At 38.8% G+C, this 109,837-nt stretch overlaps 7 protein-coding genes across 9 annotated transcripts; 4 read left to right on the top strand and 3 right to left on the bottom strand.

Moving 5' to 3' along the window:
• Positions 1–235: 235 nt before the first annotated feature.
• On the top strand, positions 236–15,400 carry ero1b (endoplasmic reticulum oxidoreductase 1 beta). Its single transcript, XM_026930582.3, has 16 exons — positions 236–685; positions 2,722–2,841; positions 3,459–3,542; positions 3,722–3,763; positions 5,265–5,347; positions 5,517–5,590; positions 5,746–5,866; positions 6,550–6,596; positions 6,752–6,763; positions 7,007–7,033; positions 8,641–8,733; positions 9,293–9,539; positions 10,491–10,560; positions 11,046–11,132; positions 11,472–11,605; positions 12,351–15,400. Exons 1-16 carry the CDS (start codon positions 503–505, stop codon positions 12,409–12,411), a joined length of 1,485 nt encoding a protein of 494 aa, XP_026786383.1. The 5' UTR covers positions 236–502; the 3' UTR covers positions 12,412–15,400.
• Positions 15,401–16,573: 1,173 nt separating this feature from the next.
• Positions 16,574–25,161, bottom strand: gpr137bb (G protein-coupled receptor 137Bb). Its single transcript, XM_026930639.3, has 7 exons — positions 24,366–25,161; positions 22,486–22,535; positions 21,966–22,188; positions 21,530–21,679; positions 21,290–21,418; positions 18,376–18,497; positions 16,574–17,530 (listed from the first exon to the last, which is right to left on the bottom strand). The coding sequence occupies exons 1-7, from the start codon at positions 24,765–24,767 to the stop codon at positions 17,431–17,433; spliced, it is 1,176 nt and encodes a 391-aa protein (XP_026786440.1). The 5' UTR covers positions 24,768–25,161; the 3' UTR covers positions 16,574–17,430.
• A 5,022-nt stretch (positions 25,162–30,183) lies between these two features.
• Positions 30,184–68,262, top strand: nid1a (nidogen 1a). 3 transcript variants are annotated; one of them, XM_053238272.1, is made up of 21 exons: positions 30,184–30,488; positions 40,159–40,461; positions 40,661–40,890; positions 40,990–41,411; positions 41,577–41,714; positions 41,793–42,044; positions 43,157–43,357; positions 43,474–43,704; positions 46,815–46,952; positions 48,582–48,710; positions 48,872–49,015; positions 50,673–50,798; positions 53,507–53,743; positions 54,779–54,939; positions 57,368–57,494; positions 58,071–58,242; positions 58,458–58,615; positions 58,729–58,852; positions 59,440–59,552; positions 61,051–61,206; positions 68,123–68,262. In XM_053238272.1, exons 1-20 carry the CDS (start codon positions 30,249–30,251, stop codon positions 61,179–61,181), a joined length of 3,777 nt encoding a protein of 1,258 aa, XP_053094247.1. In that variant the 5' UTR covers positions 30,184–30,248; the 3' UTR covers positions 61,182–61,206; positions 68,123–68,262. The 3 variants fall into 3 exon arrangements, with proteins under 3 accessions (XP_053094247.1, XP_053094246.1, XP_053094245.1); XM_053238271.1 differs by lacking the exon at positions 68,123–68,262 and adding an exon at positions 63,183–63,605; XM_053238270.1 differs by lacking the exon at positions 68,123–68,262 and having other exon boundaries at positions 61,051–63,129.
• On the bottom strand, positions 64,064–75,733 carry tbce (tubulin folding cofactor E). The gene is made up of 17 exons (XM_026930574.3): positions 75,618–75,733; positions 72,735–72,872; positions 72,187–72,271; positions 71,089–71,265; positions 70,882–70,967; positions 70,643–70,742; positions 69,930–70,032; positions 69,722–69,798; positions 69,248–69,340; positions 69,054–69,118; positions 68,388–68,452; positions 68,148–68,300; positions 67,368–67,521; positions 67,141–67,209; positions 67,001–67,060; positions 66,824–66,915; positions 64,064–65,215 (listed from the first exon to the last, which is right to left on the bottom strand). Exons 2-17 carry the CDS (start codon positions 72,859–72,861, stop codon positions 65,120–65,122), a joined length of 1,602 nt encoding a protein of 533 aa, XP_026786375.3. The 5' UTR covers positions 72,862–72,872; positions 75,618–75,733; the 3' UTR covers positions 64,064–65,119.
• A 179-nt stretch (positions 75,734–75,912) lies between these two features.
• Positions 75,913–85,218, top strand: rbm34 (RNA binding motif protein 34). Its single transcript, XM_026930575.3, has 11 exons — positions 75,913–76,173; positions 77,914–78,070; positions 80,572–80,690; positions 80,773–80,986; positions 81,070–81,129; positions 81,210–81,253; positions 81,347–81,430; positions 82,126–82,189; positions 82,285–82,327; positions 83,571–83,689; positions 83,793–85,218. Exons 1-11 carry the CDS (start codon positions 76,148–76,150, stop codon positions 84,159–84,161), a joined length of 1,299 nt encoding a protein of 432 aa, XP_026786376.2. The 5' UTR covers positions 75,913–76,147; the 3' UTR covers positions 84,162–85,218.
• Positions 85,219–85,677: 459 nt separating this feature from the next.
• On the bottom strand, positions 85,678–92,571 carry tomm20b (translocase of outer mitochondrial membrane 20b). Its single transcript, XM_026930576.3, has 5 exons — positions 92,329–92,571; positions 89,570–89,616; positions 89,388–89,469; positions 88,221–88,363; positions 85,678–86,046 (listed from the first exon to the last, which is right to left on the bottom strand). Exons 1-5 carry the CDS (start codon positions 92,450–92,452, stop codon positions 86,002–86,004), a joined length of 441 nt encoding a protein of 146 aa, XP_026786377.1. The 5' UTR covers positions 92,453–92,571; the 3' UTR covers positions 85,678–86,001.
• Positions 92,572–92,826: 255 nt separating this feature from the next.
• On the top strand, positions 92,827–96,932 carry si:dkey-56d12.4 (uncharacterized protein LOC799220 homolog). Its single transcript, XM_026930317.3, has 2 exons — positions 92,827–93,273; positions 94,989–96,932. The coding sequence occupies exons 1-2, from the start codon at positions 92,916–92,918 to the stop codon at positions 96,239–96,241; spliced, it is 1,611 nt and encodes a 536-aa protein (XP_026786118.2). The 5' UTR covers positions 92,827–92,915; the 3' UTR covers positions 96,242–96,932.
• Positions 96,933–109,837: the final 12,905 nt, after the last annotated feature.

Here is a 109,837-nt window from a genome sequence, read left to right as displayed (position 1 = left end):
TAGAGTTAAGGTTAGGGTTAGGGGGAATGGGCGTGGGAATGTTGTGTAGCGGTTGTGGGAATGTTGTGTAGCGGTCGTGGGAATGTTGTGTAGCGGTCGTGGGAATGTTGTGTAGTATGATCTGCTAGTAGGCGTTCCTTGTAATGGGCGTTCCTTGTAATGGGCGTGGTTTGTAGTCTTGCAGGACGCAGACTGTCCCTTCTCGATCAACAGGGTGTTTTTATTATTTTTTCAAACGCGTTGGAATGAGCCTTCTCGCTTTCCGTAGTCAGGAGCGTGCAGCATTGCGGAAACAGTCGCCTGTTTTCTTTACGTTTGTATTTCCAGTAAAAGAACTTCCGTCAAGTTTTCGCATTCGCTAAAAAATACAGTGCTTCCTACAGCAGAAGAGTTGGAAGAATTTGGACATTATTATTTGCTGATGCTAATAAGCTACTTCGCTAGCTAGTTTAGCAACCTGCCACTGAGTGTAGGGCTGTGATAATAAGACTTGGCATTAGCAATGGTAAAACGCACAGTGCGCACTTGTGGGATTATATTTTTTCTGTGTTTGCTGTTCGGAGACTTTGTGTGGGGATGGTTTTACAACAACAACAACAACAACAACAACATTCAAGACAAACAACAACACAAGCGCGTCAGTAAGGAGACACCGGACAGTGCGGACCAAAGCTGTTTTTGTCATGTGAGTGCAGGGTGATGAATGATGAAGTACAGAGAAGTTTTATTACTTTATTATGGTGGTGTTGGTGGGGTTCAGCTCGTGCTGTCACACAGCGCATCCTTCTCGCACTTTCCATCGCCACTCGCGTCTGACGTCACCGCTGCGTTTAGTGGTGCACGTACACGCTTTAACTTCCTCTTTTCCTAAATCACAACTGTTATCATTTTCATTCTGTTTGCATTTGCTTTTATTATGGGTTCCGTGGGAAATAAGGACTCGTGATAATGCATCACATGCTTACGATTTTAATAACAATTTCATTCCAGGTCCATATTCTCCATTAGTGCAGATAACCTGTAACTTTAAAATAAATAAATAAATAAATAAATCAAACAGTTCACTGTGTAGAAAAGCTGCAAAGGCTGAACATTTGTTAACTAAGTCTCTCTCTATTTTTGTTGTTTCCACACTTTAATTCCTTTAATTTTTCCCTTTTTGAAAGGGCCACATTCAGAGTTTTTTTTTTTTTAATTAGTGAACAGGAAGTATTTTACAAACAACAAAGTAAAAAAAAGCCTAAAGTCCACGAGCTAGTTCACTGTAGCAATTATATAAAATCACAGAGTACAGTCAGAGGTCTTACTGAGCGTGTAGTTGTCTGATTGGCTCAGCACAGCTAACTGCGGGCACAGGATTATGGGATTTGTAGTTCCCCCAAACCTCACACGATCACCGCTCTGTGCTGTTTTGCACCGAACATAGAAACTACAACAGGAGGGCGGGGCCATGTGTGACGCAGTGCTTGTTTGTAGGCGTGGCCCACTATGCACGCGGTGCTTGAGTTTTAAAGCGGCCGCGTTACCGCATGAGGGCATGATTTGTGCCCGGAGATGACAGCTGGTAACTTCCCTGTGATGTGAAGAAGTTTTCATAAGAACGGAATGCCGGAAACAAGGTGCATCTCATGGAGGACGAGCGTTCTTGCTTTCAGCCTCTTTGGACTTTTGAAATTATGCCAGATCTCCCACAGTGTAAGGCTATTGATCTGCTCATGACACCTGTGCACACTGAATGAATAGCTTTCACAGCATGGCAACGTATTCTACTATTCTACAATAACTTATTATTGTTATACTTTATAAAGTTTCATACTAACTCTTTGCCTGTTTTAGTGTTTCTCAGGGCTGGGCGATATGCCTAATGATAAGAACATTACATTTCCTAAATGCATTGTGTGTGTGTGTGTGTATATATATATATATATATATATATATATATATATATATATATATATATATATATATATATATATATATATATATATATATAAAAACTTAATATGTGTACAGTTGGGTATTACTTCCTAGATGCCTTCTTGGTGGAAGAAACTGACCAGTTCCCATAATTAGAAAGTGCTAATAAACAGAAATAAAAAGGAAAAGGCTTCAGTTTTGGTCTCAAGAGGATGTACTATTGTTCTTGTTTCACAGTGCACTTCTCTGAGACGAGCACATGTTTGGTTACATTTATAACCCTGATTGACGCCAGCATTACTCATTGTAACAATTTTGCATCATCATCATCATCATCATCATCATCAGTAGTTTCATTATCCACAAAAAAGTGTTTTTTTTTCTCAAATTTTCCTTTGTCTTCTGCATTTTTTGCATTTTCTGCAGTTTTCCCTATCATATAGTCAAGTATCGTATAATGTTTTTCCCGTATCACTCATCTTTGATGTTATTTTCTTCTGCACTCTTGTAGAAATAGGATGAGATAGTTTAGGCCCGTTGCTTTGATTGGATGAAGGTGTTAATTATTTAGGTGCTTATCGAATACCACACCTGTCTAACACAAAGCAGCTGTCCATTCATAATGCATGGGCAGTTGGTATCAGATGTGAAAAGGGAAAGGAAGTTTGGAGGTTTCTGGTTATACCTCTGTTTAAATCTATCGGCTTAATTACACATGATAAAACTTGAGTGATTTATAGGGTTGATATAAACATTTGTTTCTCTTCCTCTTTTTAAATAAGAAAATCTTTTTGTTGTCTGAAGTTGACAGGCGTTTTGGACGACTGCTTCTGCGACATTGAGAGCATCGACGTCTTCAACAATTTCAAGATTTTTCCTCTCATACGCAAGCTCATTGAAAGAGACTTCTTTAGATACTACAGGGTAAGTCGAGCTGAATAACCAAAACTCATTTTTGTAATTGCATTATCATTATTGGTGATTTCACATAATGGCAGGTTCTGATTTGCACTCCTTCTACAATTTGCTCCTGTGCTCCTGGAATGAAGGAAATACAAACTAAAGCAGAGGAATCACATTAAGGTCCCACATTATGGTCCAAAATCCTGGTCCTGTACTTAAGCAGAATTGAAGTTAACACTCTTTCCAGTACTTACAAGTTCACACCTGCTGGTTTCCTTCCTCATTTTTTTTCCAGCGTCGAAAGGTCTCCAAATGTTAAATTATTCATCTAATTTACCCACAGCACAGAGAAATAAATTGAGAAGGATGATATATGCGTAGTCATGGGCGTATGTGTGAACGTAGCATGCAGTGCAGAAAAACATCCTCTGTACAGAGCTACTTTACAGGAAGTGGCTTAGTGTCAGAGAGCAATATAAAATACAGCTTAGGTATCTGATTAGGGTAACGTACCATATCGAGTCTGTCATTGATTTCCTTCGTGATAATTAATTTGCTCACTTTTTTCAAGCTGTGCTAGTGCACTGTGATACCACAGAAAAAGCTGCAGTCATTTCCTACAGATTCTCTCTCACCAGGTGAACCTGAAGCGTCCGTGTCCATTCTGGCCCGATGACGGCCACTGCTCTATCAAGGACTGCCACGTGGAGCCCTGCCCGGAGGTTAGGGTTTAACAGCTTTTCTGGGTTATTTGCCTCTTCATTTTATTACTTGACACGTGACACATGAGGTTGGGTTTCTTTTTTGCTGTGCTGGACCTGTAAAATATTTTCACCTTGGTTGACTGTTTTTTTTTTTGTTTGTTTGTTTTTTTAAAATCACTATGTATTTCTTCGTATAGAGCAAGATCCCCGTGGGAATTAAATCAGGCAACTATAATAAGGTGAGAGAAACTCTGGAGTGGATATGCTACTTTTATTAAACAAGGTATAGATGAGAATGATGATATTCTTAAATACATGCAGCAGAGGCTCAGGCAAACTATTAAGGACTGGTACAGCTCTTTAATTTATCCAGTAATTATTTTTGTGATGTTTGAAGTGTACTGTACGCATAGCTCAGTTCTGAGGGGTTGTGACAATCATGTAGCATATTATATTGCATCACATATTATATTCAGATGATTTATGTACTTTTACCTGTATAATGTATACATAATTGTACATAACATATAAATATGCTGTGTAAATAGTTGACATATATTAGGAAAATAGTTTGTCATTATTAGTCTACGGAAAATAAAAAAAAAAGTGCCATTATTGCATATTGTGACACATTTCTGTCCCATGGTCAGCTGGGATGTTAAGTGTGTTGTGTTTGTTAAAAGCCTACAGGTTCGTGTAATGGACCAGAACACTAAGGATAACTACCACTCTTTCTAGCACTTAGTGTCGCGTCAGCACACAGCACTCTTTTAGAGAGCTCTCACTGTTTGTCCTGTAGTGTGTGTGCCCAGAGTGCTGAGACATCTGGTTCTGTGATAACAGTCAAGGTCACTTACACTGAGTTCACGGCATTTAGACCAATCTGTGAATTCTGAGCACTGACCATCCAAGCATTTTGTAATGACTGGCTTAGAGTGAGGTTGTGAATTGTCCATACAGTTCATTTCATTTTATTTATAGACATCGTCACAAAGCAGCTTTACAAGAAAGTCCAGATGTAGATTTAGATATAGATTCCTAATGAACATACTAGAGATGACTCCCTGAGATGACATGAGGAAGGAATTCTAAGAGGAACCAGACTCTATACTGTAAAGACAAACAGTGTGAAGTGTGTTGAAAAAATGTTCAGTATGATAATAAGAGTCAAGCACAGGACCATCTTTATGATTACAGCAGCAGTTCTTAGGTACAGTATCCATGTGAGATTATTCACTGATGCACGGGCGAATCTTTACAGTATCTGTTTCAGACCATTACACGGCTGTAGATTGCATATACAGATATACAAATATAGTATGGTGACTGAACACACATTAAACAGCAGAGAACACACACTAACAACTACACACATTACTCAGCTTGTAACTTGTTGCTTAACTAAACTGAAAACACCAAGTGCACACTTGCTTTCTCGTTACTAGGAGACAGCAATAGCAAAAAGCATACACAGAGGTCACAGCAGCTTGGTTCAAGACTCCAGCACTTGCAACCCAGCCTTATTTTACTAATCAGCAACGTTAACGATCCATTCAAATTTGACACGTGGACCAGCATCCACTACCAACCACTCCCATACTTAGATTTAAATTTTTTTTTAACAGTCTGACTGGAATCATGGCTATAATCATAGTAAAAGTTGTGTAATCTAACCCTAGCTTGTCATTTGCGAATCTTCCCTGCAGTCAGAGTACTGACATGTGTCTCTTCTCTTGGCAGTATTCTCTTGCTGCGAACACTATCAGAGACATTAAGGAATGTGAACAGGCCCATGAGCTGGGTGCCATTAACAGTACACTGAGGTATGTAGTTAACACAAACACACACACTCTCAACAGACCTTGCTGTTGCTGTCCTACTGTTAGACATAGTCATGTTCGTTAAAGCAAAAAGCATGTATTACTACAAAATTGTGCTTATGTATTAGAAATCTTTGTGGTTCTTCACAATTGTCTTATTTTCTGCCTATAGTAATCAAAGTAAAGAGGCGTTTGAGGACTGGGCTCACCACGACGATGCCCAGGATCACTTCTGTGGCTTGGATGGTAAGGTTTCACACTTTCTCTATTACAAACCTTTTCAAACAGATATCATTTTTTCATTTATCATTCTTGGTAACTACATGAGTATGTTTACCTGCTTGGTTTGATTTGCTTAACGCCTAGACACACTCTTATTTCTTGCCTTGGGGTGTTTGCAGACGAGACATCTCCCGATGCCGAGTATGTGGATCTACGGTTGAATCCTGAACGCTACACCGGATATAAAGGACCCTCTGCGTGGAGAGTGTGGAACAGTATCTACGAGGAGAACTGCTTCAAGTGAGATATTTGGATTAGAAGGAAATAGAAGATATGAGTCTTCATGGATTCAATAATCCAGAGTCAGTTCAGAATTATGGCCCATATAATCAAATATGATATTATAGCAGTTATTCATCAAGGAGACAAAATGACAGTCATGGAATCATTGGTATTAAAAATGAGTCACCGGGTCTGAAATGTTTTCAAATCTTGCATTTAACCCAGGATTTGAATTGTGACTCTCCAGTTTTGAGCTCATGAAACTTCTAATGCAAAGATTTGCACAAGACACACAGTGTCCCAGATATAACATTGGCAGGAAATGTTTCACATTTAAACAGGACAATTTCTTTAGCAGCTTACATGCAGACCAAAAAAATGTTTAGATACCAAAGAAAACAGGCTGAGCCAGTTTTAAAAAATGCAGCACGTCTCATTTCATTTTGTAAAATGTTCTCATATTATGAAGTCTCACTGTATGAGCGATAATGGCAATTGCAAGTTCACAGCAGTTCTAACCTAAAATTAATAATTATTGAGTAATAACATCAAACAAAGTTCACATAATAATGAGAACAACTATGGGAAATAATACCAACATTGTTATGGTAAATATTCTATTACTTCAGGGACACCCTGTTTGCTCATATTAATTATTCATTCTGTCTTATTCACTTCAAATATGTATTGACTATTTTTAGGCCAAGGTCAGTGTATCGGCCTCTTAACCCCTTGACTCCAAGTCGTGGTGAGCTTCCTTTTTGCTTCATGTTGATAATTAACTCTACAAATCTGAATTGTTTACATTTCTAAAGGAAAATAATGGTAGAAGTCTTCTGTATAAAGACAGTATAATTATGATTATGCTTTTTTAATCATTCATTATTTCTACTCCTCTTCTAGGTGATGATGATGGTGAGTATAAATCTGTAGATATTAAAAACAATTATATGTAGATCCATCACTGTGGGTCATGTGTGTGTGTCAAGATTTCAGTAGAAGCAAGATTTTAGATGTTTGCTGTGTGTTCAGACCCTGGACTAATACGGTAACGCAGATAGGAGAGATCAAATCCTTTATAAGCACTTTTTTATCTTGACCTGCTTGCTCTGTCAGGGCTGATTTGACCTGCAGTTTGTGTTTACTTTGTTCACACAGGTGAAGGCTTTTACAACTGGCTGGAAGGTAACTGGATCTTTCTCATTATCAGCACATTTCCATAGACACAGCTCTAGTCAATACAGCAGACAAATACACGACAGCTGAACACACACACACACACACACACACACACTCAAACCACTGCACAGACCAGATATTGTGAACCTCTCAGTGTAATGTACTGTTCCTATTTACTCAACACTCTGCTAAATGGACTGCTCTCTCTAAACGTATTCCCAATGAGGGTATTTTATTTTCCTGTCATAAGCAGCACCAATTTAGACCTCATTCACAGTTTCCAATTCATTTGTGTAGCCTTCTGGTACACAGGGAAGGGATTGCACTGTAGGGTTGCTAAGCTCACCAGTTTTCTCAAAGGCAGACACATACTCACACTTGTAGAGTGAAGAGCATGGAGGACAGTAAAGGTTTCTCCACCAGGTCTTATACTACGACGGTCTTAAATGGTCTTAAATACTCAGTAGCTAAGACCGATTTTGAGAGTGAACTTTTCCGATGCCTTCAGAGCATCTTCAGACGCACAGTATCTGGGGCAGAGCACAGCAGTTCCGAAAAGTGTACGAACTGCCCACTTTTTAAATGAAGTAGCTTGTAACTAGCGAGAATATTATATTGACCAGACAATAGGGACAAACGCTGTACTGGTTAACCTTTTTAGATGTATTTTAAATGTTTTTGAACTGATGAATTAACATAGAAAATTAAACCATATACTGTTTATCTCTGTTACTCATTCATTAAAGTAGTGTATACCACAGTGCTGTTGAATTATCAACTTTGATTGGCCAGAAAGTGTTGCTTAATTTTCTATTATTGTTTCTATAGTGTCAGCTCATTCACAGGGACTTGTATGGCAGACACTCCACTAAGTCTAATAATAAACAGCTTAAACAATATGCTATTTAACTAAGATAAACATGTAATTGTTTTGGTTAAATTTTTTGTTAAGTAGTCTTTTATTTTAACATTTGTGGAAGGTGTCTCCAGTGTCAGCACTAAGTGTTGAGGACAAACCGCTTTCGGGTTTCTCAGTAACATGATAAGCAAGAGAGAAAAAAGAGAAGCTAGCAAAGGAACTATTTTTGGCTGTTATAACAGTGATAAGAGATAACAGGAACTAACTTGTTTCACAGACATTCCACAACATTAAATTAACTGTAACATGTCAAATAGTATGATGTGTCATTAATTTAAAAAAATTAAATTGTAATTGTTGCCAAATTTCTGTTGTGTAAGAGGATACACTGTGCTGTATTGAAATATAATAAGCTTTAGGGTGGAAACTGTAACTCTTCTTCGTGTTAAGCCACATCACACCACCCAGAAGTTGATTATTTTCCTATAACAGCATGCCCCATTGTGTTTCATGCCTTACTTTACAAGTTAGTTTATAAGGAAGGAATGTTTAGTGATAGTGTTCATTCCATACAACACTGTAAAGTTTAATCCCAGAACGTTACAGTCAACTTGTCTTATGGCCAGGTGCAAGCAACCACCGATACCATGCTAGGGTTATCTGTAAGACTAATTTGAGATAATGGGGTTTGTTTTTATAATGTTGACTGTGATAATGCTTGTAAAAGATATATGTGGTTGGTTCTGTCTTGTAGGATTGTGTCTGGAGAAGAGAGTGTTCTACCGGCTTATTTCTGGTCTCCACAGCAGCATTAATATCCACCTGTCTGCTGAATACCTCCTGGATGGTGAGTGTCAAAGAACCATGTATTAATAATTCAGCTGATGTGTTTATGGTCTTCAACCATAAACTTTTATCAAAATGTCTTTAAGACAACAAAAAAATACATATTGAATGTAGGGTGTCTAAACTTTTGATAGTATATATCAAAGGATTTTAATGATAATACATTTGCAAACTTTTTTTATGCATTTTGTTCACATACAAATAATGAAATGATGTACTTTGAGGAAAGTGTGTGATTCAGTTTACATGATGCTGAACTAGTAGCTATAAGCTTCCCTCATTTGTTAGCAGGATTAGCCCTGTAGCTCCAGTGCAGAACTATAGAAGCAAAATCTGGACACCAAACATGTCTTGGCTGATCGACTATACAAGGAAGAAAGAAATGTTTTTTTCCCGCACTGCTGCTGCTGCTGAAACGGTTTTCTGCTTTCTCACTTTCCCACCTATGTTGTGTGCATGCACCTGCATGCGTGTGTGTGTGTGTGTGTGTGTGCGTGTGTGGTGTGCGTGTGTGGTGTGCGTGTGTGTGTGTGTGTGTGTGTGTGTGTGTGTGTGTACAGAGGGCTGGGGGAAGACATTGTGGGGTCCCAATGTGCACGAGTTCCGCCGGAGGTTTGACTCGGCTGAAACCAAGGGCGAAGGAACACGCAGGCTGAAGAACCTTTACTTCCTGTACCTGATCGAGCTGAGAGCGCTCTCCAAAGTGGCGCCGTATTTCGAGCGCTCGTTCATTAACCTGTACACCGGCAATGCACAGGAAGACTCTGCTACCAAAGAGCTACTGCTGCAGATTCTCAACGAGACCAAGTGAGAGCCAGATGCATGATTAACCCCTTACACTCCCTAGATCCAGAACCTCTCGTTTCTCACTCTCAAAGCTACATACATTTTTAAGAGTCATGAAAGTAAATGAATAATTTAGTTATTCCTGAATTTTAGGCAACTAACTGAAAAATAAACTGGGACTACTTGGTTAGATTCGTGGGCCAGAAGTGCCCTACTATATGTCGCTGTCATATTATAAAAAGGAACACATAAATGCCTAAGCTTTGAGTATGTAGGAGTTAATCAGATCTGCAATTATAATAAAACATAATATACATAATAATGATTAAAACATGCTGTGTTGTTATAAGAAAATAACAAATGACTGGGTGGTATGATGCATTACAGCTATATAGTTGATTATTTGAATAATAATATAATAATGTAATATAATTACAGAATGTCACATTGTACTTTTTATCTGTTTATGATTTAAAGTTGTGGAATGTCCACAAAACAAGTTCCTGTTATTGTTCATGTTATAGCAGCTATAAACATACAGTTGGTGGAATATTTACTGACTGTTACTGACACTGGACTCCTGCTGGAGTCTCCTCCATAAATGTTAAATAAATGTCTCCTTACGAAAAGCATCACCATATCAACAGTTATACATTTTTCTTTACTAAATAATGTTTTTTATTAGTCTTGGATTATGTGAAGTGTCCACCATACAAGTCCCTGCGAATGAGCTGCTTCCTTGGAATTGATAATGTATTAGAATGAGCAAATTAATATACACCTGTGATGTGAATTACTGCCTGCACAACTGTCAAAGCTGTTGTTATAGAAAATTAATCACCTTCTGACTGTCAGAATTGAGAATTCAAGAGCGCCGTAGTATAAATTGGGATATTCAAGAGTTCTGTAATATGAATTTGTAATAAATTTTGTTTTAACGTCTGTACTGTTTTTCTGTCTGTCTCTGTGTAGAGCTTTCCCCATGCACTTTGATGAGAGCTCCATGTTTGCAGGCAACAAAATGGAAGCCAAAAGGTTAAAGGTGAGCAGACACACTTTTATACTAGCAAAACCCATGCAGACTGCTCGACAAGTGGCGTGAAAGGGGAACTTTGTCATTTTTATTTCATGCTAACCATGTAAATTGGAAGAATGTATAATATGAGTTCCTCTTTCCACCGTTTTATTCTGCAAGAATCCTGTATGTTTCTCCACTGTGTTGTTTAGATATGAACAGTATCAGCATACAGGCCAGTGTTTCTCAGACTAGACCTCAGGGGCCTTCGAGTGGGCCACAGTTTTTGCTCTGTATCTGGTATTTAGTTCTAGATAGTTTACTTCACATGATTGAGCCAAATGTGACCTGCTTTGGAGAAGTTATTTTACCTTGGCTTTGGTCATTTTCCTAAATTACAATAATGCCATTTTGTTTAGATTATGCAAACATTTCTGGTTATTGAATGCCAGTTCAGAGTGTTTTGTTTTGCATACACTAAGCATCATGTTGTTGTGTCTCTCCATCACCAGGAAGAGTTCAGGCTCCATTTTAAGAACATTTCTCGTATAATGGACTGTGTGGGCTGCAGTAAATGTCGACTGTGGGGGAAGTTACAGGTATGTGTTCGAGTGTTGCTCTCATTCTGGAAAGCCCCTCTTTTTGTTCAGACTTGTTCATCATTTGTGCCTAGCTCAGAAATGTACATTTCAATACATTAGATGTAATTATTTTTTAAAAATTTAAAAAAATAAGAATGGCTTTCTTTATTTATTATAACTCATTTTAACTCGTTTTGACTACATTATATTGTCAGTAAGGATTTAGCACTAAAACCTGTTTTTAGTCTACAAATATTTGTAATCTATGGAACAGACTTCAATAATCTTTATACAAAGCCACTATAGTGTTTTTGCACACACCCTGAAGTCTCACATGCTGTTTCTCTCTCTCCTCAGACCCAAGGACTGGGCACCGCCCTCAGAATCCTCTTCTCTGAGAAAGAGATCAAGAATCTTCCAGAAAACAGTCCCTCCAAAGGCTTCCAGCTCACACGCCAGGAGATTGTAGCTTTGCTTAATGGCTTTGGGAGGTAAGGATTAAAGATTTAGGGTGTCTCATGAAATGCAGGTTAAATGTGAGTGCTGTCTGTCTGTCTCACTTTTGTGATATTTGATCAATATCTGCTGAAAGTAAAAATCCCCAGTCAGTCTAGGGAAAAAAAAAAAAAAAAAGAAACAAATGATGTGGACTAACACATCAGAAAGAAACAAATAATGTGGACTGACAGATCAGAAAGAAACAAATGATGTGGACTTCACTGGGACTGACAGAAGCACTAGTAGGAGAGTATGAATTATCACACACAGTGTCCAAGGAAAGAGCTATTAGGTTCACAAAAGCAGGCAGTGTCGTTAACTGTTATATATATATATATATATATATATATATAACTTTATTAACTTTGTAACATTACCATTTATATAAAAACAGGCTTCCAACCTCACCAACAGTATTATATACTTATTAGCCAACAGCACTTCTTTTTGTGTAAGATATGCAGATATAAGAATAAAGTGAATAACTGGTCCATATGAAACCAGATAGACTATTAAGGATTGATTTTATTTTTAATAAATTACAGATGTCATTAAGTATTTCTCTGAGGTTGTCACTATGATTTTGGACAATATAGGCTAGTGCCAGTTGAGGACTCACTCTTGCCCTGTCCCAAATACCCTGTCATCCTCCTCAAATATGATTTTGTATTTTTAAAATCTGTTTCTGTTCCTCTCTCTGTCTCTATCTCTGTCTCACGCTCTCCCGCATTACCATAGACTCTCCACCAGTATAAAAGAGCTGCACAACTTCAGAACGCTTCTAAAGGACCAGAGGTAACACACACCAAGGCCACCAGGTGGTGCCAGCCCAGAGGACACTGCTATAGTCTCATCTTCCTCAGAGGGAGGCCTTTATCAGGGACTTTAGAATTGAATGTGGACAACAGGACACCCCTACCCACCACCCCCCACCCCCCGCTCTGTTCTGCTCTTCTCTGCTGCCCGGCTAACAGGAAAAAAAAAACTGCAGCTCACAGCACAGCAAACCACCAGCTTCTGATTGAACAGGAATCAGAGGCAGGACCAGAGTGCACACATTTCCCAGTCGGTGATTCAGACTTCACAGTTCTTTCTCTATGGCTCCTCAGAAAGTTTTTTTTGTTTTTTCTCCCTGTTTTCAGGGTTTTTCTGTGTATATGTGTGTGTGTGTGTGAGAGAGAGAGAGAGAGAGAGCAGGAATGTAGTATGTTTGTGTGTCAGTGAGAGCTCATACACATAGGAGGTCATTCCAGTGAGTAGTACGTATGGCTTCTTGGAACGATTACTATTTTCCTAAATATTTTTATGTGTTTAACACTTCAATAGGCAAGTCACCATAAATTATAAATTGGCTTTCATATTAACATGTAATGCTGCCAATTAGGACCATAGGCTTTTTTTATGTACTGAAATAAGGAAATGTAGCTTATGTTACAACTCTGAGCAACTTATAACAAGCAATATGGTTACAATCTAGGATGTCTTGAAATTGTTGCAGTGACAACAAATATTTCTAGAATGATTGAACTTCAGTATTAATGTTAAATACTCACTGGCTTGGTTTGCAATCCAAAGCTTTTCTAAAAAAAGGATCTCATTTTTTGTGTTGGATATTTCATGTTTATTTGTGCTTTATTTGTTTATTTTTAACTATAGAAGACTCACATGTGAAGGAATATACTTGTGTGTGTGTGTGTGTGTGTGTGTCTGTGTATGTGTGTTTCCTTCTTTATTACAGTGGGTTTTGGTCCAAACACTTTACCCATTTTGGCTCTCGTGTGAAGTCAGACCACTGTAAGTGTGTAAGTGGAATCTGCCATATATTTTCTGTACACATGCAAACAATACAGTCAGCTTAAGAATTGTTGTCACCCTTCATGAAAATTCATCAAGAATTCAAGTATAGAATAAAACCCACATGCAAGAAGTCATTTCGATGATCATGATTGGAGCACTGCATACTGTTGTCATTTTAACACAAAACCTTTTCAAACACAAAACATTCATTAAGAGGAAAATACAATTTTTTGCAAAACATAGATTTGGAAATTATTGGCACCCCTACAGTTAATATTTGCTGAAGCTTCCCTTAGTCTGAGAAAGTCTGAAAGACAGAGAATTTCATGACACACCATCTGGCTTTTTTTTTCTTCCAATTTTACAGTTTCCTTAGGAATGCCAATAATATTTTTTACTTAACAATAATATTGTTGCCACAGCCATCCATTGCTGGGAGTCCAAGAGAGCAAAATTGGCCGTACTCTGTGCGTGGGAGGGAGGCATATTTACTCTCCCCTGTCAGTCACAGTAACACTAGCCAATCGTGGGCATCTGTGAGCTCATGTATGCCGAAGAGGGCAGATGGTGCTTTCCTCTGAGTGTGTTATGCTGCTCTGAGAAGCTGCGGTTGGCTTCGCATGTCTCAGGGCATGTGAGCATGTGTTAGACTTCAGCCTCTCTGATTGGTAGTGGTTGTGTGATGGGGATTGCTGGCTGGTGGGTGGGATCTGACTAAATTAGGGAGAAAATGGGGTAACATTTTTTTAATTATATATTTATTTTATTATTTTTATTTTTTACTTTTCATTTTATTTTAATTTATTATTAAGAAAAATATTAACATTAATTAAAGCAAAGCTAAGAAGTTCCCCAAAATGAGTAAGAACAACTATTAATTGTTGTGTTGTTTAGCTTCTATGATCAGTTTGGCTACTTTTCATGAAGGGTGATAAAACGACTTGAGTTCACTGCCAGTTTATTGGGTGCACTTTCTAAGTATATCATTACTGATCTGTTGCCATGTGTCAGCCCCTTGTACCCTGTCCATCGGTGCAAAGGGAGCACCATGGTACCGCCCCTAATCATATTATGTGTTTGGTGGTCAGTTACAGCAGTACAATTAATGTGGATACAAGGTGTGTCTAATAAACTGGCAGCTTATTCAGTGTGTATTCATTTTTGCTCGTTCTCATGAAGGATGCCAATAATACTTGAGTTCACTCTACGTAGACCACTCGTCTATGATGTTCATGTGGGAGATTACTACCTGTAATCGTGAATAGATCAGTGACTAAGAGCAGCTATTTGTGTATGTGTGTGTAGCGTTGCATGATTTATAGAGCACCACAGCGTCCTGCGTGTTCCACTTGTCTGCCTTAACATTACAGAATACAATTTGTAAAACAGCTCACATACAGGAAACCTCTCTATTAAATAGATTGTGTCTTTAGAGTTTGCTATGTTCTTACATTTTCTTATCTTTTAATCAATGAACAGAAGGATCAGCGATGAAAAGAGGACTAAAAGCAACTCAAAATGTGATCCTTGCTAAAACTGATTCCTTTTTATGCTACAGTGATTTCTGCCTTCTGTGCTTTAAATGAGCAATACCAGCGATTAACTGAAATGTTTAAGAAAGGATTATAAATATCATATTAACATAGGAAATAGTCTGAGTAAAAGACTTTTGCAGTACTGAGGATCATTAATGCAATGCAATTAATACAACATTAATGCAATGACCTGACAGCATCTGAGTTCACCTGAAGTCAGTCTGCAGTTGATGAATCACAAATACGCTCCTTTAAAATGAGCGGCTGGTGTGAGATCTGACGTTTTTTTTTTTGTTTGTTTTTTTAAATTAGCCCCAATTGTGCACCATTTGTAAAAGAAAGATGTTTTTTCAGCTCTGTTCACTGTCTGTGTGCATTATAATGGCTCATTTGTTTATTTGTGAACTTGTCAATTCTATTTATTTAAAAGGAGGAATAAATCTGTCGGTTATTCGATGTCTGTATTTGTCCTCTGATTGCGTACAAAGGACTAATTTCTCAAAAACTCTAATATAAGATGGGAAACAGTCTGAAATTAATCATATTATAATTGTAAAACCAAATATGGGTTTTCAGAATTCTCAGTCATTATCATTTATAGTTTTATAGTCCAGAAAACATGGAAAATGACAAAATGGATCAAATATTAATGATATCCTAGAAAAGCGTGCTATGAAGGAATTGAAATGGCATATTTTGGGGTATTTACTCATCCGGCTTTGCATACATGTTGATATATCACCATACCAATTCACATTTTCAGTGAGACTAAATTAGGAAAAAAGCATTACAGAGTGTACTGTTCTGGGAGAATCATCAATGACTGATGATTTTCCAATAACAGCATTTCCTGAATTGGTTTATTCCTTCTATGCCACAGGAATTTGCCACTGATTACAGTTTTTATTAATTAAAGAATGTCATATATTTTATTCATTTATAATTATGTTTAATGTTGCGAAACATCTGTTAAACAAGTTAGTTCCTGGTTTCAGCTAAGTTATAACAGCTCCAAACAGTCATTCCCTCTTTCTCTCTCACCTGTCCTGAAGACTCTCCTGTATCTAAAAAAGTTACAGCATTTTCCTCTGACTGTTTCAAAGCACTGACACTGGAGCCTCCTTCCAAAATGTTAAATAAACATCTCCTTACAGAAAACTTCAACAGCCATACCAACCATTTATTTTTATGTGGAGCATCTGCCATACAGGTCCCTGTGTAAAGTGTTAAAAATTAAAACTATTAGAGTGAGTGCATTACTATAAACCTTGTAGCCAGAACTACTGTCAGAGCCGCTGTTATAGAAAATTAATCAACACCTTCAGACCAATCAGAATCAAGTATGCAATGATGCCTTATATATAATGTCATACAGTGCAGTACAGTATTAGTGCTAGCATTAAAATATTTGCTTAGGGTAAATGAATAACATAAAAAACAAACATGCACAGGGTTGCCTTCAGCCTTTAGTAGTTTTCTCTGATTTCAATTGTGTGTTTCATATTTTAAAAATGGTGACATGTCCTGACCTAAAAATTCTAAATCATAGTTTAAGGAGCTCATAACACCTACAAACAAAGTCATATTGTTAACTATTTCAGATTTTTGGTGACAAACAACACATTTCCATTTCAAACATCAAAATATTTCTTTATTGGTGAACCTTTACAATCTTGTGCTCAACAAAATACTTTTAACCAACAAACCCATTGAAAGCTTATTTTCACAAATAGCATGAAAAAAAGGCATGAAATACTGCTGAAGAAATAAAAACATTTATTCCTTTAAAAAGAATAAATGCTGGAATAGGAGCAGTATTTCTTGTCTTTTACTATTTTTTACTGTCAACACAAATACAGCAAATAACGTGTTCATGCTGTAAATAATAGCTTATTTTATGGTCATTATTTTCACTCGTGTATATGATAGTGACTAAAACTTATATACGTGAAGTTACTAGTGCTTGGCAGAGTTAAAGGTACTCCAATTAAGATTTTTTTTAAAGATTTCTTTGCTTCCATATGATGATTAAAACTGAACTGTGTGTATCCTTTCCCTCTGTGTGTGTGTGTGTGAGAGAGAGAGAGAGAGAGAGAGTGAGAATAATTACAGTGTAAACAGATTCCTACTAGGTTTAGCTACAAGTGTGTACTACAGGAACAACTACAACTTACATTTGTGACATTTGTGGCCTTTTGATTGAAGACGTGACAGCTGAAATCTTGATTAGTGTACCTTTTTACATTAGTTACAGTGTGAGAGATTACAAGGCAGTCAGACAGGGTTACCATGGTAACCCATGCATTGCTTAGCCTTGATCACCATGGTAACACATGCCTTCCTTAGATCTCACTTTGCGCAATCCCCTTTCTGGCTGGAGTGTGCCTCGGAAGTGTTAGTCAACTAAAGACCCATATATGCAGATGTACATGTTAAAGTGCAGTGCGTCAAAGGAAATACAAATAGCAGTATACGAAGCTCTTGTGTTAATGGTTTAGGCCTGGTGACGATCGCTGATTTTCTCCACCCAGATTTATGAGGAAGCTGCTGCTTCGGCTGCCCCAGTCATAGCAGTCTGAGGACAAACTGAGAAACCGAAGCTTTTTTTAAAAAAAAATATTCATGGTATTATTCCTCTTCTATCGCAACAATTTGCCAAAACTAACAACAGTATGCAGACACCTGAAATGTTTTTAGACACCTGGCCATCACACTCATATGTGCTTGTTGAATATTTCATTCCAGATTTAGTCCCCGTTTGCTGTTATAATAAGCTCCAATCCTCTGGGAAGGCTTTCCACTAGATTTTGGAACAGGGCTGTGGGGATTTGCTCATTCAGCCTTAAGAGTGTTAGTGAGGTCAGGCACTGATTTTGGGTGAGGAGGCCTGGGGTGCAGTTCCAGTTAGGTTGAGGTCAGGGCTCTTTGCAGGCCACTCGAGTTCTTCCACTCCATCCTTGGCAAATCATGTCTTTATGATGCTTGCGTTATGCACAGGGGCATTGTCATGCTGGAACAGGTTTGGGCCTCTTAGTTCCAATGAAGGGAAACTGTAATGCTACAGCATATAAAGACATTCTAGACAATTGATTGCTTCCAACTTTGTGGCAACATTTTGGGGAAGAACCACATATGGGTGTGATGGTCAGGTATCGGCATACATCTGACCATATAGTGTACTTTTAATCCAGTTATAGTTACATTTAATGTTATGTAACATCCGAAATTAATTAGCACCTTCTAACCAATCAGATTCAAGTGTTCAACAGCGTGCAGACAAAAAAACATTGCAGTAGGCAGAATATCAGATTTTGTGAATTTTTTGTGGTTTTAACTTAGTACTATATAACATCTCTTCAGGAGCACTGCAATTTCCCTGCAGTACACTGAATGCAATGCGGATGTGGTGTGTATAGGTGGGCTGTTTTTACCTTGTTGAAGAATTCTGAGGATAGGATCCCCAGGCCAGATCATCATCACTGTCATATCGTCGAGGATTGTCAAAGAAGTAGCGTTTGGTGGAGAAAACGTGACTGGGGATGGCAGATGCACTCTAGACAGGAGTTAAGAGACAAAAAAGGCAGTGTGACATTAGTCCTTCAATTTTATACATTAAACCTATGTGTAGAAGATATTATAGTAAAATTAAAGCAGGCCAGAATGATCCAAGTTGGCATGTCCCATATAAGAACCTAGTATTAAAAAAAAAAAAGTACACTCATGGAGCACTTTATTAGAAACACATGTTCACCTACTCATTCATGCAATTATCTATTCAGCCAATTGTGTGGCAGCAGATCAATGCATAAAAGCATGCAGCTTTGGGTAATGTTCACATCAACCATCAGAATGGGGAAAAATGTGATCTTACTGGCATGATTGTTGGTGCCAGATGTGCTGGTCTAAGTATTTCTGCTGATCTCCTGGGATTTTCATGCAAAACAGTCTCTAGAGTTTACTCAGAATTGTGCAATAAAGAAACATCCAGTGAATGGCAGTTCTGCGAAACACCTCGTTGATGAGAGAGGTCAACGGAGAATGGCCAGACTGGTTTAAGCTGACAGAAAGGCTACAGTAACTCAGAGAACCACTCTGTACAATTTTGGTGAGCAGAAAAGCATCTCAGAATGCACAACACGTCCAACCTTGAGGCAGATGGGCTACAAAAGCAGAAGACCACATTAGGTTCCACTTCTGTCAGCCAAGAATAGAAAGCTGAGGCTGCAGTGGGCACAGACTCACCAAAACTGGACAGCTAAAGACTGGAAAAACGTAGCCTGGTCTGATCAATCTCGATTTCTGCGGAGGCACACAGATGGTAGGGTCAGAATTTAGCACTAACAGCATGAATCCATAGACCCAACCTGCCTTGTGTCAGCAGTCCAGGCTGGTGGAGGTGGTGTAATGGTGTGGGGAATGTTTTCTTGGCACACTTTGGGCCTGTTAATACCAATCAATCATCGCTTGATTGCCATAGCCTATCTGAGTATTGTTGTTGACCATGTGCATCCCTTCATGTCCACAATTTACACATCTTCTAATGGCTATTTCCAGCATGATAATGCACCACGTCACAAAGCAAAAGTCGTCTCAAACTGGTTTCATGAACATGACAATGAGTCCCCAGTCACCAGATCTGAATCCAATAGAATACGTTTGGGATGTGGTATAATGGGAGACTCACAACATGAAAGTGCACAAATCTTCAGGAATCACATGATGCAATCATGTCATCATGGACCAGAATCTCAACAGAATGTTTCCAACATCTTGTGAAATCCACGCCACAAAGAATTGAGGCTGTTTTGAGAGAAAAGGGAGGCCTTACCCAGTATTAGTATAGTGTTCCTAAATAAGTGCTCCAAGAGTGTATGTTTGGTAGCTTAAGTGTTAATTAATTTTTTATAATAGCATCTCTGAGAGTAGTGCGAGCTGCAAGGCAAATCACACAGTTATACCAATATGCTCGTTCTAATTACTTTAATGTTTCTATAGTAACAACTAACTCAAAAGGACTTTTATGGAGGATGCTCCGTGTAATCTAAGCCTAATAATTAACAGATTAAAAGACGTATTGTTGTTTATGAAAAAATGTAAGATCATTCATATAAAGAAGGTTTCTGTAAGGAGATATTTATTTAACATTTTTGGAAGGGAACTCCACTATAAGTGCTTTGAAACAGTCAGAGGTGAAGGTGTAACTTTTTATATACAGGAAAGTCTTCAGGACAGAGGCCTTCAAGTGAGAGAGAAAGAGAAAGGCTGTTGAGGGAATGGCTGTTTGGAGCTGCTACAGTATAACATCTGAAACCAGGAACTAACTTGCTAAACAGATTTTTATAACATTAAACATAACCATAAATGAATAAAAACTGTAATCATTGTCAAATTCCTGTGGCATAGGAGGAATAAAACAATTCAGGAAATGCTGTTTAAAATAATCCATCCATCCTCTGTACTACTTATCCTACACAGGGTTGCGGGGAGCCTGGAGCCTATCCCAGGGGACTCAGGGCACAAGGTGGGGGACACCCTGGATGGGGTACCAAACCATCGCAGGGCACAATCACACACACACTCACACACTACGGACAATTTAGAGATGCCAATCAGCCTACAACGCATGTTTTTGGACTGGGGGAGTAAACCCCTGAGGAATGGGGAGAACATGCAAACTCCGAGCACACAGGGCGGAGGCGGGAATCGAACTCTGGAGGTACGAGGCAAATGTGTTAACCACTAAGTCACCATGTTCCCCTGGAGAATAATCAGTCATTGATTATTATCTCAGTTATTCTTGGTTGTTTTGTCTTACTAACTTTATCAGAAAATGAAGTAACGACTATAAAGTAAGTGCTAACAGGAACTAACTTGTCTCATGGATGTTTGACAATATTAAATGTATCTAAAAACATTAAATATTATCTATAAACTATAGATAATATAATATAGATATATAGATATATTATAGGGAAATAGTTAACTTCAGTGACTCTCTCACACCACCATGTTGTTGATTATTATCGTATAACAGCACACCCCAAGTGTTTTAGTTATTTATTCTGCTATTTATGTAAAAAAAAAAAAATGAATGGTTTAAAGTGAGTGTGTGATGATTTAGGCATGCAGTTTACACAATGCGAAACTGGTGGCTATAACTTTCCCTTATTGGGCTCAAAAACAAAAAAAAAAAAATCCAATCACCAAACATGACCAACTACATTTGAGTTGAGGGGGAAAACTGGGTACATATAATTTAAGGTTGAACTGTTCCTTTAAACTGTACTAATGTAACTGCATTTCTGCATGTATGCTTTCTCTGACACCCCACCCTTTATGCCTCACCCTGTCTTGTGCTGGCTTGCGGACCCTGAAGAAGAAGACCACCAGGGAGGTGGGCAGAAGTTCCCATACGAAGAGAATCACCCCAAACACCACATATCCAGCATCACCCAGATTGGACCTCAGGTCTGCCTGCAGGATCAGAAGCAAGACACATGAGGTAGTGTTTATGAGTGTGTCTTTTTGTGTTTGTGTGTGTAGAAAGAGGGAGCAGGACAGGCTTGATATCAGAGTGATACCTACCTGGTCAGACACATTGTACCAGTCATAATCAAAGGAATTAATGTTTTCGATGTTTGTTAAAGCCAGAACGACGAGATTGTAGCAGGCACGTGATGTATACAGGAGGATCACCAGGATGCCAATCAGGGTCACCTGACACACAGAGGTCCCCTGTAACCAATAATATTACATAGATGATATAACACATAATAACTAATAAGCATATATTTCAATTTAGGAAGAATATATGGTTATGTGATGGCTTAAGATGACACACTGTGTTCTAATATAATGTATGTAAAATGTATGTGCATTTGTCATACTTATATTTCATTACATTTTATTATACTTTCAAAATATAATATTTCAAAATAATGAGATTTAAAATCTTGCAATGCACCTTGTTAGATAAATATGCTGCTTTGATTGTGTTAGTTGTCTCTCTCGAGACATATACCTTGGACTCTAGGTAGATACTGGCAAGGGACATCTTGGCCACCTTGTAGAGACAGATGGAGAGAGAGATGGCACACAGCACGAAAAGGGAGTCGTTAATGGTGACACGCACCAAGACGATAGTCTTAACTTGCGCATCTGTCATCTTAACCAGCAGAGCACAAGCCAGATTCACCAAGAGGAAGAGCAGACTAGCACCTATGAAGACCAGGTACAAAGGGAACCTGAGACAGGGAGACAAAACAGTGAAAGAGAGGATTTTTTTGAGCACTATATTTTAGAATGTTTGGCTAAACAGGCTATGGACTCACTTAATATAATCTACATAAACTGTAATAAAACATAATCACTGTTATGAACAGTGGTGTGCTGTTTATACCATTAGAATCAGTTAAAATTAACCTAGCCAAAGTACTATGAGGGAAAATGTTAGAGAAAAGGAGTCCTCTGTAGTGTGTAATTAGGGAAGCCTAGGAGTAGTGTGTAGAATATGAAGAGTAGTGCCATCCTGAGGCACTTACTTGTACTTGAGCAGATGAGGAGAATACTTCGACTTGGCCTTAAAGAAAACCTGTGAATAACAAAAATGAGAAAAGGTGTCACGGGATGTCCAGTCAGTCTCCTGTACAAAGCATGAAAACAGTTTGCTAGACCTCATTTACAGTAAGTAAGATTTATTTTCAGTTACCAATAGTAAAATGATAGTTCATTCACAAATTTAGAAATGTACACTTACTCTAAATATTGCTATGGAAGCTTATAGACTCTAGTTTAGGAGTTAGTAGGCTGGAGAATGTGCAATTCGACAAACTTGGCCACAGGCCACACCTCCAACCTGAGTCTTATGCTTGTGTTGGAGTGATACCAAAACTACGTGCTGAGGAAGAAAGTGATTCTGGCTTCCAGATGGCTGATATCCATTTTTATAGATAACAGCGTGTTATAGAGTATCAGACGCCACATAAGCGGGGTCGGTCTAAGATTTTAACCTGAAATCAAGACTGACCCCTTTTTAACATATCATTTCAGTCTCCTGGTCATATTTGTGCTTCATTTATCTGACAAAATTTCTTGATTTTCCATAATCTTCTAATTAAATGACTTTTGTTATGGGGGCAATGAAAAAATAATGTTAATCAAGAATGTTTTCCTGTTTCACCTTCCTCTTCACTTAGCTCAATCAACGAGCAAAAACAATTCAATTCAATTCAATTCAGTTTTATTTGTATAGCGCTTTTAACAATGGGAATTGTCACAAAGCAGCTTTACAGAAATAAATGGATTCAAAAAATATATATATTGTAAATATGTGAATTTATCCCTAATGAGCAAGCCAGAGGCGACAGTGGCAAGGAAAAACTCCCTGAGACAATATGAGGAAGAAACCTTGAGAGGAACCAGGCTCAAAAGGGAACCCATCCTCATCTGGGTGCAACGGATAGTGCAATTCTAAATAAATCCCTTCTATTATTGTGTACTGTAATGCAAATAGTGCAGTTGTGCAACCAGTAAATTCATCACAGTTTTCGCAAGAAGTCCGGTTGGTTAAAATCTATCCACTGTCCACTGATGGAGTCCTGAGTACGATACAAGTGTGTGGTGATTTGAACATGTACGTTGCATAATGTTAAACACTGTAAAGGTTCCTTTCCTTGCTAGCAACATTAGCCTCATGACTTCAGTACAAAACCAAAGAATCAATCTTTAGACCTCAGTCATGTCTTGGCTGATCACCTACATCTGTAAGTAGAAAACTGTAAATGTAAATATGTACATTTTATTTTTGGCCCGAACCATTACTTTAACCAACCTACAACCATGTCTCTGCTTGGAAGGTGATATTTAGAAAATAAGTGTAAGTGAATATCAAGTGTATGAGTTTAGTTCAACACTTCATTTCAAGGTCTGCATTGTAATGGATATACAGCATTTAGTTACCATTGAAAAAGCCTTTTTACAGATTAATTAAAATTAATCTGGAAATTGTGACTGTTGGGATTTTGCAGTGCTGTAGCCGACACTGTACACTGTATAATACTGAGCATTATCCAAATGATGTCATTAATATTTAACGCAGGTTTGCTCTGACATGTAGGTCACACACAGTCCAGCATGTATTAAGCTTCTGAATAATCTAAAGGACTGTAAAGGAATTTTTTTCATCATTGTTAATTCATTCCGGGGTCCTACCACTTTTAAACTCTTTAAGTCCCAGGATATTACTCCCCCATGTAATTACAGCCCTTTCACTGTAGCTACTGAGTATTAAGCTTGTTATTGAATAACTGAATAATAAACTGAGCCTTAAAGGAATTCATTCTTCCTCACTGATCCTGCCTCATTGTAACGCTCCTCCTAGCAGCTCTAAAAAAGGTCCATCCCTCATTCCGTGTTGTCTCACCTGTGCACAGTAGAGGTTCATCAGGCTGAGTGTGAAAAACTGCAGGCACACTGGGAAGCAGTAGAGCAGCCAGAAGGCAAAGGGCCCAAGAGCGTTAGCCGTCACGCAGTCTCTGAAGTAAAAGGAGAAGAGCAGGGCACGCAGTGCCGCCCACAGCAGGCACAGGAAGAGGAACACTGTCTTGTAGCTGAAGCGCTTGTGCCGGTAGCGCAGCACCAGCCAGAGCTGGGCATAGACAAAGGCGAAGAGCAGTGAGTAGAAAGCCGTGTAGGCCACTGTCAAGCCCAGCTTCACGTACGGAGGAACAGCTGGGCTTAAGGTTGCCGGGGAGAGGGACGCATTGGCTCCTGAAGCCCTCAAACCGTCCTCCCTCCTCTCCTCCGTTGGCTGAGTGTCCTCCATCTTCCTGCTCTCACTCACTCGCACACCCTGTCTTTCTCTCCTGGCAGCTGGTTAAGGTCTGGTCTTACCAAAAAAATGCACAGCTCCAGATCTGTTTTTCTTGCTGCTGTTGCATTCATCTGTTTCTATATCCATGTTCATGCACCTGCCCAAGACCTAGAAACATGAGAGAGAAAGGCAGGGGAAGAACAGGGAGAAAGGATGAGGCAGGGAGGAGGAGGAGACATGAAAAGGATAAGCATGGCTTCCTGCAGCTGTGTAGAGAGAGAACTAGGAGCATGTGATCTGGATATGGAGCTCTCATTGGTAGAGCTATTCAGAGAGAGAAAGAGACAGTGGACACTCCACGAGTCTTTGTGTGTGTGTGTGTGTGTGTGTTAAGATGTGGCAGGATTCATATCATATCCTGCTGCTATGGCTTTATTTCTCTAGGGATGGAGGCTGCCTCTGATAATTTTCCACATCAAAGGATACTAAGCCTCCCATGATTGCATCACACATTTTAATGACAGTATAAAACCATCAGATGGCGATATTGCACTTTGCAAGCGTCAACAATGAGACCCTACTGTAATCCTGGGCCACGCACATTTGTTTGAGATGAGCGAAATGCAACAGATTGATCTAGATAATGCCAGTGCTAGATTTATACATGCACATTCTAGAAATTAAATGTCACAATTCAAGAAATGGTCTGTAATTACAGTTGCAAGTCTTCTTGGATATGTCTGATACCTTAGCCTACTCTTCTTGGCAAAATTGCACAAGCTCTCACAGATTGGTGTGAGACAGTATGGGTGGGGGAACAGCATTTCCTGCCACAGATGCCCACTGAGGTGTGGGCTTTGACTGGGCCATTCTAACACATTCAGGTTCTTGATTTTGAACCACTCCAGTGTAGCTTTGGTGGTATGCTTGCAGACTAGAACAGGTTCTCTTTGAGTATTGCACTGTATTAAGCTTCATCCATCTTGTCCTCAACCCCCACCACGTTCCCAGTCCCTGCTGATGAAAAGCATCCCCCCCCCCCCCCCCACACACACACACACGCACAGCTTGATGCTATCACCACCATGCTTCACTCAGACCAGAAAACCTTTTCCCACATGTTAGCTGACTCTCCAAATAAAATTCCATATGGATTTTTTTTTTAATAATGGATTTCTTCTCACCACACTTCCATAAAGTCCAGACTTGTAGAGTTTCCCCATTTCTGTCCCAGACTTGTTCTGATAGCTACTTGGTCTTCATGATGCTGCTTGTTTAGATAAGTTCTCTAACAAACCCTGGGGCCTTGCAGGAACAGGTGTAATTATAATGAGATCACATGACACTTTAATTTGTACACAGTTGGATTAATTCAGCTAATTATGTGAATTCTAACAGCAACACGCTGCACCAGAACTAATTTCCCCACACAGAAGACCATCACTGTGTGGCCTAGTGGAGCCATCTCTATGCTCCAGGACTGTTTTGAGTGCACCAACTGGCAGGTATTCAGAGAAGCAGCAACTCATGATGGCAGGGTGGACCTGGAGGACTATGCTTCCTCTGTGTGTGGATACATCAGCAAATGTATTGATGATGTCACCATCACAAAGGAGATAACCATCCGTCCTAACCAGAAACCCTGGCTAAATGGAGAAGTGCGGTCCTTATTAAAGGTAAGGGACTCAGCCTTCCAGTCTGGAGATCCAGTGGCACTGAGAGCAGCAAGGAGGAAACTGGATGCTGCCATCAAAAGGGCAAAGGCAACCTATGCCCAAAGGATACAGGGTCATTTTGCCACCAATGACCCCTGAAGCATGTAGAAGGGTATAAAGAGCATCACAGAGTACAAAAGGAGGGATGCTGATTGCCCTAGAGATCCATCACTGCCTGATGCTCTGAATACCTTCTATGCCCGCTTCGAGTCATCCAACTCCTCCCACAGCACCAGGTTCATAGTCCCACCAGGTGAGCTGCCCTTCAGTCTGTCTGCAGTGGACGTCAGGAGGACGCTACAGAGGATCAACCCTCGGAAAGCAGCAGGCCCAGATAACATCCCAGGAAGGGTTCTAAGAGCGTGTGCCCAGGAACTCACTGGGGTGCTGACAGACATTTTTAACACCTCTCTGTCCCAAGCTGTGGTGCCTGTCTGTTTCAAGAGGTCCACTATTGTCCCGGTGCCTAAACACTCTGCCGTGAAAGGCATGAATGACTATCGTCTAGTGGCACTCACCCCAATTGTCATGAAGTGCCTTGAGCGGCTGGTTTTGGCCCACATTAAGGACTCAGTTGACATCACTGTGGACCCACAGCAGTATGCATACAGGAAGAACCGGTCTGTGTCCAATGCAGTATCAGCTGTCATCCACTCTGCTCTCACTCATCTAGAGGGCAGGAACTCATACGTCAGGCTGCTCTTTCTGGACTTTAGTTCTGCGTTTAATATCATCATTCCGCAGACACTAGCTAACAAACTGCTACTGTTGGGGTTGAAACCATCTATGTGTAACTGGGTATTGGACTTCTTGACAGGCAGGCCACAGTCCGTGAAGATCCATGGTGTCTCATCCTCCACCATCGTACTCAACACTGGCTCTCCACAAGGGTGTCTCCTGAGCCCCCTCCTGTATATGCTACTCATGTATGATTGCTCAGCAAGGTACCTGGGCAATCATATTGTGAAGTTTGCAGATGACACGGTCATTGTTGGTCTATCTCCAACAAAGATGAGTCTATGTATAGGTGGGAGGTAGTGTGATGCAAACAACCTGTGTATTAATGTGGGGAAGACGAAAGAGATGGTAGTGGACTTTAGGAGGAGAGCTCACACCCCTCCTCCCCTCTTTATTGGAGGAGAAGCTGTGGAGCTGGTGACCACAGCCAAATACTTGGGCCTGCACATGTCCAGTGACCACACATGGGCCATGAACACAGCCAGCATCATTAAGAAGGCTCACCAACGCTTGTATTTTATGAGGAGGCTGAAGCAGGCCGGCCTCAGTGCTGCTGTGCTGACTTCCTTTTACCGGTGTGTGGTGGAGAGCGTCCTGACATCCTCTATAACTCTCTGGTATGGCAACTGCTCTGAGGCTGATAAGAAGGCTCTGTAAAGAGTGATTAAATCTGCTCAAAAAATGACCAATAGCAGCCTCCCTTCTTTAGAAGACATCTATATCAGCAGATGTAGAACCAGAGCAACGAACATCATGATGGACCCCACCCACCCAGCCCATGAACTGTTCACTCTCCTCCCCTCAGGTAGAAGGCTGCGCAACCTCAGTGCTCGGACAACAAGGCTGAAGTGCAGCTTCTTCCCTGAGGCTGTGAGGCTCACGAACTCTGTGCAATAAGCTGTCCTCTGCACCTTTTACTGCACTTTATCCCAACATGTAGCTTATTTTTTAATAATGCGTTTTATATATTATGATGATTTTAGGTTTTTATCATTGGTCTTAGGTTATTTATTATCTATTTATCTATTTATTATTATCTTTTTTAACGCTGGACCTGGGAAACAGTTTTCGTTCTTTCATGTTTTTAACATGTTGAATGACAAATAAATGAACCTTGAACCTTGAATTTAGGGGTTTCACAGCAAGAGCAGTGAATACTAATGCAATTACAACTTGTTTTTTTAGTTGTAAATAAAAAAAAATCTTATGGATGTGAGATACCAGCACTGTGTAGCTCTTCTGGATGTGAGATACCAGCACTGTGTAGATCTTCTGGATGTGAGGTACCAGCACTGTGTGGATCTTCTGGATTGAGATACCAGCACTGTGTAGATCAGAGGGTAGTTTAGACAGTTGGTGAGACACTCAGTTCTACATCCGGTTTCTTTCACAAGTGGAGATATGAATCACTAATTAGCAACAAAGAAAGGAGCCCTTTTGCCTGCAGACGCCTGACGCCAACATTACATCAAACCTCCTTTGAAGAACAAGGGTATTTTATCTCTTTCTCACATCCCTGCTGTCTTTTTCTATGAGCTGTTATCAGATTTTCTTACAATTTACACGTAATGTATTCATCACCTCAGGACAAGTTGCAGTCTAGTTGCAGTTTCAAAGGCCATTAACTATTAGTGATGTCTGGATTCAGTGTCATTTCATTGTGAAATTAAGTGAAGTACAAATCATGTTTTGTTGTGGCTCTCGCTTGTGTCAGTTCCATTAAAAACTTAATGCATGGACTGGATCAGGTATTGAGTGAATTATTATAAATATAAATAACATGGAATCTGTTATAGGAGAGTGTGATGTTGAAAACTCCTTAATTCTTCTATTACAGTATAGATACAGTCACTGCACATTTGTTGTCCTTCCCCCAAATGCATCTTTCATTTGACCAATATAAGATTATATGTGCCATTAAAATAGAATAAAATTATTCTATGTATTCTATTCGTTAGACCTACAAATAACAGTACTCATTTTTTAAAAATACATTACCACAAATTAGTAAAGGTAAGTTCAATAATAGATAAGATAAAGACTAATACTGAAACATGCAGAATGGGCTAAGATTAATTTTTTTATTTTTTATTTTTTGTGCTAAGCTTTATGGATGTTTTCAGATGCATCTTGAGGACATATCACTGCTTCAGTCTGACAGTAAACATGCTTATCAGTCATATGGTGTGTCTACTCTCACAGTGAGCAAAGTGCAAAACGCTGATCATAGCTAGCAGCCTTAGGTAGCTAGTTACATTCAGATTAGCCACGCCCCCTTTTATTAGCTTTACTTTAATAGGGGGTGTTTCCGGATATGAAAATGGGCTTAGTAATCACCACAGCCCTTTTCAGTTTGTACTAAACGCTTAAGGTAAAGTCAGCTGCAGTTACGAGTTTAATTAAAAAAGGATTCTTGAGTCGCTTGATGAAGCCACATTGATAAATCAATCTGGTTTTAATTTCATTACAAATTAATTGTATTCCTTTTTTTTTTTTTTTTTTTTTTTTTTTTTTTTTTACAAGAACTTTATTGAAAATCAGATAAGTATACGACTTGTATATACCACCATACAAAAACATCTGAAAGCAACAGGGGATCAGTACATGAAAAATAAAGAATTAATAAGAAAATAAACCAAACAAACAAATAAATAATAATAATAATAATAATAATAATAATAATTACACAAATATCTTGTGAAGCGTAAAATAACTATAAGTTTTAACAGCTTTTTTGTTAGAACATTTAGAGATTGAAGAAACGTATTGTTTGAGATTTACTGATAGCTCTAAAAAGTTAGGTTTTTTTTTTGTTGGTGAATTTTGAGAATTTATTCCCGACTTCTCCTCCGACTCCGCCCCAGTGAATTCCGTCGCTTCTGTTACCATTGAAATGATTCTGACCGCGCCCACATTTTAGCACCGCCTACTCTCTCCTCTGCCAATCCGCTATACTGCGCGTGAACTTCCCTCCTGTCCCAAAATCCGTTAGGAGAAAAGCTGAGCGCGCGGGTCGGTGTGGGTGTGTGTGTATGTGTACATGCGTGAGTGTGTGTGTAGAGTTGTAGCGATGGCGTCCTGTGCGCGCGCGGTGTGGCTCGGGCTGAAGCTGCTGTTTATCGCGGGCTCGGTGTCGGTAAACTGCGCGAGCCGAAGCGACCTGTTCGACTACGGAGCTCAGTTTGGAGATCAGAGTCTGCAGTCCGGAAATGACGAGACTCAGCAAGTCCACTTAGACCGAGCTGTGCTCTTCTTCCAGGACAGCTTTGAAAAAGTTTACGTGAGTTTCTTTTTCCTGTTTCTTTCTTTTTTTTCTTTTTTAAATATATAATATATTTAATTTATATAATTTATAATACATTTAATATTTAAATTATATATACATATATATATATATATATATATATATATATATATATATATATATATATATATATATTCATGCATCTATCAGTTCACTTTCATATATTATTTATTAAATAAACTTAAATTTTTTTTTTATATTTACGAATTATATATAACATGTAAAATTATAAATTGAAAATTAAACATACAATTAGCCATAAAATTAGAATAAGAAAAATAGTGCATAATATAAAATACTGTAACCAAAAAAAAAAAAAAACTACTATTGTAACCACTTACTGTATATTGGTTGATTTAATTGTTATAATAATTAATCTTAATTAAGTGACTACTAACAAATGAAAAGAGGTTTTAAATTGTGCAAGCACACCACAAAATCTTACAGGAATTAAATTCTTACAGAATTATCAAGCTCAATAATTAAAGTTAGGTTCAATCTAACTGCAATTTTAATAAAGCTAGGGAAGTGTGTATGTGGTATAAAATCTTTTTATAAAAACCTTGGTTCTGCAGGTAAAATGTTCGATTTGAGAAAAAAAACAAAAAAAACAACACCGAGACCAAGTGGGGTAGGTAAATAACATGATGTGTGCACTTCTTGGTAAATCAGAACATATCCATGGTTTAGAACTAGAGGGGCGATGTGACGTTTGAGAAAAACTTTACACAAGAGCCAAAACAAATGTTCTGCATACTTTGACCTGGTCATGTTGTTCATTTTGATCATTTATTCCAAACTGGAATAAGATTCATGTGGTGGTATAGGGTACACATAGGAGCTGTTTTTCGATATTTTACTCGTAGTACCACTTAATACATCAATAATTCCAAGTAGAAAATCTGAACAGTGCCAGAGAGAGAGAGAGAGAGAGAGAGAGAGAGAGAGTCTGTTTCCAAAGCCTAATAGCCAACATACCAGGTCAGAATTGGCACGGACTGATTATGGTCCTGTGAGGCCCCTGGGTCCAAGCCTCGGACACACACACGCATGTATACACAAAGACTATAGCATATGCTTCAGCGATCAGATGGCTGGGGGATCTGAGGACATGCAGCAAGTCTTTATTTGCTACACATACTTATTATGAATGTTTAATCGCTTTTTGTCTGTATTAGGACTTTAGACATCTCTGCACTGGTCAAAAAAAATCCAGAATCTATCCACAGATTTGCTGCTTTAGGGAATGCGTGGTCTCCTGCAGACCTGATGAACTGATCGGTTGTGTCACCATTAAGAAAACACCACTGAGCGCACTATTGGCTTTCGGTGCTAAACCGTGATATCCACACAGGAATCTGCTGCTCTTAAATACTTTCACATGTGTATTGATCAAAGGAATGAATGTGCTTTGTGGTCACATACAGGATCTTTCAGATCGCTTCTTTCTCAGGCGTTCTCAGCTCCAGATGTTCATGGATCAGATATCGTCCACTACATGCATCATAAGGCCTCAGTAATCTCTCGCCTTTTGTGGAGTGATGTACTTGCACGCCACTGGTTTATTGTGCAACATGAAATTATCTCTCTCTCTCTCTCTCTCTCTCTCTCTCTGTCTCTCTCCCCTCTTATGAAAATGTAAACAGTGCAACAAAAAGAGTCTAAATATTTATTCTCAGTGCCAATCCTTTCCATAGTCAGAGTCGTTACTCAGCGCAGTAATTTCAACATGACTGAAGCTGTTTGTTCTGGATTCCGAGGATTTCATGGGACATGGCTTTCTTCCTAGCCTTCCTTTTTCCTGTGTCCATTGTGTGTACTCCAAATGTTCAACCCACCTCGTAGAAAGCCTTTAAAGCATCATTTACTTTTCAGACACTTTGAGCTCAATCATATTATAGTAACGACCAAAGTAAACGTAATTCACCGCAATATTTATATTAATTTTATTGGCTCTGGTATGATCCCAATTCATGTTTTATTTGGTTGCATACTTACATTTGAAGGAATACTTTGTTTTTATAATGTATAATTTGAAAGAAAATGTTTTTTGTCTTTAGTCTCACACAAGCCCTGATGAAGACAGCTTTAGTACTTCCAGTGCGTTCATTGACTGCTGTTTGATTCTTATCTGAACAATCCCTTTCCCCCAGCATTTCACAATGCTTCAACTACTCTTCTGTTTTCTCCTGAGTGAATACATGAACATTACCCACCCCTCTCCACACTCTTAATTATCTCTCTTTCTCTCTGTGACCTTACTATTGTTTGGGCTAAAGACACAGAGACAGCCTGTGACAAGCTCCCATCCGCCTCCATTGTTGGTCCCCTGTGTGGAAGTCCTGATCGTGTGAATCAGATCAACTCAGCTGGGAGTTAAGCGTGACTCTTTCACCTTTGCTTACTTTTAGATTAGACTCTCGGAGAGTAACACTTAAGGGCTAATCATCTTTAAGTGGATTTAGAAATCCTTCATATCAACAAATCCAAACCCAGCTCTAACCAAAGGTAAAACACTTTATTTGTAAAGCCATGAAACATTTACCTTAAACATCTTCTATCTTCTGCAGATGAGTAAACGTCTTTGCTATCGGAACATCTCTTCTATCCTCTGATTCAGCGGGTTGTTGAGTCTTTGTTCTTGCTGTCTAGCCTTTTTCACCCACTTTGTTGACACAACCCCTGTAAATAATGTATTCCATAAGCCCTGACGTTTGCAGATGTTGGTCTGAATTCCATGCTCATGGCGACATGGTGGTCTTACGGAGTGTTAATCGATTGCAGAATCTGTGGTGAGTTTTGTATATGAAGCAAAAAGATCCATATTGGATTCATCACGAGTTTTAGGGTTTAAGGTGCTGATCTGGGATCAGATTTTGTCATGGGGGTTGCCATTAGAGCTCAAAAATTAAATTCTTATTTCATTTGCAAACACAGTAAGTAGGCTACATAAGTGCATCTGCGGTCAATTCCCATGTCAAAACCAACTAGCTAATGCTTTTCATCTCTACAAAGTAGTAGGTAATGTAATGTAACAACATATGGCAGGCTAGCTAGCTAGCTAATAAATTGCATTAACAGACTTAGGGAAATGAACAAGTATACAATCATTATTGTCTTCCGACACAGTTTTTAATGTAGCACATTATATTTGCGTGCTCAGCAAAAAGCCAGCAAGTTGATGGTCAGTGTTTTGGATATGAGGTTCTGTCTTCACATCACACATTAAGTATATTTGAGATTTATTTATTTCTTTATTTCTAATTAAAAAATGATCTTATTTATATATTTATTATAAAATTGTTTATGTGTATTGCAACAGGCAGTGAGATTCGGTATGTGAAGTGTGCGCTGTAGTTACAGCATCGAGGTGTCACACCTCCATAAAGTCTAAATGTAGCTACATACATATTTCTGCTACATACATATTTATTTTCTGGTTGTTGAAGCTTCTTGTATCCCAGTCAATTATGAATAAATAACTAATATCCTGGACACAAAGTCTGCTTGTCCCAAGTGGCAAGTGTGCGTGCTACTGATTTGCCAACCCCTGCACCAATATGCAAGGCCGAAGCCTAATGTTCTTTCTCTGGGACGTGTGAAACCAGACGCCTCTTTGGTATACATGAGCTCACAGATTGGCTAGCGTCCGGGTGAGAGGAAAGCCAGCCTTTCTCACTAAAACAGCGGCACTGGTTATTCTCTCTTGGATGTTTTTTCATCGTTGGCTCAGACATTCAAACTTCAAACAGATTACTGCGCCCCTCGGGAGCAAATACAAAATTTCTGTGTCCTTATTCCACAAGAGGAGGTGGATTGTGCAGCATAATCAGTAACTGATCAAGCAGTTTAAGCGCTTGCACAAAGTTTTGTAAGCCTTCCTATAAAAAAATTGTTAGTGCATCCTGTTAATGTTTTTGTGAGTTAAGAATGTGGGATGTAAATGAGGTTTAGAAGTCACTCACAGTCTCAAGAAAACTTCAGAATGTGCAAAATGTGCATAAAGGCTTATCTGTAGGGCATACGGCGCACTACAAAATGTAACAGTAACAGATTTTTTTTTTTTCCCCGGCTATCAGTTATTCAAGTAGATTACTGACCAAGACTATTGTACGTTTTCATTCATAAAAATCAAATGTTTCATAATACTCAGAAAAGGCCTACAATTAACATGAAGCAAGATTAGAAGGATAAAGATTGACTTGATTATAGTAGTTTATTGTTTATATCTCAGCCGTCCAGATCATTTGTAGCAACAGATAGTTCCTGTTGGACGCCCAGCCTAAGGGGGATAAAATCAGCCTTAAACATTATCATGTTGTGTTACAGATTTTAACTGTAATATAACTATGTATGTTGTAATTTTTGCCCCATTTTCTCTGGATTTGGGCTTTGCTAGTTCCCACCCACTGGCTAGATCTGCCCCATTATACCACAGCTACAAAGCAGGGAGGGTGAATCCTACACTGAAAAAAAGGTAGAATATGCGGTCGGTCAGATTTAAGAGAACATATGATGTATAGTTTACATTATAAAAAAAAAACTAAAATGTTTCTCATCAAAATGTGATTTAATAGCTTATACTAAACTTAACTTAAACAAGTGTCTAATTACTAGAGTAAATTATGTATAGTGAGCGTGCTCAATTGACGTTGTATTACCGTAAACCAAATACATTATGAAATCTGGTGAGGATGTTGGCACTGATGGGAACTATAACTACATTATTAAATGAACGCAAATAAAATGTCTGGTAGAATAGTGCTAGTAATCTGGCTGTTGCAGAATACTACCAGTGACCTGGGTTCAGTCCTCAGTTCAGGTGTGAGAAAGAAGTTCGATTTTATTCAGGGCTTTGAAAATGTATGATCAAATCATGTTGGATGTACAGAGATAAATTGGGTTCAATCACGTGGAAACAATGTACACATTTGAATTAATTAAATTCAACCAGCTTTTTTTTTTTCAATATAGCACATACTTCCTCCAAGCCATGTGAAACCACAAAAGACACTGAGTATTCAACGTCACAGAGCAGCCGAATGCAGTCGGAAAAGAGCGCAAACTGCCCTCTTCCTCATACATGAGCTCACAGATGCCTGTGATTGGCTAGACAGAGTAATGGCATCATTCTCACCTGAAGTTTTTGGTTTTGCTGTTGTGTTTTTGAATTTGTTGTTTTGTTTTAGGTGATGTTGTTGTGTTTCCAAATTTGCTGTTGTGTTTTCTGATTTTGTTGTTTTGTTTTTGGGCTTATTGTTGCATTTTCTGATTTCCTATTTTTTTTTTAAATTTTTATTTCTTTTCCACTTACGGTGCCACCGTACTGCGGCAGTGTTCAAACTCGTGATCTTGTGAATGAAAGAGCAAACATTTTTCCATTGTAGCCCTTAGGAGCCTGTATCCTATAAGGAATATTGTTCTTGGTTTGATTTATTAGTTTTATTATATTTCATGCGTTTTAAATTTTCATAGATTTTACTTCCTTTTATTGTGCTTGTATCCTTTTGTCTTTTAATTTTATATGTTTCATTTAATTTTTATATTATGTAAAAGCTGCCGTGTGATATATTTTGCATATACATTAAGTTGAAGAGACTCTGGTCGTGACCTTCTGAGTAATTGGAACAAAGATTTTAGATTGTTTCTGTGTCGGACCTCAAGTGCTTTAGTTGTTGGCAGGAAGGCGGCACTATGCTCTTCCGCCCCTCTTTAAGGCAGTGTTTATTTTGCTGTGAGTACTTCTTCCTGTTCATCTGAGGGGTGCTTACTTTCATCAAAGAGTGTTTGCATTGTTGAGGCCATGTTGAGGTGTCCAATCAATCCCTTATATAAGAGGCTTACCTCCATGTAACCTGCATGAGTTTGGAACTTAAATTCATTTGCCATAGTGATTACACATAGCACTGGGCAGTGTACATGTCAATGGGATGTGTTTATTGAGGATTAAGCAGTGGGTTTTGAGTTTGCTGTGTGTTAGTGGTTTGTTGACTTGGGTTCATTTCCCCCGGCAGTTCACACAGCCGTGCTCCCTCAGCACAAAACCTCTCCCTTCTTTTCTCAACGCTGTTCTCTGCTTGCTCAGGTTGAGGTCATGTTGCTTTAGCCAGTTCCTGTGCACCCGACCCCTTCAGCTGGCTTTTGATATCGGCCTGCAGGTTCATGGGTCCACCTCCCCCACAGGGCAGAGAGGGGTGGGGGTTTGATTAGGCGGCTCAGGGTTGAATTCCTCTCATTGGGAGGGTAACGACAGAGCTAAACATTCACTCTGTTAAGGATTGCGTTCTGAGTGTCTATGTAGATAAAACATGATGGGCCGTGCCTTGTGATGGAATGATGGGATGATGGGATAATGCCTTGTACGACATGTGACACAATGTGTTACTTACATCAGAATCAGAATTAGCTTTATTCGCCAAGTGTGTGCGCAGATACACAAGGAATTTGTTGTGGTTTTTTAAGGTGCTCCTTGGTACATACATACATGCATACATACATATCTTACATGAAAACAGAAAACATTTAAATAGTAAGACTTAACAATAAAATAATAATAATAATAATAATAATAATGTGTATGAAATGTATGAATAATGTGTATGACATGCAGTTGAGTTAGTGGAATGTCAGAGGAACTCTAAGACACTGAGGCTGACGCTAGGCTTTTCTGCTCCATAATAAATAAAGCCTTTTAAATTCCTTACATATTTTTCCTTTTCATGCTTATAGCTCAGCGAGGACCAACATGCTTCAGATTAGTTCTGCTTCACAAAACTGATCCGAGCAGGATATTTCCCGCTTCTTTCCGTTTAAAAGTGTGTTAAGCCTTTAATGGGAGTCTGTCTTGTCATTTGGTTCACTAAGTTTGCACAAAACATGGCTTCCTCAACATATTTTATTTTCCAAGTGACCCAGATCCACTCTGGAGATGTCTCTTAAGTCAAATGTGCTCGTCTTTCATCAGCTGCTATTGTCGTTCAGGCATGTCATTGACATGAAAGACCTCCCGAAGACAGCAGACCTCTGACACGCCAAGGTTTATTAGCCCTTCAGTCTATAATCAGGATCACTTCAGAGCCTTCAGATTACTGGAGCAGCAGGAATGAATACTATGTGCTGAATTTGAAGTTTTTGCACATTATATTTGTGATTATCAATCAGTAGCCCGAAGGTTGGATTTATTTTTATTTTTTTTTATGGACACTGTATTGTGAAAATCTCCTCACTGTTTCTGTGAAGTGTTTTATTCCTCTTATACTACACACACAATTTGCCAATTATTTTTTTTTTTCGTTGACGAATGTTACATAGTATTCATTTATAGTTACAATTAATATTGTGAAAGGAAAGAAGTTAGTTCCTGTAATCACTTGTGTTATAGCAGCTATAAACCGTCACTCCTGAAGTACTGTAAGACATGCAGATTTTTACCAAGTAATGATAAAACACACTGTACTGCATCCTAAAGACTTTATCTTTCGAGACTTTTGAGAACTTACTGTTCCAAAACTCTGACACTGGAGACTCCTTCCATAAAAGTTAAATGAACAACTTCTTACAGAAAATGTCAACATATCAATGGATATATATTTTTCTTTGGTAAATAACAGCATATTTTTATTCCATTTGTATTAGCCTGAAATACTGTGAGAGATGCTGTTATTTAAAAAAAAAAAAAACTACTGACCAATCAGATTTGAGGATTCAATAGTACTGTGTTTTCAAAGCTGTGTTTTTTTTTTTCATCATTTTATGCATGCACTTATAAATGAGCATTGCAGTCACTGGATCCCTGAGGATGTATTAAATGAACAAACATCTCATCTCTTTTATGATGTTTGTACTATGAACTGCAATAATGAACTAAATTGCCAGAGTTTAACAGAGTTTCCTGCGGTGCTCAACATATGTACACAATGTACACAGCTCACACAGGCTGTAAGGTAAACAGGAACATTGTAAAACACCCTATAAGGCCTGTAGTACTTGTTTTCACTAAGATCACAGGCAACTGTGACTGTTTTATGGCATCAGATAAACATTTGTTGGTTTTTTTTTTCCTTTTTTTTTGGGGAAGCTGTTCATCATGGGTGTTTATCTTAATACAGGCAAATGTTCATGCTATCCTTAAAGTCCAGAGTCATTAGCATTCCCCATCACATGATGAGACAGTGCTTTATTTTCCCAAAAAAATCCAGCAGAATTTAATTTAATGTCAGTTGTTGCTTACATCCCAATGAACTGGCCTCCTTTAGATGTAATGCTGAGTTTTGGATTCACGCAACTGTGTTTCTGTACTTTAGTTTTAAATAATCTAACTGCAACTTCGACAAGATTACAGCTTCTGCTTGAGTTCTGCAGTGCAAAGAAATGCTGTAGAGCAATAATAATGAAACTAAATGTTTCTACATTTAAAAAAAAATACTATAAAGAGCAGTAAACAGTAATTAATGAAACAAAGTCGATATTTGGTGTGACGATCCTTCGCTTTTTTAAAAAAAAAAATAGTAGTCTCAGGTACAATTTGTGCAGTTTTATAAGGAAATGAGCTGTAAGTGTTACTGAGCATCTTGCAGAACCAGCCACTGTTCTTCTGGAGACTTTGACTGTCACACTTGCTTCTTATTTTTGCAGCAAAACCCAGCAGCCTTCATTATGTTTTCTGTTTGAGAAGTGTCTCTTATGTAATATGCTGCTTTCTTTACTGACATACAAACATTTTTCTATAAGATTTAATTTTGTGCTGGAAAACTAATGTTTGGAAATCTAAAAGGTTTTTGTACTGAATCAATAATGTAGAAGTCATAAAATAAAAGTCTATAACAAAGTTTCTACTAAAAAAAATAGGATGCCTAAGACTTTTGCACTATAAATGTTGTTGTAATTAATCTCTCTTGTAACTACAGTGACTCTTTTATTAGTTTCACTGCAGTTACTGAACAGTATTTGTTATAGTTAATTGTGTGAGAAAACCATTCACATGGTGAAATTTTGACATTTTCTGCTGCATACAGTGGTGCCAACGTCTACAGTGTATTCTGTAGCATTTATGATTTTTGACCCCTTGCTCTGGTGATATGGAAATTGCCAGGTTTCAGTTTTATAAACAAATAATAGCTACTATGTGTTAAGTCAGGAATAAAACACTGTTATAAGAAAATAATGAAGGACACAATGGTGTGATGCAGCTTGACGTGAAGTAAAGGGACGTTACTACCTCAAAGTTTTCCATTAAGAGCCTGTGATAATTCTCCTTATACCACAGTAAGTTTCCAACATTCACAATTTTTAATTAATTACCAAACGGCGTGTTTTGAATTAAAGCCAGAGCTGCTATCAGGTCTGATGATCAATCAGATTCAAGAATTTCTTATTGCTGTGGTATACGAGTGAAATAACTGTCTAGCATATGTCAGTGACCCAGAGGAAAGAAATCTGGATAATGCTTACATTGGAATAAAGAAGAGAATGACAGATTCACACACTTTTGAACATAAGGAAGCCCACTCTCAGTCCCCACATTGTGTCAAGTATACATATAACCAAATGGGTGTGTTTGACCTCTGTCTCTGTCTTATCTTTAATAGATTTGTCTCATTCTAAAGCTATGGCTTTGGCTGATTCAGGTATTATCTTTCCTTGGCAGGTCAACACCAATGGCTTTGTCTCCGTGGCTAACCCTCCAGCTCAGTCAGAGTATTTGGGTAAGATGCCCGCTACCTTTGGCATTATCGCAGCTTTCCTTGGGGACCTGGACACCAGCGACGGAGTTGGAAAAGTCTACTTTAGGCAGGACACCAGCCCAGAATTGTTGCAGAGGATTGGCGAGCAGATCAGCCAGGCTTATCCGGACGAGAGCAAGCTTGAGCCGACTCATGCCTTCGTTGTGACCTGGGAGAATGTGGCAGCTCAGGGAGCTCTGGAAAGAGGAGACGGATCTCATAAAAAAGCAAGTCACTTTACAATGAATCAAGGATGCTTGAACACTTTTTTTAAATATAGGTTTTTATCAGTTTCTTTTTATCAGCTTTAGAAGAATCCATTAGGCTACCTGGCTTCCTTTATTCATGCCATGCAATTAATTTTTATATGTTTATATATTGTTTCTGTATTTGAAAAAATAATCCTTTTTATTTCTATTTTTGCAGAGAAACACTTTCCAGCTTGTCTTAGCATCTACAGAATTGACCACCTATGCCATCCTGCTCTACCCAAAAGATGAAATGCATTACTTCTCCGCTCCTGTAGGGGATGAGAGTCGGGCCATTGAGGCTGGATTCAGCCAGGGTCAGATTCAGGGCTGGGTCTGGACTACACAAGGCCCTTATTATCGCATCCCCACTAATGTCCAGAACACTAACACCAGAGAACTCACAGAGTAAGTGTTAATCCTGAGACGTTTTGCGATTCTGAGGTAAAACAAGACTGAACATGAGATACATGAAATACATGAGTTTACTCTTATTCTCCTCCTCAGACTAACAAATTCTGGCACACGTGGTGTGTGGGTTTACAAGATTGGCTCCTCCACCTTTTTCACTGATATTATACCTGGCCATGTCACCACCGTAGTGGAGAATGTGTTTCCTCAGGAAGCCACTGAAAATCCAGAGCCAAGATACTCTGGAATGGGTGAGTTCACAGAGGATCCACCTTATGAAGCAGAAACAACCCTACCAGAATTAAGCACACCAGAAACCATCCCACCAGAGCCAACGTTACCAGAAACACTCCTGGAAGTCAAGCCTGTGATCCAAGATCAGTCTTATTTGACATACAACCACCAACCTCCCCAGGGTAACAACCCTCATGAAATCTACCCGTTACCTCGGGGACCCAGGCCGGTCAACCCACAGGTGGTGATTTTGGACGGACAGGACGAAGACATAAATGTTAATGGTAAGATACTAACTGTATATAATGGCAAAAGCTGCTAAATGCTAACAATACTACTGTATACTGAATATATTAATATACTCACTTAAATTGCACAATTCTAATAGACAGTCTTTTACATTTTCTGTTTTAAATTTCAAAAAATTGTTGGTCTTTCTTCTTTTGCAGTGTTTTCTTATTATGAGAAGTGCGCCAACAACAGGCACAAGTGCTCTAGTTTCGCAGATTGCCGAGATTACGACACAGGTTACTGCTGCCATTGTAAGCCTGGCTTTTATGGCAACGGGAAGGAATGTGTCGCTGAGGGTACGCTCATCTCAGTTTACTCATTTCCATCAGATATATTTGAGCCGCATTGACTGAACTTTGTTGCTCGCTCTATAGGCATACCGCAGAGGATGAATGGGAAAGTTAATGGCAGAATCTACGTCGGCAGCGCAAGTTCCCCGGTCGAGTTCTCTAACAACGACTTGCACTCGTATGTAGTAGTGAACGACGGACGAGCTTATGTAGCCATTAGCAGCATCCCAGCCAGCGTCGGCCACTCCCTGCAGCCTCTCGCCTCACTCGGAGGGGTCATTGGCTGGGCCTTTGCCCTGGAGCAGCCGGGATATGAGAATGGCTTCAGCGTAATTGGTAAGAGAATATCATAAGATGTAAATAAGTCTATGTAGACGACTAGTCCAAAGTTTGAGCAGACTAGATTGAATTCTCTTTAAGACATTTTGATTAAAGCTTATGATTGAAATTTATTTCTAAAGACAAAACTAAACCATGAAGTTAATGCTCATGTAAAAATGATTCAAATGATGAATCAAAATGTATTTCTAAGAATATGTTTTTAATTACAAGTACTTTACTTATGCTGTATGTATGATAATAACATTTTCTTTTATTTGGATAAATGTATAGTCCTCCTATCATTATATAATTGTTGCTAATGTCTGTCAGGATCTTCTAGCATTATGTCTGTTGCCTCATTTTCCTTACATGTTTAAAAATCCATGTCAGTCATTTAAAAGCGTTTTTATGAAGCTAAGGTGATGGCGTAACATAAATATAGCTTATAATATCACCTAGCTTAAACTGCTAGTGATGCTTGTTGTCATGGTTACAGGCAAACATGCTTACTTAGTATCAGGAGCATTGATTTGGAGCTGTGATTTCTTTTTTTCTGGTTTGGTACTGTTGGTGTTGAGTTCAACCTTTCACGTTATACTGTTTTAATAGATTGTCTTGAACAGACTGGGACCAGTTGGTCAGCGTTAATGGACAGTCTGATGCCCCACAAGGTTCTGTGTTAAGCCCACCACTTTTTTTGTTTTGTTTTGTGTCATTTATATCCATCCCCTCAGACATGTAATTCACAAACATAATGTAAGTTTTCAGTTCTACTCAGATGATAAAGGTTTATACTTATCAGTTTGCCAAGATTCAACAGCATAGCTATGCAAAATGGATTCTGATCAAAACAGACTTCATCTTAAAATGGCAGAAAAGATTGACTGGCAGTGCCTCAGATTCTTTTGGTTCCTCAATGCTGTTTATATCCCAGATAAAGGGGCCTGTGAGTTCATTTCATTCTCTATTCCTAAGCACAAAGCTTTCAAAACGCTTCCAGCTGACTCCTCATCTCTCAAAACCTGAATTCTTTAAAGTGAAAGCACATGTCTGTAGTCATGCCTTAAGTTATACCATCTCAGATATTCTGGCATCACTCCTTCGTCCCTCTGTTCCTCTGCCCACAGGAGGGGTTTTCACTCGTCAGGCCGAGGTGACCTTTCAGCCAGGTGGAGAGAAACTCTCCATCAACCAGGAGTTCAAAGGAATCGACGAGCACAACCACCTAGTGGTGAGCACTCGGCTGGACGGAAGAATCCCAGAAGTCTCACCTGGTGCCAGTGTCCAAATAGACCCCTACGTCGAGATCTACCAATACGCTAGCAACTGTGAGTTGGACTTTTAGAGGCTGTGCCGTGACCGTCTCACTGTAGCAGCAGTAATATCAAGCATGCAAGAAGTAAAGCATTTGTATCCTCTCTTTCTTGCTCTTTTCCCACCTCAGTTATAACATCCTCCTCCACGCGGGAATACACAGTAAGCCCCCCTGATGGTCCTGTCAAGACTCTGAACTACCTATGGAGGCAGAGGATCACGTTCCAAAGCTGCCCGCATGCTGATTCTGTTCACTCCATGCCACCCAGCCAGCAGCTCAGCGTGGACCAGGTGTTCGTCATGTACGACTCTGCCAACCAGCTCATCCGCTATGCCATGAGCAACAAGGTCGGCCCCATCAGTAAGTAGCTATATCGTCATATTCTAAAGGATTGAAGAATTCTAACTGTTTTCCTGTCTAGGAAAAACAGTCATGTGTTTGAACATTGTTAGTCCTGAGGAGTGTTTTGGAGTGTGGTTCACTCCATCTTATACCATTTATTGTTAACAGGGTTCGAACTTAACACGATCTTCATTAAGCCACTTTGGCTGTGTTAAAATAATATATATTGTATGCATTTATACCATAATGCTGTTGTTTTCGATTCTAATACGTCAAAAGGTGTTGATTCGTTTTTTTGTAACCGCACAGCTGTATCAGCTGTAAGGTTTATTTTGATAATTCTAATACACTACTGTTTTTATAGTAACAAATTACGCAGATGCTTGTATGGTAAGCGCTCCAGCTAAATAGAATTTTAAAGAATGTACGTAATCATTGATATGGTGAACTCTTCTGTGAGGAGATGTTTATTTAGCATTTAGCATTTTAGACTGCTTGTCTCTAGTGCCAGTGCGTTGTAACAGTCAGAGGTAAAACTGTAACTTTAGGTTTTCCGACACAGGAAAGTCCTAGGAGCAGAGGGATTAGGGCTTTGCAGTGGCTTGGTAACATGACAGAATGCCTTGTTGTTGAGCGAGGTTACAGGAGAATGGCCAAACTGAGTCAAGCTGACAGGAAGTCGACATTAACACTAATAATCACTCTTTACAACCGTCGTGAGCAGAAAAGCATCTCAGAGTGAACATGTAGAACTTTGTTGATAAATTACAATGGTAGAAGAGCACATCAGGTTCCACTCCTCTCAGCCAAGAAGAGGAATCTGAGGCAACAGTGGGCACAGATATTTGAAGATTGGAAAAAGACTAGGCTTTTTTTTTTTATTTTTGCTTCAATTTACTTTTATTTACTACAGACATATGTTAGATACATGTACATCTGGGTCCGTGAGTGCATCTGTATTTGCATTTGTGCTCATGTGTATGTGTGTGTATATGTGTGTGTGTGTGTGTGTGTGTGTGTGTGTGCCATCACATGCTAGGAGGGTGAGCTCAAGAGGCTACAGGGGTAAGTTTCTGGGTGTGGGGGCAGGTTATGTAAGCAAGCCTGGCTCAGCTGGAGTTTACAGCTAGAGAGGACTAACATCTGTGGTGTGCTTCCTGTCAGGCTGAGCTCTCACTTCAAACGCTAATGAGCAGCTGTCTCTCAGCCCAGCGACATGTCTGCTCTCAGCACTGGGGTGTCTGCTCGCCTGATGATGTTTAAACAGCAGGATTCGTTTGAGGCTCGGATGTGAGCAAGACTTTAGAGCGAAAATGGTGTTTCAACAAGATGAATGTCAATAAGTGGTTCAGTTTTTGAGTCATTGAGTGGGTAATGCTGAGGTGGGTAAAATATTCATAAATACAGAAGGAATAATATACGTTTAAGCATTCAGAATCAGAGCTGATCTTAAGGAGGATGTAATGATAAGAACAAGGAGATTGACTTCCAATTTGCTCACATTGACACTGTAAGAAGTAAGAATTAAAGAGCAACTTCAGCAAATCTTGAGAAAAATGTAACAGAAACATGATCTTAAGCTCTATTATCTCTTATTCTGATCATTTCTGATTATCTGCTATTTTACAAAAAAAAGTTCAGGGTTGGCTTTAGAAGTAATTTGAGGACTGTGAAATCAGCTCATCCAGGGAACGGGGTCTATCTGATACAATCATCTACCTAACACTTACTGAACTTCAGACCTTCTAAATGTATAATTTCAGAGGTCAGGTAGTGGTGAGAGGTTCGCCAGTAGGCTAGAAATGAGAAACGGGATTTTTAAATCCTGGTTCTACTACTGTAGTGAAAAACAATGAAAATTAAGAAATCGAGCTGTAATCTTTAAGGAAAACCTTCTGCTTATTATTAAGCTAATATAATGCTAGCTAGAGCTAGTATAACTGATGACAGCCTAAAGTCACTCAAGTGGCTCCATTTATTTACCTTTATTAAGATTATATAACCTAGTAAATGTGCTTATTAGAGTAACTTTATTAAATGCACCCCTGAAGGAAAGGCTTTTATTTCACTGCTGAGAAGCCTCTGATGGCAGTGTGCATTTGTAAAGCATAGAAAACTAATGCATTTGCTCTTTGGAAACTTAAAAAAAAAACTATTTGGGAAAATTTGAAATACAGGGTAAAATGTTAAGTTTTCACTGATTACATAAGTTCTGTTTTAGTTGACTAAAATTGCTGCATTTTTTAAACTATTTTAGACACTTAAAAAGACTAAAACTTGATTTATCTCTTAAAATTGAAGGAAAAATCCACCTTGCGTATTAATCTTTATAATCTTGGTGATCTTCAGTGGCATCCAAGTCTTCTTGAGTTTCAGGTTCTTTCATCCATTTTCATCCAATGCTGATCCATTTTCACTTTCCTACATTACCCATAAAGCCATTTGAATACTTGCTCATACTTATCAGCTTCCAAAGCTTCAATTTTCTCCATCACCGCCATCATGCTTGTCATCTTTTAGATTGCTAACTAGCCGAACTGAGCATTGCATTGCATTCTGGAACTTTGAGTCCAGATTTTGCTGTCTCCACTATTTCTACACTGAATTTCTCATTACTATGACATAGCTGATAAATGGTAAGTGAGAAAAGAAGCTCTTGCTTTGACCATTTGAGATTGTTGAAGTTTTTCCTCTCCATTATAACCGCACACTAATGATGTCCCCCTGTGACATCTGAGCAGCAGACGACCGCCAACCTCTCACAGGAATAAGAGAAATATAGCACCAACAGACAAATTAGTTCCAGAATCACTAAACACATCACTTACATTTCAGTATAAACATAATTAATGTGGGGTGGAGTTTTCCTTTAACATGGTAATTTTACCATATTGAAAGTTCTATAATATTTCCATGATGTGGAATAAATGAGGATTGAAACAAGATGAGTGAAATGTTGTAGAATTAACCACATTACTGTTTTCTAAGATGGCATATTGGTAAATTCATCATGTCATGTAGGAGACGGCACTGATTTTGAGGTTCAGATTGGCTTGAAACGATCATTATTTCGATCATTATTAATGATCATTAACGATCAAACAATCATTATTCATTATTATTTTCAGGTGGAACCCCACAGCAGAACCCGTGTTACACTGGGAGACATGGATGCGACACCAATGCAGTCTGCCACCCTGGTGAGGGAAACCAGTTCACATGCCAGTGTGCTTCAGGCTTCACAGGCGACGGACGCACATGCTACGGTGAGCCTCATAACCATTTGACGTATAACCACCAAGCTTTCTGGCATTCTTTCAAATTACTGTAATTAGTAAATAAGACGTTATAAACTCCACATTCTGGACAGAACTAATGGGTTTGTGTTATACTTTACATGTAAGCTTTGTAAGAGTTTTTTTTAATAATTTGAGCACTTAAAGCACTTGTATGTTTATGACCAACTGAGAGAAACTGTCTGGGTGAAATTCTCCGCAACTACTTTTTTAAAAATCAAGCATTCTGATGAAATGAGAACAACCTCTTTGTAACAACAAGACTCACTATAGCACTATAGACTAAATGGGTTTCCATTCAAACGTATAGCAAATTTCAAAAGGAATTTCTGAGAAGTCGGCATCTGAAGCTGAATTTTCAGCAGCTACGGTCATGCAAAAAGCCTAAACATGAGGTAAAAGTGATGAAGGCAAAAAGACTACAATGTACAGAGTGCACAGCTGATTTTGCCATCTGATATTGGGGGAAAAAACTAGCATCAAAATAGAAATATTTGACATTTGTGGCTCATTCATTCTTTTTCAGTAACTGCTTTATCCCAGATCAGGGTCGCAGTGATATTTGATGATGCTTTTAGTAGTTTCTTTGTTTGTCCAGATTGGTGCCAAATCTATTGGTACCATTATCCATCCATAGAAATATATCTTACATGCCATTGATGCTACAGTATGTCTCTGTTTAGATATATCTAGATATAGCATTGAAACATGATTTATATCATCCATTATTCAGAAAACCTTTTTCTATCACATTATCTCATTATTATCTAAAGACTTTGCCACCTCAGCCGAGTGCTAAAAAGTTTTATTTGTGATATTTACACTTTTTTGCAGCCAAAGTTACAAAAGTTTTGGTTATGCTAAGTTTCTTGTGCGTATGTTCATAATTGCAAGTCCCAAGTACTTGACAAGTGCAGCTGATTTAGATCAGAAGCTCTCATAAGGATATAAGCATTTTTCTGAACTAATAGGATTTTCATGAATGAAGTTCAGTTCAGTTCTTGTGGACATTACAGACCCCGTGCTTGGTGTTTACCTGACTCCAGGGTGAAGGAGGTTGTTGGAACATTAATGTGAAAAGCTGCTCTTTATCATAGCATGTGTTTTTGCCATTTTAACTTTTCTCCCCCTCTTTTTCCCTTGTGTTCTTCATGATTGCCTTTCAAGCTAACTGTGGCAAAAACAAATTGATGGCTAGAAAAACAGGACTTCTGTTATTTCAGCCTTCATATTTATTTAAATCTCCGAGATTAGCAGAACTAAAATTGCAGAATATTGTTTATTAAACTGGTGCGGTAACCGATTTTCACCATCTTCTAACTACATGTCCTGCATATTGCTTAAAGTGTAGTTACTTTAGAATTCATAGTAGTTCATGAATAATATGCTTTATGATACATATCTGAATGATAAACTGGAGCTTTAGGGGGTTGAACGAGGTTTAGGATTATACTTTGTTTTTAGGATTGTACGTTTCCCGTGTTATACAAATCCTTTGGGAGCTTTACTGTGGGAATGTATTGTGTTTACATGGGTGAGTTAAAATAGCTGAACGTTCTCCAGTTAAAATAGTTAACGTTAATCTTCCTCATCTCTTAGATATTGATGAATGTGCGGAGACCCCACAGATCTGTGGCGCTTACGCCATCTGCAATAATCATCCCGGGACTTTCCGCTGCGAGTGTATGGACGGCTTCCAGTTCGGCCCCGATGGCCGCACCTGTGTCCGTAAGTACAGCAGATATTTTGCGTCACTCTGTGTGTGTGCGTGCATGTTTTGTCATTTTGCAAACAACTACAGGAAAGTTGACCGCTGTTTAAAGAAGCTAGACAGGAAGTAGCTTGTTCATTCCTGTCTCAAGAGTGTGTCTGTGTTTTTTCCTTTGTAGAAGTGCACCATGACATCAATCACTGTCAGAGGGGGACACACAACTGTGATATAGCTGAACGCGCCCGCTGCAGCTACACCGGTGGATCAACGTACATCTGCTCCTGTCTGCCCGGCTTCACGGGAGATGGCAGAGCATGCCATGGTAGGGTGTCTGGTAAACAGCTCTGTGCTATATGTGTGTTTGTTACAAAGTTTGACTTCACAACTGGCCGATAAAAAGTAGGACGGGGAATTAATTAGAGTGAGCAACATTTAAAAAAAAATGGAGCTGAAAATCTGACAATATGACAAATTATTATTGCATCATAAAACCATATGCATATACAGGCCGTGCAGTATTCATATTCATATTCATATTAGCATATTCATAGGATCTAGATTTAAAAGGTGAAAGTTTAATCCTGAAGTATTCACTAGCTTCACAGATCTTCGGTGATGTACAGTGCAAAATCTAGTCTACTATCAAGGACTGTTCTCCCAGCAGTTCCTGTGATTGCCTTCCTACAAAACAGAGAGCTTTTGGTTCCACTAGAAGACCCTGTATGGTTTAGAAATTTAAACGGTATTATATACAAGGACTTGACTTTGCTGTGCTAAGCAGAGTGCAGTGAAGAAAGACAAGAAGGACCAGTGAATAGAGCTAGAAGAGAGAAAAAAGCTGAAAAAAAAACACCCCTAAAAATAAAATAAATCTGTTATGAAACATTAATAACATTTTTGAGATTTGTTGGGGTGTCAAATTAAGATAATTTTAAATTAGTTTCAGAATAATAGTTAGACAAGACTGAGATAAAATAGTTTAAAAACTGAGAGGAACTCATGTTCAGGGTACAGAGTTCAATCCTAAGAGTTTGTGCGCATGTTCTCCTCTTGTCCGCATGAATTTCCTTCTGGCTCTCTGGTTTCCTCCTAAAAAACATGCTGATAGGTGGACTCTAAATTGCCCCTAGGTATGACTGAGTGCATGATTGTGTGTGTGCATGGTGCCCTGTGATGGACTGGCATTCCATCCAGGGTGTATTCCCGGTTCACGCCCAGTGTTCATGGTTTATCCATCTCAACCCAGACCAGGATAAATCACGTACTAAAGTTGAATGAACACCTGATATTAACTTAATTGTAGTATCAAGTAGCCTTATGTTATCCTCCCTACCACTTTGAGATATCTTTCTTGCTTTTGTTAGTCAAAAATAATCAAATCATGCTTGAGAAAATGAATTAATAATAAAATGAATCCAGTTCTTGGTAGTGGACTTTTGTAGATATTGAGTGTACTATTAAGCCAGTCATAGCAAACCCTCTCACTAATCTGTGTCCTTATCAGAGCAGTAATACACGGTCCTGAAGCGGTCAGGGCTTTATATGGTATGCACCCACGCTCCAGTGGGAGAGGAAATGCTCCAACCCTAGGCCCCACAGCTGTGCTCTTTTTTTTTTCCACATCCCCCTTCCCTTCCCTTCCCTTTCTGCACTCGTTGCTGTAGTAAAAAAAAAAAACGCTTTTGGACTCCAAAGTGAAATTGTATCACATCCGTGGTGAAAACACAACTCTGTGGAGCAGGTCTGCATGGTCTACCCAAACTATGTTGCAAAGTGAAATTCCTGTATAAGCCCTTGGGAATGTAATGCGAGCTCGAAGATGTTTTAACAGATGTCCCCTGATTGTCTTTGCATTGCATGTGGTGTTTCCATTCACCAGGAAATAAAAGTGATACTGCAGTGAAGTGTTTGCGTCCAGAATTTTGTGCATATTTATACAGCCTTTACTTTCTTTTCTTTTCTCTTGCTGTGTTTTATAGATATTGATGAGTGCCAAACTTCTCGTTGCCATAGAGACGCCATCTGTCACAACACTCAAGGCTCTTTTACCTGTCAGTGCAATACAGGTTTCTACGGCGACGGCTTCAGCTGCACAGCTGATTCAGGTAGGAATAGTATGTGTGTGTGTGTGTGTGTGTGTGTGTGTGTGGAAGAGAAAGAAAGAAAGAGAGAGAGAAGTATAAAGAGCCAGACAAATCAGAAATCAGTCTTATATGATATTTCCTGGAAGGAACATCTAATGCAAAACCCAAACAGGAATTCCTAGGGTCAAGATACGTGCATACAGTTACAATTCAATTATAAATGAAGATAACATCATGGATAAACATCCGTAAGTAATTGCCGGTTGTGTAAAAATGGCAGAGCAGACAGAGAGGCTCTGTGCATCTGGTGATATGAGTCCACCCCAAAGGCTGGAGGGAATACAGGCTGCTTTTCTTTTTCTTTACTGATTTGGAATGTTTCACTGTCCCCTTACTGTGTGTGAATGAGTATCTGGGTCACAGTGAGTATGGGGTTTATGTATAAGCCCTCTCAGTTTATGACATCATTTCTTTCCCTATTTCCGTACCAGTCTTCAGCAGGAGCGATGCACAGATTGTAGGATTCTGACAGCACCTCTGTGACTTTCCACAGAATCTCACAGAGGAATGGGAAACTGTTGGCACAGTTATGAACAGATTGTGCAGCTGTTCTGGAAAATTATTGATTTTGTCATGTCCTCCTGGAATTGAGTTGTTTACCAACATTATGACCGTTGACCACTCGTTGGGCTTGCTCATAGTCAGACTATTAGTTTAACCCTTTCGATGAACTGTGTAAAGCTGGTGTAGGTTTACATCTGCCAGTCAGAAGACACTGTGATGCACTGTGACGCCCTGCCCAGAACCGACAAAACACACTGATTAAGCCACTCAGTCGACTTGCAAAAGCGAATCACATCTCTATATGTCACAAACAAAGATGGTGTAAGAAATGGTGTATGTAAATGATTATCTATATAGAATTTGACAGAACTGGACTATTCATAAATAATTAAATACACTAACTAACACTAATGTTAACTAACTCTTTAACATTTAGAATTTGTGGTTTATTAATCACATACTATGTATGCTATGAAGAAGATGCCGCGTTAAAAGGAAAATCTCATCACGGCGATGGAAAACGTAAAATACAACACAAAAACTGTATTGCTTTTCAATAAAAACATGCAATAGACATCGCACACTGAAAAGCATAACTGTCATTGCACTGCTTTTGATCTCTTTAATGAAAAACAATCAGCAGTTATTGCTTTTTAAGAATGAAATGCTGACTTTATGCCAGATATTTATGTAATTCCTTGTTTGGAATTATTGATTTCATGTTCATTAGTGTGTTGCAGTAGTGCCACACTGAAATGCACTGTCCAATCACAGCCCTAAGCTGTACTCTGCAGTGTAGTTGCAATGGGAGAGGTGTCTGAAAGAGTTTTCCAGGAGGTGTTACCTTTACCATATAAACTAACACCTTTCTCATTGTTTCTTCATTCCTACTTGTGAACGTGTCTCTAAAGTAAATGGGAATTAAATTTAAAAGCAATCCACACCAATGTATTAGGTGTAACTATGTGATTCTGTTTAAGATAGAAAGGCAAAAGAAAGTCAATAACATAACTCTTGTTATGAACTGGCGTTCCTTTATAAGGATGGCAGTACCTCCTGGAAAATGAGGCTTTCAGTCCTTTCTCCTTTTCTCAGATTACAACCACACCCTTGAGTACGGCTTAGGGCTGTGAGTGGAAAGTGATTGCATTTCAGTTTGGCACTACTGCAACACACTGATGAATGTGAAATGCAAGGCAACAGGGAGTTACATTCATTTCGAATGCAGTCAACTTTTAATATTTTAAAAGCAATAACTGCTGATTGTTTTTCATTAAAGAGATCAAGCGACATATGAGCAATGCAGTGAAAGTTTTGCTTTTCAGTGCAGTACGTTTTCTGCAGGTCAGTATTAAATATACAGTTTGCATATTGTATTTGAATGTTTTTACTGGTGTGATTGCTTTCTACTCTGGCAGGAAATTATCTCCATAGAATTACTGGTTAATACCACCTACATTCAAATCTTAAAATCCATAAAAACCAACAGTTTCAACAATAAACATGTTTCTATTCTATTAAAATAAAAAACATTTCAATATCATGGGTAATTTGATTGATACCATAAATATAGCCCCAGGAACTGTTGCTATGTTCTGACAGAAAAATCGAGCCTTGTTTGCTCTAGGACTTGTTTTTCTGATTTCAGAGCTGGTATTTCCACAGTGGCGCATAGACAATTACCTCCTTCGACTGAGGTTTCTTTGTTTTTCATCTTTCTTTATGACTCCTCGTGCAACAGGCATTTATTCTTTCTGTACTTTTCTATTTTCCTTTTTGTGTTCAATCTGTACTGAAATCACTGTATTTAATCGTATCTCATCCATATACGGTATTTCTTCTTACCTTTGTCTATGTTGATTTTCCACGTATTGATCTGGCCTTTGTAAACTGTCAGGAATAGGATGTGTGTGATCATGTGTTCATAATTATGGCAGACTGTGTTAGGGAAATGGTTGTGTTGTGACTGGTATGTGGTGTACCGCAGAAAGTCTGGAATAGTGAGTCGGGCATGGTAAATATTTCAAAGCATCTGCATATTTTAATCTTATTCATCTGCGTGACTAATTCTTTCATTGTGTTTGCTCACCATTTTACCATTGCTTATTTATTTCCTTAAAGTGCCCTAAAGTAAAGTTTGTTTTTTATTCCTGTGTGTGTTTCAGTGCGTGAGAAAACTGCATGCGAGCGACACAGAGAGACAGCCCTGGCAGCCACGTCTACCGGTGGATATGGCTTCTTCCGGCCACGCCCATCGGTAGGCCAGTACATCCCCACATGTGACCACAATGGAGAGTACATGCCTATGCAGTGCCATGAGAGCATCGGCCAGTGCTGGTGCATGTACCCCAACGGCCAGGAGATCCCTGGAACCCGAACTGGACCAGGAAGCACACCCACATGTAAGCACAGACTGTACCAAAAAAACACACCCGCACACAAGAGCTCCCAGGTTGGTGCTCTGTTGTACAAGTTCAGTGTCTTCAAATATTGCGATGTGATATTTTAGTCATATCGCCCACCCTTACTATGAACATGCTTATTAGCATTTTGCTCTAGCTAGTCCAATGCAATACAATTCGTCCTTGGACCACTGATACTGAAAATACTTTGAGATGCTTTTATATATATATATATATATATATATATATATATATATATATATATATATATATATATATATATATATATACACAGTACTGTGCAAAAGTCTTAGGCATCCTATTTTTTTTTAGGACAAACTTTGTTATAGACTTTTATTTTATGACTTCTACATTATTGATTAAGTACAAAAACATTTTAGAATTCCAAACATTATTTTTTTCCAGCACAACATTAAATGTTACTGGAAAATGTTTGTATTTAAGTAAAGAAAGCGGCATATTACATAAGAGACACTTTTCAGACAAAAAAAACATAATGAAGGCTGCTGGGTTTTGCTGCAAAAATAAGAAGCAAGTGTGACAGTCAAAGTCTCCAGAAGAACTGTGGCTGCTTCTGCAAGATGCTTAATAACACTTACAGCTCATTTCCTTATAAAACTGCACTAATTGTACCTGAGACTACTATTTTTTTCGTCACACCAAATATTGACTTTATTTTATTTATTACTGTTTATTGCTCTTTATAGTATTTTTTTTAATGTAGAAACATTTAGTTTCATTATTTTTGAAGGCATCTTTGCTCTACGCATTTCTTTGAATGTGCCTAAGACTTTTGCACAGTAATGTATATAATGTGCTTATATTATATATGCTTATGACACCTTGTCATTAGGAAAGAGCTTGTAGTGCTATCTTTCATCTGAAAGTGAGAAGTTGCAGGCCTCATTTCTGAAAAAATGTAGCGAAGCACTTGTACAGGATGTACGTTTGAGATCATAATACAGTGCTGCTTTTGTCATACAGTATGTTCATCATTTTGTTGCCTGCATCTAGGTGAGGACTTTGTTCCTGTTGGCCCCACCACCAGGCCAGATGTCAGACCACCACCTCCAGGAGCTAATCTTCTATTTGCCCAGAATGGCAAAATAGATAACATCCCATTGGACGGCAGCAACATGAAGAAAGAGGAGACTAAGACCATGCTGCATCTACCAGTGAGTTTCCACAGCTTTGAGAATTTAATGGGGCTTGCTAGTTTCCTGAAGTGAAACAAATCCAGGTTTTTGCCATAACGTGACACCGATCTAATTTTTTCATGACTGTGTGGACACAAAAATCCTTTTCAAATCACACCTGAGCGACTTTTTTATGTGGTCCTAGATTGGATACATAACTGATAAGTGGCCATGTGACATGAATGAGAATGGTCAGATCTGAATTAAACGTGGCTTTTTCCCAATGCATATGCGCATATCACTGTCGTCATCATCCAGTGTCTGCAGAGCGACAAAATATCAGTGGAGGATGGGGAAATTGGTGATGAACTTGATATTTGGGGAATCAGTTCAAGCAAAATTGGAAGGAACTTATTGAAACTGAGTAGTGTTTGAAACAATTGCCCATGAAAACAGTGTGCATATGTGGGGCATTTCAAGGAGACAAGTGTGTTCTCATTAAAGACAGATATGGGTCACTTGTGGTTATACATGTGAACTGGCAAGATGGATGGATGGATGGATGGATGGATAGATAAGATCTGAGCAAAAAAAAAATCGCAAGTGCACCAAGATACTTGTAATGTGTACGTAGACATAGTGGTTATTTCATAATAAAGTGTGGCCACAAGTTAATATATTATGGTCACAAGTTAATTTTGTGGCTACAAAGTACTTAACTTGTGGCAACTGTTGTATTTTGAAATGAGTGAGACAGAGAATTCAATGGAATTAGACCATTCTGGCCTCAGGAACCTAATCATGGACATGAGTGATAATACTGCGCTTCAGTCTTGGAATGCCACATAAAGACAAACTGGAGTCACTGGCATTGTGACATGGATACGCCTTTGGCCCATATCGCCTCAAGCGAATTCTTAAAGCAAATACACTTTTAAACCCATTTGTGCCAAATAATTGTGTCATGTGTTAAGTGTGACATTCCCACAACATATTAAATCATGGGCTCAGGATACATGCTTCATGGCCTCACCATATCTCCTCATAGGCTCCATAATTTTATTCCTTTAGGTTTCTATATATTTTTTTTCCACCTCAAGTTGAAGCAGAAACACTCAGCCTCTTTTCCTTAAAGGAAATGTGTGAGGCATATGTTGTTTCATTACAAGGGTGTGGAGTCAGCTGGCAGGAAGGGACAACTTCATATTGTTCATTGCAACTGCAGTAAAGGAGTCTAAAAATTACAAACTGCACCTTTAAGCCTATGAACTCTGACCATGTAGTGCATGTTTGTGCTCTGATCCTGCAATAAATCATAAAAATATATCATAATTTTTAATATTTTTTCAACATTAGATCAAAGGAAACACACATTTAACCATTTAAAAAAATGTGTTAACACATCACAAGCAACAATGCCATTTTCTCACAAGGTTTCTTTGTTCAAAGGCTGCATTTTGCTCATTTTGAGTTTTAAGAGCAAGGTTGAGTTTTTAGCATAGAAAACACAAATGTGGCTAACTAGCATCCATGGTAATGGCATGTAGACATTAAGGACATTCTAATGATTTATTTAAAATTTTGGGACATGGGATTGTACTTTCAAAGTGACCTCATCAGTCCATATCACAATCACATCATTGTTAAAATAAAAATGTATTTTTCCTATTCCCATGATCTTCAGGAAATTCAGATGATGCAACTTCTTGTTGAACTTGTGACTTGTTTAATATTCCAAATATTCCATGGGGTGAATGGGTTTAGGTAACAAGATTAAGTGAATGTTGTTGGGCTAAAAGGTGGGACTTGGCAAAAGTGCTGTAGATCAGTATTACGGTTTTAAGTTACTCATCTGAAATGCATATAGATTGTTGTGAAGGATATTTTACCTGGGTTTAAAATGTCTTAAGCGTTACTTTACATAGATATTTGTAAATGTGATATTGGTGGGACACAAATGACACCCCAACAGTGGACTTGCCTACAAGTCTCTCTTCAGTTCCTCACTTCCTTTACAAACCTGACCTCCATTATTGCAATACTCATTCTTTATCGGTTTTGGGATTATGAAACCAAGTTTAAAAAAGAAATCCATGTTTATCTTAAGAGTTTCTTGTATCTCTATTACTGCCAAGCTGAATCATTTGGCAGATTTTGTCTTGTAATGGTTGACCAAAATGCCACTGAATCTGTAACACCCACTCTGGAATGCCTTAAATTCCTTTCACACAGACTAGCTATTCTGCGGTCACCTCACAATAGCCACACATGCCTGTCTCTTTTTCTGTTATGTCTGCAGTTAAAGGGGCTTTTCAACCAAAACTCATATTACATAATTTGCCACTTATAACAATATATTTTATTAGCCAAAGGCATGTTTTGGAGTTATGAGGCTAATGTAACTAACGTTAAATATCATTGTACTTGTATGCAATCATAAAGCTTGCAATGCTGATGTGTTCTGCAGGATAAAGTGGTGATTGCTGTGGCATATGACTGCATGGACAAGATGGTGTACTGGACAGACATCACACAGCCATCCATCAGCAGAGCCAGCGTTCAGGGAGGCCAGCCCACGGCCATTATCACAAAAGGTCACTGATTTATTCACATTCAACTCAGAAGAGTAAAAAGCCTATTTGAATAAAACTATTTCACTCAAATTCAATCCAGAAACGTGACTATAGATGTCACGACCCCACCCTCACTCTTAACTTATGAATTCTTACAATTCTCTACCGTAGTTTCTTATCAAGTAATTCTTAGCTAGGAACTTTAATGGCACTTTTCCTTTTTTATGTTCTTGCTGCAAATATGATAATATGGATAATATATTAGCCAAGTATTGGCAGTGATGGCTCAATGTTTAAGGCTCTGGGTTACTGATCCAAAGGTTTGGGGTTCAAGCCCCCGCACTGCCAAGCTACCACTGTTAGGCCTTTGAGAAAGGCCCTTAACCGCTACTTCTTAACAAGCAGGGATATGTGAAGAAAAGAATTTCACTGAGCTATAATGCATATGTGACAAATAAAGGCTTCTTCTAACTAAGCACTTCTGCTTTGCCTAGATGTATCTGCAAACAGCTGCTGTTTCAAATCAAGCTTTTTAGTTAGTTGATATGGCAAATATAGATACCTCTGAAGATATGTTCTGTCTTTTCATGCTAACAGATTTAGGAAGTCCTGAAGGAATAGCGATCGACCACCTGTCCCGAAACATGTACTGGACAGACTCCGTTTCGGACCGGATCGAGGTGTCTACGCTAGACGGACAGCATCGACGTGTGCTCTTTGACACTGACCTCGTAAACCCCAGGGCCATCATCACTGACCCTGTCAATGGGTATGCACTGAGTTCAGATGCCTCCAACATCTGAAACTGATGCCGTGTGATTTTCTGTGTGCCATATTATCATACACATTCACCACAATTTAACTAGAAAGGCATACAGTGAAAGATTACATATTTGTCATGATTCTTTATGCCTAACAAAGTGAATGACCAAAGCATGACTGTCATACTAAGAGCTCTTGTTCCTTCCTTTTCACTTTTATCAGACGTCTGTACTGGTCAGACTGGAACAGAGACAGCCCTAAGATCGAGATGTCCAACATGGACGGTACAGATAGGACTGTACTTGTGAATGATGGTATAGAACTCCCCAATGGACTGTCCTTTGATCCTCATACCAGGCAACTGTGCTGGGCAGATGCAGGTTGGCGATGTCATTAGATTAACACCAGGCATTTACTTTGACTAAATCACATAATATATTCTTTCATATCTGAAGCGAAGTGACTGAGAATAATTAGAGTGTGTATGTTGCAGGTATACGTAAGGTGGAGTGCATTAACCCTTACACTCGGGTGAGGAGAAAGGTGGTGGAGGGACTGCAGTACCCCTTCAGCATTGTCACCTATGGAAGAAACCTTTACTACACAGACTGGAGAAGGTATAGATGCACAAAAAGTCCATTTTTTGTTAGACAATTTGGGTGGAAATCTCTATCATTATTTGAGTTGATTATTTTCCACTAACCGTATGTCCCAAAGTGTTTTGCACCTCATATACCAGAGCAATTTACCAACCACTGATATATTCAAATGCGTTTAAATATTAAAACTTACCAAAACTGATGGCCCTAGGCTGTAGAGTTGATGTGTTATTGTTGAAACAATTATGCACTTATATCTGATTATGACATTTTCTATGCATTGCAGAATGCTTGAGAAGAGAATTCTCAGAATTAATTGTGTTTTGCAAATCCTTATTACATGCTTCAGTCCAATTAATTATTTCTTATAATGTACTGTTTTACTAACACAAATGCACCGAACAAAGGAAATAATCAGCCACGTCTGAATGGTGGCTCTCATGTCAGTGCCGACCTCTTTGGAATTCTGTTTGCTCGCACTGGAATGTGCTGCTTCACTTGACCTTTAACCCACAGATCAATGTCCCTCCACCTCGACTACTCAGTTAATGCTGCTTTATATGGTCATGGCTGAATGTTTGTGTGTGTCCATGTTGCCTTTCTAGGCAAGCTGTGGTATCTGTGGACCATGTGGCAGGGAAAGAGGTGGATGAATTCCTGCCTCAGAAGAGATCGCGCCTGTACGGCGTCACCACCTCGTACCCACAATGCCCTCAAGGTTTGGCTTTTTCCACTTTTTATTCAGGAGACACTGATGTTCAAGGCCACAAGTATCATTTTCCTTCAAACACTGATCAAGTTGTGCTGTTTTAATTTTTATGATGATGAAATATTACAAAGAGTCAAAGTATATATATCAAATATGTAAGAAATCAGCGACTTCACAAAGCAGAGGTACTGTTACCACCCCAAAGTTGATTATTTTTTAATAACAGCATGTCTCAAAGCAGTTTATTCCTCTTATGCAACAGATTTCATTCATGAGGTTTATAGTTTCTATATAGTATCTGTTTATATATATATATATATATATATATATATATATATATATATATATATATATAGTATCTGTTTATCTGATACTGGAGTCTTCTTCCATAAATATTTAACAAACACTGTTAAGCATTTTCTTTTGTTAAATAATAACACATCTGTTTATTATCAGCCTTAGATAATGTAGCACGTCCACCATACAAGTCCCTGAGTTAGAAACTAGAACACATTACACCAAGCGCATTAATATAAACCTGTGATTTGAGCTACAACCTGCACTACTGTCAGAGCTGCTGTTATAGAAAATTAATCCACACCTTCACAAAATATAACACTTTCTATTTTCTTATTACGTGCACAGAATAAGAAAATAAGAAATACTGGTGATAAAGCCACGGTGTATTTTGTTCTTCTGCACTGCTCAGTGCTGACTCTTGATTAAGCACCTTGAGTAGTTATATAATTTATGCATCAGCCAATAATTTTCATTTTGGTGCTCCAATGGTTTTTAATCATATTTACATCAAGCATGAAATGCTTATATAGTAAGGAATTCATAAAACGTAACTCACAGAACAAATTTGTGCTTTCAACATAGTTAGTCAAACTTGCAATAAACTTGTGTTCTGTTCTGTAAGGTAGCACTGAGACATCTGTCTGACGTGTCAAAATAAATTAAGTATTATTTATACAACAGAGCTGTCGAATGCTCGATTCTTATTGGTCAGAAGGTGCTGATTAATTTTCTTAACAGTAGCTCTCACTGGAGTTCCAGCTGTTCCAAATCACAGGTGTATATTAATGCGCTTGTTCTAATACATTATTATTTCTGTAGTAACTTACAGAGAGACTTGTATGGCAGATGCTCTGCGTAAATGGATTAAAAATTTTATTTACCTTCAAACAGAGAGAAAGAAGAGAAGCTGGTGAGGAAACATCTGTTTGTAGGTGTTATAACTGAAATTCCACAACATTAAGTGTTAACTATGAAATGTACAAATTAATAATAAATTAATTATAAATGATATTCGTAGGCTGTGGTGTAAGAGGAATAAAACACTTCTGGATGCGCTGTTATGGGGGGGATTATAATCTTTGTCGTTGATTATTTTCCTATAACAGCATGTCCTGTCATGTTGTACTTCTTACATAATAATGTGACACTATTTTTGACACTCTTAGTCCATGCAAGTGTTAATTTTGTGATTGCACTTTTCTTCCAGCTGAAAGGAACTACTGCTCGAGCAATAACGGCGGCTGCTCGCACTTGTGTCTGCCGCGGCCGGGCGGCTTCACCTGCCGCTGTCCTGATGCCCGGGACGACACGTGCATCGAGAGAGACCGTAACATCTGAGAGCGCTTGAATGATGGACACGCAGGTGTGTCAACGAGACGGGGATAAAGCAACACCTGTGACACATGATTCAAGGACAAAAACCATTGCGTATTGTAATTAGGGAGAGAAGATCCATTTCAGCCGCTAAACCCCGCCCCATCACTAAAGTCCTGGGACACTGCAGATGTGATGAAGTAATGTGTGAAAGAGGAATAAATGAAGTTAGACATGGATATGGATATATAAACTGTGAGAGGAGGAGATCTCAGGATAAAATGAGAGGAAGAAGAGAGCACAAAGAGCTGGGATAGACTGCAGAAGGAAGGAGGAGTGAATATGGTGCTTTTCAAACTGTGACCAATAGGGACGTCCAGGGGTCCGTGAGCCGGGGCAAGAAGGTCCAAGTCAAAACTGGTCCATTTTGCATCTAGGTTCTTGTTGATTGTTGAATTATTAAAATCTTTATAGTTTCAAATTTATTTCAGTATATTATTAACTGGTTATGTGGTAATTAAGTGATTAGTGACAGCATCATGTTTGAAAGTCTTAAGTCATGTGGAGACAAAATATAGCCATACTTCTGCATTTTAGCAAGCAAGTAAATGCCACGTTTTTTTCCTAAGTTAATATGACTATATATGGGGTGTGGGGTGGAAGGGGTGGGATAGTTATGGGCTGGATATTATCATTATATTAATTATTTACGTACATCAATATAATAGTTACAATTATTTTCCAATTTTGTTCTTAGATTACCACTTTTTAATTGTAAAGTAAATGGCTGATATAGAGCCACTATTTTAAAAACATATTTCAGGTTAAAAGAAACAGCCAAAAATTAAATTAACACACTTTCCCTCTCTCCCAAATGTAGTCCATCAGCCAAGACATGTTTCTTCTTCTTTATTTCTACAAATGTTGCTAACAAGTAAGCCTCCAATTTAGCATTATACTAGTCTCTCACAAATCTAGACTCCTAACTTTCGCTAGATAATCTGGTGGGAAAAAAAAAAAAAACACTGCCAAGAACCACCTACTTCACAGAAAGAGCCAGTTATACTGACACGGTAGATAACCAACCACAGACCTTTTTCTTTGACCAGTTTCAAACAAAACTCTTTAATGACTTGATGGAATTTAGACAAGTTTTGTCAGTCCATTGACTATATCTTACTCCATAAAGCTTGTTATCATGGTGTTCAAAAGCTGAAAGGCGGAGCTAATTAGATTGCAACCTTCATGATCCTTAAGCTTGTGGCCAGAAAAATGTACAAAAGTTATCAGATTTGACAGAGCAATTGAGGCTCCACCCACAGCTTGCAATGAGTCTGATATCTTTTGTACACTTGTCTGGCCACAAGCTTCAGGATCTTGAAGGTTGCAATCTGATTGGCTGTTTGCACCACTGGTTTCAGATGGGAAAACAAACATTTGAACCCAGTGACACAATCAACTTTTTGGAGCACGATAGAGTCTCTATATTAAAAAAAAAAAAAAAAAGGATTACTAAACTATGTGCAGAGTAAGAAAGTCATAAGTGTGTCATGATTGAGACTTGCACATTGTTGTACTGGTAGCAGTAAGCTTTTCTTACTTGATAACATCATTAGCCTCAAAGTAAATTTTAGATGTCACACGTCTTTATTTCTTGCCTACACTTGAGGTACATGGGAAACAGTGTTAATTTCATAATTGTTGAACTATTTAAAGATGTTCACGTTTACAAGCTTTAAGCTAATCGGGGAAGATGCTGAGGTGCTGTCCATCTGGATCCAGCACTGCTGGGGAGTGTGTTGGCCTTCCTGACCTCATCCGCCATATGGGGCTTCACACACTCGCCAGTTATGCATTAGATAAAGTTACCATGTACGTGTTGATTATGCAGCTGGGGAGAGGAGGTGGGAAACATGGGATCATGTCCAATTCATACAGCTGTCTAATAAAAAAAATCGCCCTTTTTTTTTAAGATTGGAGTACATTTGTATTTATTTTTTAATTATCTTGATTATATGATTTAAGGTCTGTGCCAGTGGCTCTGATGACAACATGTGTAATATCGTGAGAACCATGTGGAACAGGAGGGAGGAAGGAGTGAGTTTGATGACTGGCAGCTGCTGGAGCATGAACAATCTGCCTCCTATCCCTGCTTTCTGTGCACTGCAGATGCGTCTAAAAGCAGCACGTATTGCGCAGCTGCAAGTCTTCTACTGCTTATCCATCCAAGAACTATAACTCAGCCCAGGCCATATGTTTCTGCTCAGCCTGCCACATATGAATGTACACTACATCCCACGGGAGTGAGCTTCCTCTTCAGAAGATAAATGCATCTTAGCTTACGCACACACATTTTAAAATAGAAGACCAGTAAGAAAGTAGTGAATCTTCTGTAAAATAGCACTTTTGGTGCTAATTTGGAATTGTATTAAACATGTTAGAATGGTGTATTAACATTCTGTGATCCTCTGATACTAAGTGTTGGTTCAGAGCAGGGGCAGCTGGTGACTAGCTAAACTAAAGCTAACTAAATTGACTAGCACTGTGTCCCGAGTTCCCTGGGATAGGCTCCAGGCTTCCCCCCGACCCTGTGGAAAATGGATGGATGGATAGATAGATGGATAGTACAGTTCCTTGTCACCAGTGACATCTAGTGTTGAGATTTGACTACTGAATGCAGCAGTGCAGCACAGTCAGGGCTCTGCGTGTTCTAACACACTTCAACACTTCACCTTTTCATGAACTTAAGAATTTTTCACCTTATTAAAGACACCATAGGAACCGTTCTTGGCCACAGTTTCAGAAACCTTTTTAGTTCCTATGCCAGAGTGTGTAGTATTGCCAATTCACCACATGAGCTACACAGAAGAAATTTATATCCTCAAACAGACAGTTTAGAGTTTCAAGACTTTCTGAAATCTTTTATTCCTCCATTAAATTTGCTACTTCAACAAGAGAGTACTATTTAGAGAAGTGCAACATTGTACTACTTCAACAAGAGAGTACTATTTAGAGAAGTGGTAAAATTGTTACAGAGTATTGCAGTAGTTAAAGTGTATGAGTGTACAGTAATCCCTGGGGGAGGACGGACATCGTATTGTATTCTGTGGATTAACGTGTTATGGAGCTTGTCATACGGAACATAGCTGATTTGTCAAATGTAAGCGTTCACATAATGACCCACCCTCCTGTACTTCATTTTCAAATATCAGCAATTACTAACAGTTGCTCAGTTTACCAGAGGGTATATTTACCGCTCCCCACAAAGTATACTAAAAGCCACGCAGGTATAGTTTGTCCCATTTCAAATATTTTCATATGATGCTTATGAAATTTGGGGACAGGGCCAGAGGTAGATGAGAGGGAGTGAGAGGGAGAAGAGAGGAAGAGAGCACAGTAGCAATTAACCAACAGAAACCAAAGAGCTAGAAGAAGAAGCTGACAGACCTAGTGATTTACTCTCCATCCTGATAATTGGTTGATGTTAATTATTTTTGGTTTGGTTTCTAGCCAGAAACTAGAGTTGTATATTCAACAACATACCACACAACCTAATACATCTTACACAAACCCACCACACTCAACTGCTTCTAAGCCACCTGCTGTGGATAACTGCAGTTTGATGGGAATGATGGAACAAAGCATGTTTCCTCAGAAGGTTCCAAGACCACAGAGAACACAGACTCCTCTCTACACAACCTCTACAGATGTAAAATCAAGGCATAACTTAATTATTTACAAGCATTATTTCATTAAATCATTCTGTCTGTCCCTAGGCAGACAGAGACACATGAAATGTATGACCATTCTCTCTGCAGACCTTCCAGCATCAGCGTGTGTCCAGACATTGGGAAAAGATGGAGAGAAGAGTGGGAGGAGTTCACGTTGTGCAGCATTCTGTATTAGCGTGTTATGGCAGGTGACTAACATCACCCAGAGTCCACTGGGCTCTAACTGTGTCCTCAGGACCAGCGCACCAGAATTCTGTCCCCATCTTCTATAGAGAAGAACTGCAGTGGCTTCAGATCATTGTCGATACTGATCTCTTTACCTGCCATCTATATAATGACAGAGAGAAAGACAGAGTCAAATAAAATCAAATACTGATCTCTGATGAGCTCCCAGTAGGAATGATTTATTCTTTGAAGGCTAAGTCTGATTAACAACACAATAACACAAAAATAACATCTGATTAACAACATAATAAGGTTTAAATAAGGGTTTGTCCAGTAGCCTTATCTTTTCTAGAATGGGGCTGTACAACATATGATTGGTTAATTGTAATTGCATGATTGGAATGTGCCAATATTAATGATCACCATCATTTTTTTTTTTTGCATTTTTTTTTAATTATGTGAGCATTCTAAATTATTTCCAGATTTTTATTTCCAGATTTTCTGTGTGCTCAGAATTTTGATTTATTTGATTTATTTATTGATTTATTTTACAAAATATATATTTAATTTGAATTGATTTAATATCAAGCAATGCATGTCAACCCATAACAATTAAAAACATCACAGTATACAGTCTATACTTATGCATGCTATACTTATGCTTATTGTGCAGCCCTATTTAAAAAAAAACTGACAGACAAGAGAAAGTAGAGGAGGGATTGTCTACTATGAGGTCCAAAGTGAAAATGATTAAAAACAAGCATAAAATCAAGTAGAAATAATCAATTTTGAAGAAAAAAAAAGCCCCAGGGCCTGTGCCTGAAAGCTTCAGGAACGGACATTGCGTGTAAAAAATTAAAGAGACAAAATTGTAACTTTTATTAATGAGAAAATCTATTTTTTCTTTTTTCCCCCAAAATGATTACCTATTTATATTACTACAGTAAGGGTGGTTATTCAGCAAATGTTCCCTCCATCAAAACACACTTTGAAGGTAATCATTCACATACACGCCTGGGGCGCAAAGAAAAGAAAAAAAAAAAAACCATACCAAGCCCAAAATGGCAAAATATTACGCTTTTAATGGTCTTAACAACAAATTGATGGTCAGCAAATTAGCAAAAGTTATACAAATAAAGGAAGTTAGTATGGGATAGCTTTTCCCTTTGATTTCTTTAAATGTTTAAGCTTTGTGGTTCTTGATGAGCTGCATCAAGTGTGGAAGATAACCAAATAATGACTAACATTTTAAGGAAAAAAAAAATCCCAGAAGATATTTTTGGAAAAGTTTGTACACCTAGACATGTGTTAGTTTGAATTTTACATCAAACATTTTAATCATGAGTTTACCTTTGCGTATAAAAAGACTATATAAGTGAATTTCCCTGTTTCTAGCTTTTCCCCAAACAGTTCACTGCAGCAAAAGTAGACGAGCAAATGGTGGCACAGGAGCTCTCAGGAGTGCATATGTTTCATTCTTGCTCATTTTCTGACCAATGATTTGTTGTTAAAATCATTAAAAGCTTAATATTTGCCCTTTTGGGCTTGGCCCATTTTTTTGTCCAGGAGTGTATACCTTATTAAAATAATGTACAGACCCTGTGGAAGACTTAGTGCATGTTAAACCTCATTCACACGCTATCTTCGATTTTGCACATTACAGAATTCACACAAACTTTATTTAGAAAACCATCCATACACATTCACTTTATGGACACACATGGTTATTTTGCATCTTAAATCTGAGCTTGTGTGAGTGCAGACTGTTACCTTTGAGCTGGTGTAGGTGAGGTGTAGCTCAGCACCTGGTAGTTTCAATAATCTATACAGCAGTCCCTTCACTTTCTGAACGATCATTGAGCCTGAAAGAAGCAAAAGAAGCCACAAATTTGAAATAATCAATGCATTCAATTTATTTAGAAACATAAGGCTTCTACACTATCTTACCTGGAAGCTTCTTCTGTATGGGTTTCCTGTCTGTGTCCTCAGGACACTCGAACGTAATCGCTGATGTGAGACAACAACAAAAACGATAAGATAAATAGAGATGCTTTTGAGATACAGCTATGAATGACGTAGTAACTCACTCAGCAGTTGGTCTTTCAGAGCAAAAGGTTTCTGCTCCTTCAGCTCCTCTTCCTCAGGTGCACCATATTCTGAAAAACATGTAACAGTATTAGGTAGCTATTAATCGCAACTGGACATCACACGTTTATCACATTGCATCAGTTTGCAGTGACAAGTGTGGCAGTTACAGCACAATGAAGGTTGTATAAAAGAGGTTTATTATGAGTTAGTAGGACTGCTGACTCACTCTGGATGAGCGTCAGGTAGCGAGGGTGCTGTGCTATAAACTCTGCACTGGGTCGGTTCAGTTGCGGATCACTGTGGCCTCCAGCCTGCAGCCAAGCACGACCAAACTTCTTACAGTAATCCAGCTCAGCACCTCTTCTCTCCTCCTGCAGCACCTGAGGCACAAAACACGCAGCATAAGGTGCGGTACTAGGCATCTAATATTCTAATGAGAGCTAAAGTTTGCATCCTCCTTGATTCCTAGGTAATAAAAATACAAATCACTGGCCTTAGATTATGTTGACTATCCACCATACAAGTCCCTATGAATGCACTGTTACTATAGAAACAATAACATCGTAGAACAAGCACATTAAATTATCATGTGATTTGAATTACAGTCAGCACTTCTATCAGAGCCAAGCTATTATAGGAAACTAATCCAAAACTGCATACTATACATTAGGGCTGCACTCTATATAGAAATTGTTGAAATATAGCAAGGCTTAAAAGATAACTGAATGATTTTAATACTTCAAAAAGTTATGAAAAGTCAAAGTTTTAGGGTGACGCAGATAGGAGAGATTGCTTTCTTTTCCGCAAAAGAACATGAAACGTATGTTGGTTATGTCATTTTCAGTTTTTAAATATATAAATATAACTGAAATTGATTGTATACACTTATAGCATTACCGTATCACATTATTTAACAAGTTACATCTATGACCCATCTGCGTTCACACTTTATTGATGGTTTCTTTTTTTTTTTTTTTAAAGATACATCGACTCTATGAACACACACCTGACTCCTGTTGAGTATCTCCAGCTGGCTGATGCGGGCGATGAGGAGCTGCCGAGTTGTCTCGCGGTTCTTCTCCAAATCTATCAGGGGGTTTCGATTACAGGACAACTGCACCAAAGCCCTCAGCTTCTCCAGCTCATTAATAACAGCCCACTGAGAGGCAATGACAGAAAGAAGCCATTTAGGCTACAGACATCAACTTTACACTGCTTTACTTTTTCTTTTACTAAAGGTTCCTACCTCAGAAATGTTATTGTTATCAAGTAAAAGAATCTTCAGTGCAGGGAACGCTGAAGTCTTGGTGCCTTCACAATATTAAACACATTATTTAACATTATTTCACATTATTTCAGATTAATTTACAGTGAAGAATTACTGATAATCAAACAGGAGGCCAATTCAAATATTTAAAGATGCAGTTTATCATTTTTAGAGCCCTCTTCTGCCTGCAAAGGGAATTACAACTTCAACAAGGGCTGTCTTTTAGGAAAAAGGGGCAAAACTGACTGTATTCTGGCTGGTTCTAGAGCTAATTTCCAAGCAAGGTTTAAACAGCTTTTTTTTTAAATAACAAACTGCACCTTTAAGAGACACATTACAGAAATGTAACTGCTATATAATTTATTTACTGGATGCTAACTTTAAGCTGAATTTAACTGAAATAGCTGATCAGAAATTTGAGACTTAATATAAATAAAATCATTATTATTCAGTATGTATTGGTTTAAAATTAAACTTGGCTATTATTGACTGCTTATAATAGACTTTGCCAGGATGATACTATAACCATCTGTATGGCAATCTGACAGAATTAGGTCATCAGACCTTTATCGTTATCATCCATTTCGATTTATAAAAATAAAAATCTATCAGCAATCTATCTTAGCCTAGAAGATATTAGATTACCTGGTAACGTGTCACTGAACTGAATGACAGACAGTCCTGTGCTGCAGAGGTTCAGCGTCTCCAATCTGAGTTTCCAAACAAAACACAAAGAACATTTGTAACCAAAAAAAAACATGTAATACTTATAATTGTGCTGTGCTACAACAGGCTAAAAAGCATTTTATACTTTTATGTCAGTTAAATATATACACTACCTGGGTAGATGTGATAACTGTAGTACACTTTCCTGCATTAAGCTGTTGTTGGACAAGTCAAGAACCTTCAAACCTTGCAACACATCTACAGGCCTTAAAAAAATTTAAAAAAATAAAAAAAAAAAAACAACTAATTAACACCTCTGATTTTTAGATACACAAAGCAATCTAAAGAGACTTGGTACAGCAAAGATACCATCAAAAATAACAAAATGAAAAGTTTATAATTATATAAATAATTACTATACTATGCAGTAAACAGTAAAACACACTAATAAAATAAAATAAATTAATATAAAATAAAATATCATTTGGAATGTTCATTTTTCTACTGACACCCTAATACAGAAAACATAAAATAGGCTTTCAAGACAACATTCAACTAAAATATAGTGTGCAAAGACTGTCACAATACTGTATGTTCATGACTGTAAGACTAATTAACAAATAGAGTAATTAGATACATAAATAAACCTTTTTAGTTCAGTTATATTATTATCGTTGAGAAAAAGCTCTTCTATTTGTGGCCACATGGGAGCGCACTGGAGCACCTGCCAAGGACACAGGAAGAGCAATCAGACTTCTAATAAGAGTAAATATGACTTGTGCAATCGGCGAAAATGATAACAAACACATCATATGCTCAACATGTATGTGTGTAGATGATTGTGTTGCCCCCTACCTGAGACCAGGTGATAGCACAGCTGTTAAGCATCAGGACTCTTAGATGGGAGAAGGCGTGGCTCAGGTTGGATGGGTTCGAGGAAATCCTTAGTCGGTTATGGCTATAAAGAAGGAAGAAGAGTGTCAGGAAGCTTAGTAGTGCTGTAGTAGTGTTAAAGGTCTATAATGACATAATTATGATAAATGGAAGTGTGCATGAATGAATGGATGGATAGATGGTTAGGCAGATCGATGGACATAACTGGGACATAATTGGATGGATGAATATAATTGATGTAAGTAAAAGATAGAAGGATGGACATAATTAAGATGGATGGATGGACATAATTTGAATGGATGTATAGATGGATGGAATTAATGATTGGACAGACTGATGGATGGAATTAATGTATGTAATGGATTTAAAGAATGTAATGGTTAGATATGACTGATGTATGTAAAGGAATGCATGGATGGATGGATGGATGGATGGATGGACATAATTTGGATGGATGCGTGGATGGATATAATTAATGGATGGATGGATGTAATTAATAGATGCAAGTAATGGCTGGACTGGTAGATGGATGTAATTAATAGATGAATGAATGTATGGATGTAATTGATAGATGTAATCGAATGATCTAATGGATAGATGGAGGGATCGATGTAATTAATTAATGGCTAGTTGGAAGGATGGATGGATGGATAGATGGATGGATGAATACCTACCTGAGGCAGAGTACCTGCAGTTCCTCTAGCTGCTCTGTAATTGTTGCCACGACCTCCCATGAGCTCAGCAGATTTCCAGAGAGATCCAGAGAAACTGCATCTGAGAGGACATGTTAAAGAAATGTGCCACACAACCCCCCCCCGGCAACACACCCCCGCAACACACACCACTTAATGCAACTCAATGTAAAGTCTACCTGAAGAAAGTTTCCTTTATTTATTAATCCTCAAAAGGATACTCGGTGTGCTCTTCCTGATTTCATTTTCAGGCCCTGGACCTGACACTTCACAGTTTATGAGAGCGATCTCTGTCAGATTCTCCACCCTGTAAAAAAAAATAGCAACACACCGATAAAAAGTCTCATAATTCTGATCAATCCAAAAGATCTGCAGTGTGTGTCACCTTTCATACAACACCTCACTCTCACGTGTATCTTATTACTCACCGCTGTTTTTCCAGAATGGACTCAAAGCCGACCATCTTCACAGTCTTGGTGGAGATCGTTACCTCCTCTCCAATGGCCTGATCCAGCTCCAGCTCATAGCGCTGCTTTACTGCAGACAGGTAGTCCACGCCAAAGCTGACTTTTTTAGGTCGCACAAATGAGCCACCTGTTGGGTGACTTATGAGACGGAGAACAACACAAACAGAGTGTCAGCACTTCCTTCAGCTAGTATCATTCTCATCCTTTTTTCTTTTTTACGTAATCTAACTAGATGACAAGACAACATACCAACCACACAGTGTTACATTATACAAGATTTCCAAACAATAAGAACTGCAAAGGGGGAAAAAAAAATTCTGTGGCATGGAATACAGTGGATTGCATAAGTATTCACCCCCTTTGAACTTTTACACATTTTGTATTGTCACAGCCTGGAACTGAAATGGATTGGGGATTATACATTATAAATACACGCAAAATAGTTCATAATACTGAAATGGGGGAAAAGATAGATAATATAGTTAGCAAAAATATTCACAAATTAAAAGTTGCATTTGCATAAGTATTCACCCCCATAGCTGTGAAACCCCTACATTACTTTTTGGTGCAACCAGTTGGGACAAAACAAAATGCAAATAAAATTACACCAAACTAGATGATTATATAAAGACGTATCAGTCTAAAATTTACTTGTTTACTGCAATTCTTGTGAATATCTTTAAATACATACAGCAGATTATGTATTATATTTAGATTTAAAATGTTTCCAATCTATAAGTGCAATTTTTCAGTAAGGTCTGTTTAGTGTTGAAGCTGTACTTGTGGAGGAACTGACAGATTTGCATGCAGTGACCTAATATTCTTCCTTTATTTATTTTAAAAATTCAAAGCACTGACTTACTAACAAGCTAGCTAGTGTGGAATCATGATACAGATGTGGCAGATGTGGAGATTAGGTTAAAAAACTCAGAATCTTCTTAGTTTTCCTTTCAGGTCAGGATATTTTTGTCAAGATGATTATCAGTATTAATTATACACACATTTGTCAATAACTATGAGATTGCCTCCTGGCTTGAACATGTCCATTATGATCATTACCTGCAGGTGAAGTAGCGAACTCCTTCATGGCTTCCATCATGTTTGCCTCTCTCTGGATTGTCCCACTCCACACCAAGCCACAATCCTTCAATTAAAAAAACAACAAAAAAAACAAAACAAAGTAGTTCACACGGTGCGATCTGTGACCTATAACCAAGTCTGCAAGTGTATTATTATTTTGGTGACTATTATCTACAATCAATTATGATTATGATTTTCCTTTATTAGTTACTATTAATGATGTCAAATAATAGTGATTAGTAGATATGTTTTCTTTCTTCAGCTTAACTGGTTGGTCACTTGAATCAAATGGAATTAATTTCATAATCCAAATCTTAATATCTTAGAAACACCTATTAAAAATAACAACCTGAATATAACTGAAAATTCAATACAACTAATAATAAAAGCAGAAAGAAATGCTGCTGGTGATGTGATACAAATCTTTGCAACACACTGTAAGTGGTTTGAGAGAAGAAATTCATAAATAATGCATATTAGCTCATGAAATAGTGCTCTTGAAATAGTGCACAAATCCAGACACTCACCTGCGGTAGGTGGAACTGTCCCGACGTATCGCACCGTGGCCCGTTCTCCATCACACAACACCCGCCTGCCCACAGCGTCCTCAGGCACCTGCTCCATCACGAGTCGATCCTGCTCTTGAATCCTCATCACACACTACACTGCACAAATATAATGTGGAAGACATATTTACTACATAGTCCAGCATAAATAAACAACTTAAAGGTGCAATATTCCTTTTTTTTATTTCTTACTTGTACAAATAACCTGGAAATATGTAGAACGTGATTAGAACAATAATAACAGTTTAAGCAATGGCCTCAGCACAGCTGCATTAAGTGGCTGAGAGACCCTGTTTGGAAAAGTGTCTGGACTTCTGGTCTGGAATGCTTGTTTGTGTTTGGATGGGCCACAAGTCAGTCATCTTATAAACACTCTACTCTGTGGGCCCATGGGGTGGAGCTTCATGAACATGGGTGGGAATAGGGGGTGGGATCAAGAGGAAAAAAATCATTTGAACATCAAACTCACCTACTTACCCTTTAATCTTAACTAATGCACCTATAAAGCCACTGTGTATCCCATGCAACATGTGTAATGGATCACATTCTACAGTGACAGTTAAAATGCTATTGATTTCTTGTCCTACAGCCTGCCAGAACTTCTGTATTTTCCTGCAATATCAAAAGCAGTGAGTGGGTGAGGTTACCCACATCAGTTTTACACTTCAGACATATTGGGGAACCATGAGCTTTGAACGTATATTGCTGGGAGGGGGATATATGAGCTGTGTAGAATCTTGGACTGGACTGCCTTCACCCTATTACATACACTCAGAGTCCTCGCAGTCTTCCAAGCCTCTTCCCACTCCTCCACTGCAATTTCCACTTCAAGTTCCCTTTCCCATATCTCTTTTAAGTGCTGAGTGCTTGTAGAACCACCCTCTTTAAGAATACTATAGAATGAGCTAACAGATTAGCCCAGCTGTGAAAAACGCTGCCTCTGTGTATGCAAAACATCTTGAGTAACAATCATGGTAGTATCCATTTTTACATAGTCCCTTAACTCTAGATAGCGAAAAAAAAATAAAAATCCTGCTTTGAAATATTGTATTTATCGATTAACTGGTCAAAAGACAGTAAGGTAGGTCCATTGAATAAGTCATGCAAAGTAGAAGGCCCCTGAATTGCCCACGAAAACCAGAATCTATCGTCCCTGGCAAGAAATCAAGATTACCGCAGATTGGGATGTACACAGAAACAATTCGAGATCTGCCTTCTAAGCGTCTGACAGTCTGCCATGCCTTGGTAGTACAAACCGTAACGGGGTTATTGCAGGCCAATCTCAGAAATTTAGGTCTTGTAAGAAAAAGTAAATTTGCCAAAGGAAATTTGCTCATCGAACTTTCCATATCAAACCACAGGGGCGCAGATTGTTTATGCAGCCATTCAGAAATTCCTAATGCACCTATAAGGCTTTGTTGAAAACTTTGGGTGTTAATATTTATTTATACTGGAGGTGCAAATGCAAAACTTTAAGTTTGTTTATTTATTTATTTATTTATAGTAATTCTAAAACACAACAGGACATGATGTTAAAAGGGGTGGTGTGATTATTTTCCTATATAACAGTATGTCCCGAAGTATTTTATTCCACAACAATTTGCCAATGCTAAGAAATTTTTTGTTGATTAAAAATGACGTCTTTTTTTTTTTTTTTTAATTCATGCCATTTTCTCCCAATTCAGTCATTTGCCACCCACTTGCTAGCTCTCATGTGCTCAAAGTTAATAAGAAAAAAAAAACGAAGAATCTCCTATGTTGGGAAACGTATAGGTTTAGCTTACAAAGTGCTGACACTGCAGATTCCACCTTACAAGTCCCTGTGTAAGTTGTTACTATAGAAACGATAATATATTACTGTGCGTTCAAGTGCTCCTGGGAAGTTCGTATTTACCAGTTGGGAAGTCGTAATTACAACATCAGGTGCGTTCAAGTCACTTTGGTCGGAGCAAGATGGCGGAGTACCTACTCTTAATTAACTACAAAAAAAATACAGAAAGGTTTTTAGCCCTACTTTTAGAAAATGAAGAACAAAGAATGTGCATCAGGTGTGTTTTGCTTTTTAATTTTTTTTATCAATTATAATATGTATCATTACATATTATATCCTAACTGTACAATGCTATCATATGTTGTGCAGGCAATTAGCTTGTTTTATTGTAAATCAAAAAGTCTGGCAAACACATGTCACTGCTGAAGACCCATTGACTTTCAACTAATTTACCGTCAACTACAAACGATATATCCGCTGATTCCACCATGTTTTTTTTACTGACACACCAACAACTCTGAAACTCAGAGCTCAGAGAAAATCCCGAGTTTGCCACTCGTAATTACAACTTTGTTGTGGCGTTCATGTGCGTTCAACTCGTAAATATGATCTTTCTGACATGACTTGAACGCACCATTAGAACTAGCGCATTAATATAAGCCTGTGATTCGCCATGCAGCCGGAACTACTGTCAGAGCCGCTGTTATAGAAACACAGATCAGCTCAGTGGTGTTGAGTTAATAAAACACTGTTGATTTAACAACAGAAAAGGGTACGCTAATTCAGCACTATTTTTTTTTTACATCAATTCCTCTCTGAATACATGAAGAAATGTAGCAATTGTTTTGTCAACCATAAAGAAAATAAATCTAATCTAAACTGATGTACAACAATAGCACGGAAACTTTATCTAGAACACTTCAGCCAGCTCGCTGTGTCTGACAGAGCAGCTATCCTGCTAACAGCTGCTTTAGCATCATGTTTGTTTATTAAGCTGACTGAAACGTCTGTCAGACCAAACTCAGATGCGTATATTTATAAATATTACACTCGACAAACAAATGAGGTCATACCTTGAATCAGTTTCTTTTTTTATGGTTTTAATGCAATCCGCTTTGACGTTCCTCTTCCATCAGTTACACCTCTACCAGTGCGAAATGGTGCACACAAAATCACGGTCCGTAAAAACACACCCACATCGGAACTATTATACTCAACTACCTTTTTCTAATTTGTGCTCAAACTTAAAAACTTAATGTGTTTCTGTAATGTTTATTACAGTCATTACTTATTTATTTATTTATTTTAATACATCTAATCTAAGTACTTAATCAGTACTTAATTGATGGAGTCCCGGAACGTAGGATTTTGACTATTGTTTCTCGAGGGAAAGGAAAACTGATACGCACGTGGAAACGTGTTTTGGTGGAGTGTAGAGAAAAAGTCGTTTGATTTTCAAGTTTTGTGGTGTAACACAAAAGTAAAGGGCGAATAATTTTCTCACTTTATTAACCAGATATGTGTTTATAAATCATATCCGCGCAACTTTATATATTTGTGTGAAAATTGAATAAGTAGCTCTCAAACAACCCGGGAAGAAAGCATGAAGAAGAAGCACGCTGCAAAGAGGTTTGGCACTGATATACTACTACTTTACATACAGACTCTAAGTTTCTTTGATAGTGCAGTTGTGCTCTTTGAAACAGATCTTAAATTGGGCATAATTGTTTATTTATATGTTGACACACTGGATCATTATTTGGCTTCTGTGTTAATATACAGTAAATAGAAAACTACTATGTTCCATCTATTATAATGTGTAAAATCTAAATCTAGTTATCACACAGTTACTTTCTAGGTTCAATTGTCCATAGTGCACTGCATAGGGCACATGTTCTCAACCTTGGTCCTGGAGAACCCCTGTCCAATGTGAACAATGAAATTTGCTTTGGAGCCTAAACTCCAAGATAAACACTGTCAATAACTGTTTAAGGGTCTGTTTCATAATTTATTAAATCTCCCTGTTGAATTCTCTTAAGTATGAAATGACAAGAATTATCGTTTGAAGTCTGTGTGTATCTGAGGGGTGATCAGAACTGATGAAGTGGAAAAATAGTGTTGAATCTCTTGCTGATCTGTCATTTATGCTCTGTTCAATTAATGTAATCAGACCTTGATTATACAAACTTGTAGATATGAAGTGCTGAAAATAGTAAATTATTTTTAAAGATACGAATCTGGATTCCTTTCTGTAAATATGGTGCTTACAAGGAGAACCCCTGTTCAGCACATTTTAGTAGTTTCCCTGCCTGATTCAAGAGGGAGTGGGTGTGTTAAAGCTGGGAAAACACTGAAATATTCAGGACCAGGGTTGAAAACATGTGGCAATGGATATTAAACATACTGATTCATATGAAAAAACAAAATATTCCAAGACACTAAGGTTGTTAAGTGTAAAAGGCCTTTATTAAATTGGGCTAAATCATAAATACATAAAAAAATCTTTAATTTTAATAAATACATAAAAAAAAACACATTTTGGCATAACACAGCTTTCCTCAGGATACACATCCATTGTCCACAAAAGCACTCTTTAACTGTTTGCAATCAGCAGAACATCAACACAGCTGGATAACAAGTGGGAGTGGCTATAACCAACCAACTCACACACAAATGAGACATTGTAAAAATAAGACACAATGATAATTACTACAAGAATGGTAAAAAAAAAATTTCCTCATACGTCATACCCTTAAGTGTATAAATCTAAAAAGTTTCTTGTTGTAAAAGACGTTTTAATCTATTCCCACCTCGTATAGAGCCTGGAATAGATTCAATTCCAGTCACTTTAAGTATACTGATTCATACTTTCTACTTTATCCAGTATACTTGGTTAGCAGGGATCCATGTGGGACTCGGCCCAATAATCTGCTGTGTCTAAATTCCAGCTGCTTAGTCTAGTGTATTGTATGCTTAACATCTTATCGTGATTGACACCTGTATATGAGAGTAACGGCTGGTTGAGATATTAGATAGGAGGGCTAAAATCTAATCTATCAGTAGCTTGACAGTGAAACTGTTTGGGTTGAATAATGCATTGTAACACAAGGTCTCAGTGGTATAATCATTTTAAAAAAACACTAAAGTCCTTTTATGTAATTTGTAGGTTGACTGGAAAATGTCTGCTTAGTCTATCAACTTTTAGTTTCTCATCCAAAGGTATTTTGGGCGTGAAGAAGTCATGATTGAGTAAATACTCCATCACCTCACTGAAAGATGGGGGTGGGCTTAGCCCATTTATACCAGCCACCAAAGGCATGTAAGTTTTTGTGTGGATTTTCTGATTTTTTATTTTTTTTCGTCTCTCAGCGAGGCGGTGGTTGCTGATGCCGCTGAGCAGAAGGATTATGTTGTTGGCCTGGTGTCAGACAGCCTGACTGCAGATCAGACCAAACCAGGGTCTCTGTCCTCGCTATTCTCGGTTGCAGCCACAAAGAACACACTGGTTTTCGTTCCAGCACCAAAAGTAAGTACGCAAGCTTAACATCCATTAGCATGAAATAAAAGCAGAGCAGAGCCATTTGCTATTGAACTTCACATCAACACAGATGTCTTTGGCTAAGAAATGACAAGTTCATAAAGGCTTATGGGAGACTAACAGCAAACCTGTGTGCTTAATGTACTCATAGCAGGTGTCTGTTGCAGAAAAAAGCACAGTGTCAAGCTACACAAGCTGACAAATAGGAGCAGTACGCTGAGTAGGAGTGAGTGGCTGAGAGAGAGAGAAAGAGAGTGTACTGGGCAAAAGTCTTAGGAACATGCAAAGAAATGCTGTAGAGCAAAAATGCCTTCAAAAATAATGAAATTAAATGTTTCTACATTAAAAGAAATACTATGAAGAGCAGTAAACAGTAATAAATGAAACAAAGACAGTATTTGGTGTAACGACCCTTTGCTTTAAAAAAAAAAATTAATAGTGTCAGATACAATTAGTGCGGTTTTATAAGGAAATGAGCTGTAAGTGTTACTGAGAATCTTGCAGAAGCAGCCACAGTTCTTCTGGAGACTTTGACTGTCACACTTGCTTCTTATTTTTGCAGCAAAACCGAGCAGCCTTCATTATGTTTTTTGTCTGAAAAGTGTCTCTCATGTAATATGCTGCTTTCTTTACTGATATACAAACATTTTCCAGTAACATTTAATTTTGTGCTGGAAAATGGTTTCGTGCTGAATCGATAATGCAGAAATCATAAAATAAAAATCTATAACAAAGTTTGTACTAAAATAATAATTACAATAGATGTATATATACATACACACACTCAAATAGGTTACTGGGCAGTTAACAAAGTACTCAATGTACTTTAGGAAAAAAAAAATCTGTTTTACGTAATAGCTCACTGCAGAAACTGACTCAAATGCCGTTCATACTGTTGTCTCAGGGTGGCATCTGTAATAAAATGTCTCCTCTAGAATAACACTCTTCAATTCCAGCCCCTACACCTATCGTTAATTTATGTTCAAAAACTATATTCATTATTGTGGCAGGTGCCAATACAAAACAAGGCTTTCTACCAGCTGTAGTTGTCGTTATAATGGCCAGTTTAATCAGCATGAGGAGTCTGTGAGACGTGCTTAATACAGACAAGTGAAAAACCCTTCAGAAATGCCTTCATTATTTAATCGCTGATTAATTCTATGCCTTCTGTTCAGTCGGGTAAAGTTCCTTATTTTTATACCGGGTAAATGAAACACTTTAAAACTTCTGTACAGATGTTCACTGTCATCTGTACGGAGTGTGTAAGCGCTTTTCTCTGTTTTGATGATGTGGTGGCGCAGGAGCATCGCAGACCATTTAACAGCTGGCGTCTGATTGCACAGTGAATCGATTAGGCTTATGGCATTTAGTTATCTACACCAAATCGTGAGAAAAGCACACTTAGCTACCAAGGTTTTAGACATCTTTAAGCAGTGTTTGTTAAACCAACTCTTTACTCAACATGATCTTTCCTAGCGAATCCTAGCCGAGGTAATGTTAGAAAGAAAATAAAAACATTTCCACATCATTTTGATGAAATACGTTTACGGTTTCTTAAAGTTTCAAAGTCTGAAAAACTCAATTGTAGCCAAAACCTTGTCATTTTTTTCTTTGTTGTCATTTTTGGCTGTTTGTCAAACTTTAGTGATGGCAACATCAGACATTTTCCTAGTCACATGCATTTATATTAATGTGTATAATATAATATAATAATTTATATTGTGTATGCTGTGACCGGTATAGTCATGTAGTCGTGATGGGTCGCTATTACAGGTGGACAAAAATATCACATCACGATACACGATATGCATATTATTATATAATTTAGCTAACAAACAGCCAGGAGAACAGTGGTGCTGCATTAATCATGTAACAATTAAGAACTGAGTTTGGTGATACTTTATTTAATACCTACAAAAACTACATTCAAACACAGAACAGGGGAAAAAATAAAAGAAATCTCTTTAAAAAAAAAAAAAAAAAAAAAAAAATTTTAAAGAAACATTTTTCTGTAACATTTAATTTTGTGCTGGAAAACTAATTTTTGGAATCTTAAATGGTTTCGTACTGACTCGATAATGTAGAAATCATAAAATAAAAATTTATAACAAAGTTTGTACTAAAAAAACTTGGGTGCCTAAGACTTTTGCACAGTATTGTGTATGTGTGTGTGTGTGTAATATATATAAGTGTGTAATATTTAGTTAGTAATTAATAAAAACAAAAAGAATTATAAAAAGCAATCACAGTACCAATGATATCTGAGAAAAGCGTATCGTGATAAATTATATCACAATATCGATATTACATCGTCAAATGCCCAGCCCTAGTAGTTATACAGTATATTATTCGTTGCCTCAGACCACAGCAAAGTGTAAATGTAGTAATGTGGACCACCACTGAAAATGATTCTCACACTTCTGCATTAACTTCTCTGTCTTTCTGATATGTCTTGTAGTAATGATAATTTATCTTTCGTATCTATGCAGCCAGAAGCAAAGGCCAGCCCTATAAAGCAGGAAGCAGGTTGTGTGCCAGGCGGCAACAAAGCAGTGAAACAGAAGAAGGCAAAACAAAAATCAGCAGCTGAAAAGAAGCTGGAGGACAGGTTCATAATGTTACTGTTGTTAATATTGTTTTAGGAATACAGTTTGACCGGCTTTAAATGAATCATCTGCATCAAATTCCAGGGAAGAAGCCTTAAAAAATGCAGATGATGCCGAAGAGGAAAAACGTCCAAAGAAAGTCAAGCGCAAAGCTCCAGAAGCAGATGACGATGGAGAAACGCTGGAAGAGGCGCAAGCAGTGAAACGGCGTAAAGTTGCCTGGAACAAGGCTGAAGAGAGAATTAAACTGAAAAGAACTGTATTTGTTGGCAACCTTCCTGTTAACTGCTCAAAGAAGGTGACCGAATGTGTGTGCATGAATGGTTTACAAGTTAAACATCTCAAATCATTGTCTTTTTCTAGTAACCTCTGTTTTTGCAGGATTTGAAAAAGATCTTCAAGGATCTGGGAGCCATCGAGTCGGTGCGATTCCGCTCAGTTGTAAGTTTTCTATCACTTTCTTCTAAAAGCCAGATGATGATTTTGTCATGTAGTAGATTTCTGATTGTGGTTTCTTCCAGCTTCGGGAAGATCCAACGATGTCACGCAGACTCGCCACTATCCGGTATGCATTGTAATGTGCACACACACACACACACACACACAGTTTGATTTGTTTGCATTTTCAGTCTAATGACCTTCATGTGTTTGTTTCTAGACGCCAAGTCGACCCCAAAAAAACAAGCATCAATGCCTATGTGGTGTTCAAGGACGAGGACGGGGCAGCGAACGCTCTACAAAGGTCATACAGTCTGGAATTCATAAGCAGATCTTTGCAGATATGTACAGTATATATCATACCACAGCACTGCTGAATTCTCAGTTCTGATTGGTCAGAAGGTGTTCTGACCAACACTGTAATACATTAACCGCTAACTAATTAACAAGAACTTGTACAGCAGGCACTTCACATAATCTGAATCTAATAATCTGAATAAAATGTCTTTTTAATTTAACAAAGAAAAACAAAGAATTTTATTTATTGTTTTATTTCTTCCAGTGTCAGTAAGTTTTCCACTACAGGAAAGTCTTCAGGACAGAGGAGGTTGCGCTTTGTAGTTGATAACATGACAAACTGCGTGTTTTTTTGTTTGTTTGTTTAGTTTTTGTCTTATTAACTTCAAGTTAAAAGAGAAAGACAAGTGAGAGAATTGTTTACAGCTGCTATAATATTTCCACAATTTGAAATGTAACTGTAAACGGATAAAAAGTACAATGTGTCATTCTTTATTTGTTAAAAAACTGTTAGCACTGGCAAACTGCTGTGGTATAAGAGGAATAAAACATCTCAAGGCATCCCACCGCCCCGTCATAGATTTTATGACGTCATATTTTTTAATAACAGCGCGCTCTGAAATGTTTTATTTACATCTTTGCGGATATGTTAAATGTGTCAGATCAGATATAAAAGTGTGACTCACAGGAAATGTGTTGTAGGAATGGAATGGAGATCCAGAAAGACCTTTACATCAGAGTGGATCAAGTTTCCCAGCACGGTTCAGTGAGTATCGTAGAAAGCTACTGTTGCTGTCATATAAAGTGTACCAATTGTCACTTGTCACAGTGTTGTTTTTTTTTCTATCTCTTGTCCTCTAGCATGACCATAAGAGGTCTATCTTTGTGGGCAACCTTCCATATGGTTAGTTTCTTCTCCCAGACACACACATACACACATCATTTTTGTTGTCTTTGTGCATTTCTGTGCATATACATGGTCTCTCGCTGGGAGATAGGAAAAATATCACAGCTAAAATGTTTGCGAAATACTTCCATGATGATTTTGCGTGAATAATTAAAACTTGGGTTACAGAGAGGAATAACACTAGAAAATTTGCACAATTGTATTTCACTGTATTTATTCAATAAACTCCGCCTCTCTTGTAGTTTTATTGGTTGGTGCACTTAACCAATCACAGTTAGTTATGACCTCAGGTTTGCTCTGATGAGCAATAACGATTTTTATGCCTTCGCTGCTAGATGGTGGAGGCGTTATGTTTTCGGGTTGTTCATGCGTCCATCCAAGAGTCTCGTTAGTGTGATATCTAAAGAACGAGTGGTTAAATGTTTGTAGGATGTATGTGGAATGATCATTATAACCAGCAGATGAACAGCATTTTGGAATTGATTCAGACAGGTTCAAGGTCATAGCAAGGTCAAATGTCTGAAATAATTTTTTCTTCAATAGCTTCTTTCCTGTTTGAAGTATAGTTTATATGGGTATTTTAGGCATACAAATTAATAACAAGAAGGATTAGTTGTTGTCAGTGTCAAGTTCTACTTGTTTATGAATAATATTGATGGAATTATTCTTCAATATCTTTCCTTCTAAGATAATATCATTTGCATCTCGATATATGATAAGATCGGACGTATAAAACATACATTTTGTCTCCAGTGATTTAGAATGATAAAATGTAATGTCATATATGTCAAAAATATGTCATATTTTAGTCTTTTGGTCACATCTGCCACGCCTCCTTCAGTGGGGACTGACAGGCACTGAGGCCACGCCTCCTTCAGCGGAGATTGACAGGCACTGAGGCCACGCCTCTTTCAGTGGGTCTGACAGGCACTGAGGCCGTGCCTTCTTCAGTGGAGATTGACAGGCACAGGGGCCACGCCTCCTTCAGGGGGACAGAAAAGCAATTGGGATGGAGAGAGCAAAGAAGGAATACAAAATCACTCGTTTTCATATTTCATCTTAAAACTGACAGGCTGTGGGTTTGGTATCAGACTTTAGTAATGCAGAGACCTCTGTTTCACCATTAGCTCCCAACCTTTACTCAGTACACATTGTTTTGAATCAGTGCAGCTGTGTCAGAAATATTCACTCAGGTATTCAAACTTATCTTTACACACACTTTCCTCATTGCTCCTCACAGATATAACGGAACTGCCTTTGCGCCAGCACTTTGAGGAGTGTGGTAAAGTAGAGGCTGTGCGATTGGTGAGGGACCGAAATACCGGGGTGGGAAAAGGCTTCGGTTATGTTCTGTTTGAGGTGAGTGCATCATGTTAAAGGTGTAATCCCCTACACGTCATTCTCTAACTTCAGAAACAAGGCTACACGCAGAGTGAATGCATTGTGCATCGTCTCCTTTCAGAGCACAGATGCCATAATGTTAGCGCTGAAGCTGAACGGCTCCCAGCTGCTCGACCGGAAGATCAGGGTGAAACGCTCGGTGAAGAAGGAGAAGGTGAAAAAGGAGAACGAAAAGAGGGGAAGAGGAGCTAAAGGGCAGCGTGGGCGGGATGCAGCGAGGAAGAAAGGACCACAGCCAGCAAACTTTAAAGGACCCAAGCGTGCTGAAAGCCACAAACCCACAGGAAAGCCCTTCAAGAAAAATCCTGGGATGGCCAACAAAACATCAACGTCCTTCAGAGGAAATATGACGGATCCCATTTCCAAAAAGGGCAAAGGACTGAAAAAGAAATTCAAACCTAAGAAAAAGTGTAAACCTGTTCACATTTAATTATTTTCTTAATGTTTTTACATTGTGATCAGAGTTGGACTGAAAAGTAATTGCAGAGACATCAGCTTCATCCATCTTTTATTTGTTTTTAAAAAAAAAAAAAAAGAGAGACTCCATTATATTAATGACCTCATTAAGAGTAAACACACACACCTTCAGATGTACCGTCGTGTCGGACAAATAATACGTAATAAAGCCTACAGTGTGGAAAGAAAAATAGATGAATAAAATTTTGTAGAGTTTTGCTTTATAGAAATGGGTCTGTACTCCAAAGCTGAATTCATTCACTGTAGATTTCTAGTGATTCGCTACAAATAGAGTTAAGTTAAATAGTGTTGAGCTCAGCACTAAGATCCTGGCAAATGAATTGAGCTTTGTGGTTCAGTCTAGGGGAGTGCTGTACTTTTTTTTTTCCATCCACACCCACCCCCACAGAAATTTGACTCAGAAGTGGGAAGTCTGAACTCAGAATTTCATCAATTTCTTCGAGCTGGGAAAAACCATGGACACCTTGATGAAAGAGTGTGTTTTGTTAGCACCAAGTCAGCCAACATTAGTGAGTTTATGATGTATTTACTTTCTCAAAACAGCGACCTGTAGGGTCAGTGTTATAGATTTAACCAACTAATGTGTCTTATGTTGATTGATCTAAAGTAAATACTATTGTTAACCCATTTAAAGTAGCAAAGTGTCGTTTTATTTCTCGAGGACAGTGTGAGCAGCCATGCTGACATGCCATCATATGCTGAACTCAAGGTTGAGGAGAAATTTCCGAGTAGGAATTCCAAGTTGAGGAATTCCAAGTTGTCCCAGTCGGAGATTGGAAATTTTGATTTAGATGTTTTAGTTGAACGCAGCTTATGACCAATCCTGCCCACCCTCACAGAAGGTTTGACCAAGCCCAGACTGTTTGTACTTAGTAATTAACTTTGCTGCATCAATTTCCCTAAAATATAAAGAAATAAGTCATTTAAACCACAAGGACTCTGACCAGGATAAAGAAGATACTGAAGACGAATGATAAATATGAAATTGATGGTAAACATTGTATGAGCACCACATCCATTTTGCGCTCATGTTAAAGAACATGGCCTTACTAGTTGAGGTTGAGGTTTAGGCCAACTCCCATGAGACTTAAAAACCTCATGCAAATTTTTACTTGGTTCCTCTGCTATCCCGGTCCAGATACACACCTCTAGTTCAGTCCACTGCTTGCTTGCTTTCTTTTTTTTTTACACAATTCTTGATGACAAAATAAGACTAGAGGTCTGACCTTTGCTAACTCTACTGACTGCACGTTTGTGTTTTTTCCTACACATACTTCTCATCAGTTAACTATGAAAAGCCTTCATAAGCAGAGTCAGTGTTTTAGCATAAATGTGCAGTGCACGGGGATTACAGGATTGAGTCGGGTCACGTAAACCTTTTGTCCATGACACAGGAACTGTTATGAATGTGCTTTGCATATTTGCTGACTTGGATTTTTTTCTGTGATAAAGAAATCAGAAGATCATGCTTCGTTCTCATCCGTTTATACAACATTCAAAAACAGTAACTGCTGTGTGTGGACAGCACAAACCTCTAAATCACTTTTTCCAATAAAATACAGTTAAATGTTGCCAAAACACTGAAAGACACTTCTAACATCTGATGATATCATTTACAGGCTCATGTTGCCTTTGAGGAAAATCTTTTCATATTTTCTATGGGGGGAGGGGGGTTTGTTTGATGGCTGTTTTGCACAATGGATAGGAAGAAAGAGTAATTTAAACATGGAGGAGTGAAACTGCTGAGAGAAGGTTGCACTGAGGGAGGGTCATGTGTTTAAAAGGGCCTCGTCTTATTCAATGTCGTCGTCGCTCAAGCTCTGTGCACTGACGATGCGCTGCAAAACAGAAAAGGACCATTTATTACATTAACAATGTAATGCTTACTTTTATATGTAAATGGTGCTTAGGACCAAACAATTTCAAGTTCAAATCCCAGAATCTCTGAGTAAGTCTCTTAACCCTAAACAGCTCAGCAGATTGAGCTGGGTTCTGCTTCAGGTGAATAAAAGCGTCAGCCAAATGAATTAAAGTAAAAGCGTTCTGTCTACTAGAACATCGGCTAGCTTTCAGTACAAACAGGACACCAGGGCCTCATTTATAAACGTTATGTTTAAAGTGACAGAAATCAGGATTTACTAATACTGAGCCTGATAACACTTTTCAGTTTGTGTACATGCTTATGAAATTAACATACAATAATCTACACTCCACTTTTGCTCTAATAGAGGACTACGAGTCATGAGCTTAATGATTTAATTAATGAATGAATATAAGATTATGAAAATGTTACAGAAAACCAAAGAGTAAATACACATTAAGATGTGTCAAAACAAGAGCAATGCATAAAGGAACAAAAAGGTTTAAGTTGAAAATTAAATTCACGATAACTAAACAGGTCAAAGCAAAAAAATATATATATTACTGCAAGCTATCCAACATGTGTGTTAGTTCAACACTTAACTGAGAGTTCTGTGTTTCTTCAATAAACAGTTCGCAACCTCCAAGACACTAACTAAAGCTTCTCGTGAGAAATCGGAGTGTGTGAGACTATATTGTAAACTCCACCTCACTAATAATAATCAGTAATCCCTGCTGGAGGTGTTGTGTTAGCTAAACATAGCCAGAAATCTGGGAATAATAAAGAGGAGCTGTTGTATTTGAGATTAACACAGGCAGCATGAGTACCAAGGTCCATAAGATTATTTCCCCCCGATGAAGTCCTTTAGGACCATTTTATGGGAAAACAAAGCGTCATAGCTAATTATTTAAGCAGCTATTAAGTAAGAATTAAAACATGACATGCCGCTGTTATAGGAAAATAACCAAAACAAGGTGGTCTGACATGAAGTGGAATTACTTTTACCACCACAAAGTGGGTTATTTTCCAATATACAACAGTTAGTCCCAGTCCACTAATCTGATTGGTCGAGTGATGTTCCACCACACTGGGACGTTTCACTGTTTGGGTGCGTCTCAATCAGCTCCCTAGGTGGGGAATCAGTATATCGAGTACTCGAGTTCAGGCACTGGTAAGGACCCTGGCTCACTACACATTGGGACACTGATGACTCGATTGCCGGCGACATGACTACGTACTCGCGTTGTAAAACGTCACCACTGGCATTTATCAAAAACAGGCAGGATTGATATCTTTCTCACATTATATGTCATATATATTTTTAGCTTAATTACATGCGTTTCTGTCATGGTACCTCAAGCAGGAGGTGGGCTAGTCAGTGGATTTTTTTTCTAAAATCATTAAACACTTAAGTCAACCAAACCAGACTCAAACAAACAGTATCTAGAATGTTAAATAATGTTAAAGATCACTAACGTAAGTAATCATTTGAGAGCTACAACTACAATAACAAGCTACTTACATTTGTAGACAAAGCTGGCTGAGATTTCATCCGCCATTTTTTTTCTAGCTGAGAGGCTTCAGAAAATATGACATTGTTTCTGGTAAGGAAACAGTGAGCATTGATGATCCCTGGTTTATGCGGTGCATTGTGGGATTTTTTTTTTTTTTTTTTATAAATGGAGCGATGGCCAACTCCCTGATCAGTGCCCTGATTACTGAGCTACTGAGCTAGGGAGCTGACCGAGACGCACCCTTTGTCTCACTCCGCTCGTCTGTGTAACATTGTTTATTTATTAAAGAACGACATGATTTATTTCCTGTTATCATTTACATTACAGAAACTATAAACAGTTGTTCCCCTAATCCATTTGTGTTAGTTGTTGCTATAGAAACAATAACATTAAATGTGCACAACGAGAAACCCGTATAAGGATGTGTGCGCATGATTAAGATGTTGTGAGATTAATAAATGCGCTATATGGAGGATTCAGGACCATTTTTCTGTCATATGAACTACAACTCTTTGATGGTTATTTCCTAAAAGAGCCTCTATGTCCACATTTTGGATTGTTCTACACGTCTTAATGAATGAGGCCCAGGTTCAGAGGCAGAACGTGGCTCACGGGAAGAGATGAGCAGGTTTCTCACCTGGCTGATGGTGGGCAGTTTGGTGAGGAGCATCTGGAAGACGGGTGGAGGCAGAGTCTGCTGCAACACCTGGAGGAGCTGCTGAGGCTGACCACACACTGCTATGGCATTGGTCAGGTGGTCCACTCCTTTCTCATAGTCTCCTAGAAAACACGAGCAATACGAAAACAATATATATGGATAGCTGACTTTAAATGTATGGTTTGTGCTCTCTGAGTGCAAATTACCATTTTATCTAATGATCTTAACCTTCATAGCACCACTACAAGAAAATGTTTGTTTTCGATAAGCTGGCAGATGTACAGAACTCATTGTATCGGGACATCTCTAACCTACATCCGACAAAAACTTCATCACGGCTCTAAGTAAGTGTGTTATACTGTAACCATGACAACGAGCATACGTCCATGCCTCAGTCTGGCCTTGACTGGTGCAGCACTGAACGTCCTTCATAAGAAACCTGAATTACATCAGTTTCGATTTACCTGAGCAACAAACTAGGGATGAAGACATTCATCCATTAACATTATGCTCTCTCTCTGTCCAAAAAAAACCCTATTTATTTCACTATTGAATTTGAACAGCACCAAAAAAAAAAAAAATTTTTACTTAATTTTTATGAACTCTCTGCTTAGCCTGTGCTCTCCTCAAGCAACAGTATTAATTATAATGTTAAAAAATAAGTCATTTTTTTGTCATATGCACAGTATACCAGAGACAGTTGTACATTCAAATGCTTGCAGTGAGGCTCTGTAATCTCGCTAAGGCACAGATACAACAGAAAAGATGAAAAATTCTTCTTTAAGAGAAGTGACTAGATAATAATTTCAATAAATACAATTCAAATAGAACACAATATTGGAATACGGTTGGCATAATCTTTGGTAGTTTTTGGCAGATATCTGCAATATCTTAATTATCCATCTAGCTATTCTAATTACACAGAATACAATTATTATATGGGCTACAGCGTGTGAAAATGGTTTCAACAAAAGCAACACGAGCATAAACCTTATTGCCTCTGAGGTGTGATCATTGTAAAAAAATAAAGCAACCTCGTAGCATCTCAGTATCAGAAACTAAAGTCAGCTTTGTTTTGGGGTGTTCGTTGCTGTGTTCCACGTGTTATAAGAGCCTAACACACTCCTGAGACTGAGAGAATCTTACCCTGCGCCAACAGCTCTTCTCCCAGCTGAATCTCTTCCAAGAAGAACTTCTGAACAGCTTCGGCATCCTTCAAATCCGGTAGCTGCACGTAAACACACAAACAAGTTACTCATTATAGTGTGTTTAAAAAGACAAGTCTTGGACTGATGCGACTTTCAGGAGCTGAAGATATTTGTCCTTACCCGTGACAGTCCTGCTTTCTCCTGTGCTGCTTTCTGCTTCCTCCTTCCTGCAAGTCACAATTTCTGTTAACTCTCCTTCAACTTAACACTCCTTCACAATGGACTGAGATTTCAAAAAAGCACCATTTTGACACACACACACACACACACGTTATCTTGAAAGGATTTTGTTCAAGACAGTTTTAGTGTGTCAAAATAGAGTGGTACATCAGGACTGATATCAAAAAATAAATAAATAAAAAATACGAATGTACACAGTATCAATTTGAGCTATTACAAATTAAAGTCTCCATAAACAGTTTACTGGATACTGTTTCTAGAGCAAACGTTATAACAAAACATTTCTATCACATTCAGAAAGGGAAATACAAACATTTAAACTTCGTTTAGATGATTATCACTGTAATATCTAAAATACACTGTTAAATCATTTTGTTGTAATGATGGAATATGTAAAAACCTACCACACTAAAAATTTTGCTTAAAAGAAATTTCTTTGCTTTTCCACTTTGTCTGAAGGTTATGCAAACTTTTGCACTCAACTCATCTTATGAGTGTGAAACAGGTTTAACCCTGCTCTCTCAATCTTATTTTTGTTTGCACCAGCTTGTGATATTTTCTAACAAATTTAATTTGTTCTATTTGCCAAAATTTAAATATGGAATGGGTTCCTAATGACTTGGTCCGGCGTGAGAACGAGATGATTAAGTCACACTCATGTCGGCCAAGACAACCAGAGATCATTTGTTTGAGGCCACTGCTAAGTAACGCAAGGCAGAGGGTGTATTTCACAGGCTAGCAACTCGACCAGAGCTGCACAGAACAATAAATAAATAAATTATTTTAAAAATAATAAATAATATCTGAACAAATAACATAATACCAATCATAAACATAAAGCAAACATAATACCATGCACATAATAATATAATAACCCAATCCATTAATAACCTAATACTGTATACTGTAGGATAATACATTTTTTGGTAAACAACAACAATTTACAGGCATCATCACTGGTTAAGGCTCTGGGTTACTGATCGGAAAGTTGGAGCCACTGTTGGGCCCTTGAGCAAGGCCCTTCACCCTCTCTGTTGTATCATGCTGTATCATGGCTGACCCTGCGCTCTGACCTCAGCTTCCTAAGAAGCTGGGATATGTGAAGAAAAGAATTTCACTGTGCTGTAATGTATATGTGACAAAATAAAGGCTGCTGCTTCTTCTTTTTCTTCTTCTAAACTCAACATCAAAAAGCGACAAGGTTTTTTTTTTTTTTTTGTGGTATATAGATTAATTTAAAAAAAATAATAAAATAAGAAAAGGCAGAGAGATGAACATGAGCTGATGCTGGTATATATAACCGCCATAAGACAAATTTAAACCATTACGATTTTGTATTTCATTCATTCCTTCTTTTTTCTCTCACTCCATTGTGATCGGTCTTATTAAGCTGTTCCACACTTCTCTCCATATCATGAGCACACACTGTTTTTATTAAAACAATTTCAGTTCCTTGGATAAGTCTTTAACTCTACACTATTCAGTATTACTCAGTAGATTACTCTAGTTAAACTGATGAGAAGGACAATTACCTGAACGTGGAGAAGGAGGGGGGGGGGGGGGGACACCTGATGCTCAACAGCTGGAATTGTCACAAGGAATAACAATGAAATGTGGAGTAATGAGCATGCGCATGACACGTGAATGCTGCCTTCACGTGCTATCGGTGTTGTCGTGAAAACGAGTTTTCCACCAGGAAGCTGCACATGAATGTTCCCTTAAGTCGTAATTACGACTGGAGAACTCGGAGATAACTGAGCTTTCTGAGATGGGGGGAATCCTAAACTGTCAATATGGCTGAGGAGAGTACAGTTTCTGTATCGAATAACATGTTTTGTTCATATTTGTCTAAATACAGCTAATTGTACTACATCAGCAACCAGTCTATACATGTTGTACATTTTTACACCAAAACTGTATTTGACCAAAATTCCCTCATCATCAGCAAGCTAGCTAACTGAGTAATGTGTTATGGTGTCAAAATAAAAGTATAAGAAAAAAGAAATATGTATGAATGAACCTGGCGTCGTCCATGTTTCATTACCATAGCACAGGAAGGCAGCAGAACAGCCCTGAAAACACTGTGTATTGTACATTAATGTCGGATTTCCACTTGATTCAACTATTACTAAGCCATTAAGAGTCACTACAGGGATTAAAACAGCGAGTGTTTGAGCTGAGAATCACTGACCTGGCAAAAATAACACAAACAACACTGTGAACAACACTGTACACACTCTGGCTGAATCCCAAATGGCTCCACATTTAACACCTAGTGCACTACAGAGGATGTAGAAGCTATTGTTACCTTTCCTAACTAGTGAGGGAGCCATTTGGGATTTACATTTATTCCTTTAGCAGACGCTTTTATCCAAAGCGACTTACAAATGAGGAAACACAAGCCAAATTTAGCCTATAAGCCTATAACCTAGCTTGTTACTAGCTGCTAGCTCATTTGTAGTGTTTACCCGCATTTTTTTCCCACCGCCTTTAACATGAACCATACAGTTTGAATGACAGGGCCACGCGCGAGGCCGCTTCACGATAAAAATCGTCTCACAAGAAAAGAGTGACTGCATCCCCAACCTGCCTGCTACATCGGCGCACTACATAGTGTGTAAAAGAACGGCTTCCGTCAACTATCTAGTGACCTACATGTCTAAAACAGGGGTCTTTGGAGCTCAGCCTACAGCACTCACGTTCTCTCAGCTTGCTCTTGAAGTTTGGGTCGCTCCTTCGCTTCCTGTCGAAATAGATACAGTAACCGACGAAAAGCGCCGCGCCGACACCAGCCGCTATCGCACTCGTTCTGCCGCCCATCATGTCTTCAAACAATGTACAACTAAATACGTCTAATTAAAACAGAGCTTATCTTGACGGCAGAAGGTTGCTATGCGATTTTGTACATGACCCTCGGCTAGACGAGGAGAGGAAGGACCCCGGCCAGCAGGCGCGCCTATGGCGTCACAGCCAAGCTGTCCGTAATAGTGCCTGTTCATAAAAAATATATATACAGCGAAAAAATATATAAAGCGAAAAAATATAACAAGCGATAGATTCAGAAAGATTCAAGAACTTTATTGTCATATGCGCAGCATCCTTGTACAATGAAATTGTATGGTGCATGGTGTTATTCACCTTTTTTTCAGCGTTCCTACAGACTCGGTCTGCATAAAGGTTTTTGTGTAACACTTCCGGTTATCCATTTCCGGTTATTTTGGCCGGCTAGCTTGTATTCATCACAGCATTTAGCAACACTGCCTTTAACGTGTGGTTGTTAAGAGTTATGGATTCGAGGAAAACTGGGATCGTTTGTGCAGTTAGGGGTTGTCATAATAACTGGTACAAAAGAAAACGTTTCTTAGAGCAGGTGTGTTTTGACCATAAACCGCGCACCAGAGCTGAATGTGGATGTGAGGCGCCATACAATCTCCATCCGCCTCCTAAAAACGAACAAGCTCTTCGGCTTTGGTTAAAAGCTTTGAATCTTGAGAAAGCACCGAAGCGACCGTACGTTTGCTCTTTTCATTTTGTTGAGAAAAGACCCACGGAGGAGCAACCGTATCCAGAGAAGTGGCTGGGCTACGATGCTCCGGTGGTCGCGCCGACGCAGCGTGTTGCCATGGAAATGTCATCACGTGAGGGTAAGTTCCACTGCTGCGCGTGAACCAGGTTCCACATCACTGAGGTGAGCTGGCTGTTGGACAGGCTGGTGATGTGCAGTGTCCCAAACAGCAGCTGCTGCAGACAGAGAGCACTCACTACACAGCACTCAGCACAGCTAGCTAAACACGCTTCCATGGTTTTCCCCGCCATTTTGTTTTTCATTTTTTTAATTGGTTGGTTTTTTGTTTGTTTTTGTTTGTTTGTTTGTTTGTTTTTAATACAGTTTTGCATGTAAACTAAAACCATTAAAGGTACATTAAGAGAATGAAACAATTAAATACAAAATATAAAAATAAACAACAAAAAAGGTCATTTTCATTAAAACATCAAAATGTTTACATACATTAACACATTTTACAGCTTTGGCATTTTTCAGCTTTGATATTGGTTTTAGATATTGCTGAACTTCTGTCTTCAAAATGAAAAACAAAGCTTTATTTCCCCTGTATTTATATACTAAATTTAGCCAATAGAAGCAGCAAATTAATTAAATAATATTTATTATGATAAGACATTTCCTAAGTGAAAAAAAATAAAAGGTTTTCAAAAAGTGATGTGATCTTTAATAAATGAGCAGAAATCTGACCAAAGACAAGCCGAATGAGGACAACTCCAAAATAAATGAAAGAATGTTTTTGTGTGTAATTTACAAAATGTACAAGATTTATCAGTATCACCATTAAATCTGCTTACAAGATACCGTTTATTTTTCCTCCAATCTGCAAGTCCATGTGGAGGATGAGAATAAATAAATAAATAAATGATGGCAGAAATAAATAAATAAATAATAAATGCAAAAATAAATGAACGAATGCATAAATACCTAAGTAAATAAGAGCAGAAAAAAATTAATAAATGCTGAAATAAATTCATAAATAAATGCAGAAATAAATGAATGAATAAATAAAAAAAAGCAGAAATACATACATACATACATTTTGGTCATGAAAAAGGGTATAATTAAATTAATGCCTTGAATTTTCTTCTACATTTCCATACATCAGCATGTATTTGAGGTATTACTGGTAAAATAGATGTTTGGACCCCTTAGTTCCAGTGAAGGAAATTGTAATGCTACAGCATACTCAGACCTCCTGTACACTTGTGTCTTCCTTTCGGGAAGAACCACGTGTGGGTGTGATTGTCAGGTGTCCACATACTTTTGGCCATTGAGGCCCTGTTCATGCCTGGCATTAACGTGTGTCCTGGGTGATTGGATCACAATTGAACAGCCAAGACGCATAGCAGTTCACGTCTGACATCATGAACAGTTGGTTGCTGTCCGGGACACAAGGAGGCGCATTCACGCTCACACAACGAACTGTAACGTGGCCATATGTGTCCCAGACCACCTCAGAATGTGGTTTGATTGATTGGATCACAACGCATCTTGGAGACACATTTGACCCTGTTCACACCTGTACTTATTGCTGACCACTTGTGAATGGATCACGTAGGACGTATGGTAATACCAGATGTGAACTGGGCGAGAGACTGTGTGGACACTTGATCATTTATATACATCATTCAAATCTTATCTTCTAACTATTTAACGTCTAGAGACCCAATCTAATGCACCTTTAATTGTACACTAAGTGGCAGAATGTCAGGATTAGCTGAAGCACATCTAAGGGCATGTATGGTACTGTCTTGCTATTCTTACCTATTATGTGCTATGAATTATTTTCCCCAGATGAGACCCCCAGGAGCCCTGATTTTGTGCCATCTCAGTTTGCACACACTTCAGTTGAACAGGAACAAAGGAATGCACACAACCTGAAGAGGCAGGAACAAACTCTGCCACTTAAAAGAACGAGGACCTGTGATGCAGATGAAGCACCTATCCTCAGCACCAAAGAGAGCAATGCCACAGACTTGGAGAAAGACCAGTGTGCTGAACACAGCTATTTGGCTAATGTACATTCTCTCCAAACAATCACACCTTGTACCAACAACGCTTGCCAAGCTACATTGAAAGCATTAACTGATGAATGTGCAGCACTCCGAGCAGAGATCACTCAGCTCAAAGCAAAAGTTGATAACTTATCCTTCAGACAAGAGTCCTTCAGGGATAACGATGAAATGGTGCAAGAACTGACCGGTCTGGCATCTTATGCAAAATTCATGATTGTATTCTCTTTAGTGTCAGGATTTCTGAAAGCCAGTTCAGGCTTGACTAATTTTCAGTGTTTTTTAATTACATTAATGAGGATGAGATTAAATTTACCATTTTGTTTTTTTGGACATATGTTCCATGTGTCACAATCTACTGTTGCTGAAGTGTTTAACGGCACTTTGGATGTAATGTATCAAAGACTCTGTAGGTTAATTGTTTGGCCAGGCAAAGAGCAAATTCAGATTAGTCTACCGACGTGTTTTAGAGCTACGTTTAGCAATTGTACCTCCATTATTCATTGTTTGGAAATATTTATAGAAAAACCAAAAAACATGAGCACCAATGCTGAAACATGCTCCCAATACAAGAATGACCATACGGTTAAATATTTGATATCCATCACACCACAGGGGGTTGTATCATTCGTATCAAAGGGCTTGACAGGTCAGACAAGTGACAAGTACTTAACCGAAAGATGTGGATATCTGGAAAAGCTATCACCCGGAGATGTGATACTATCTGAAAAAGGTTTTGATATTAAAGATACCATGGGTTTGCACTCTGCCGATTTGAAGATACAAGCACTCACAAAAGGTAAAGAGCAACTACATCCACTTGAGCTGGACGAAACAAAAGGACTTACTGCTGTCCAGATCCACGTCGAGAGAGTAATTAGCCTGGTCAGGAACAAATACATGATTTTGCAGAGCACCATCCCCCTTTCTCTGTGCAACACAACAGATGAAGGACAGACCACCACCCTTGACAAAATGGTCACCGTTTGTTGTGCTTTATGCAATATTTGTCCTTCTGTAGTTCCTACACATTAAACCACCTAGTCCTGAGTGTGTTGGTGTATGATTGTACATAATATGGCATAACATTAATGAAATTCTGTAAATATTTTGGACTGTGTATAAGAATGTATTTGTGTTTGTGTCAGTAATACAGATAAGATTCAAGATTTTATTTGTCACATATACTGTTACATACAGTACATAATTTGCAGTGAAATGCAAACCTGGCCTACTCCTCTTTCAACTGTGCATTTAAATAACTAAGAAAAACAAATGAATAAAAAAATAAATATTAAGAACTATATGTAGAGGAATGTGCAAAAAATGGATGTACAAAATATGCAAGGGTGTTACGTGTAGTAACAAAACAGTGCAGAGTCTTTATGGAGTGCTAAGGGATCTGCGTAGTGGACATATCTGTGTTAAGGAGTCTGATGGTCTGAGGGAAGAAGCTCCTCCTGAGCCTCTCAGTTTTAGCCATCAAACAATGGAAGCACTTGCCTGATTGCAGCAGGTTGAACAGACAGTTACTGGGGCGGGTGGAGTCCTTGATGATTTTAGCAGCTCTGGTACTGTATCACCTGGTGTAGATGTCATGCAGAGAGGGAAAAGCAGACCTGGAGATGTGCTCAGCTAAGCGCACCACTCTCTGTGGGGCTTTGCGGTCCTGGGTTGAGCAGTTTCCATACCATGCTGAGATGCACTGAGTCAGCAAACTTTCTATAGCCCCAGTACAGAACGTTTTCAGGATCACTGGAGAAACCCTGAATTTCCTCAGCAGTCTCAGATGGTACAACCGTTGTCTGGTTTTGTTCACCTGAGCTTGGATGTGATGAGTCCAGGTCAGCTCCTCAGAGATGTGTGTTCCAAGGTACCTGAAGCTGCTCATTCTCTCCACAGGGGTCCAGCTGATCTCGAGTGGGGTATAGTTCCACTGCTGCCTCTTCCTGAAGTCCACAACCAGCTCCTGGGTTTTGCTGACATTCAGAGAGAGACAGTTAGCCTGGCACCAAGCTACCAGTTTCTCCACCTCATCAAGGTAGGCCGCCTCGTTGTTGTTGGACATGAAAGCACAGTGGTTCATTTATGTTTTGTGGCTGGTTGTTCAGGAGCTCTTGTGAAGATTGATAGCAGCAGGAATTCTGCTCCAGGATATTTCAGCCCAGAACCTGGAAACGTCTGCCAGGAAGTTCAGACTTGGTCATGGATAGAGCGTTCAACAAGATGATGAGCCAAGTATGCTTCCAAATCAGTACATAAATGATTAAATTTATGCAACTTGCAAGTTTTTGCACGTTTATGCTGCTACATTACTCATTATATCATACTGTACATAGGCTGCTACTCTTATGTTTACACTATTTGAGCTACTTGTTTTATACTCTGGTACTATTTGCACTATTGTCACTAGATTCACTTTAAACAGAACTGTGTGCTGGTCGGCGCTGCACTGGGACTTACTATGCCCATTGTCTGTCCCAGTAGTCATTGTACTGTCTTGTACTGTTTTTGTGCTGTCTGCACTTGTTTGCACTTGTGCACTTTATTGTAGAATTTATGTAGTCCCTTGTAGTTCTATGTTGTTCTGTGTTTGTCTTATGTAGCACCTTGGTCCTGGAGAAACGTTGTTTCGTTTCACTATGTACTTGTATATGGCTGAAATGACAATAAACTCCACTTGAACTTGAACTAAAGAAATAAGAAACATATTAGTATCTGAATTTGAGCCCTAATGAAAACATGTGGTGTGAACTGAAGTGCACATGCACCCTCCTAAGAAAATAAATGAGCTTAAAATGTTCTGCATGGAGGAGTGGTCCAAGATTGCTCTAGAGTTGTCTCCAACCTTGTTGAATATTACAGTAAGAGCAGAGGTGGGACCAAGTCATTGTTTTGCAATTCACTAGTAAGTCTCAAGTCCCAGTTCAAGTTCAAGTCAATTCACAAGTCCTTAACTTTAAGACATAATGCACTTAACCTAATTTAAAGCCAGAATAATAATAATTAGTGTAGCAAATTTAAACAAATCATGCAGAGTTTTTTTAAAATTGGTGTTCAAGACGTTCTAGACAGACTTTTAATTTAAAGGAAATGTAAGGATATTTTAAAGATGCATAATGTGACTAGTGTAAAAGCTTAATATTCCAGTTCAGTTTCACATGAGATGAGGTGTAGATTGTTTTCACTAAGCGTACCAATCTATCTCAGTTCCATTTGGATTTGTTTTGAGATTCGCTTTGTGAAGCTTCAGATTCTGAACACACTTTGAAGTTGTTGCTTCTGTGTCTGATATTCTTGAACCACAGGTTCAGTGCTATTGTTGCTGCAAACAACATCATCTCTGTAAGCAAAGGCTACTATTTTTGGGAGCTTGGCTGCCGCAAAGTGCCTCTGTCATCAGGAAATGAGTGGCCTTTCAACCTTCGTTGTCTAGTGCAAGTTGCACTGTTTGTTGTAGTGCTGGTTGAACGTTGACCTTGGAAATGCTGATTTGCTGAAAATTGAGTGTGTGTTGGGTAGAAGAATAGTTGATTCACTGCACACTTTTAAATGTGTATTTGTTAATCTTTGGTTTTGAAAAAAGTATCAAGTCTTTCCAAGTCAAAGGACTCAAGCCCAAGTCATTGATGTCAAAGTCGAGTCACAAGTCTTCTTTAATTGTGTCGAGTTGAGTTGAAGGTCAGCAAATTTGTGACTCTGGTAAGATGCTCAGTGCTGGTATTCTCAAAAAATCTGAATTTTTAAGAGTAAAAATAAAACTTTATAAAGTCTCTTCATGTTTGAGCTCAAAATATCACTTATTGTATGAGTTATTTTTTTTACATATTAATTTTGGCTCATTTTCATGAAGGGTGCCAATAATTCCGGCATCTGCTCTAAGGTGTATTTTTCAACACCGCCACTGGATGGCAGTAGTAAGCCATGGTGAATTAACCACGAAGCTTAACCTTGACTTCTTCCGCACCCTGATTCAACCAGTCATAACAATAGTAAAAAATAATTTGATAGTGAATCCAAGGTTGGGAATAATATCAAGCATAGTGGGTGTCCAAGGATGGGTTTTAACGAACGTGCTGCCAAAAACAATTTTTAAGATTTCAAAACACATAGTGTTACTCCATTTGTGCAGACGGCCATTATAGTACTGTAGTACAGAGTTGTTGTTGTTTTAAACAGAAGTGCTAATTAGGAGCAGTGAGCATCAGTTGTGTGTGATTGAGACAGAGCCCAACCCAGCACCACCAGCTTCCATCAGTGTGTGTGTGTGTGTGCAGCTGTTGTGGTCATCCTTTATTAAAGGGATGGCTGACTGACTGCATGTCGTCATTAACCACATGTTTTCTATGGGGAGCTGCTTAGGGGTGTGTAGGACATTTGTACTCTTCCAGCTGGCATACAGAAAGGCTAATACTGGATCTGTTTTGTGTTTATTTAACAAGCTCTGTGCAAACTAGTGATATAATTTTTTTAAATATAAAGTATCTGAGTATTCAGTTCAGATACTAAACAGTAGAGAGGTAAGTAAATGTGAGATCTTTTTTGATGCAGCCATATGGTTGGCTGACAAGCTCTTTTCTTTTCAGCATCACTAAGCTTACATTTCACAAACATCTCATTGGCCGTGTCAGTATCTGCATTAGCTGGCGGACGATTCTGATTGGTCCGTGCAGGCTGTGAAGTGGACTCCTACACGTTTAACAACCATATGGCTAATTTCATAGATACAAAGATTCAAGTATGCTAGTATGAACATTACAATCAGAACTAGGACACTTTGAAGAATTCACAGTGTGCAAACATTATATAAGTATAATGGTTTTTAATACGTCATGGTAAAAGATCCATCGATACTGTCAGAAAGAAAGAATGTCAGCTCCATTAACCAAGAATTAACTAATGTAACATCATCATGAAGAGCAAAATAAGTATGAAGTAACTGTGTACAGTCACTCCCTACTCGCGGATATGCTAGTTTAAAAGCATGGTAGTATGCAAGTATGGTCATGTGCAAGTATGGTAGTGTGCATGCATGCTAGTGTGCTAGTATACAAGAATTAAAGGATGCAAGTATGGTAGTGTGCATGCATGCTAGTGTGCTAGTATACAAGAATTAAAGGATGCAAGTATGGTAGTGTGCATGCATGCTAGTGTGCTAGAATGCAAGTATGGTAGCGTGCAAACATTATATGTATGTATAGTATGCTAGAATGGTAGTATACAAGTATTGTAGTTTTAAACTTTGGTAGTATGCAAATATAGTAGTGTGCAAGCATGCTAGTGTGCTAGTATACAAGAATTGAAGGATGAAAGTATGGTAGCATCCAAACCTGCTAGTACGGTAGTATACAAGTATTGTAGTTTTAATGTTTGCAAGTATGATAGTGTGCTAATATACAAGAATTGAAGTATGCAGGCATGCTAGTGTGCTAGTATCCTAGCAAGCATTTATGTTGGTATACTAGTATGTAAGCATACTAGTGCCGAAATACGCTACTGTACTAGTGTACTGGTATGCCACTATGTTAGTATTCTTGTATACAAGATTGCAAGTAAGCCAGTGTGGAAGTACACTGGTATGATAGTATGCTAATATGAATATTTAATGATGCTTGTGTACAAATATGCTAGTACTTGTAACAGTAACAGTCTAGTGTGCATGAATACTAGTGTGCAAGATTGCAAGTATGGTAATATACAAGAATGCTAGTATGCTTATGTACTGGTGCTAGTATTCTGGAGTACACTATGCTAACATGCTAGTGGGCAATTTTGCAAACATGGTAGTATAGAAGTATGCTAATATACAAGCAATGTAATGCTGTGCAAGTAGGCTAATGTGCTAATATGCTAACATACTAGTGTGCATAAATACTAGATTGGAAATATGCTATATTAGATATGCTAATATGCCAGTATGGTATGTCAAAAATGTGTGCAAGTATACATTTGTAAGTATGCTAGTGTGATAAAATACAAATAGTCATCATTAGACTCCATTAGGCCAAGTTTGCGATATACCTGTTTAGATACTTAGATGTTGTTAGCGATGTGCTAATTTAATTTCCTCAAGTAAATGCTATACGCTAATTATTGACTGACCAAAATTCACTGCTATTATTGCAAGCTGCTTCTTGGCATTTTTCAAGTTTTGACTACTGTGAGTCCTAAAAACAGTGAGATATGAGTATTTTATCATTAAGAAAAATGGAAATTGTTTACAAGAATCATTAGAGAAACCCTGGCTATACAATACGCAACCTTCTGAGAATTCAAAGGGGAAAAAATTAGCAAGTCTTGCTAGCTAGGTTTTTTGTTTGTTTGTTTGCTAACAGGCATTGTGTTTACTGTGAATGTTTTACAACATCCATCTTCAGTGATATGAGGACTTAAGTAGTAGCTCATGAAGAACACTGGACCTGTTTGTGTGAGTTATGAAAAGGATAATTTGTGTGTGTATGTGTGTTACTCGATCTGATAGCAGCTTATCACATCACAATCTTCGTGTGAGCCAAGTTTCACTCTTTCCGGGCGTCTGTCCTCATAGCTAGACATCACAGCAGCCCTGCAGCTTAACCACTGGTTTATTACCACACTGTTCCTGGAAGTTGTTTTTACATGCCCTGACTTCACCAACTCCCTCCCTTCCAGAAAACTAATAACTCCCTGAGTCAGAATAGCGGGTGTGTTTGAGTAACACACATTCCAGACACATTCGCCGACTTTCAAATTACCAGTTCCTGTATTTGCTCTGTGTGTGTGTCTGTGTGTGTGTGTCTGTGTATGTGTGGTGTAGATCACAGGCATCTCAAGTCAAGTAAGTGCAAGGGCAATAAAAGAGTCGTGTTTTGGATCAATAGGGGAAACCCCATAGTGAACTGTACGTCCAGAATGTGCTACTATGATATGTGTAACGTGATAAGCCACACTGTAAATGTGTGTTATTTTCTGAAATATTGACTGAGCAGAGTGTGTGTGCAGCTGCAGCTGAATGGAGAGGGTGCTATTTTTGCAGAGGAGTGCTGAGTCAGCACGTTTGCAGTAACCTGGCTCGCCGCCTTGCTTCTTCAAGGCTGATGCAATTATCTTTTGCTTTGTAATCTTCGAAGCTGCCGTACTGCAAATCGGCCAAGCGGCACGCGGCCGTCTCGTCTACTCACCGTTCTGACACACAGCATCAGAAGACACTCTAGAGTGGAAAAAATGGCTGCATGCGACCATGTGGGAAGAGCAACTACAGCACCAGAGGAGCAGGCATGCCTGTCACACATCACATGACAATAAATATGAGGCTGTGGTTGTGGCCGCCACGTGATTCCTGTATGAATGGTTTAGTTGGGGAGGTTTGGAAGGAGACGCCCCACCCACACACACATACACACACACTCTCTCACTCTCCCTCCTCTTCAGGGCGAACAGAAGTGTAATTATTTTTTACCCAGGCTGCAGCTGCTTTATGTGAACTTTGGCAGGCGCAGTGCAGCAATGGATCAGCTCCAGGAGACAGGAACTGAAAAAATCCCCCTCGTTCTTACGGCTGGAACAATATACACCACTTTTTGAGTCACTGCCCAGGAACGTCCAGCTAAAGCCCTTGTGGCAAGCAGACTCTGTATTTTCCATGAACTCGGAGTGACTCGTTTGGCTTCCAGAAACGATGTCATCCGATGTGTTTTCAAGGAGGAACACGTAGTGGAACCTGGAACGGGGTCATCTGGGTTGCTCGCAAAGCTGCTTTAAGCTAGGAAATGGAGAAAAGGTTTGAGAGGGAGAGTGTGTAAAGGGTTTTTTTTTCCTAGTGCTGGCGTGTTCTTGGCCTGGGGAGCCCATTAGGCCGCTGTGTTCCAGCTGCCGGCCCTGCGCTTGGCGACAGTGGTTTTCACGGTCAGTAAACAGTGGATCTCTCTCTCTCAGCAAACTCTCCACTCCCCAACTCAAATCACAGCTTTCAGCGGCCCAGGTCATGGGAGGTGAAAACACAAATGCTTATTCCTCCCACCCTTACTTGAGAAAATGAGAGAGAGAGTGTGTGTGTCAGAGTGCTTTTTTTTTTCTTTTCACTTGCATTCACAGCTTGTCTTGTTGGGACAGAGCTCGCTTGACAAGGTGGACACAGGCTGTCTTCTTTCAGTAGGGGTAGCTGCTGCACTAACCTACACTCATCCAACAAGCATGTACACACATCTTAAAGAACGGCATGGTCAAGGTTTAAAAATAATGACTCATAAGATAACACCACAGTAATAGTAAAAACGGTAAGACCACTTGAAGTAATTAAAGCCTTTTTTGGGTATTAGTCAGGTCAAAAATTCAGGTTGTTTCCTGTTCCTATGTCAGTCAGTAATACAACAAACTACATACAGTATTATACGTTATAAAATAAGCTTTAAATATTGCTAGTAGGAATTCTTTGGTATGACCACACATAATTTTTCCTTGAAAGAATGAAGACCATAATTCTGCACGCCTGTAAATCAGCCCGTTTTTATTTTCTGGCATAGGTTCCTTTGGGATCTGTCTTTCTTTCTGTTGGACATACACCAACATGATGCATTTTACAGAGCTCTCATGGTCATAGATTTTGTCCAAGATGGAAGCTTTGAGGTGTACAAAATTCACGTCGTGTTATCAGACAGACAGGAGAGGAGTGTCGATCTGCACCTGTTCGGCCGCTTTCTCTTCAGTCCTTGTGTGTTCCTGCCATTAGCATTGGCCAGCCAGGCACATCAACCCAAGCGCCTTGGCAAGGGTCAGTGGTGCTGCAGATGGCCCGGGATTGATGCTCGGCATGTAGCCTCCGCCTGCAATGGATCTGATTAAAGCCTTTGAGAAGAGACAGGCATTGATCACGTGTGGGCACATCCGAGCATACCAATTAAGCCTTTTGAACTCCCTTCAAATTATATCGGGATTGCTTAAATCCAATGATTAAAGACCCACGAATAGTCATTAATGGAGAAAACCATTCTTTTATCTTGTCGTTGGTTTTTAAAATGGGCTGAGGCACGATTAGTGTGGATCTGCTCGGAATGTGCTACTCTGTTGCAGCACACAAAAATTTGGCAGATGCAGGCCCCAGGTTGGGCACCATCCAGCATGAGGCTTCTTTCTTTGCGCAACGGCCTTAAAACAGTGTGAGCAGGATTAGCTTTACACTCCATCACGTTCCTGCAGTGACTCGCAGGGCCTCGGCAGACACGTCGCAGGGGATTAGTCGGCTGCAGTGGAGTTTCCCATCACCGCGGCCTTCAGCCTGTGAAACTGGAGATGAGGGGGCTGCTAAGAGATGGAGCAGGGGCTCCAGGTCTCCCATGAACAAGGGAAGCGGTTTCCACATGTACACACTTGTTTTTATTAGAGGGAAAAATGTGAAATGTGTTCCATTCACAGAACTGGCAATTATTTTTGAGATGTATAGCAGTCGTTTGTAAAGAGATAAGATGATATTAGCTTAATACATATAGCCAAGACTTGATTAATTCCTGAAAAATGTATTTGCCCTTAAACTGATGCTCACTCTTAAAGAGTTTTGCAGCAGCCTGTATGATACTGCTGAAGTATGCAGGATGTGTTTTGTGCCAGATTCCTCTGCCTGCTTATTGTGTTCCAAGGCTTTGAAGCTTTTGTTTCAGGTCAAGACTCACATGAATACATTGGCACAAGACAGAGGCCATATTTTCTGAGCAAGTTTGGGAACGCAAGCTTTTGGAAAACATTTCCAGTTTAGTTGCACTTACTTTGCCTCCCCTCATTCTCTCTCTTCCCTCTTTCACTCGCTCTGTCTTCCTTCTTTTTTTTCCCCTCACTCCCCGCCTGAAGCTCGCCTCAGGAAATACTCAAATGATGAAAGGCGCTGGTCTTTTTTCCCCCTCTCCTTCCACGCATTCATCATCTGGCTGTTCTCGTTTCCTGTTTACATGGCTGGGGGCTGGGCACCTCCCAGAGAAAGAGACGAGTCCTCTGATGATGTAATCCCACCCCCCTTTTCAGTTCTCTTTCCCTGCCCTACCCAAATTCTCTGAACACAGAGAAAAGCACAACATTTCTTAAGCGACCCCCCCACCGCCCCAATTTGCCATTCGGCCTATGTTGAGTGATCTTTCAGTGCTTTCAACGCAGTCCTCCCACCCATGCCAGGGGCAGCTCAACATCTGGCGCCTGTCTCTCCCCACTGCTATTGACAGCCATTGATATGACACAGGTGTGAATTCTGTTATTTGTGTAGTTATAAAGAAGAGAAGGAGGTCAAAGGCACAGTGACAGGAGGCAGCTGTCGGCCTTGCTGATTTTTTTTTTAAATTTTTTTTTAAAATACAATCTCTCCAGGTGCTCAGCCAAGGTCACGGGCAAGCAGTAACGCCATGTGAGCCTGGGCCACATGCTGATGCAACACTTTCGGTGCAGGCGCAGAGAGGAATTAGTCTTGGAAACTTATTATGGTGAATATAACAACACACATTAGAGCGCCAAACAGGTGGTGCAACTAGTGACACATTATTTAGACTACAGAGTGTGTTTGAAATAGTCATAGCAAGGACCCAAATGGTTTAATGAGTTCATTGTATCTTAGCATTGTAATACCCTCATGCAGGGTCACATTCAGCACTGTATACGCATAACCGTTATAGCTCTAATAATAAGCTTGCATTGGAGAAGGAGCAGCCATTTTTATGACGAGTCATCAGCGCAGAGGGGCTTGCCAGTTCGTCCCTTTAGGAGTCTACCCATCCTTACCAGCTGCTTCCTTCAGTAACCCAGGCTTTGTTTGTTTATTTTCATCCACCTGGGAATGTGATGAACGTCGTTGGCTACAGCTGTCCTAAAAATACGAACCTTAAATCTTAAAATACTCCCGACCTGCACCCTTCCTACACCCCCCCTCCCCTTCCCCCAGCTCCAGGGTGTCAGCTGCTAGTGATGGTAACAAGGGAAACAGAGCCAACATGAGGACGCTAAAAGGGCAAACCAGTTGATACCCCTGCAGCCGGGCTGAGTTACAGAGAGCCTGGCCGGCCACAAGTCCTCCACCCTGTCATACGAGACGGGTGACAGATGCCATGGTCTCCAGCAAGTTGCAGAAAAAAGGCTGCCTAAGCAGCTTCACCATGTGCCAACTTGAGCTTGAGAGAAATGCCAATGCTCTATGCTGAAGCAGACGCTACTGCTATTTGCTGGCTTAATGTAACAGTAATCTTTTAATCTGTACTCTCTTTCTGTAATGAAGGATAATGTCAACTTGACTTACCTAAGCATATAAGTAATGATTAATGACATATCAAATGAGTAAAGAATAAAACACAACACTGTGTGCTGTTATAGAAAATAATCAATGACAAGGCGCTGTGATTATTATTTTCCAATAAATACAGCTTATATAGCTATAGTCAATAGAAATGCTAATATATTAGAACAAGCCCATTAATATAAACCTGTGATTTGTCTTGCAGTCGGCACTCTCTTCAGACCTGCTGTTACAGAAAATTAATCAACACCTTCTTGACCAATCAGATTTGAGAATTCAACAGCACTGTGGTATAATGTATTATAAAGTATTTTGGTTCAGTAACGCATAAGGGTCAATGGGACTTTCCAGGATCATCTCCATGCTGCAAACCGGATCCAGCCACTTCAGCCAACGAGTGCTGTTCCCTCTCCTCCCCTAATCCACTGTCTCATTGTGAAAGTGCTGTGCTGATGAATAATTGTGATGATGCTGAAACATGTTTACTTTCAAACCCGTGAGCGCAGCGCACCAATTTGCATCTGAAAGAACCCTTTGATGTCTTTATCTGCAACGTGCAGAGCTTTGAAGCGTCTGACTGTAACCGGGTTTGTTTTTCCAATGTGATGGAAAGGAGAGGAGGAGGATGGGGGAGGGTGTGTGTGTGAAATAAGTGATAAGTAATAAGTACAGCAAGTTTTCTAAAGTAATCACAAATGCAGAGTGTCTAAAGAGGACTCTTAGAGAGGACATCTCACTATCTTCCTCTTCTCCTCATGCAGCTAAGCCCCTCTGTTTAATGTGCAGCTCTCTAAAATGAAACTGAGACATTGCTGATGAACGAATCAGTGCTGCTGCATCTAATATGACTCCCCACAGAAAAACAGTTTTAAAATAGAAATTATTAGTATTGCTTGTGTTTGAGTTCACTAACCAGCACCAGGGATTTGAAAGGCCTGACTAAACTATACGTCCTTTATCTCAGTAACAGACATGTATACGCCTTTTCTGAACTCTTGAAACTATAACCACTGGCACAGCATTTAGCAGCTAGCTTGTATTTAGCTAATGTTAATGGAAATAACTAGCAAATATTTACATTGAAAATGACCTTGAAACCACATTGTAAAAATTATTAGCTAGTTAAGAATATGTATAAGCAATTCTGTATTGCTAGTAGCAAGCGAAGGGTGCAGAATCAGCTGTGGAGATTTTTTAGGGTGAATTAACAAACAAAACTTGAAACTAAGGCCACTGGCACAACACCTGGCAGCTAGCTTGTTATTTAGCTAATGTCTGGAAATAACTAGCAAGTGTTCATGTTGAAAGCTAACTCAATTACACATTGTGAAATATATTAGCTAGCTTAAAATGTGTAATAATTGTAGATTGGTTAGCTAATCGTAAGCGAATGATGAGGAATGTCCTTCCTTTTCCAAATCCTCTGTAAAACTGTTTGACAAAAGACAAGACTTGAACTACAGCCACTGCCACAGCATTCGGTAGCTAGCTTGTAGCTAATGTTGGAAATAACTAGCAAATATTCACACTCAGAGATACCTAACAAACACACAAGTTTATTAGCTAGGCAAGAATATTTAATATTTTGTAGGCTGTTTAGCTAGTTTAAAAGAAGAGTGAGAGATGCTCTCCCTTTTCAGAATGGGCTGTGGAGCTGTTTGAGGTTAATTAGCAAACACCTAAGTCTTGAAACTACAGCCACTTGGCAGGTAGCTTGTTATCTAGCTAATTTTTGGAAATAATTAGCCAACAAACACGTCGAAAGCTAACTTAACAACACGTTGTGAATGCTATTAGCTAGTTAAGCATAGGTAATATATTCTAGTCTGTTCAGCTAGCTGTAAGCGAAGAGTGAGTGGTGTCCTGCCTTTTCAAAATCAACTGTGGAGCTGTTTGAGGGTGAATTAGCAAACAAGAAGACTCGAAACTCCAGCCACAGGCACAACACTCAGCAGCTAGCTTGTTATCTAACCAGTGTTTGGAAACACTTAGCAAATGTTAATGTTGAAAGCTAACTTACCAGCACATTGCAAAATTTATCAGCTAGCTAAGAACGTGTAATAAATAGGATGTTTAGCTAATTCTGAGCAAAGGGTTAGGAATGTCTTCCCTTTTCAAAATCCGCTGTGAAGTTGTTTGAGGGTGAATTAGCAAGAAAAAGAAACAAGGTATCTTCTAATGGTGCATGACTTTTTCTAATACTAACTCGAAAAGAGTAAAAAATGCCTAGATATATGTCTAGTGATCTTATATTTGCTATATAATAATCTTCTAATGAGAAAAGCGATGAATTCGTCCTGTGCTACCAGGACAGTAGCAAGCTAGTCACTAAACTGGAAACATCTATAGCACTGGATTTAGAATGAAGTCTACAGTCACGCATTTAAAGGAAATTCAAGCAGGAAGTTTATAGAGAAAGAAGAAAGAAGAACTATTGGTGTACTGGCTGACCTCTTGCACACGCTACAGTTTCCAGCTAAATAAAGCAACTGCTAAATCCTAGCACTAATCTGACAGCATGATGTGTCGCAGTTGTGGTTGTTTCATGGGATCATTGATGCACTGTGTTGCATCTGAGTGGAGTAGTGCAGATTTATAAGTCCATGTGCGAAGAGCATGCACATTATTCCACTCACACACACAGACATATGCACAGCCCAGCCCGTCAGGAACATGCTGTAGATCAAAAGGCTAGGCTGGGAACGTTTCCCGCTCTCTGACAATTAGACACGAGGAAAAAAAAAAACATTTCCGCGTGTGTGTTCTGTCGGCATAGCAACACAGCGTTGCCAGGCAACGGCAGGGTTATGTACGTGGGTGTGTGAAGGTCGGTGGGCGGGGCTTTTCTGGTGTGTGAGGACAGGCGATCTCCTACATCAAACGCTCACAAAGCCATGATCTGATTTAACCCCCAAAAAAGAGAATGTTATTCCCACATCCGTCTCATTGCTGGAGGTCAGAGCCCAAACATCAGAGACTGCAGTGTACCTTCATACTGTTTCATTTAATAACATTATTTTGATATCTGTATCTCTGTAACAAGAAGCGTTAGTTATAATATAGAAACCACTTAAATTTACCCATAGCACTCTAATTCCCAATGATACAAAAGCAGGGTTTTTCAGTCGCTGCTATGAATGTCTTTACCAGACAGCTGCTATTGTGAAGTGTAGAAAACCAGCCGGGTCACTTCCATCCATCTACAGCAGATACCATCTCTCTAACAGCACACAATAGTTCTCAGCAGAACATGCTTTTACGTGTCCAGATAGCATCAGGTTGCTCAGTTTCCTTAAGTAACACGCTTAAAAAAAAAAAAAAAAAACAGAGCAACTGCATTTTTCTGTTGAGGAAACAAAAGCAGAAGTTGCTTAACCTGATGAAGCAAT

The sequence above is a fragment of the Pangasianodon hypophthalmus genome, chromosome 11 (assembly GCF_027358585.1).
Source record: "Pangasianodon hypophthalmus isolate fPanHyp1 chromosome 11, fPanHyp1.pri, whole genome shotgun sequence".
Classification (NCBI taxonomy): Eukaryota; Metazoa; Chordata; class Actinopteri; order Siluriformes; family Pangasiidae; genus Pangasianodon; species Pangasianodon hypophthalmus.
Note: the sequence above shows the minus strand (reverse complement) of the source record. Positions and strands in the feature narration are given on the sequence as shown.

Coding starts and splice junctions, on each gene's coding strand:
- ero1b (XM_026930582.3), top strand. CDS start 503: ATGGTAAAACGCACAGTGCGCACTTGTGGGATTATATTTTTTCTGTGT. Junction 8,734..9,292: donor TGCTGAATACCTCCTGGATG/GTGAGTGTCAAA, acceptor GTGTGTGTACAG/AGGGCTGGGGGAAGACATTG. Junction 10,561..11,045: donor TGGAAGCCAAAAGGTTAAAG/GTGAGCAGACAC, acceptor CTCCATCACCAG/GAAGAGTTCAGGCTCCATTT.
- gpr137bb (XM_026930639.3), bottom strand. CDS start 24,767: ATGGAGGACACTCAGCCAACGGAGGAGAGGAGGGAGGACGGTTTGAGG. Junction 22,189..22,485: donor CCTCATCTGCTCAAGTACAA/GTAAGTGCCTCA, acceptor TCCCTGTCTCAG/GTTCCCTTTGTACCTGGTCT. Junction 21,680..21,965: donor GTATCTACCTAGAGTCCAAG/GTATATGTCTCG, acceptor TATTGGTTACAG/GGGACCTCTGTGTGTCAGGT.
- nid1a (XM_053238272.1), top strand. CDS start 30,249: ATGCGTGAGTGTGTGTGTAGAGTTGTAGCGATGGCGTCCTGTGCGCGC. Junction 41,715..41,792: donor GAAGGAATGTGTCGCTGAGG/GTACGCTCATCT, acceptor CTCGCTCTATAG/GCATACCGCAGAGGATGAAT. Junction 49,016..50,672: donor AGATGGCAGAGCATGCCATG/GTAGGGTGTCTG, acceptor TGTGTTTTATAG/ATATTGATGAGTGCCAAACT.
- tbce (XM_026930574.3), bottom strand. CDS start 72,861: ATGAGGATTCAAGAGCAGGATCGACTCGTGATGGAGCAGGTGCCTGAG. Junction 70,968..71,088: donor TCCATTCTGGAAAAACAGCG/GTGAGTAATAAG, acceptor TTTTTTTTACAG/GGTGGAGAATCTGACAGAGA. Junction 69,119..69,247: donor CAGTTATCACATCTACCCAG/GTAGTGTATATA, acceptor TTGGAAACTCAG/ATTGGAGACGCTGAACCTCT.
- rbm34 (XM_026930575.3), top strand. CDS start 76,148: ATGAAGAAGAAGCACGCTGCAAAGAG. Junction 81,254..81,346: donor CGCAGACTCGCCACTATCCG/GTATGCATTGTA, acceptor GTTTGTTTCTAG/ACGCCAAGTCGACCCCAAAA. Junction 83,690..83,792: donor TCGGTTATGTTCTGTTTGAG/GTGAGTGCATCA, acceptor GTCTCCTTTCAG/AGCACAGATGCCATAATGTT.
- tomm20b (XM_026930576.3), bottom strand. CDS start 92,452: ATGATGGGCGGCAGAACGAGTGCGATAGCGGCTGGTGTCGGCGCGGCG. Junction 89,470..89,569: donor AGAAAGCAGGACTGTCACGG/GTAAGGACAAAT, acceptor GTTTACGTGCAG/CTACCGGATTTGAAGGATGC. Junction 86,047..88,220: donor AACTGCCCACCATCAGCCAG/GTGAGAAACCTG, acceptor TCTGTTTTGCAG/CGCATCGTCAGTGCACAGAG.
- si:dkey-56d12.4 (XM_026930317.3), top strand. CDS start 92,916: ATGGATTCGAGGAAAACTGGGATCGTTTGTGCAGTTAGGGGTTGTCAT. Junction 93,274..94,988: donor GGAAATGTCATCACGTGAGG/GTAAGTTCCACT, acceptor TATTTTCCCCAG/ATGAGACCCCCAGGAGCCCT.